The 113,927-nt window shown below is 30.8% G+C and overlaps 3 protein-coding genes across 7 annotated transcripts; 1 reads left to right on the forward strand and 2 right to left on the reverse strand.

The window, feature by feature from the left end:
* Window positions 1-4,209: 4,209 nt before the first annotated feature.
* LOC132720499 (uncharacterized) lies at window positions 4,210-18,451 on the reverse strand (the record flags this gene model as incomplete). The annotated part of the gene is made up of 6 exons (XM_060704651.1): window positions 18,241-18,451; window positions 16,922-17,055; window positions 12,977-13,068; window positions 9,735-9,845; window positions 9,082-9,207; window positions 4,210-4,307 (listed from the first exon to the last, which is right to left on the reverse strand). Coding segments are annotated over exons 1-6 (720 nt in total), but the record flags the coding sequence as incomplete, so codon positions are not given.
* Window positions 18,452-22,770: 4,319 nt separating this feature from the next.
* LOC132720500 (uncharacterized) lies at window positions 22,771-42,530 on the forward strand. 5 transcript variants are annotated; one of them, XM_060704654.1, is made up of 6 exons: window positions 22,771-23,005; window positions 38,339-38,447; window positions 38,944-39,059; window positions 39,471-39,556; window positions 40,636-40,791; window positions 42,086-42,530. In XM_060704654.1, exons 1-6 carry the CDS (start codon window positions 22,911-22,913, stop codon window positions 42,205-42,207), a joined length of 684 nt encoding a protein of 227 aa, XP_060560637.1. In that variant the 5' UTR covers window positions 22,771-22,910; the 3' UTR covers window positions 42,208-42,530. The 5 variants fall into 5 exon arrangements, with proteins under 5 accessions (XP_060560637.1, XP_060560638.1, XP_060560636.1 ...); XM_060704655.1 differs by lacking the exon at window positions 22,771-23,005 and adding an exon at window positions 25,856-26,186; XM_060704653.1 differs by lacking the exon at window positions 22,771-23,005 and adding an exon at window positions 30,564-30,761.
* A 6,515-nt stretch (window positions 42,531-49,045) lies between these two features.
* Window positions 49,046-76,505, reverse strand: LOC132720498 (uncharacterized). Its single transcript, XM_060704649.1, has 20 exons — window positions 76,412-76,505; window positions 75,677-75,787; window positions 75,124-75,252; window positions 74,332-74,466; window positions 73,736-73,796; window positions 72,822-72,949; window positions 71,971-72,093; window positions 69,759-69,911; window positions 68,414-68,545; window positions 67,879-67,947; window positions 67,255-67,380; window positions 66,482-66,560; window positions 63,884-64,015; window positions 62,748-62,883; window positions 60,761-62,390; window positions 59,359-59,502; window positions 58,151-58,276; window positions 56,277-56,551; window positions 52,787-52,999; window positions 49,046-50,399 (listed from the first exon to the last, which is right to left on the reverse strand). Exons 1-20 carry the CDS (start codon window positions 76,443-76,445, stop codon window positions 50,178-50,180), a joined length of 4,158 nt encoding a protein of 1,385 aa, XP_060560632.1. The 5' UTR covers window positions 76,446-76,505; the 3' UTR covers window positions 49,046-50,177.
* Window positions 76,506-113,927: the final 37,422 nt, after the last annotated feature.

Consider the following 113,927-nt stretch of genomic DNA (forward strand, 5'->3'; position numbering starts at 1 on the left):
AATTTACAAAAAGTTTTAATGTTAAAGATCTTTATCATTAAACTGCCCTTTTTCCCCGGTTAAAAGTTAAAATAATCATACGCTCCATTGTCATATTGATACTACTGGGGACAATAGTATTTTCCCCCCCAAAAATTTTCGTTTTTACATGTAAATATCTGACAAATTTTGGCACTATTTTTTAAAATTTTTTTGTTTTTTCCCCCTTTAAATGAAATTTTTAGGATTTAACAATATCATGACTTGCCAAAGGAAATTTTTTGACAACTTCTATATCACTATATTTATTTAATACTATCATAATTTAGCTGTAGTTTATAAGTTTTTTTTTCAAATTCCATAAGGCCACATGGTCATGAGATTTTTTACTTTTACATGTCAATACAGTGTGAAATAAAAAAAAATCAAAATTAAAACATCGAAAATATAAATAAACCATTTTTAGATGCTCTATTTTAAATAAGCCTGAAATGTATTTTCTTCACAAAAACATTTAAAAAGGGAATTTTATTTTCCCTAACATTTACTATTTTTACTATTTCATTCTAACAGTTTTTTTTTGATAGGGGAAATGGACTGCAACTTGCAACATTTTCTTTATTTACACCTAGAACATGAAAAAGCAATCAAAAAAATAAATAAATAATAAAAAATAAATAAAAAAATAATAAAGAAATAAAAAAATAAAAAAATAAAAAAAAACAAAAAAAAACCAAAAAATTATCCCATTTTTTTCTTTTTTTTTTTGGGGGGGGGGGGGGGCTATTCATGAGTATAAACATAAAAAAACAAAATAGTTATTATCATTTATCTTTCGAAGTTTAAAAATAAAATTTGTAAAAATGGGGATTTCATTAGTTTTTTTAAATTTATGAAAATTTTGTTAAAAAATTTTTTAACTTTAAAATGATACTAAAAATATCTCGATATTTTACATGCATAGTAAATATAATCTTTCTTTCATAACAAAGTACAGAAGTATAAGGGGCTGGCAATCTTCACTATGTTCTACACCCAAAAACGAAGGAATATTAAACTTTGGAAACAATGCAAAGTTTGGATACAGTCATCGTGCACCTATTGGGTGTTTTTTTTTTTTGTCATAGAAGATAAAATATCTTTTTTCTAAGAATTTTTTAGAATATATAAATAATGAGCGCACCTAGATTTACTTGAGTATTGTATGGTTTTTTTAAAGTTTAAAATTTTTTTGTATGGTTTAACCTAAAATTTTAATTTTGTTGGGAATAAAAAAACCCAAAAAACAAAAAAGAAAAATACAAAAAAGAAAAACAAAAAACAACAAAATTTTTTGAGCTTAGTGAAAATTATCGGGTCTTTCCTTTACGAATTAAACCCGATTTTACCCCACAAAAAACGGATTTAAAGTAGCTTATATAAAGCCCCCAACTATACTTTTGCGTTTAAAATTCTGGCAGCAAGTATGATTACAATGACAAAAAAAAAAAACCCGTATTTTAAAGCCAAAGTAATAGTAAAACAAAATACCTACATTTTAATTTAAGAAAATGATTTTTAAAACTTGTCCCTTTTGTTTTTTTTGTTAAATGTTTGGTAATTTTTAACTTAATAGCATTCAAAATTAATTTTTAAAAGGTTTTTCAATTTTTTTAAATAAAAATTGCTAATTTTTGTTTAAAGCATTATTTTGTTTTTTTTGTAGTTACTACAAATTAAAATATTTGTAAACCCAAACCACATGTAAAGGGACAAAAGTCGACCTTAAATTTCTTAAATAAAACTGGCTGCAAAACATAAAATTACACAACGGTTTTTGTAAAAAAATTTTTAAAAACTAAAATTTTAAAATTTACAGTGGATTAAAAAATAAAAAATAAAAGAATAAATAAAAAATAAAAAATAAATAAATAAAAAAATAAATTTAAAAAAATAAAAAAAAATAATAAAAAAAAATAAATAAATAAATAAATAAAAAAATAAAGTGTAAAATTTTCTCTCCCTTTTTTTTGCCTGTGTTTATGGGAACTTCCCGGGTCTTTTATAGTGATTTGTTTAAATTTATAAACTGGGACCCAAAAGCTGCGGGCTTGGGGGCAAAAAAAACTTACCCCTCTCTCGACCTGCGATCTAAATTTTAAATAAGTCGGGTAAAAACATTAAAATTTAATCTCGAACATTTTGGTGATGCCACTAGATCGGGGGCTTTCTGATAGTCTAGATTTTTTTGTTTTATTTTGAAGTCCCTTAAATAAATAATGGATTTTTGGCTTTAGGTAGGACAGTTACAATTTCTGTCTTTAAAAATGCGTTTTATATTAATTTTTGCCCTTCTGACCGGCTGATCATGAATTAATATTCATGAATCAAACCAAAAAAAAAAAAATGAATAATAAAAAATTTGAATGTACGCGTGTGGTTTTGGTCTTATTGGAATCATATGAATAAAAACCGAAGAACTTTGATCTGATATTTGTAAATATGTTATACTCCCCAAAATTGTGTAGGTATTAATAAAATATAATAAAACAGGCAATCTTTCATAATTTTTGATTATTTTAACTTTCAATAAGTTTTGTATAGAATCACATTATGATAATGAACGAATATATACCACCAGTATTAAGAAAACTCTACTGAGGTCCAAAAGTCTAAATGCACAAAATTTGAACTTCTTACATAGATCAGCTATGATACTTTTAGAAAGATATGCAAAATATAACATATAAAAATTATGATAAATACAATTAAGCATGCAAGTTATTAGTCTAGAAGACCAACGCCCACTAGATGGTCATAACAATAGCTTCGCTTGTTTTTCTTCTTCCATATTTATATGATAATACCTTTTCCTTTCTCATTATTATCATTGTTATTCTTTTGCACTTTTATAAGCATTTGATAATTTACATTAAGTTTTCACTTGTCTTCTGTATCATACATGGCTCTCCGAGCCTTCCATTTCAGCGGATACTAGTGACTGTATGATGTTACAAAAGGTTAAATTTGTCATAATTTTAATTAGAGACTTAAAGTCATGTTTTAAGTCGCCAATAGTTGCCATGTTACATAAGCACACGACTATTGTGACCCATATAAGCTTCCATACTTTTTTATATATACATACCAGTCTTATTTTGATATCATTCCTAAATTAAAGTGTCAACGAAGCGGACAATATTTACTGACAGGGGTTTAAGAGCGCGTGATGTCGGCGTCAACCCAGGTCGGCAGAAAAGACTCTAAAATATGATATTTACCCCGAGCTTCCGTTGCGACCGGTGCAGACCAAAATCATGGTAAGTCTGGTTCCCAGCCTACATTTACTACGGAGTAAAAGGGGAAGGAACTCCAGACTAATTCATGGTCTGCACTGTTTGTTATTCGGTCAGTGTATATTTTGAAAATGTTGCTAAAAAGGGTTAATAGTTTTGTCCAGATTTATATATACATGTATTTATTTCGCATGGTAAGTCTTAATTAAGACTAAACGACTTTAAATATAAAAATAATGATGTAATATTCATGACAAATATCATCACTACAGTCTATAGTTAACTTTATGAACGAAGAAATTATCAATGCACAACGAGGATGTGGCATAATTGAAATGTAAAAATGTATTTTTTTCTTTCATAACAAAATAAATTAAATATTTTGCACTGATGAAAACATCTAGCCAAAACGTCTGAAATAAATAATTACGAAATGTTCGTGTTTGTGTTGCATATTTGTTAATTCTTTATAGATGGTAATAATAAAGAAAACCTCAACATTTTATAACAAATTGTCAAAGTGCATATCAAACAATTTTATCATAAAACTTACATTAAAATATTTTTTATCACACATAAAACTTTAATGTAAATGGAAAAGTGGTATGTACCGAACACTTATGCAGACGGTTCATTTTAAAACCTTGAAATTTTATATGTTAAGTTTTACATAACAAACATACAAGAATAAATAAAGAAAAGGAAAGTTATTGACATTTCAAGTTTTTTTAATGGTTTTTCATGTTTATATGTTTATGTATACACTTCACCGTTGTGGGTTCGAGTCCCGTCAACGACTTTGGCTTATTTCATTTGAGGAAGTTATTGAGCTAGTTTACGGAACATTTCACAATGATAAAAAAACTTTAAAAAAATAATACTAGAAGTGGCAAAATGCATTCGAATATTTGGCTAAGTGGTGTTATTTTTACATCAAGTAAAAAAAAATACTTACATGGGTGTCGAACTCTTCCAAAGACAACAGAGTGTTGAGTTCCGGTATTCTAGCATACGCCACCTCTTTCTTTGAACCACATTGTTGACCTATGACCCCTTGAATAATGACACAAATTAATACACTTTTAATTAAATGACGAAATCCTGAAACCATTTTTTTATATTTTAAAGTAATCCAGCTCCCTTTTACTATATGCTCTGTCTAGTACTTTAATTAATATCACTATCTCGATTATAGTTCAACAGACAGTAACACGCTTACTCTATCAAATCTGCACATGTAGCGTGAAATTTTAGAAAATAAAAACCGTGAACCGTTAAATTTTAAAACCGTACACTTTTTTTTCTACTTGATCTGATCTTGCAAAAATACTTAAGGCGTTTGTTACGTATTATAAAAATCGGAAAGATCAATATTGTCGAACAATTTCACAGAAGTTGAATACACATTATTAGATGTCTGCAGATGTATTAAAAGTAAGTATAATCTTTAAAAATCGTAAATCAACATTTACACACCACCGAAGGTTCGAAACCCACCAGTGACTTCTGGTGTCTATCTGCTGAGAAAGCTTAGTTTGGTGGTTTTACTTAGGTGCGACTTGAACTTGAAATGGCACCTGAGGTCTTCCTCCACCTATTTAGCTTAAAACTGACCATACGAATTTCATTATGTCAGTTTGACTGAACTCCGTCATTTTCACAGGAGGGCTTTTGTCCGTTTTGTCATTTTTTGGACGGTAAGGCTTTTGTCCGGGAAGTCTTTTGTCCGTTTCCCCTTTCCCCTCCCTTTCCCCTCCTAAAAAATGATGTAGATGTACTTCGAAACTGGCCTGCCACTGAAGTAAGTGTCAGGGAAAATTACCGCTAAATTTGACAGTTGTCCACTACAGAAATCAAATTAACAGTGCCACTGAATTTAAAAATGGCAATGCACGGGAGTTCTTTTAATTACAAAAGAGCAAATATTCTTCTTTGAAACAAACTTAAAGGTTCTTTATGCATTAAATAATTGAAAGCTCTCTATATTTTATTTATAAACCCTTGTAAATATGCCTTGATACATATTTTGCTAGTTATTGTTCCGTGCTCAATTTAATACGATGAATAGAACCTTTTTTAATCTGGATAAATATCTAAATAATAGAAGATTTTAAATATTTAACGAAAGGTTATGCAGTATGAATAGGCAAAACATTACTGCGGTACTGTCTAATAAACGCGCGCAACACTCGAATACCACATTCGTATCTGCGTAAAGCTAAAATACGACAAAGTGGCACTAAAATAGGACAAAGTGGCACTAAAATACGACAAAGTTACCTCGCGGAGCGGAAGAACGACATGGCATAAATTAGCTATTAAACTATATCATGCAAAACTGCATCTAACATTCGCTACAAATGAATTAGAAATCACTTGACAGCAATGATTGATAGATATCTTTATTCACTCAAGCACATTTGTAAAATATGAGAATTTTCTAATATAACTTTAAGCAATATCTTTTTTATGTAAACAACATGATTATAACAGTTCGTTTTCTTTAATGTAAATAAACTCGATATGATAATTATAAACATGTATTAATTTAGCGGCCTAGTGGCCCAGCGGCGTGAAGTTGGCGACCCAGCGGCATGAAGTTGGTGGCGTAGCGGCATGAAGGTGGTGACGTAGCGGCCCAGCGAACTAGCGACGTGAAGTTGGCGACCCAGCGGCGTGAAGTTGGCGGCCCAGCGGCATGAAGGTGGTGGCGTAGCGGTATGAAGGTGGTGACGTAGAGGTCCAGCGATCTAGCGACGTGAAGTTGGCGGCCAAGCGATATGAAGTTGAGGGCGTAGCGGCATAAAGGTGGTGGCATAGCGGCCCATCGACCTAGCGACGTGAACTTGGCGCCCAGTGGCCCAGCGGCATTAAGTTGGCGACCTAGCGGCCTATCGTGAAGTATGCGGCCTAATGGTACAGCAGACGGGCGGCGTTAGGTTGATGGCCTAGCGGTATGACGACCTAAACATTTAATGTTGTACTAGTTTGTCAAAGTAATTAAAACGACTCTTAATAAAGATTTTAAGAACATGATATTGTCTTTCAAAAGATATATAAGAACAAAAAAATCACATCAAAACTATTTTAATTTCATCATTATTTGTGAAGTTGACAGCATAATGGCCCAGTGGCATGGCGGCCTAAAATTTTACAGTTGTAGAAATGTTATTAAAACATAACAAACGGCACATAATAAAGCTCTTAATACAATACATACAATACAGTGTACTTGATACTTTAAAGATATATAAACAAAAATCACTTTCTAATGTTTATTGTACATCAGTGGGTTTATTTAAATTAATAATGGTCGTCAGACATATGTACAATCATAATTGTATCGAAACAGATTTTTTTTCCTTCGGATGTTAAAAATGTACATTTTACATAATTTCTGTTTCTGATCACGTGGTACAACTACTAGATGGGGACGTTCATATTGTTGCGTAGCTCTATATTCCGAACGGTATTCACATTTTACATATTGGATTGAACCAGTCTTTTGATGTTATTATAATGTATAAACACGTTTTTTTCATTACATTTAAACAAACATAATTCTTCTCGTCATGTAACATTTTTCTTTCTTTGAAATAGAACTAAAGGGCCAGCGTACAATAGAGGTTGCAGTGACGAGCCGATATCCTGTTTTTCAAATAGTAAAAAGTTATATATTAAAAAATATTTCTTTTTTTATAAAATTTATGAACAGTAAAATTATGGTTTTATAATCGTATGGTTGATTCTGAATGTGTTTGTTATTTAACACACACATGAATATTGTACATAAACAGAATTAAATGTTCTGGAACAAAATATTCTGCTTTTAAGTAGGGGTTCATCCGTTTAGCAATGATTTCTTGTACGCGTCATTCACGTATAAGGCAATTTACCATCATATTTATTTCATACCAGTATTTTGCAGTTTCATTTTTCTTTTCTTTTTATTACATTAATTTTTTGCAGCAGATAAATAGCTTTATATATACATTTTGATTCAATTTCGAAAACAAATACTAGTAGAAAGTGAACAAGTCTCGTATATTTAAGATAGAGGGATTCTTTCATCAAGATGAAATATTGCGCCAGAGAGCACGTGCATGTCGTCTGCTAGTAAAGGCGGCCAAAGCCAATATATTTATCAGCATGGTGTGGGCTAAAACTGAAAGAAAAGGTGAGAAATTCGTTGCAGGAATTTTAAATAATTCTTTAAAACTAATATAAATACATAGAAATCGGGACTTCCAGTAAAGGAATATCACAGAAACATGACTTGAAAAGTGGTAAACACAAACGAGAGTTCATTTAAAAGTTTATTAAATTAATATGTTAGACATAATTATATATTATTATATAATAAAATGTTATATACAACAGTAGATGATAAAATAATCATTTTTCTTTTCTAACATATTTTCGAAGATTTTTAAAAATACTTACGGCATTCTGGAACATGTAAATAATTTTTGGCATTAAATAAAGCTTAGTTGTATATCAATGTGGATAAATGACGTCACGATGATTAACAAAAACTACATGTATATGACTTTCAGAAATGGCTGAGTCAGCAGAATAATGTGATGGTATTTACTAAATGTTTAAAGATTAAGAGCAAAATACATTTAAGGGGTCAGTTTGAAACAGTAAAATTTAATACTAGATTTATAATGCGTTAATGAGTAATATTTACATGTTGTTAGATGTAGATATACTGGTTACTGATAAGTAATGCTGCAATTTTTCATTGGACAACTATCACCAATAGACTTTGCTAAAGCAAATTTGTGATTTATTTTAAATTTTAACAATGATGACAAAAAAAAAGGGAAATTACTGATTGATTCCAACACTTGATAGATAACATTGCCATGTATAAACTGTTGTTTGACATATTTAACTCGAATGAACTGTAAACATGTTTATATCTTATAAAATATGTTCACATATGATAAAACTAACTACAAAGAAAAACTCATGAAAATTGACGATAATTGGCGACAATTTCCAAAGATATCAAACGATTTTGAAAAACAGAATGTTTTTTTTTTTGTATTTTTAAATAATTGGCCAGGTTACAAGTTATAACAACCTTCACAGACACTGGGGTTGTAGATCCCCACACGCCTGAATCCACTTAAACCAAATAAATGGTATATTTGTCAATCCCAGCACATATACTGATCATAATATTATTTATCAATAAAACTTAAATATAAGTACAGATATTATTTTCTACGATAATGATCAATTTTAAACTTCATCTTCTTTAGAAACAACAATGAATATGCAATTAATTATCTTCTTAAAAAAACCAACTAAATATCAAAGATGAAAATGATAAGAGAATAAAGGTTTGAAAATCTTATTGAGCGAAAATAAAGTAATTTCATTGATAATCAATTTTCCTCCGGTAGTCATAGGAGATTGTAGAAATGTTAAGTCTTTCACGTGTCAACACAGAGCTGAAAAAGCAAAGAACAGGACAGTATAATATTAGGCATGTAGCTTAAAGTGCAGATAACTCATGAACAATATCATGGGCTGTTATCCAAGAGTCGTCTCCCTTTTCAACAAAAATATACAATTTATTTAAACTAATATTGCCCCGGGATGTTAAAGAACGTAAAATGTTGAAAATAACTTAAAGCCCTAATAACATTATTTATCAAGTCACGTGATAATAAAACCTGACATATAGTGTCATTTAATACACAAAAATCAATAAAAAATTATTATTTAGTTCACACAACATTCCTTCAATACCTTTTCTCAAATGTGAAGTTTATAACGGGTCCTAAAAACCAAAAGACGTTAAAAATCTTACTATTTTCTCCGAATGAAAAGTACCATTCTAAGCTAGGGGAACCAAACTTTACTCCCGTAGCTCGGCACAGATCTTCTATAATTTCAGTGATTGGTGCATCATTCATATTACCATGTATATAAACACCTGAAATTATTGTGCTGTTTAAAAAATGGTAAAATCTGAACAATTTAACGTGAAATAAATGGCATTAAACGGGATAGAAATGTATATTAATTCATGTTGCATACCACGCAAAGAATTTTTTTATTTATAGAACAAACTTAAATATCCTCTATATATATTACTAGACCATTGCTGGTAAAGTATCCTTTATTTCACATATTAAAAAGTTGATATATTACAGTGTACATTACCGTCCATAACTTTAAATAGGACCCCTGACAAAACTCCAGTGATTTTGTTCTTTTGATTGATTGTTTCAGAGGTTAAAAATTAGAGCTAGTAAATGTTTTGGTTACAATTGCATGAAATACATGTTCTTACAAACTATACAACATAAGCAAATTGGTTGGGCTACCAAATAAGACTGAGTCCATTTTGGTTGTAAGTCGGCGGCCATGAGTCCGAACTAATTGATGCGGGATTTTACATTATTAATTTATTATTTAATAATAATAAGATGTGGATATGATAGTATAAAAATATATTACTGAAAACTGTGTCTTTAATCAAACATTTCTTCTGACCAAACTTATAGTTCGCACATCGCATGTACAGTATGTACTTTGTAGGACAACTTGACCACGTGACTTGTATCGCGGCTGAAAATTAATGGGATGATGTTATCCACTATATATATATTTCTCACGAGCGCATAATATAATTTCATTCAACTCGTTCAATAAAATTTAAATGCAGTATTGATCTCACACTCATTCATTATTCTCTATCCAGTGTTTTATTGTAAAATATCAGATTATTATATAGAGGATATTTGTTTGTTTGTGTGTAAGATGAAATTTTATTTCATCGAGTGGGCTTTAAAAACAGTATTCTCACGAGTGGCGAAGCCACGAGTGAGAATACTGTTTTTAAAGTTCACGAGATGAAATAAAATTACATCTTACACAACAAACAGACAAATTTTCTTTTTATTTTATGCTTAAAAACAAGTTAAAACGAAATTTCCATAATTTTAACGTTAATATTAAAACTGTTTCCCCCATTGAGAGCCCCATTTATTCGGAATTTCTCATTAAAAAAAGAAGTCTTGAGCTGAAAAATAAGTCCGCCAATCAACATTAAATGACGGTGATATTTATTAATTTTATTAAAAAAATATGAATGATCGCTTGTTTTGATAATAAAAACAAACAATTCTTGTAGGAGAAAAAGTCCAACCATCCATCCATATTTCTGTTACTTAGTGCGAATTTATATTAGACCTGGCTTTGTAAATTGTAAGCGGCAGCCATTTTTTAAAGTTGTGTATTTCATGGGAGGAAAATAATTGTGTAAGATTCAGAGGGATATAATTTGGATTTGTTAGTCATACACATTTTTAAAAGAAAGAAAACTTATTTGAGGATTGTAACAGACAAAAAATAAGTGTTGACAGATGTGAAAACATTCAGAAAAGAACCTAGGAAAATGGAAAAATTGGAAACCTGCTCAAGAACGCTGGGTTGATTTAACTTATTCTTCAAGTTATGGCTGTCAATGCTTTCAATTTTTCATAAAGCATACGGCAGTTATTGCTCGTAGGATACTTTAATATGCCCAAATGTCATCAAGAGCAGTTTTGCATGGGGAAGGAATGTATTTTTGAGACTGTCAAAATGAAACAAAAAAACGAAATTTGGTGATTGGAATTTCATGAATTTGAATGAATAGAAGTAAGTTTTCTTCTTTTTATTACTTTTGACATTTAAGTTATTTATCAATTTCAGTTTTGCTTTTTCTTTAAACAGCCTGACATTGTCAGAATTGTCAGCAAAAATAAAATTGAGGTACCACATGGGGAAAATCTTAAAAAAGTAGTTTCGTCATTGAAAAGAGTGAAATTATATTTTGATAATTTTCACTGTGAAATTACCAAATATAATTTTCACGGATAAATCAGTAATCCACTGAAAAGCATAAAATAAATTGTGATAAACAACTAGTAAAATTATAAAATAAATATAATTTTCACTGTAGCCGGACTATATCTGAATGCGGATGAAAAGAAAATTAAACTAAATGAAATAACAGGCAGAAATAAATGCTGTCATACGTAAATTTTGTTTCTATAGAAAAAGAATGTCAATGTCACCATTCATGTAAAAAATGTTACAAAATTAGAGAAATTTAACAGAACTATATTTCGAAATTGATGATGTGACGTCATGATGTGATGAAATCACAAAGAAGAATGCTCGACGTTACGCGGCAAAATCAGTAAAAAATATTTAAAATTACTTAAAAAGCATGAAATAAAAAGAAAATTTATTTGTTTAAGATTGATATATATTTCATTCGTGAACACCAGCTATTATATTTTCACGAGTGGCGTAGCCACGAGTGAAAATATTGCATCTGGTGTTCACTCAGTGAAATTATATTTCAATCTTACATGCAAAACAAACACATATCCTCTATTTATCACATATTCGTGCCGCTTTTACAATTCCGTACATATGATTTTGCACGGATGTGCATATTTTTTTAAGTAATCTCATTTGCGTTCAAAGACGCGCTAAATGTAAGCGTTACATTATATGCGCGTCAATGAAATTTTCTTTTGCACTATAAACGCATCTTTATTTTGGGTATGTGATAAATAAATAGAGGATATTTGTTTGTTTTGCATGTAAGATTGAAATATAATTTCACTGAGTGAACACCAGATGCAATATTTTCACGAGTGTCGTAGCCACGAGTGAAAATATAATAGCTGGTGTTCACGAATGAAATAAATTTAATCTTATATGTAAAACAAATAAATTTTCTTTTTATTTCATGCTTTTTAAGTGATTACTGATTTTGCCGCGTAACGCCGCGCATTCTCTTTTGTGACGTCATCACATCATGACGTCACATCATCAATTTTGAAATATAGTTCTGTTAAATTTCTCTAATTTTGTTACATTTTAACATGATGTATGGGGACATCGACTTTCTTTTCCTAAAGAGGCAAAATTTACGTATGACGGCATTTATTTCTGCCTGTTATTCCATTAAGTTATGATTTTCTTTTCATCCGCATTCAGATATAGTCCGGCTACAGTGAAAATAATATTTGATAAATTTCACTAGTGGTTTATCAGAATATAATCATCTGATAATTATATTAAAATAAAACACTTGAAAGCATGAAATAAAATGTTATATTCGTGTACATTCATAAGTATTCATGTATTGATATTGACGTCATTTGGTGTATTGATTTTACAGTGTCCATGACGTTATCTAATTGACGTCATTTAGAGTATTGATAAATAGAGGATATTGAATGAGTGTTAGTTCAATACTGAATTTATTGCACGAGTTGAGTAAAATTATATTATGCGAGCCTCTGGCGAGCATAATATTATTTCATTCAACGAGTGCAATAAATTCAGTAATGAACTAACACGAATTTAATATTCTATTCATCACATACCCAAAATAAAGGCCGTTTAAAGTGAAATAAGAGTCATTTTCCGTTGACGCGCCTAAAGTAGAACTCTAACATTTAGCGCGTCTTTACACTATGTTTGCATAACGCTAATGACGTCACGTCAAAATATATGCACGGCCGTGCAATACTATATTTACGGAGTCGCAAAATCGGCACGGGTGTGTGATAAAACACCTTTTTTGACGTCGGAAATCCCTATTATCGGACTTTGCTTTGACGTCGATAACTTTTGCTTGGTTCATTTAGTTAAACAAGATTAAATAAAATAATCATTATTGAGAAAAACCTTACTATTTGTCAGAAAGAACAACGCCCTGTTTATACTGTATACAGGAGTTAAAGAAACACTTCCAGATGCACATGTTGGATTTGCTGTCGGTGTCCTGCAATATAAAATAAATAGAGAATATTTGTTTGTTTTACATGTAAGATTGAAATATAATTTCACTGAGTGAACACCAGATGCAATATTTTCACGAGTGGCGTAGCCACGAGTGAAAATATAATAGCTGGTGTTCACGAATGAAATATATTTCAATCTTATATGTAAAACAAATAAATTTTCTTTTTATTTTATGCTTTTTAAGTGATTTTAAGTATTTGTTTACTGATTTTGCCGCGTAACGTCGCGCATTTTCCTTTGTGACGTCATTATATCATGACGTCACATCATAAGTTTTGAAATATAGTTCTGTTAAATTTCTCTAATTTTGTTAAATTTTTAACATGATGTATGATGACATTGACTTTCTTTTCCTAAATAATCAAATTTACGTATGACGGCATTTATTTCTGCTTGTTATTCCATTTGGTTATGATTTTCTTTTCATCCGCATTCAGATATAGTCCGGCTACAGTGAAAATTATATTTTATAAATTTCACTAGTGGTTTATCAGAATATAATCATCTGATATATTGTAATAAAACACTGGAAAGCATGAAATAAAGAACAATAATTAATTATTTTACATGATCAACAAAAACATTACGTTGTTATGATAGCGTTAAATCCTAACGTTATATCCATCGATGAGAACGTCTTCAGCAAGCTGAGAAAGTTAAGCGGTTACATAAATACTTCAAGTTAAGAACATATTTGATCAAAACTAATTATGGGCAATTAATTCTAAATTGATTTTAAACTGTTGCCATATACACAGTATTAAGAACACAGCCTTAAAACCCGGGCAATTGTGCCTTGGTGTATTCGTGTTCTATGTTCAAAGCCTCTGATCTGAAGTATACGGAAGTATACGGTAAAAACCGATGTTTCGACCTCAACAAATCTTACAAATTTGAAAAAATGTCAAAAATGATCATACAAAAATATACCGTTACAGTTTGAACCTGGTGAGGGGGTGGTGGTGGTGTTGGGGGGGGGGGGGGGGTCAAATACTTAACTAGATACTAGAGAAACGAGAATAATTATATTAAATAACCATTACGACAGCTTTAATAGAATTGTAAAAGTAAGGTCATACATTAATTTGGTAATTACGAACTTATGAAGATACTTTTGTTTGCAAAATCTTTATCAATGCAGCTAAAAGACTTTGAAAGCATTCATGAGTTTAATTTACAATGTAATCTTTAAAGTCATAATTAAAGTACTGAAGTCTGTCTCTCCAATACGAAAAGATAGACAATGCAGTCTGATTGGCGTACTATAATAAATAAATAAAACATTAACGTGTCTTCCACCAATCTCTTACAATTCCCTCAACATATGAATTTAAGATAAAAGTAACAAAAATGTAAACCAAGCAATATTTTGACTTCAAAAACAGATTCAAAATTACTTTAGGCAAACTGTTCATTTCTTAGTTCTGAATTTTTCATACATTATTCTCTAAATGTCCTCAAAATAAATACACTAGACAGGCACCGGAATGAAACTTTTCTCCTTATAAAGAATAAAGTGGTGGTTTCCAAACTTGACCCACGTGGGTCAGGTTAGAGCGTTAAGATTTCACAATATTTGTCACAGTGAACTCTGGAAACGTTAAAGAACATTTCAAATGGATGGCTTAGACTTGTTTCAATCATACAGTATCCACAATGTCTGTAATTGTAACATTCAGGCTTTGTTTTTAAACTACTCTGTGATTCTGTCGGCATCTAGATTACGTTCAACATATAAAGACGCTTTAAAACCAAACTATAAAGAATGCAGACATATATTCATGCTGGGACTTTCAAATAATGTTATTTTTAATTCTAACACTCACGTGATTTTGTCAATATAGACAAAGAAGGAAAAAAACTGGTGTTAAACTGCCAATAAACACCGGCTAGGGACTACTTGTATATGCGCTGTTATGTTTTCACCCTCGATTGTATTGTTTACAAAGCATTTTAAAGCAACAATAAAAAGCATTTTTATTTATATTTTCAGTTCGTATAATGTTTTCTTTTCATGCAATACCGAAATAATATCTCACGTACACTAACGCCACATATTAGATCCATATTAGTTAATAAATATTTTGACAAAACGGCGCCAATCCGTAAGTAGCGTAATGACGTCATCCTAAGTAAACAACTCAATCATAAACAAGCTGACGTTATTTCATACGTACAAGAATGATAAATGGGGCACTGATGTAAAAACAATAAGACGTAAGTTTTTATTGTTGAAAACTTGATAAAATAACGTATTTTTCTTATTATTTCTTTTGTTTGATAATTTCTACATCATCGCAACAGTAGGGTGCGAGAATCGAACAGCGTTATATACAAAAATCTGCACCGGAAGTTATTTCCGCTTGAAAAATAACATTAGTGATTTTCCTTATTTTATCATGTTAGAATCGAAATAACATCGGCCTGAGAGGTGTATATCGGCTATTTAACACCGGTTTTGTCGTTTTGATGCGACAAAATTAACCACTCAGGCCTACGGCCTTCGTGGTAAATTCCTACGCATCAAAACTCCAAACCGGTGTTAAATAGCCGATATACACCTCTCAGGCCGATGTTATTTCTTAAATAGCGTGATTTGAGTACATTAAATCATTTTCATATTTTTGTTACTAATTTGTCTGAGTATCCCTTTAAATGTAACAGAAGCAAAAGATGGTTTAGGTAATTGGCCAATTATTATATATAAACGCATTTCTGATGCATTATAAACCTTTAAATAAGTAAGAAGGCATTGGTACATATTATGACCACACATTACCAATTAAGTCAAATAAAAAAATATGTCAAAAACAAAGGATTTGACTGGGGACAGTACAAATAATGACACTCGATTGTTTGAGCGATGCGGAAGTATGTTTATCAAATGTACATAACGCTTTTCTGCTTGGCTCTAAACACATGGTGATGGATACATACATGTATGAACAGGGCAACATATATGATAAGTAATTATATAAAAGTAGAGCCTAATGGAACTATTTGCAAAAGTGTATACCAAGTCGGATAATGTTATGTTTTTGGCTGAAATAACATAGAAAACGACATGATTTCAATACGGGTCAGACATTCTGACGACAGTACAGCAAGTCCAAAACAAGTATACTAGTAAGTGGTAAAATATTTATTGTGCAGAGTGAAATACGATCCTTTCTTTGACGACTTATACCCGATTTTTCACACAAAAAGCCTTGGGTATTATATAACTTATATCTTGCTTTAAACTAAAGCCTTGTGCTATTGTATGTGTCGATTACAGATAGATATACTAAATAGACACGTGACACAACACAAATATCTTTTATTTAAATTTTAAAGGAAGTTTATGTTATTGAAACTAGGCAAATAAGTTTATACCTTACTAAATAAATGAAACGACTTTGCACGTTTTGTAAATCAATATTTAATTGTGTGGTTATTAAAATCTTACATTGCTTAATTTCATGTACATGTATTTTAGTAATGCATTACTTTTTCTTTGTACTGGAAAGTTTAATTTGGAACTCCTAATTGCTTCAAAATAAAAATGTTGTTGATTAAATTACATGTATATTGTATAAGTATAGATACGATTTTGTCCAGGCATTTTCTGCTGACATTGTAAAGTTTCTCAGCCCCGTCACAACGGTCGATGCTAGAAATTTAAGAGGACCTAAATTTAAGATTTGATAGTAAATTCAATAGATAGGTATAGGTAGGTAGGTCGGTAGGTTGGTCGGTAGGTCGGTAGGTAAATAAATTGATTGATAAATAAATAAATAAATAAATAAATAAATAAATAAATAAATAAATAAATAAATAAAGAGATAACTTACTCTCCTTTTGACGCCAGTGTATATTGTGAACTGCCCGGGTCTTTAGTTATAGTTGTTTTGTAATTAATATCCGGAATATACGGTGCAGGTCTTGGCAGTGCATAATACACCTCACTCATCTCCCGACCTACGACCTAAATATAAATACATCGAATTTAACATTAGCAAATTCAAATGTTTTTATCATTATTTGAAATACATGCACATTGTAGAGCAGTCCAAGTTCAGGGCTTTTTTTACAGGTTGGGGAAGCAGCCCTGCCATTAATTTTTGGGAAAATTAAGGGGGAGAAAAAACTTGATGTAAATTTGATTTTAAAGATTTTTTTTCTTTGGGGAAGCAGCCCTATAACTGCCCCTGCTATAGAAGGAAAAAAGCCCTGAAGTTCTTGGTCTGCACTGATCGTTATTCGGTCAGTGAATATTTTGAACAAAATGTGCTAAAAATGATAAATGGTGCTGCCCAGATTTAGATTTACATTTATTTAGCATGGGATGTATTTATGAAGTCAAAAATGACATAAAATCCAGAAACAATGAAAATATATCAACATGATTAAGAAATGATTTTATAAGGACAATAGCATTAAAGCACAAGGAAGATGTGGCAGAATTGAAATGTTTTGTATTTTTCTGTATATAAATGATAATAAAAAAGAAACATCAACATTTTATTACAAATTGTCCCAGTGCATAATTATCATAAAATTTACATTTAAATATTTTTTAACAGTGGAAGTTTAATATGAATTTTTGATAAAAGTAAATGAAATGTAAACAAAGTGGTATTTTGACTTTCTATACAAAATTCCTTTACTACTGATTGTTTAAAAGTAACAGAAGCAAAAGGTGGTTAAGGCAATTGGCCAATTATTAAATTCTTGGAAACTATATCAGGACTCTATATATAAACAATATTTTGAGAAACAGAAATAAAAAGCATTATGGGTGTTGAAATAATTAAAAAGGCATTGGTCTATATTATGACCACACATTAAAATGGAAGAGCACTTAAGCAGACAATTAATTCTAAAACATTCAAGTTTTGTATGTTAAGTTTAATTTAACAAACATAAAATTTAAAAGTTTTTAAAGTTTGTTTCCCTCTTTACATGTTTTTGTTAACACCTCAATGTTGTGGGGTTCGAGTCCCGTCAAAAACTTTGCATAATTTCATTTGAGGATGTTCAGCTAGCTTATGGATCATTTAACAATGAAAAAAAAATCATCATAATAATTAAAACGAGAAATGGCAAAATGCACATGAACAATTTTGCAAAGATATTTTTACAGGGAATTAAAATAAACAAAAATACTTACATGGGTGTCGAACTCTTCCAAAGACAACAGAGTGTTGAGTTCCGGTATTCTAGCAAACTCCACCTCTTTCTTTGAACCACAATGTTGACCTATGACCCCTTGAATAATGGCACAAATGAATACGACTGTAATTAATAAAAGACGAAATCCTGGAATCATTTTTTTAAAATATCTTTAAATAATCCAGCTCCTTTTTACTTTAAGCTCTGTTTAGTACACCAGACAGTAACACGCTAACTCTATCAAATCTGTACATGTAGCGTAAAATATCAGAATATGAAAAACTTAACCGTACACTTTTTTAAATTGACCTTAAAAATAAATTAGGCGTGTGTGACGTATTATAAGTAGGACAGAAAAATATAATAGCTGAATGTTTAAGGAATATCATATAAGATATAAAAAAAAACAACACCACCACCACCACCACCACCCAAAACACACAAGAAGAACAACACAAAAACCCAACAAAACAACAAATTCCTTGCTGTCTTAGATGTCTGCATATGTATTAAAAATAAATATAATCTTTATAAATCGTAAAATAACACATACACACATGTTAACATTCACACAGAGACACGTGTTATATTTTTTCACTGGTGTAGGCTCGAATCCCGTCAGTGACATTGGTTTCTTTTCTTTCGTTGATAAAACCTAAAGACCACTAAGAATATTTAGCTAGCTAAGTAAAGAAAGGTTGGTGCCATTTGCAGCTAAAATGGTGCAGGAAGGGGCACCTGAGGTCAGCTAAAAACTCGCCGTACGAATTTCATATTGTCAGTATGATTGAAACCCCAGAAAAACAAACATTAACATACACTGGTACTCGTATACAGTATATATATCGTAAGCCTATCGTCGTTATTTGACAGTCCAGTCATGGCTGTGCTTGAAACATTCTTTACTCATTAAAACTTTAAACTCGTGTGGTTGCATATTAACGCACTATCTTTCAACATTGTACAAATTAAATCAGTATTATAAGATGTATATACGGAATATTATGTTGCAGTAGCTTTCTGAGGCTTTGTATTTTTCTACGAGCAGCGGTGGAAAATTGATATCTCGCGAGACCGAAGGTCGAGCGAGATATCAATTTTCCAACGTTGCGAGTAGAAAAATACACAGTCTCAGAAAGCTACTTTAACATAATTTTCCTTTTATTATATACCTTTTCGTTTTATTCAGAAAATGAAATGCAGTTGTCAAGAAATAAATTCATGACTGACGGATGAATACGTAATTCTTGCAAACCGGCCACGCCTTTAATAATTTTGGTTCCCGTTTCAAAATGCAACGTTATACAAAGCTAAGATCGGAACCAACGTCAAAAATAGTCTGGCACTTCCATATATGGTACCGTATTTGTCACTAACATAATACGGTTATTTCTATCCGTTGAAGCGTATTTGCGCTTCAATATTTGCGTGTATTTTAGGGGGAAAATGTATAGGTATATAATAAATGTGTATATAGATGGATAAAAATATCCATTAAAGCTACGGCTATGGTTGGTGACCGAAAATAATTAAAAACACGTTCAGGGGAGTAGGATGTTGACCCCTTATTTGGTTTTCATTATTTTTGGTTTCAATTATAATTATCTTCAATCGTTAAAAGATGAAGAGAATTTTGTGCACCATTTTAAATTTTCATTCTTTGCTTTTGCAAAAAAATATCCACTTGTCCGGGAATCACCTTAAATAGACTTTTGGTTTATATTAATCAAATTTAGCTAATAAATAAAATACATCTTAAACGTATTCAAAAATATCTTTCTTTTCATTTACATCGTTGCTAAAATATACGCGGGTTATTATAAACTCACATGATATCACAGTTGGGATTTTTTCTTGACCTATATTAAAGTTAATATTCAAAATATTAAACTATTTTATAGATAGAATAAACACTTTAGTAATATGATATTAACATTGCAAATATTTGCATGGCGTGTTTGTGTATTTTGCATTACGAACGGAAACTTAATATATCTTTGGTTGAAAGAAAAGCGTAACGTCTCTTTCTCACTTTGAATCAGTGTCATGCAAGAAAAAAACCCACAGACACATAAAAAATCTTTGACTAATAAACGGACATTAATAGGTATGTCCTTTGGTAAAAATATACGATTTGAAAACGTCTATGTTATAATATATTACATACAATAATTAACTGTTAAATGTATCGGCATGATTTATAAACTGTTATTTGTTAACATTATGTATTATTCAAGTTCATTAAACACTGATCATATAACAACTAAACCTAGTGTGTTTTTTAACTAAACACAAATAAACAAAGAGCAATGATGATTATTCATGTTACTATTATATAAATAGCAAGTGGCTCTCTGGATGATAAGTGCATATTGTCAATCCTTGTTCATTGTGATAATATGTAAGCCTCCAGATGAGCAAAATATTTTTTTAAAAATCATTCTTTAGAAAAAATGTATCAAGAAAATGTATTAAGAAAATTAAAAGATTCAATATTTAATATACTATTTACATGTTCTAGTGCGATTAATGACTGATTTAACAGTATCAATCACTATAATTCTACTGTGTTACTAATGCAGTAAGATGTATTTATGTATATTTTGATCACATTTTGGTACTTTACGTGGATTGTAAGTGCCGTTTGCAATGTTTAAATTACTTTCTTTGTTCACTTCACAATATTTTACTTTAAATTCATTTTCAAAATTTTCATGAAAATAAGCATGAATCTGGAGGTATGCTGCATCAAAGGGTTGACAATATCTATTATCACCCCCACAGTCATGTATAATTTATCTTATTTTATCGAAAACTTATAGCTAAAACTCTTTTAACTGACATAATCACACCTGATGCCTATAACGTACTATCTGATGAGCAAAAACTTAACGTCATTATTAATGACCACGCTAGAAAATGTTCAAAATTTATTCTACAAGCATACCTCCGCAGAAGAGGTATTCTTTATTCTTGAGACATTTTTAAATGTATTGGTAAATCATTATCATGTTGCCAGCTGCCACTCATAACTTACTGATTGAACTGTATACATTAATCCCCTAATTTGTTGTTGCAAAAAGTAGTGTACATTATTCCACTTTTCTTTCTCGTTATATATATGTATCAATTAACCAATATGTCTTATATATTTTGAATTAATGTTAAAGTCACTTATAGGCCCACTGGGCCGGGTACCTATAAATTGTATGTATAAATTGTTGAAAATAACTTGTAAATGTACAATGTGACTATAATAAACCAATTTCTTATCTTATCTTATCTTATAGCTATAATATATTTATACCGTCAAAATAAACATACAAGCCACACAAACATTCAGTTTTTGTTTATTGTGGCTAGATGGCTTCATCAGTGAATACATAATAAAATTAATTTTTATGTACAGTAAAACGAATTACTTGCAAGAAACATTTTTGTGACTGTCTTTTCGTAGAAATGAAATAGTCAGTTGAGGGGAGTTAACTCTTGCGATACTGAATACGGAGTTATGTAGGAGTTATGTGTCTCACGATCAAAACGTATTATTAGGTCTTTGAAGATATTTTGAGATGTATAATAAACTTAATGTGTTTCTAGCTCAGTGTACAAATATACCGATCAATGAAGGAGGTTCCTGTTACACCATTCTCTAACAGAACACAAGCTTTCCGCTCAATGTATATAAATAAAGGTGACATGACCTTTGTGGCGTCTTGTTTTTTTTTTAGTAATCTAGCAATATTGGAAGGTAAATCAATCGTAATTATTATAATGACAATCTTTCATTAAGGTATGAATTATTCCCTAATAGTTACTAAAAAACGCTAGAACTGCTTCTAAAGAGGCATAACTCATTCGAGATTGTTTTAGATATATGCTGGAATTATTTCCCTTGTTTGATTCCCCAAAAATGACCTTTCTGTTTTATTCTTTTAGACTTTCTAAATGATACATTTTGAAAATTATCAATGCATGATTTGTGGTTTAAAATATCCGCATTGAAGGCGTAATGTGTTATTTACTGATAAATTTGTTTTGAAATAACTTGCTCAAGTTGAGGTATTTACTGTCTAAAGTTGAGTGGCGTTTATTCTTGAATCAAATCTGTAAGATATATCTTACTGAAGCATTTTGTGGTCGTATAATTATTGTTATAGAAATTCACATAAACATGTATGTTGTAATTACTGTTACCTACGCAGAGAACTTCAATGGATCATGATCATTTTAAAATATCGCAGGGGGTGAAATAACGTGACACGTGATATCCGAAGTAATAAAACAGTGTCACGTACCGACAGTCCGAGACTAAAAGTGAAACATTTGTTAGATCTACTAGAATGTCTGTCATAGATATCTTCTAACAATTCTCACTGCAAATAATCTAGACATACAATAGACCGAGTTAATATATACATGACGAGTCGACAATCTGTAGGTAACATTATAGTTGAATATTTAATTTGTTTAAAACAATGGACAAGTTTAACAGTGTATCAAATTACAGATTATAAAACATATTGAATGATTTAAATACTTATGTGTGCTAGTTTAGATTAGATTTATAAATTCGGTAATCAGATTAAATAAAGTTTCTGTTAATATATATCAACTGTTTCGCAATAACTTTTTTTAATTCACAGGAGGCAAGCGGAATTATTTATTATGGCGTGTCTTTTACCTATTATCGACAGTGGACATCCAGAAATCGTCACGAGCGAGCACGTGTTACAGGCATTACGACCTTTGAGTAAAACAAAGTAAGTGGGTCACTTTTTCCTTTTTCTCTTTTTTTTTTAAAAAAACTTTACACTTTTTTACAGATTGATTCATTTTTAATCTACTGATAAAGTCAAAACAAACAAAATTATCGTAGAATGAAAAATGAATATCTGACAAAACACAAACTGGATATTTGTTTCACAAAAGCGAGTTTCTCGCGCTGCGCGTGTACATGTATCTTATGTTCTAATGTACGTATTTAACGTTCTCTCGTGCACGTTTTTTTGTCTTCAAATTGACACATTCATGTATGTTTCACGTGCCATAAACATATACATGTATATTTTTAAGCCCTCATACACACGTTTTTACTGAGAAATTACTTTTGTAAGAAACGGATTTATACAATAAAATGGATCCTTGATTCAGTATAAACTACGTAAACAATAAGTTATGAGGTTTTAATAGCTTCTCAAAGAAAATAAATACATTGTAAATAAATAAATAAATAAATAAATAAATAATGATATAAGAACACAAGGCTTATACTTATAGCTTATAAACACACCGTTGGCTTCTATTAAATAAAATATTAATTAATATTAAACTATTAAATTAGAATATCTGTAAAGTGTTGATCATTTGAACATTTTTATCAATTCATTCATCAAATTTAAAATAAAATAAAATTTTTAAATAAAAAACCCATTGCATTCTCCATGTACGAGCTTTCGTGCATTATTTCATGTACAGTTTGCAATTTCACGTACGGATATGCTATGTCATGTTTCATGTGGACCCGCGCATTCTGTGCATGATGTAATAAACGGCATGGCCTGTGACAAATTTATTTATTATCATTGGTGCATTTTCATGATTGTACTTGCATATTTTCTTTTCAATTCGTTATAAACTTAACGATAATAACGGGAAACATTGAACTTTTGACATTTGACCTCGTTTGAATGCATATTTTGCATAAAGTAGATTTTGTACAACTATTACAAGTAATAGCATAAATTGCATTTTATATTAAATGTACTCATTGTATATACAATGTACCAGGTGTGAAAATCATAAAGGTTAATGATTATAAAAAGGCAAGAGAAAATTTCATGAATATACTAATTACAATACGTCTAAAGTTTATATATTTCCTGACAAAAAGTTTTGATATCAGGGTTCGAACATTTGTGATAACAAATGATTTACATAACTGATTTATGTCCTAATTATACTGTAAATATGTAAAACAGATTAAGCTTTTGATAGAGTTTATCTTTACAAGTTTATTGGTTCGCACACATGATTAATTCTACACATGTTTTATCGTTTAATTTATGTTATAAGTGTCAAATATTAAGTTTTTACATCACGGGCGTAGAAGTGGTCTACACATTGCGTAATGGAGTCACTACAGAAATCTTCACATTGCCTACTGCAGAAATCTACATTTTGCGTAATGGAGTCACTACAGAAATCTTCACATTGCCTACTGCAGAAATCTACATTTTGCGTAATGGAGTCACTGCAGGAATCTACACATTGCCTACTGCAGAAATCTACATTTTGCGTAATGGAGTCACTGCAGGAATCTACACATTGCCTACTGCAGAAATCTACATTTTGCGTAATGGAGTCACTGCAGGAATCTACACATTGCGTAATGGAGACACTGTAGGAATCTACACATTGCGTAATGGAGTCACTGTAGGAATCTACACATTGCGTAATGGAATCACTTTAGGAATCTACACATTGCGTAATGGAATCACTTTAGGATTCTACACATTGCGTAATGGAATCACTTTAGGAATCTACACATTGCGGAATGGAGTCAATGCAGGAATCTACACATTGCGTAATGGAGTCACTGTAGGAATCTACACATTGCGTAATGGAATCACTGTAGGAATCTACACATTGCGTAATGGAGTCACTGCAGGAATCTACACATTGCGTAATGGAGTCACTGTAGGAATCTACACATTGCGTAATGGAGTCACTGTAGGAATCTACACATTGCGTAATGGAGTCATTGCAGAAATATACACATTGCGTAATGGAGTCATTGCAGTAATCTACACATTGCGTAATGGAGTCATTGCAGTAATCTACACTTTGCGTAATGGAGTCACTGTAGAAATCTACATATTGCGTAATGGAGTCACTGTAGGTTTCTACACATTGCGTAATGGAGTCATTGTAGAAATCTACACATTGCGTAATGGAGTCATTGCAGAAATGTACAGTTCGCGTAATGGAGTCACTGCAGAAATCTTCACATTGCCTACTGCAGAAATCTACATTTTGCGTAATGGAGTCACTTTAGGAATCTACACGTTGCGTAATGGAGTAACCACCCCTCCACGGAGACCCCTTATCACGAATTAAAGCACTACATTTTTTAGTGAAACCTTTTCGTACTAAAACATCATGTTATAATCTCAGCTGATACAAGTTATACCCTTTATTATCATTGCATAAAAATTATAATGATAATTTAATCAGTGCTGAATGTAGGTCACGGGATGAGGGGAGGGGAGTCTAAAAGCTAGCGTTATTCCATGGCTATTAATTAGATCTCAAGAAGAAAATAGGACCACTTACAAGAATCATTTCAATTATAGCAAATATACTGTCCGGTAATCATTTTTAAACATACTTTATATGAAATACTAATAATCTTTTAAGAATGATTTTATATTTTCATAATTGCTTATTTCAAAGCACTTAGTCAGAATATTTAGATAAAATTGTGCACTGTATATTATCTTTCCTGCTACGCTGTTGTATTTTATAAAACCGCAAACGATTCGATTGATTTTTTTCTTATCATTGTTAAACATATTCTATTTAAGGGCATTGAAACGATTCCTGTAGAAGGCCATGTCATAAACATTCAATTTATTTTATACAGTATAATAGAAATACGGGTTTGCAATTTATAACACTTTGTATGTATAAATTAAACTGCTAAGACGGTTCACGAATTAAACTGTATTGTAAAGTGAAGATACAAACTTGGTTATAGTTATCAGTTAAATTTAAAATTACTTTATAAAAAGGATAGTTTCTCTTTAAAATGTAAATTTTGGATTTTGAATTATCTACATTATACACCATACAAGAACTGTTACCGGAAGTAATGGCGGCTGCACCGAGGACAATAACACCGGCATATCTGTGGGAGGATTTGGAATTACCTAAACGACCATGGTAGGTTTTTGTTTGACCCGGTGATAGGTCATAAGGTTTTTCATGTAGCTCTATGCTGAACATGTTGAAAAATGAAAGAAAGTTTTGGTTTTACTTAAGAAAAAAGATACTTTTTATGATTTGTTATCAGATGTCAATTGTAACATGAGTTAAGATATCTGTTAAAATTCCATTCAGTTACAGAATACATATTTAGATTTATCACATAAACCGCGGCGCAGGAGTGTAATAAAGCCATGTAATAAAAACGATATTACACTAGTGTAATAACACTTTGAAATGACGTCATTTGCGCTATATAGAAACATAGCGTTAAAGCGCGCTAATGTTAGCGTTACACTGTAGGCGCGTCATTAAAAAATTACTCATTTTAACAGTTTACTGGTCATATTTTATATATGTGATAAATAGAATATTATATTCGTGTAGATTCAATACTAAATTTATTGAACTCGTTGAATAAAACAATATTATGCTCGCCAGAGGCTCGCATAATATGATTTTATTCAACTCGTTCAATAAATTCAGTATTAAACTACACTCATTTAATATCCTCTATTTATCACACACCCGTGCCGATTTTGTGACTCCGTAAATATGGTATTGCACGGCCGTACATATATTTTGACGTGACGTCATTAGCGTTATACAAACATAGTGTAAAGACGCGCTAATGTTAGAGTTATACTATAGGCGCGTCAATGAAAAATGACTCTTATTTCACTTTAAACGGTTTTTATTTTTGGTATGTAATAAATAGAATATTAAATTCGTGTAAGTTCATTACTGAATTTATTGCACTCGTTGAACAAAATAATATTATGCTCGCCAGAGGCTCGCATAATATAATTTTATTCAACTCGTGCAATAAATTCAGTATTAAAAAACTTACACTCATTCAATATCCTCTATATGCCGTCAGTTATTTTGCTTCCAAGTTATTAATTGTACAAAATGTGTTAACGTCATGACGTTAAAATACATCACAGACGTCAATGTTGTTATGTGACGTTGTCTCACGGAATATTATAACTATGTATGGTGAAGTCAGCTTTGTTTTGATGGGTGATTTTAATGCTAAAACAGGTACACTTAAAGATTATATTGAATTTGATAAATACATATTGGATACAAACTTTGATGGTATTACTAGACAACAGCTGTCTATTGTTAACCTGTTAAATAATGGTATTACATTGGATAGATCTTCCAAAGATAGTAGTAATGTAAACAATTTTGGTAACCGTTTGATTGACTTATGCAAGTCCATAAATTTGTTGATAGCTAATGGTAGATGTGGTAGTGACCTTCATGTTGGTCGAACTACTTGTAAAAATACAAGTTTAGTTGATTATGTTTTACTTTCACCATGTGTTTTTCCAAATATTGTTGATTTTGAAATTTGCGATTTTGACCCCATTTTATCGGATATTCATAATAACATTTCTTTTTGTATTAAGTTTGATTCTATTTTATGTTTAACACAAAATAGTTCATGTGTCACTGATATTCATGACAGTGGTGCTACTGTTAAAAAGCCCATATGGGATAAAGCTGTGAATGATGTGTTTAAAAATAGTTTTGATTTAGACAGTGTTTCTGTATTACAAGTAGAACTCTCAGAATTGTTGACAAGTAAAACTTATTGTGATAATACTATTAATAACTTTACTGAGAAAGTTTCTCAACTATTTTATAATGCTGCTGATAGCTGTCACTTGATTATTGATGTGAAAAATACTGTACAAAAAAGTACTAAAAGACGTAAGAAATCACGTCAGAAAGAGTGGTTTGATGATGATTGTAAAGTAGCAAGAAGAACATACTTGTCAGATAAGAATTATTATAGAAGAAATAAGACTGATACTAACTTCCAATCAATGGTGTCTAGTGGAAAATCTTATAAAAAGATGATAAACAAGAAAATTAAGTCTTATCAAGATAATATTAATAAAAGGATACTTGGGTTAAAGTCGTCAGACCCAAAAGCTTTTTGGAATTTGTTAAATAGATACTGCACGGACAGCAGGGATACTGTGAATAATATTTCGAAAGAAGTCTTTCTTGAACATTTTGTTAAATTAAATGAATCTGATCTAGATATTGACAATTTAGATGATTTAGATCTTGAGAATATAAGTTGTAATAATAGCTTCCTAAATGCAGAAATAACTATTGAGGAAATTAAAAAAGTTGTAAAAAAATTAAAAAATAATAAAAGTCCTTCTGTGTTTGATAATATATTAAATGAATATCTAAAAAATGTAAATAATGAATCTGTTTTAAATGTTATTTGTTTATTGTTTAATGTTATTTTGGATTCAGGTATTTTTCCTGATATTTGGAGTCAGGGTATTATTAATCCTATATATAAAAATAAGGGTGACAAATCTGACCCCAACAATTATAGAGGGATTACCATTTTAAGTTGTTTTGGCAAATTATTTACCAACATACTAAATAAGAGACTGAATGAGTATTTGGAATGCCACAATTTACTTAACGAAGAACAAGCTGGGTTCAGGTCACAATATGGTACTACTGATCATATGTTTTCCTTAAAGATGTTAATTGATTATTATTTAAGTTGTAATAAAAAGCTTTACTGTGCATTTGTTGACTATAGGAAGGCATTTGATTCTGTTAATCGACTTCATTTATGGCACAAACTTTTGTCACATAATATTGATGGTAAGTGTCTTGGTATAATCCACAATATGTACAGTAAGGCTAAATCTTGTGTTAAAGTAAACTGTGAGTTGACTAGTTTCTTTAGTAGTTATACCGGTGTACGTCAAGGTGAAAATCTTTCACCAATTTTGTTTTCTATCTTTTTGAACGATTTGTCAGAATTTGTATCTAATAAATATACAGGACTTGTAAATATCTCTAACGCAACTCGGGAATGTCTTAGTGACGATGTCATTGATGTTTATGTTAAATTGTTTCTTCTGTTATATGCTGATGATACAGTGCTTTTAGCAGAAAGCAAAACTGATTTGCAAGATGCCTTAAATGCTATGAGTGAGTACTGTAATATGTGGAATCTTGTTGTAAATGAAGCTAAGACTAAAGTAGTGGTTTTTAGTAAGTCAAAACCTAAGGATGACTTTGATTTCATGTACAATGGTAAAAAGCTTGATTTGGTAGATAACTTTACTTACCTTGGAGTACTTTTTAATTATAATGGTAAATTTTTGAAATCAAAGAAAATTCTTGTTGATAATGCTAGAAGAGCAATGTTTTCTGTGATCCAAAAGTCACGTAAATTGTGTTTACCAATTTCTTTGCAACTACATTTATTTAACTCTATGGTTGTACCTATTCTTCTTTATGGAAGTGAAGTTTGGAGATTCGAACAAGTTCAAATTCTAGAGAAATTTCAGTTGTATTTTTGTAAATTTATTTTGAATTTAAAAGCTTCTACACCTAATTGTATGGTTTATGGTGAGTTAGGCATATTCCCATTAGCCTTACAAGTGAAAGCAAGAGTTTTGTGTTTCTGGAGTAAAATTATAAATGCTAAGGAAAATAAGATATGTAAACTTCTTTATAAAACAATGTTGTCTTTGTCCTCTAGGAATATTGTTAATTCTAAATGGATAAATTTTGTGAAAGAAACACTTAGTAATCTTGGCATGTCAGAATATTTTCATTTACAGAAGGTAGATAATATTAATCACTTTAAAAATGTTGTGAAGCTTAGACTACAAGATCAATTTTTACAAGATTGGCATAGTACTATTGACACATCCTCTAAGTGTTTAGTGTATCGTACATATAAAAATACTCATTGTTTTGAAAAATATCTAGATGTACTTCCTTTTGACATAGGCAAATATTTATGTAAATTTAGAACAATGAATCACCTATTACCAATCGAAAAAGGCAGACACTTGGCAATTGATCATAATAATAGGGTCTGTTCCTTATGTCCGTATCAACCTATTGGTGATGAATTTCACTACTTATTTGAATGTTCGTACTTTAATGACATAAGACGTAAATCTCTTCATCCCAGGTTTTACACTCATCCCAATATTTTTAAACTTGACACATTGATGAATAGTTGTGATAAAAATATTCTTCTAAAATTATCTTTATTTTGTAAAAACATTATGTTAAAATTTAGATAAGTAATACTTCTCATTCTCCGTTCTCATTTGTTACAATATAAAATACATGTCGTATTGAATTCAGAACTTGAAATGAACAATATGATCTCCTTTTTGTTTATTAAGCTAGTCATATTTGTATTTTTATATTGTGATACTAGTGATTTTTGACTGTTATTTTTCTGTTTGTTTGTTGTTATAACCAGTTGCATATTATATGCCTTGGTTTAATAAAAACTGAAACTGAAACTGGAAATAACGTCACAAACTGGATGACGTTAAATACACTCGAGTGGACACACACAATAGCAACAAACGATAACTTAAGATATCCAAATGATAACTTAAGATATCCAAATATGAATATAAACGCAAATGCAGAACGGGAAACGATAGTTCCACACATATCTAACCGGCCACATGGGGGTCACGTGCTGCAGAAGGAGATAAATAAACGGAAGTAGGTATCATAAAAGACAAATAGAACGAAAATACAGTATTTCGAGAGTAGATATAATCTTAAGGCTAACTGGATTAAGCAAATAATCCTGGGATTATTTCACGTTGTAAGAAAAGTTTACTCTACAAACCTTCATGTCGGAGTACATACATTTGATCATTTATTTATTTACTTATTTATTATGATACTTTTCGTTGCAAAGTTAGTCGAATAAAAGTAACAATCGGTTTGCAAGTCCAAAAAGCGTTATTAACGCTTTATCAAATCACGGATTTATATTTGTAATATGAATCCGTGATCAAATATAGACAATTTTGCTTAAAATCAACACTTCAAGTTACCTTGTTAATAAAAAAAGTTTAAGGCTATGGAAATCGATTCTATTTCAAAACGGAAATTTAAACAGTTTTAACAACTTTGATCAAGCAGTTTGATTTATTAAAAACTCTTGTGTTTTAGCTTTTTTACTTCTTTAGAAAAGACAAACATGAATTTTATTATGTTTAAAAATGGTGTATGAAAATATTACATGTATATGATTGTAACCTGAAGAAAGTAGCGATAAAAGTAATACAATTTGTCATAAATTAGCGAAATGTTAACAAAGTAGTATTTTGACCAAACAAATACTTATTCAAAAAGCAAAAAGCAACATATGAAAAAGATGTTTCAGTTAATTTGCCAATGAGTAACTTTTTGATACTATAATAAAAGTACACCAAAATTAAAAAAAACGAATTTTTTAGAAATAAAATAAAATTAAAAGCATTCCAGGTGCATAATAGGCCTTTAATCGGTCTATATACTGTCGTGTCTTGAAATAATGATTGATTCTGTATCGATAAGAGATAAAAGCCCAACAGTTTAGTGTGACTCGATTTAACTTTAAATCTTGGATTACTGGCTATATCAAATACTGGCAAATGGAAATACATTAATTCAGTATTATCAATTATAGAATAACAGTCAACTTACTTACTCTTTTGTGCACGATTTTGTGTTAGATTACGAGGACAGCTTTAAAAAATGTAACAAGTAAATCTATTATATACTTATAAACAAAATATTGAGAAGTATTGATGAAATAAAATGTATATTTTCATTTTCCATATAATTTTCACTGTAAAGATATATTTACCACTGCAGTGAAACATATTTTCCGTATTTTCACTAGTGTCTACTTCCCTCTAAATTCAGTCAATACACAAAATTAAAAGGGAATTCATTCAAATAAAAAGTTAAAGTTAAAAAAAAAGTGTATCTATAAAGATATATAAGTAAGAGGTCTCATTTACATAACCACATAAAATTGTATTTTTGATAGGAAAACATAAGTTTTACCGAAAGATTGGTGTACATGTAAAACGTTATAAATAAATGAATATATTTGAAGATTTAGAAAGTACATATTTTCATTTATTTAGATTTATGAATAAATCTAAGCATTTGGTTATGTAACCAAAGAGAAAAAAAAATCCATGAAAATAGTAAAAAAACAAATCAATAGAACTTAGGAAAATACATAATAACGACTGATATAAAGAAATCATTAATAATTTAAACCCCCACGTCAAAATATTTCAATACTTAAACCTATCAAATTAATCCAAAAGGTTTTTATTTTCTAGTAGTTTAATCGCCCCATTTAAGTCTTTTGTTCACATTCTATTCTGTTTTCTAAATTGAAAGTTGATAGTAATATATATTTACAAATGGATGAGTGTTATTCAAGGTATGGCATTTTTGTAATTCATATAATTTATGTCAGTCATTCATAAAGTTAAAATAGTAAGTAAAATATTTGAGAAGAGCTCTTGTAAGGAGATATTTATCTATATGACTTATAGAGGTCACTGTTACAAGTTACTAGTATTCGTTACAGTCACGTGGACGTATTTTACTGCTTAAACGTTTAGAAAATTCAATAAATTTCTCATTTAATATTCAAGAACAAAAGTATGAAAATCACATTGTTTGAATCAATGTAATATTTCAACACGTTATATTAAAGAACTCCACTTACGGACATCGAACAGTCTAAAAGCATAAAATCGGAAATTCTTACAAAGGTCAACTGAGGCCTATAAACAGAAAAATGATAAAAAAATGATAAGAAATACAGAATTAAATCTGTTCTAGTTATTTTTTTTGCGATTCTTAGCCTGAATTTGAATTAAGTTACTTTTTATTCTAAAAAAAAGAAAGAAAAAAAAACCCCTCGGGTGTTACAACTTAAAGCAACACCTGCGGTCAACACCTGCTGGAGCTACGACATGCATATACTGCAAGCAGTAATTCGAACCCATTTAGTCGACTCTTTATGATATCGCAGGCAATTCTGATGCATAGGCACCCCCTCTACCACAAAGGGAAACGGAGTAAGCTAATGACCTGATATTTTTCACACAAGTCTTCGGTTTTGATCTACATTAAATTGTACACAAATCTCGAAAGCATCCCGTCCTGTTATGTCAAAAACTGGAGCTCTTTTAATGTTACAGCAGAACTCGAGTTATGCGTGCAGCATACAGTAACTAGTTGCCAAAAACGGTATTTTCTATAATTGAACAGAAACAATTTAACTGGAATACTCTCTAATATAGTTTTCAGATTTGTTTGACATTAAATTGTCAGATCAGAATAATAAAGAACTTCATTTAAGATAAATTATTAAGATATATAAGTATAAACATAAACAAATATTTATCAACGTATAAACAGAATTAGTCTCCGACAACTTTTTATCTAGATCTTGCGCCGTAGGAAGTCACAACCTCAGTATTTTTGAGAAAATGTTTCAATATAGCATGCGTATTTGCATAAGTAAATGAATGAATAAATGAATGAATGAATGAATGAATGAATGAATGAATAAATAGATAAAAATAAACAAATAAATAAATAAATAAATGAATGATGAATGAATGAATAAATGAGTAAATAAATAAATAAATTAATAAATGAATGAATGAATGAATGAATGAATGAATGAATGAATAAATAGATAAAAATAAACAAATAAATAAATGAATGATGAATGAATGAATGAGTAAATAAATAAATAAATAAATAAATGAATGAATGAATGAATGAATGAATGAATGAATGAATGAATAAACAAATAATGGACTTTATCTTTTCTTGATACAACCAAAACATGTTCGTCTATGCTTTAGCTTCATCAAGGTTACTTTTTCACATCATTTAATAAAATTATTTTTAGATCAAAAAGCAAAGCATGCTAGTTGCTACATACAAGTAGGGAATGAAAATAAAAATGTCACAGTGCTCGTTGCACCTGAAATACTTTACTCTTACATGTATATGTCGCATGTCTGCCACCCAAAGTAAATTTATTTTAACAATAATCTGTGTTAAACAAACAATTTATACAGTGGGATAGACGAATATTTGTTTAACATGTGATATAGGGCCTCTTCAAACATCTTCACCGTGAAAATTTCGATTAAACAAATAAAAAATTGATCACTTCTATAGTAAATCAGTCGGACGTGGTCGGTGTAGATTATCTATAAATCCTTAAGATTAACACAGTTGTACTTACCAATGTTTTTAAAGATTAGTTTCTAATCACTAGTATTGATTTTGTTCCTTTTAAATATCGATTTTACAATGTCTGTTTTATTTGTTTTCCTCTCGATATTTTTTTCTTATTTATGTGATAGTTTTGTATAAGATTTGTAATTGAATGGTTTTGAAGTGGTGTACGCGACTATTACCAAGTTCTTTAACAGTTTAATGTTTTATAACTTGAATAAAACTGCCTATAAAACTGATTGATTGGTTTTGACGTTGACAGTTTATTTGTAATCATTAATATGAATTTCGTGTCTTTGAAGAAACAAAAAGAAGAAAGATTTTATAGAGTGTATTGAATTCTTTGCTTTTCTTTTCTTTTTATATAGTTTTGCATGCGCTTACTTTGTTTATTTTTCATTTCGTATATATTTTGACTAAAAGAGTTTAATGGAATATTAACTGAATGAACTGGAGTCAAGGTTCTAAAATTAAATGAAAATTTAAAATGGAATTCTTTCATATTTATTTGCCATAGATGAAATCGAATTGTTAAGTATCCTAAAAATACTGCCATGTTAACGCATGCTGAAAATGCAAATGGCGTTTATCTAGACAAGGGAGACTAGTCATTGTGGCCCACGTGCGCGTACTTTATATAATCAGTAAAATGATAGCCTTCTTAAAGACCTTCTTGTATTAAGCCTTTTGTAATTTACAAAATTATATGCAACTAAATAAGTATATTAATAAATAAGACAAGTTTAAAAAGACCATAAATGTTTTAATAAAACATTTTTGAATAGGAACGTCATTTTGTCAGATTGCACCTTTTTATGTGTTGACAGACCGACATGTACGTCTTGGTTTAAAATTCTTTGTATCAGCGTTCAATATATCGAATAATTCACAGTATGTAATATTGATTGTACAATTATTCAGTTAACAATCCGATCTCTCTAAAAAAACAAAAGATCTAATATGCATAATGAACATCGAGTACATGTTAACAATTCATCAAATATTTACAGTGTTTCAATACATTGTGATACTATAAAACGTTTTGTTCTTGTTTAATGTCAGTGGTAGACAGACTGTATTGTTATCTGTGTGGTAGCTTTAGTTTAAAATGATAAAAACGTTTAAGGTGGATCAACATATAATTTCAGGTTTAAAGTTGTAAAATCTATTTCATAATTTCAAATTATAACAATCTTTTGCCAATGTCAGATAAAAAATTATATCAAACTTTTTAAAGCTGTTCACCTCTACGATAATGACTTATTTAAAGAAAATATTTTGCCTGCTTGAGTATTGTATGAAAAATTACAATAAACAATATGTATTCATTTGCTGAAAATGATTGAGTTATTTATTTTCAATATAATTATCGTACCCCATTGGTTATATTGTAATGAAAAGTTTAGACATGATGTGTGGATCTGTACACTTGGTCACGCTGTGTGCCGCTTTAATGGTCTAAGTATGTGCTGCTTTAATGGTCTGTATGTGTGCGTCTTTAATGGCCTGGATGTGTTGCTCTAATGGTCAGGATATGTTCTTCTTTAATTGTCTGGATATTTGCTGTTTAAATGATCTGGATGTGTACTGCTTTAGTTGTCTGGGTGTGATGCTTTAATTGTCTTGGTTTGTACTGCTTTGATTGTCTTAATGTTGACTGCTTTAATGGTCTGGATATGCGCGCGGCTTTAATGATTTGGATGTGTACTGCTTTAATGGTCTCGTTGTGTGCTTCTTTAATGGAATGGGTGTGTGAAGCTTTAATGGCATTGATTTGTGTTGTTTTAATGATCTGGGTATGTGCTGCTTTAATGACCTGGGTGCGTTCTACTTTAATGGTCTGGTTGTGTGCTGCTTAAATGACCTTGGTGTGAAATTCTTTATTGGTCTGGGTGTGAAATGCTCTAATGGTCGCAATACGTGCTGCTTGAATACCTATCAAAACACACACTTTCTGATAATGTAAAACTTTTATGACCATAAAGGGAATATAAATATTGTTTTTGACCTATTAAGATTTCAATCAAAATGTTTAAATTTTAGTACGGACTTCAATGCAAGACATTGGCCTGCTTAAAATCTGCCTGCAATCCTTCCATTCTTTAACGGGTATGTTAATCAACTTAACTTTAACTGATAATTGACTATACAAATGTTATCACAGACTAGTCTGTCTTGAATATAGACGGGCTACCTTAAGGTCACGCGTTGTCTTTTAGTTTATCTATAGTCGCGCCTGGTTACATATGGAGGGTGGATCTAGCTAACCCAAACGTTTTAAATGTACATAAAACAAGCGTTTTTTATACAAAGATGATATGACATGTTATATTTAAATTAAAGTGATTTTTTATGACTTCTGACATGCAAAATGCATTAATTAAGTGAAGGAATAAAAAAAGGTCGGGATCGCAGGATTACAATAAAGGTCACGAGGCAAAAGATATTTTGACTTATCATTAAAAATGGTAAAACTTGTATCACCAAATATTTTAGAGAAACGGGTACGGCTAGGCACTATAGAAATACCGACGAAATCCGACGGATCACCAAAATATACATTTGAACATTTAAAACATCCGAAAGATTCTGTATGGAATTTACCCGATCGGAAAGAATCATTGTGGATTACTGTACCTATTGAAGATGAATTGTTTAAAATTGCTCATTATATGGATAGGAATAAAAGTTATAGGTAAAAAATGAATTAAAACAAAAATAATTTTAAAGAAACGTGTCATACACATTGCAATGTAAAAAATGTTGGAATATTATCTATTTAAGTAAAATATCACTATTCAAAGTCGTTTCAAGAAACGTAATACATGTAATCGCTAAAATGTTTGTTTGTTTATTTTTACATTTTTTTTTGGTGTGTATGAATAACCTGGCCCCGTGTTCACAAAGAAAAGATCAGGATCAAGTGATCCTGATTTTATTTCCATTGTTTTATGTTACTAAAATTTATTGTGTTTTGCTGGAATAAAATAGTAAATATTCAAAATGTAAAAAACTGCTGATTTGCAAAGAAATCAAACTATTTGGAATAAAATTAACAAATAACAAAACAAATACAAAAATATTCGGATCAAAATAAGGATCAATTTTAGGATCAGGATCAATATTTGGATCAACTGTAAAATGTCCGTATCTTGTAAAAATAACAATAAATTTATTCTAAAATTTCATTAATTTGCTACTGCAAGTCCAGTTTTATCAAATTAATTTTAGATATTTAATCTATGAGGATAAAAAATGAAGAATATTAGAGGTTTTCAATTTGATCCTGATCTTGATCCTGATCCTTAAATCTTTGTGAACACGGGGCCTGATTTACAATGTAGAATATATTGTGGACATTAAGAAATGATGCATTTATTATATAAGAGTAAAATAATAGGAATTAGCAAAAGAAGTTATTAATTTCCATCATCAATGCTGAAGCATTTGAAGGGTAAACTAATTCCTCAGACATATATAATATAAAGTGATCAAATTTAGTTTAAAATACCATTAGTCTAGTACTCAATGCACGAACTAATCGTGCCATACACTGGGCGCACGGGTAAATTTATTCACGTGTCACCAGCAGGGTAAGGGTACTTGTATGACTATTACAAGAAAACATTTTATTGAGTTATTTCACTGGTTGTTACAATATTGTTTGTCTTTGTGGTTTTAATGAACATTCTCAGATAACTAATTTCTTCAATAATTTAATACGTTGTTGCTATATCTGTAATAAAAAACGTCTGGATTTGAAAGTAGCAAAGTGCAGCATTACCTACATGTTTTATCATTTTTAAAATGGCAAGGAAAAGCTGTGGCCAATTTGCTTCAAATTATAAATGACTGATTTTAGGTCGACTCATCTTTACAACATCTTTACCACTCGTTTTCCATGTCACCATAGTAAGATATCGTCCAACTCTTCCCCTTTATGCTCATTTTAATACAATGGTAACAGTCTAAAGATTGCATTTTCCAAATATCTAATTCAATTTTCCTTCTAATTTCAGGACAACATACGGAAAGATGAACGAATGGACAAAATCGTCTGGAGGTCGGGACAGTCGTACCGGAATCCCTGTCACACGGTCAGACGGTAATTGGAAACATACACCAAGGGTGTGTTACTATATTATATAGAAATAATCTTCAATATAATAATGACTTGATTTGTAACCATCAATTATTGTCAACATTCAACATTTTATATGAAATTTTGATGAACATACAATATATACATGTATATATATAGTGTAATACATATAAACCCTGAACCACCTGGTTTTGGGGAACATTTCCGTTAAATACGTCAAAGTTAAAAGTCTCAGCTGAAATCTGAGATTTTTCTCAACTCAAAAATAGAGATTTTTCTCAATTTGACTTTCACAATTTATTTTTTAGATTTGAGATTTTGCTCAGATATATTGAGATAAGGTGACTATAATGGTAGTTCACTTAACCATTTATTATAAGGATATATTGAGCTATGTTTCCGACGAACCCGATTTTGGAATCGACGGTTAATATTTTGTCCGACTTCCTATGCAATAACTAGAATTAGATATCAACCCAGGGTTATGCATATATAAATGTTGTCTTTTTTATATTCAAACAGGATACAGACATGCCAGCAAATACACAAAAAGATGACTATAATGTGAGATTCCGAGAATCCTACGCCGATCTTACAAATCAAATAGCTTACAGATTTCCCAACCCAGGACTTCCTAGGTACTATACAAGTTTAGTAACGTTGTTATAAGAAATTGAAATTTCAGACAAGATCCGTAAGGAGTTGTAACTACTGTACATGTATAATTTGATTAACCGACGAGCAAATAAACATGACAATTTTTCACGAGTTTTTCAATCATATCCAAACGTATGAACATTATACTTTCCCAAGACTTACAAAATTGTCTTCTCTTTACTTTTGCCCAGTAAAAATGAGGGCAGTCGCCATAACAGTATTACCAACCTCAGACTTAACAGCTTAGAATAAATAAATAAAAAAAATAAAAAACAATATTTGACAATTTTTTGTATTTAGACTTTTTGTATGGAAATATGTAAAAGTATACCGTCGGATTTCAATGATAAATATTTGTCATTAATAATTTAATTTACATCTAATGATTGTAGATTACGTCAGGGTAGGATCGGTGGTAGCTGGAGACATATTAAAGAAGTTCTAGGTCATGCTGGTAGTCGTGTTTGTTATGTTGATGGTACGTGTTGTTAATGTTGTTGTTTTCCATTGTTGTTGATATTGGCTTTGTTGTTGATATAGAATATAAAACACGCTAACAATGCTGCTTTTTTGAATCTGCCGTTTAAAAGTTATTAAAATGCGATACATATTAAGTACACATGTACTGTAATACTAGAACTCCGCGAGTCGGATATGTCGCCTTGTGAACAATATAGTTTAGGAGAAATGACCAGGACAAAGTATGAAAATTAACAAAGGGCAATAACTCAAAAAATAAGAAATGCAGAGTACTGGTTCTTGTGCACTGCGCTTCTTCTTAATGAGATCTATTATCCTATGAAGTTTCAAGTCCATAGCTTTTATACTTTCAGAGAAATGGCCCGGAAAAAAATAAAATATGAAAATTAACAAAGGGCAATAACTCAAGAAAAGAAATGCAGAGTACCAGTTCTTGTGCAATGCACTTCTTCTTAATAAGATCTATCATCCTATGAAGTTTCAAGTCCATAGCTTTTATACTTTCAGAGAAATGGCCCGGACAAAAAACAAGTATGAAAATAAACAAAGGGCAATAACTAAAAAATTAAAAAATGCAGAGTACCGGTTCTTGTGCACTGCACTTCTTCTTAATGAGATCTATCATCCTTTGAAGTTTCAAGTCCATAGCTTTTATAGTTGAAGAGAAATGGCCCGGACAAAATTAAAGTATGAAATTTAACAAAGGGCAATAACTCAAAAATTAAGAAGTGCAGAGTACCGGTCCTTGTGCACTGCACTTTGGGTTAATGAAACAAGCTTGCATACCAAGTTTGAAGACAATCAGACTTGAAGTGACTGAGTTATGCTCCAGACAAGCTTTAGGGGACGCCGACTACGACGCCCCTATATGTCGCCTTTTCAAGGCGACACAAAAAGTAACAAGTCATTAACGAGGTTAGGATCTAAAAGTTTCACTAAATCTTTCATGTCAATTCGCAGATAAATGTAAATTAGATAACATTTACTGCGTTTGAAGTTGTTCTTTTCATAATTTGAAAACTATTTATATTTCACATCGCTCTTGGGCCTGATAAATCAACTGTTTGTATTAAACAGGTCTTGTTTCCGTATATGACGAAGAACAATTCAACCAGAATTTACACGCTCAATCTCCATATAGACCACATCTCCGCCGACAACTGTATTCCGCTAACAGAGGTTTTGATTTCGAGACTGCAAGACAAGGTCGTGAGGCAGCTCAAGGTGTACAGTGTAAGTTTAGTATACTATGACGAGTATGAGTCTCATTGTGGCCCCGGCCATGTTTCCTGATATGACACTTGTATGTACACGTTAGAAGCGGACTGAAAAACTTTTTTTGAAGGCCCAACTAAGTTAGCCCGTTTATCCACCCCGTGACAGGTTTTAGGGGTTCGTAACAAGTATTAGGGGTTCGTAACAAGTATTAGGGGGTCGGGATCACCCCACTCATATCTAATATTTTATATTTCATATACATGTACATTATACTGAATACAAAAAGATGTTTTAATAACCCGACATAATTTAGTTCAATTATTTCTATATAATCACGCTTACAACAAATAAGGGTTGGGCAATAGTTTAGTGTATATTTATTGATATAAATCTAGTTCAGTCTCGTGCTAAATTTTATAAATTGATTTAGAAGTCTTATATCCCAGTTGATCGGTTTGTATCAAAATGTGTGCATTTGGATTACTTCTGAATGCATTATCGGTGTTTAAGGGATTAATAAGTATTATTTTGGCATTTTCTTGACTTTATTCAGAATATTCATCGTTTTATTTGCTTCTTATTTGGAATTTTACTGTTTTATAACTTTAAAGAAAGAATGAATTAATATAATATTTGAATCAATATATTTGTCCGTGATTGTCATTTACGATTTTCCTCAAGATTTATTCATATCTTGTACAGTTTTCTTTTTTTTTCTGAACATGTCTGTCATTTCCCTAGGTGACAATCGATTTAAGAAAGAAAAAATAGACTATCATTATTACTTATTTAATTTCTCTAGGATTTTATGTCACTAGGTTTAAGTATAGATGATGCATCATTAATGAACAGTCCGCTATCTGTGTAACTTATTTCATTTATATCATTCATTGTTTTATAAATGATCATAGAGAAGAATGTTCCAGTATTAGCGGGCGATCAGCTTTTTCTTTGGGACACAATAACAAAAATTTGTTTAATTGTTGTTTTTTTTGGTATAGGAAACGTGATAATAGGAACTTGATTTCGACAGTATTGTCTTGATTTGTCCTCCTGAACATTTTATAAATGTACAAAAACGGCAAACTGACGTTAACCAGAAATGGAAATAAATAAGCCTCGCAAAGGACTTAATCCATGGCGGATTTTTTCTCTCTCAAAAAGCAAGTTGTGTGTGTTTTTGGTTAAATACAGCTTGGTAAATATATAAACATATTCAGTAAATAAATACAGAACTTCAAATAGTCTCAATTATGTAATAATAATAATAATAATAATAATAATAATAGTACTTATTTGTTTCTTTCAGTACCTGCTGTAGAAGAGTTGCCCATGATGAGTTCCAACGAACGAGCGAGAAAACTTGCTATACAGAACCCAACAAAACACAAGGCAGTTTACTCGTATAATAAAATACCGAGTTTTAACTAGAACTTTTTAACTTTATCTCATCTTATCACTTCTTGTTATGAACTAAATTTTCCTTTTATATTTGAATAAACCGCTTTTGGAAAGGTCCGACAGATTTACAGAATTATTATTGCAGTTTGATTTGGAATTGTTCGCAACCAAGGGAAATAACTCGTCTCGTTTTGGAGAAAAAAAGTACATATTCACTATCTGTATCGCATGTTTTGCTCAAGGTACTTAAAAAGAGTATACAATATATTGTTTAACAGTATTTGCTTACGTCAGTATTATGTTGTAATATTTATATTATATAATTTACCATTAAATTTTCTTACTTTTTAAAAGTGTTTTGTTAATTCACTATATAACAAACAAATATCTGGTTTAGCTCATGTTCCTTTTTCACTAAAGACCAGACCAACCCGGACCAATTCATTTAAGAGAATTATATACCAAAAACATTTTATCTAAACCAAAGTTCAAGAATGTAACACAGTTGACCACATAGACAAAATATATTCAAAAGACACAACAGACAAGAACGTCTATCAAAAGTCAAAGCATAAACTAGGGAAACCATAAACCAACAACGTTATAGTGAAACATTCAGACCAAGAATTTTCAGTGCAACGTTTCGACAAAGAACGTTAGGAAATACTAAAGCATAAACGGAGAAAGAGTGTTAAGACCATGAACGTTTCAGCGCAGTATCTTATGATATCTATATCTAGGCCAAGAACGTTTTAGTAAAAACCTTTAGGCCAAAAGGGTTTTAGTAAGAACATTTTAGGGAAACATTTAGACCAAAAATGTTTCAATGAAACCTTAGACCAAGAACGTTTGATTGAAACATTTTGACCAAGAACGTTAAGGTGAAAAACATTTTGGCCAAAAAAGTTTAAGTGAAACCTTTAGAAAAAGACCATTTTAGACGAATTTTTTTTTATTGACACCTTTAAACTAAGTACGTTTTTGTGAAACATTTAGACCAAAAACGTTTAGGTGAAAACTTTAGACTAAGGACATTTATGCCAAGAACGTTTTTGGTTTAACATTTAGGCCAAGAACGTTTAAATAAAACATTTAGACCACGAAAGTTTTATTGAAACTTTTAGACCAAGAACTTTTAAATGAAACCTTTTGACAAAAAGCGTTTGAGTGAGAGTCAGACCTTTAGAACAAGAAAGGTTTAGTGAAACCTTTAGACTAAGAACGTTTTGGTGAAGTTTTTAGGCAAATAACGTTTTGGTGACACCTTTAGACCAAAAACGTCTTAATGAAACCAGAGATGTAAATAATGTTATATATGTCTCTGATGAAATATTTAATTCATCCCAAGAACGGTTTCTTTACAATGTGTGCTTGACTTATTACCCCCCACCCTCAAAAAAAAAAAAAATAAGATGTCAAAGTCATGTGGTATACGCACACTGACACAGTGAACATAGAAAAGATATAATATATAACATATAACACAATTTATTTCATTGCAAAATAAGAAGATTTAAATATAAACCAACAATGACTCCCTGAGTAAATTTCTGAGGACAATAACATATAAAGAACAATATAATGATTATGTAACAAGACATATACACATCTTGTATGACCATGTACAGAAATATATATAAAATCACTGTGTCTAACTGGCATTACCAAGGACAAAATAAATCAACCATTTCTAAATGTATGCAGTTAGTTAAAATATTTATTAATTTAGGCTTGATTGTAAAGGAAGCATGTAGTTTTTTTTTGTTCTACTTGACAGATTATGCAGTTTTAAACAAGGTAAAAAATAATTGTTCAATGTACACTGAACATTATGATTATGGTTGAGAACAAGAAATTACATAATATTTTTATGAAAAAAAAAGAGCTTACAGCAAAATGAATTTGAAATATGCAGGAAGTTGTCATCAATTTGGTCATGACTGCTATATCAAAGTAAGTATGGGTGGACATGGACACATAAGTATAGGATTTGGCATGCTTTTATATGTAATCCTTGTATATGGTATATATCACTGGTTAGACACAGTGAATAGTTAAATTAACATATCTGATAAGGCATGGCACCATTTCTACAACGATTTTAAGCTTTACTAGTTAGACACAGTGAACAATTGTATATCTAACACTCTAGTGTATAACTGACATTTAGTTTTACATAACAATAATGTAGTTTAAACAATTTATAACATACAATATTATACAGTAAGCTATTTTGTACCATTGATACTTTTGTATAATATTGAATACATCTACATTATGTTGTCAAATAAAAGAATAAACCGTTTGACATTCAGATTATTGCATGTTATACAAAGTAAAATTGATCCCAAGTAAGATTTATAAAATATTACATAATATTTGTATTTATATAAATTATCTTTTGAAAAATATAAGTAAATTTTTTATCGGACCAGATTCCAATTTTATTTCAAATTCTTAAGAAAAAGATTTTTTTATATTTCATTATTCCTGTATATAAATGAAATGTACTGGAATTTAGAGTATTGAATAAAATCTTTGAAAAAGTATAACAAACAATTTTTTTTCCATAAAGCAGTTAAAGATGCACAGTAACTTGTAAATCTATCTATTTTACATTAGTTATTTTTGGAATAATTTTACCAATTTTACACAAATCACAAAGCAATAGATTGTCACCTTAGTGCAGTAATAGGTTAACTCCTTATATAATATAATAGTAGTTAACTTGTTACTACACTAAGGTGATGAGATACCGACTAAACTAACTTTAATTTAAAAACTAGAACACAATATTTAAGTATGATAATAATTATTGAATAGTTATTTCTGTGGAATTAAAGTTGAAAATTGGCAATTTAAAACTTTGCATGAACTAAACATGAAAACTGAAATTCAAGGGCAGATAACCAAAATAAAATGAGTTCAGAGACCTCTAAATTTTGTTCACTTAAAATTTTCATTTAATTATCATATTTTTTCTAAGCTCATGAAATGTTTTAATACATCAAATGAAACAGTTATCATTCTGTCTCGTCTGTCTTTACATCTATATGAAAACTCTAGCATAAAGTTCCCTAAAAATGCATAGTCCAAATGGACAACAATTTCATTTTCTATCTATCAAGCCCTCACAATCAGTATGTCCATTAGATTCCTACATGTATATTGATACAAAATATATATAATTTAAGGGACATACATTTTAGGGTTCCTCTACTAGTATAAGCAACAAAGAAAAAAGTCAATTAAATAAACAAATTTCATAAAAATTAACATGCATGTAATAATAGGAAAAGGGGCAGTAACTCTGTAAGTAAAAGGGGAAAGAACTAAGATACTGTATAACAGTGAGGGAAATTTCTACTTAGGTCATGAATCCACCTGACCAACTAACTTTATGTATATATAATAATGAACAACACTAAGAGTATTTTAACAACAACAACAACACCAGCTTTCTTGATAATACAACAAAATAAAATCATTACAATTTTGATAAAACCTTAACAATCCAGATTTGTTATAAATATTTGAAATTTAAAAGTATACTTTGCATTTTTTCATTGATTATTTCAAAGTTGTGAACCAAGTAGTGACAATTTTTATTTATTTAAATTTATCTGGGCTTGCAATTTTCTAAATCGTTATGAAAGAAACTGACAAAAAATTAAAAAATTATCATTGCATTTACAAAATATGATAATTTTTAATTAATTAATGAACAACTTCCATGAACGCTTGGTATTTCAACCAGTATGGCAATGTAAGTTTTAAGCAGATTTCTTTTTATAGACAATTAAAACATTTTATGATATTCAAGAGAAAATTAATCATGATTAAATGATAGATGAGAAAAACTTAACAAATAGAAACAAATTCTTTAGTTCCCAAATAAACTGATATATTATCCATCATGATATAAAAAAAAGATTCTTTTTTTAATTAAAATTTTTACCTCAAGACAATCCCTGCTAATATTGATCATTAATTAATACATTTTATGAGGTCACAACAATAACACATGTTTATGATATAATTTCAGATTACAAATTGTTAAAAATGTAACAAACATCTACAATCTTTAATTCAATAAATACAAGTATTCCACATTTATAAAGCAACAAGTTTCCAGATTTGTTTTGAGTTTTTTTTAAATTAAAATTTAAAAACTGTTCTGAAGAATACAAAATGTTACCAGGTGTTCAAATGATTTAACCTAACCTTAAACCCTTTCTATCATAAAAAACCCACCTTTAACATGTCAAAATATGCAACAATTATTCTTGCTCTATTAGCAATGGCAGTGTTATTGCTGACCAAATTTTTTCTTTCTTTTGAAGAGGGGGGTCATCTGAGATAAGGGAATTACAAGCTATTTTTGAGGAACAATATGTAATTTTATACCTTTTTTTCATATCAGGGGAAATCTTTTTATTTCAGTCAGTCTGTTTCAGTCTGAGTTTCTGTTTCTTGTTGGGCTTTCTTTAGGGATTCTTATTTATCTCTATTCTAATAACTAAATGTGTAATCAGGTGTAAATACAGACATGTACAGCAATAACATTTGATCATATTTTCTACTTGCCTCTGTAATTGTCGCAGATTAAATTTTTCAACCAAATATTGACCCTAACCATATTGACCATTTATACTGAATAATTACCAGTCAGTTTGTCACTGAAAACATATACTTTGAATTTTGTTTCCTCCAGTGTAAATGAAGTTTGTAAAAAACACAAGAAACGCACAATTGCTGAAACATTGCAATGGGATATAACTTTGGTGATTGAGATAGTATTTATTATTTCAAATACTACAAAAAACATTAAAAGTTTCACTTAGATCATGAATTCTTATGGATTTCATAATAATGATGTATATTTTCTTAAACTTATATGTTAATAGAAATATTAAACACATCTGGAAACATGCTGCTTTAAACTTTTTAACTACAACATTGATAAATAGAAATCAGGAGGTATTTTCTGGTTCGATAATGAATGCAAGTTATGATTGTCTTTTCATTGTTTTTGAAGACAGAAATTCTAGAAATTTGTTTTGGTTCATAAAAAAGGCCTAAAGTCATATTTGTACTTGGTTTGGTGAAGAGTGAAGTCAAAAGTGACACAAGTTAAAGTCCAAATTGTTATGTATGTAAGTTAAAAGTGACACAAGTTTAAGTCCAAATTGTTATGTATGTAAGTCAAAAGTGACACAAGTTTATGTCCAAATTGTTATGTATGTAAGTCAAAAGTGACACAAGTTTAAGTCCAAATTGTTATGTATGTAAGTCAAAAGTGACACAAATTTAAGTCCAAATTGTTATGTATGTAAGTTAAAAGTGACACAAATTTAAGTCCAAATTGTTATGTATGTAAGTTAAAAGTGACACAAATTTAAGTCCAAATTGTTATGTATGTAAGTCAAAAGTGACACAAGTTTAAGTCCAAATTGTTATGTATGTAAGTCAAAAGTGACACAAGTTTAAGTCCAAATTGTTATGTATGTAAGTTAAAAGTGACACAAATTTAAGTCCAAATTGTTATGTATGTAAGTTAAAAGTGACACAAATTTAAGTCCAAATTGTTATGTATGTAAGTCAAAAGTGACACAAGTTTAAGTCCAAATTGTTATGTATGTAAGTCAAAAGTGACACAAGTTTAAGTCCAAATTGTTATGTATGTAAGTTAAAAGTGACACAAATTTAAGTCCAAATTGTTATGTATGTAAGTCAAAAGTGACACAAGTTTATGTCCAAATTGTTATGTATGTAAGTCAAAAGTGACACAAGTTTAAGTCCAAATTGTTATGTATGTAAGTCAAAAGTGACACAAGTTTAAGTCCAAATTGTTATGTATGTAAGTCAAAAGTGATACAAGTTTAAGTCCAAATTGTTATGTATGTAAGTCAAAAGTGACAAAAGTTTAAGTCCAAATTGTTATGTATGTAAGTCAAAAGTGACACAAGTTTAAGTCCATATTGTTATGTATGTAAGTAAAAAGTGACACAAGTTTAAGTCCAAATTGTTATGTAAGTGTAAGTCAAAAGTGACACAAGCTTAAGTCCAAATTGTTATGTAAGTGTAAGTCAAAAGTGACACAAGCTTAAGTCCAAATTGTTATGTATGTAAGTCAAAAGTGACACAAGTTTAAGTCCAAATTGTTATGTATGTAAGTCAAAAGTGACACAAGTTTAAGTCCAAATTGTTATGTATGTAAGTCAAAAGTGACACAAATTTAAGTCCAAATTGTTATGTATGTAAGTCAAAAGTGACACAAGTTTAAGTCCAAATTGTTATGTATGTAAGTCTAAAGTGACACAAGTTTAAGTCCAAATTGTTATGTATGTAAGACAAAAGTGACATATATTGAGTAAGCAAGTGAAAGATGACATTAGTCAAGTGTTGTGAGTGTAAAGTAAAAGTGATATGAGTGTTAAATCAAAAGTAACAATTGAATGTAAGACAAAAATGAAAATTTTAGCATCAGTCAAAGGTAAAAATAAAGTATAAATAAAAAATTACATACATGTAAGTCAAAACTGACACATATGTGAGCCAAAAGTGACATTTTAAGACTGCTATAATGGTTACAAGAGTCAGAAGAATTTATTTTTACATTTTTAATAATGCACTTTAGAGTTGAGTAACTGGCATTCCATGAATACTGTGACACTTTAAAAATGTTTACAATAATATTTATGAATGCATCTGATGAGTTAATTTTTCAAGTTATATTAATGCTGATTATCATTTTTGAGACCATATAATAACACATGTAGCTATACATATTTGTAGTGTACATTAAAACAAGAGGGCCATGATGGCCCTGAGGTCGCTCACCTGTATATATGCCTCCCCCCCCCCCCCCTGGCAGGGCCAATTTTAGTCCAAGGGCTTTTATTTGAACAAACTTGGTACACACATATAAGATGTATCATGCTAAACATCTAAGCTCTGAGCTCATTGGGTTTTTTCAAAGAAGATTTTTTAAGTTTTTACTATACACATATAGTTAAAAACAATGACACCCCTAGGGCGGGGCCAGTTTTGATCCTAGGGCTTTTATTTGAACAACCTTTGTAGACACTTACTAGAAGATGTTTCATGCTTAATATCTAAACTCTAGCTATTTGGGTTTTTTCAAAGAAGAGTTTTAAGTTTTTGCTATACACATAGAAGGAAAATCAATGACCCCTGGGGCTGGGCCAATTTTGACCCTAGGGCTTTTATTTGAACAAACTTTGTAAACACTCACTAGAAGATGTTTCATGCTTAATATCTAAACTGTAGCTATTTGGGTTTTTTCAAAGAAGATTTTTTAAGTTTTTGCTATACACATATAAGGAAAATCAATAACCCCGGGGTAGGGCCAATTTTGACCCCAGGGCTTTTATTTGAACAAACTTGGTAGACACCCATTAGAACATGTTTCATGCTAAATATCTTAGCTCTAGCTCTTTGAGTTCTTTAAAAGAAGATTTTTTAAGTTTTTACTATATGCATATAGGGAAAATCAATGACCCCCTGGGGCGGGGCCAATTTTGACCCCAGAGCTTTTATGAACAAACTTGGTAGACACTCACTAGAAGATGTTTCATGCCAAATATCTAAGCTCTAGCTCTTAGGGTTTTTTTTAAAGAAGATATTTAAAGTTTTTTCTTTCGGTTGCCATGGCAACCAGAGTTCTGCATGGAATTTAATTCTTTGAACAATTTTTAAAGGTGACCACCAAAGGAACATTCCTGTGAAGTTTGGATGAAATTGGCTTAGTGGTTTATGAGGAGATGTCATTTAAAGTAAAAGTTTACGGACGGCTGGACGCCGGACGGACGGACGAAAAGCGATCACAAAAGCTCACCCTGTCACTTTGTGACAGGTGAGCTAAAAACAATATCTTAATGATCCTGAATTATATGCAGCATTTCCGTACCTGAGTTTTTTCAGAAATAACCTGAGTCACAAAAATTTACATAATACAACATACTGTTTAATGTTCGTCAAATTTTCTTATGTAGAATACGCCACTTATTTCTCAAATCTTCTGTAGTTCTACCTTGAGCAAAGGTAAATGAACTGAGAATTATTTTCCAGTTGTAGCCGAACTTCTTAATACCTCGTCTGAGTCTACGTTCCTCACACATAGAGAATGGTTTTAGAGTTTTTGGTCTGGATATGAGGGAATGGCATTTAGAGCTTGACGTGTCATGGTTGCTTGTAGCCTGATAAAAGAGAAATGTTAGTTTTATTTCATTTGGGCATTTGAGTTTAGTATAGTTTAAACATATCTATTTCGTGCCAATTTTGCGACTCCGTAAATATGGTATTGCACGGCCGTGCATATATTTTGACGTGACGTCATTTGTGTTATACAAACAAAGTGTAAAGACGCGCTAAATGTTAGCGTTATAATATAGACACGTCAATGAAAAATGACTCTTATTTCATTTTAAACAATCTTTATTTTGGGTATGTGATAAATAGAATTTTAAATTCGTGTAAGTTCAATACTGAATTTATTGCACTCGTTGAATAAAATAATATTATGCTCGCCCCAGGCTTGCATAATATAATTTTATTCAACTTGTGCAATAAATTCAGTATTGAACTTACACTCATTCAATATCCTCTATTAGCTCGATTGCAAAACAAGTTCTTGCAACTTATATTAATCACTTTCGAGTCCGCTTTCTGGAACTAACCAGAACTCAGGTATCATTATGAGGAAACTCCGGAAATTATGATCGTGACCTGAGTAGGGCTTGAACCCATGATTCCTGAGTTGAGAGGCAGACACCTCTCCCTCCTCCCCTTTTCAGTTTTATTTCATTATCTCTAGACTATTTATATTATATCATTCACAAAAAATGTTGACAATGAATAACATCATGAAGTAATAAGGTTATCAAACCCCCAGTATTCCAAAAGCAAATTTATCATGATTATCCTTGAGTTATTGGTTAAAATTAAATATTCTGTCTAATAGGGTTTTCTCTTCTGGAAGATTTTGCAAAATAATTTAGACAACACCATAGATGTTGCACAATTACAGTACAATTTCTAGGATCTATTCTCTAAAACAATGAAGTTTCTATTTGTAACACTTTCCTCAAGTTTTTTCTTATATAAGAAAAGTTTCCAGTAGAGAGGAGAAAATGCTAGTAAAGAAACCCCAGTTATGTCAAATTTGTCATTTTATGACATTAATACAGTCACTATGGGAAATAGAAATGATTAATGGCAACAAAAGCAGGTTAAATTTGTTCTGATATTAGAGAAAAATGTAGACTTATATATATTCCAATAAACTTTACACCAACCATGAAAAGCTTACCCAATCAGTTAAGTGAGTACAGTGTTAAATCAAAATAGAGGGCCAGTAAAATCTGATTTTGAAGAACAAGTCCATTTTTCTCTGAAGCATTTCTTTACTTGTCTGTATGATATTTATACAGTAAATTCTTGAAAATTTCAACTTGTCCATACAAGCTGTGGGATAAGACCTGGGCAATACGGCTACCCCTGAAAAGACCTTGAATTTGAGTTGAGTTGAGTTGGGTTAAGCATATATGAGCCGTGTCATGACAAAACCAACATAGTGGGTTTGCAACCAGCATGGATCCAGACCAGCCTGCGCATCCGGATGCGCAGGCTGGTCTGGATCCATGCTGGTCGCAAACCCACTATGTTGGTATTGTCGTGATGCGGCTCATATATGTTTCTGTAATATTGTAGTTGATGAAATGTGACTCAGATGCCAATTATTCTACATCAATGTTTAATAAACTTTGTCAGGGAGCAAGCAGTTTCTTGTTGAAACAAGAATTTCTGTAACACAGATCTATAGAAGTTCAAAGAGGACACTGAGATTGATGTTACATGAAGTCATGTTTACAAAGAACAACAAAACAGCCTTAATATATAAGAAAAAAATTAAAAAATCTATTGATAGCCTAATTGACCTTGACCTGTAACCTTAATAAAAGGTAGAAGTAAATAATGGTAATCACACCACAATATTTCTAGATTTCGGCCAATAAATGTGCTTTGAAAACACTGTGATGACAGGACATCATCCTTACTAATGGGCAGTTAATAGAGGCTATGTCTCTACCATTCTTTGATCATTCTTTAATAAATTTATGAAAATTTCCTAGCTACATTGGAGATCAAAAAAGATTAATTGTCTCTTACTGTTCCAATAATGGGGCAGAACCCATCCATTAATTAGAACATATGGACATACCAGACAAACTTATACAATTTACTTCAATAAGAAAAATTATGGATCTTTTAATAGCACTTGTACAAAATTCAAAAGTACTATGACTGCATTTTATCTAACTGCTCACTAATATGACAATTTCTACAATTAAGAAATAGATAAGGATGTTAATATTGTAGCAGTGGTCTTTCTGAAAATACTTCATTGGGACAAGGCCTATAACCTCTTAATTTTTGAAAGAATTATTGCTAATTTGGGAAGTCAAAAAGCTGATGTTTCAGACTTTTGTGAAAACTACTTGATTTTAAAGAAAATCTCCATTGCAAAAATGCCCCTTACAGGCCTCTGTATATATATGTTGAAAAATCAGTGTGTTAAACTTACCCTCAATCTCTTGTATTTATCCATCAGGTCAACATTGGTTCTAGCCGGGTGAAAGTCATACGTCACTAATATCTGGTTCCAATGTTTACCTAGTACTCTAACACCTTCCAGGAGATTGTTCTCTTCCTCTTTAGTGTATGGAATCCTCTGACGACGCTTCTTTCTTTGAGACGGAGGCTGAAACTCATCATTATCGTCAGATGGAGGAGATATCTTAAATTAAAGACATATTACAAATTAATGATATCTTAAATATAAGACATATTACAAATTAATGGCTTGGTTTTCTGAGGAGTTTAATAAATGTGTTTCTATTAGACTTTAGACAGCAGACTTACTATATTTTACATTATGTCAGCAAGACGATGTATACATATATGGAGTGTATTGAAAGAGTTCAAACTTGGACTTTGATCTTGACATTTGTAATAGCAGTATGGTTTAAACATATATCAAATGAAACTTTATCCTGTACAAGCAGATGTTAGTTTATAAGTTTTTGGGCGTTTTTGTTTGGTTTTTATAATGTTGCCCCAATTTACACATTATAGGTCAAATGATGACTTTCAAACTTTACTGGTGGTGGAAGACCTCAAGTGCTCTTCTGTGCTTTATTTCAGGCAAGAATGGGCACCTGAGTAGAACCACCAACGTTCTGTTAGTCGGCAGGATAGCTTTCTCACATGTATGCAAGAATTCAAAGTTCCTGTCAGGATTCTACCCACAGTGGTGACGAGTGATTTAAAGTCAACAACCATGATCACTCTGCCTGGGACAAAAAGCATTGTATAACTTCAAAGTAACATCATGATCAACTGCTGTGACATCAGCCAGGGTCTTACACAAATAATGTATTTTTAAGGCACTAATTGATGTCAAATTGTTTGAAAAAGCAAAGACAGACAAACATATTAATTAGATATATTACAGTAGTAACAATGTTTTTCACAGAGAAATTAAAAAAAAAGTTGGAAAAAATAAAAATCAATAAATGTGTCAATAGGGCACAGATGCCCTCACACCCCACTGTTTTGTCAATCAACTATCTATAGGTCAAATATGTTTTGGGCTACATGTGACACAAGTTGAAAATAGGAAATTTTTTCTAAGGCAAGGGCAATAACTCTACTAATACTGAATAAATCCACAAGCAGCCCCCATTGTGTCGACTACACATGTTGACAAACATTTCTGTAACGTTTAATGACTCTAGGTCAAATACTTTTGTGCTATGTATGACACAAGTTGAAGATTGCAAATTTTTACAGTCAAGGGCAATATTTAACTCTAAAAGTTCTGAATAAATCCACAAGCAAACCCCCAGATGCACAAAAACACATGCTTACAAACATATAATTGCTGTAAAGTTTCCGAACTCCAGGTCAAATACTTTTTGAGCTAATAATGTACAACTCAAATTGAAAATTACTAATTTTTCAAAAAGTCAAGGACAAAACTGAATTAATCCACAAGCAAAACCCCAGGTGCACAACTGCATATGCTGATAAATATTCCTGTAAAATTTTAGGTCAAGCACTTTTAGAGCTTAACATGTGGCACAACATGAAAACAGACAAACAAAATCAAATCCAAATCTCCAACAAAAAAAACAAAAACAAACCATTATATCAATCAACCTCTCGTATTCCAAAAGCAAACTATTTGAAACGTATGTTAATTTACACAAAAGATTAAAATCTGACATAAAAACAGATCAATCTAATTAACACATTCTTTTTAATTTTCATGACCCTTTTTACCTTAAATAAATTTCACACTATTATATTAACCCTGCACTCTATACAAATTTATAATTTCCCTTACCATGTTAAGTATACAACACATTTTTCAAAGATCACTCTGTACTGTTTAACTTCCAGTTATCCATCTTAGTAACAATATTCATGTCTAATTAACATGCCTTGTTCTATTTATATTTTTATCTCTTCAACACCTTGCATTCACCAATATTCCAAAATTATGAATATTATATCTTAACTTATCACCTCTGTAAATGAAAGGCGAAATCTTTGATATCTGTCAAAAAATTATTGTTCAAATTTCCACTTTTTTCTGCCAATTCACATTAATTCTAACATTAACATTCAAATATCAACATAATTTCCTTCCACTTATCGCAATTCAATTGACAGTTTCTAAAACAAAACCATTCTCTGAAAACATTTTATTATATAAGTTTTTTTTCTAAATAAGGTCACAAAATACTTCTATTCAAATTACATAATCCACAAATCGGATGAATGTTTTTCTTATCTACAGCCAAACACCAATAATTTAATAGTTTTCTGTAGAACACCATTATTGCTGGGGAAAAAAAACTGCAGAACATTAAATGCATATTGATTTTAGCTCTTGAAATATGTTTAGCACACACATGAGGGTCTATCAGGAAAAAAAACTGCTTGCTGCCAATTTCGTTGTTTCAAATTTATGTAACAAATCTGCTAGAAATAGATAGATAAAGCTTCTCTTAAAGATAATAGCTGCAAAAAAGCAAAATTATTGTTTCTGTTTAAATTTGTACTGATTACTTTTGATTATCTACTTAAACATATTGACAGAAGTAAAGAGATTGTTTCTTTTCTTTATTTTCAAATAAATTTTCAAAATGGACTATTAAATTTTTCCTTCATTGGTCATATAAATTTTTCAAAACATAAAAATCTTCTGATATGGTATACATATAGGGAGACAATATGCAAGTTAAACAGTTCTTTTTATCAGAATTGTAATATATTCAAAAGATTTTTAAGTAACACAGGTTCTATCAAAGTCAAATAAAATTTTCAGATTTTTTAGGGGTGGAAGACCTTAATTTGCTCATTGACAGGTATGTTTTGCAAGGCACCAGAAATTACCTAACTGAGAAGTGAAAAGAATTATCAACTTTCCAATATCTCTTACTTATAACCACTGATCATACAACTTTCACATTTATAACTAATTGTTATTAAGATTATGTTCAGTTGTAAGCACAAGTGTTTACTACATAAATTGTGGAGTACATAAGTTGTTGATACCATATAATTCATTGACACCTCAGATAGTGTGTACCTGGAATATTCATTGGTAACATTTTTAAAATTAATGTTTGAACAATGAAGTAATCATCTCACAATTTAAGTAATGATCTAGCAATTTATTAGGAATGATTTAAGGAATGATCTGGCAATTAATAAGGATAAGAATAATTTTGCATGTAAATAACCTTAATGTTATAAGTTAACAAGCTAATATCTATGTTAAAGGACGTATCATCATCTTAGTTAGAGATATCAGGAATAAATCAAAATCATTTTAGTTGATTTTAACATCACTCCTTATACATGCACTCTCCTCTCTATTAACTTACAGCAGTTTATGACTTTGGCAACAACTTACACACAATTGTGATTTTTTTAAAAATCTTTTAATTGCTCTGTGCAACATTTGACATCTTGTAATTGCTCTAATAATTATATCAACTTACATTATCAGCAGATTCTGATGAAAACTCGTAAATTTTCTCCCGAGGCTTGTCACCATGCCTTGTTGATGGTAATTTATGTTGTAACTTTCTCTTTAGTTTATTTCTCAAGCTTTTAGATTTTCTGATCTTGTTGATATACGCTCTTTCTATCTGACGTAATTTCCGGTGCAAGGTGCAGGTGTTCTGGCTCGTTTCCAAGGCTATATTATAAGTGCGGGAGTTCAACTCGAGACCTCCGGCTCTAGCCTGGTTGGCACTGTAAATTCCAGCACAACCTACATAACAGCAAGGTAATAGTTTTTTTTTTATATTCATTACTTTTGAGTAAGGAAGGGAGTATTCAATTAAAGAAATAAGGGGAGCTGTTGTCTAGTGGTTAAAGTGTCGGCCTCTCAACCCAGGGATCAAGGTTTCGAGTCCTAATTGGGGATGATGACAATTTTTCTTCATATGACACCAGAGTACTGGTTGGTTCCAGGAAGCGGACACGAAAGTGATTAATATAAGTTGCAAGAACTTGTTCGTAATCAAGCTTAAATATTTATGTTTTAAAAAGAAATTTACTGTAACACACTCCCTATTTTTCTTAAAAATGAGAATTTATAAAACTACATTAATCTAAGTTCTGAAATATGACCAATAATTTATGTATGTTTAAAAACATAATGCTCTTCTTAGATTGTTATAGATAGCCCAAGTGAGACTGACACTAAGGTAGTTTTCAACAAGAATAAAATGCCATTTAATTCAAATAATGAAAAAGTCTTTAGAGAATATTGAAGATCGAAAAAAATAAAATTACCATTACCAATTTAGATACAAAAAGAGATACAGCATTTACTCTAGAGTATGTTCATTATTTATGCCTAATTTTGATACAGTCAACAGAACTCAATAAAACCTTGTTTGGAGTAAAATGTTTAACCTCATTTTATTGTCATGATACTAGGTTACAGATATTTTTTCTCTCCCGTGCCTCAAGTGATTTATTCATAGATGTTACATTTGGGAGCTTTTTACAGGGAGACAGTTTGAATAAATTTAAGTTTTAAACTAGATGTTCTTGAATAGGTTATGATTTTTCTCACGAAAAAAAGCAGCAAAAAAAGTGAAGATATTTTACATTTTAAATCATTTATGCCAAAAATGAAACCATTCTTTACAAACGTACCAAATAAGGTCAGGTATTTCTGCTGCATTAAAAATAATGAAGTATGGTAAAATAAAGCATTAAAACATTAAATAAAGAAGTATTGGTGCATAGTAAAATATTTGGTGCCTAATAGTGACCTTGATAATGTGAAAGGTCACATGAAACAATATTGTATGAAGTCTGATTAAAGAATAACAGGGCAATAATTAAGGAGTGGGACAGATTGGTATATACTATATACTATCAAATACTTGCGAGTCCCTATAGAGAACATATAATTTAAAATAATAAGTGTATAAATATGATAAGTATTGAGTATATAGACTCCAGGTAAATGATTGTTGTATAATTTTATAATATATTATGCTTGATTCAATAAATGTCTAATTCAAAATAAACTGAAAATCTTAAATAATTCAGTCAGTTAGAATCCAAATGGAAAGAAGTATAATAATTACTGATTTCACTCTGTTCATGATTTATGAAAAACAAGTTTCCTCAAATAATTTTCTAAGAAGTATGAAACGATAAATGGAAAAATGAAAATTTGTCTATTATAGAAAACAGATGCATCCACATTCCACTGTTTCGTCAGTCCACTGAAGGACACAGTGTGACAGATGGACAGTGTTACTGAAGGAAATGTGGAAATCTATATGCTCCCCCCACTTCTAAGTAGTGGGGGTCGGGGGGCATAGAAAAGGAAAACAAAAATACTCACCTGGACAACTGTTTTGAGAATCCTTGACAAGTTTCTTGCTACTTCTCAGTACAGCTGCACTAATATTTGGAGGTCCTTCTTCCTCGTCTGATATATCACTGCTACTACGGAAACCATCTATGTTACCTTGACAACAAACACACATATATATAAATATATATTAACACACATACTGATCATTTTCACTTATTTTGTTGCAATTTATATATTTAGGTTATTCAAGTTGTTTGAAAGTTCTTACATTTAATTATATTTTAATCTGTCGTAATATTTTTACATGTTGAGAAAATGTACAGCCTGACCTAGAATTGAACCCAGGACCCTCGGAATACAACTCTGCAGCTTCACAGACTGAGCTATCTCAGTTCAGATTCTCTCCACCAAATAGTGAACAGTTTTAAATCTTGACTAATACACAATAAATGATACACCATTACTCGGGGTTACAGAGCAATGTGAACTGGGCGCCAAATGTCGCAGGATGTGATAAATGTTCAGCCTGACCAGGGCTAGAACCCACTGGACCCTGGTGAATCATTGTGTCATGTTTGTACATGGAATAAAGAGAAATAAATGTTTTTTTGTCTTTGACTTGGGAATATCATTCCACAGCTCTAATGAGTGAGCTATTAGTTGCTAACACATTTTCTCCCCTAAATAAAGAACAGTTCTAAACCACGACAATTTCATGCCCAGTAGTAAGTTCCTACATGGACTCAGTGAAAAAATAGCATAACATAATATACCTAACAAAGGAGTGTCAAAACTGATTCCTAGGTGAGCAGGACACCTGTCCATATTTTATTGATACACAAGTTAAAAAACAAAATTTAAGCAGTCAGCATTATTGAGTGTTCACAGACTGTATACAGATGTTACTGGGGGACATTTGTTACTAAATACTGTTGGCACAGATTAAACTAGGGGCCTTATTGCAACTGTTGTATATAAGGCTGATAACAGAAGAAATATTGCTTCATCAGGGGCGGCATAATCAATTGTCTGTATTACCTAGGTTGTCCCACAACCTGTATGGACAAGTGGCAATTTGTCAATAATTTACTGTATATATATATAAATATCATACAGACAAGTTAAAAAATAATTCTGACAAATTAAAAACTCTTTCAGTTAAAAATGGACAAATATTAGTCAAAATCAGATTTTGCCAGCCCAGAACTTCATGTAAACTTAAGTTGTGTACTTACTGTCAACAGGACTACCATCAGGAGAAGTTGGACTGATAGTGAGAATATCTCTGGGAGAATGTATGACACTATCATCTAGTGAACGTCTTCTTGCTCCCTGAGAATTTATGCTGAATTTACTACTTAGCACACATCTTCTCATTCCTATTAATATAAAAGAAATGTCAATAAATCTTTTTCCTTACAATGTATTGAATTGTTTAAGTAGAGGTCTTTATATTTTTCAATCATTTTGATTATCACAAGCTGAATAATTTACGTGCCAAATGTGGCGTCTATTAACATGATTAATGTAGACGTCTGTTTCGTACGTTTACATCATTTCCTTTGTTATTTATCCACTGATGAAACTTGTGTTGGTTTTTGATCTACCTATCCAAGCTGAATAATAGTAATTTAACATGTTTGACAAAATTATCTAACTGAATATTGCTATGTAAATATAAGACTGATTCTTAAAAATCTGTTGCAAATAGGAACATCAGTCGATAATTTGATAGCAGATAATTCGAGATACTCATTACTGTTTTTTTCCCCCTAAACATATAATTATCTGTTGAAAGGATAAATAATGTCAGTAATAAAAATATCAAATACTTTTCAGGCAAATTTCATGGCAAAATAAAGATGATTTAACTATAATGGAAATTTTCTTCAAACTTTAAAGACCCATTATGCTCCAGAAATTATTTTTATTTATTTCTATTTTAAAAACTTCTTATTTTTAGTGTACTTTTAGAATTTCCAAAAAGTTACTCATTGGCCAATTCACCTGACCAATCTTTTTTATCTGTTGCTTTAAGCAATAAGTATAGTTATAGTGATTAAGGATTTTGGATGAAAGTAAAAATTCTACTTTGTTTACATTTTGCTACTTTTATGACAAATTGTTTTACATTCAGCACTTCTTTCTTCAAGTAACAAACATCTAAAATACCCTTAAACTCTGAATTAAACATTAAAAAAATTAATGTGTGCCCTTTCTTTAGGAGGAAAAATTATTCATTCCTGAGGCATAATGTGCCTTTAAGTTCAGACTTGCAACAGAACAACATTCCCTGTCTATCTGGTTATTTCAGTAGTAAAATATTTAGTGTACCCAAACTCTGGTGTCAAGATTGCTTAAATCCAAACAATGAACATTAAGCTAGTATATGTAACTCAGGTGCAAGATAAAATGTAAAATCTTGGCTTATTTTCCTACTGTCCCCCCACACTGTTTGGGTGCTCGGGTAGCCGGTTATAATTGATTAGTGAATATTTAAATAACATAATTAGTTATGAATAGTTGAGAACATTAACTTTGTATTTTTTGTACATGTTCTAGAAATTATGTTTAAAAGCAGCAATCTACACTATTTCATTCAAAAATGTTTGAAAATGAATGTAGAAAATTTATTACCACAGTCACTGAAGGCTGGTCTTAGAGGAACTATACCCTGTCTATGTGGGGTATAAGGATGTATCTGCCATCTCTCTGCTGCGTTACCTTCCCTTTTCTCTACCACTCTATCTATCTCCCTTACATTATTCTGAGATTTTATCACAGGTGTTGATTTTACAGTAGTTTGTTGCCTAGCAACATTTTTAAACAAATTAAGATCAAATTCAGACTGAACATCACTGTCATAGTCAGTAGCTTGGCTTGAATTTTTGGTATCACTATGTCCAGAATTTTTGGACAACAAAATTCTAGCTCCTGGTGGATTATTATCTCCTAAAAGGGGAGTAACTCTCACTTTTCGTTTTGGTGGAAGAGCACAAGGCTTTACGAATAAACCAGCTGATCTCTTACTGGATGATGGTATAAGACTAGGGCTAGATCTATCTGTGGTAATTTCTTCGTCTTGTTTCCTTTGACTTGCAGTTGTTTTACAGTCAGTTAAAATTACAACCGGTGTTTTATTATTATGATAATCTGGACTTCCTGTGATCTCTAACTTCTTAAACTTTCCAACAGAACTATCAGCTTTGTCAATTAATAATCTTCTATTTTTTGTTTGTGTGTTTTCTGCTGGTTGAAGTGCATTAGTGTTGGAATTCTGTCTGTTAAAGTTTGTTTGCGAGGAACCATCTACAGAACAACAGCTTTCATTACCTTCGTTATCATAGTCTGAACTTTTACTAACCCACGGAGTTCCACATTGAATCTCAGCATTCTTATTTATCTTAGTAGATCTAACCTTTGTTGAAGGCTGTTTCTGGATGGAATCCCTTATCACTGTAGTGGTCACTGTAATTTCATTCTTATTCTTTTGATTGTTTGTTACAACATGTGATGTTTTGTTCTTGCATGATAAATCTAGTGGTTTTGCAACATAGGGCAAAGACTCCCTGTTCTCAACTAAAGTGTTTTGTGGTTGGATATATTCTGTATCTAGGTTTCTTGTAAATGAAAAACTTTTCTGATAATCAGTAACCGGTCTGTGACACTTATTTTCATTACAGTTGGAAATGCTTTTATCTCTGTCATATTGATAAAGATTTTGTTTGTTATATTCACTTGTCCCGGAAGAGTTATTATTACAATCCAATCCTTTTGCTGTGTTTCTTGACCCATCATCATGTAACTGTCCGTACTTTAAACCACTTCTTGTTAACATAGGAGAAATTTCATCTGATTTATCAGTGAAATTTGATTGTGTCATTTCATCATAGATAGATCTATTCTGATCCAGCAAGTTTCTGTTTTCCATAGCCCCAGATTTCGCACCCGTATAACTGTAAGTAACATTCACATTTTGGGAAGTTTGTGATATTAAATTACTATTATTATTAGCGTCATAACAAGTTGTTGACATGTTGGTACATGATTTGTTCCCTGATGTGGAGATGTATTGACTGTTGTTGTTAGATGCAGCAGAATCTCGGCCAGTATGTACACTGGATGTTTGTCTTGGATTTGACAAATACACATTCTCGTTTTCTGGTTTATTTTCCACTCTAGAATTAGTCAATGCACTGTGGGTCCTACATATATTTTCTTGTAACATGTAATTTAATTTTTCTAATCGTTCCTTTTCAACTTTCTCCTGAAATAAACAGAACAAATGTTTATTATGATGAAAATGACTAACAGTAACAGTAATTTTTACCACATTTATTTAAGGATACAACTGAAAACCATCCTTTTAGGGCAAATAACGACATTAAAGGCTGTCTCTGATTAACAAAGGTCAAGTTAGAGATAAGATACAATTTTACTATTGATTATTTGTTAAATTTTTCATATAGCTAGGTGTACATATTATAACATTTGATTTATAAGTAACAACATAAAAAATACAAATAAATAACTTTACAGGACATGAATTTCCAACAATCTGTTTCTACAGCTAATTATGCTATGACACTATATCATCATGGCACACACACTCAAATTTCCTTACTTTTATCAGTTGTTCCATCAGAGATTTTTCCCTAGGTGTGGGACAATCTTGTTGGACAGAATGTTCACCTATAGAGCTGGCACGAGATCTGGCTTGTTCTCTATTGTGTGGAGATATTGATAGAGGACTCTCTAACCTGTGAAATAATTGAGCAGCGCCATGACAAAACCAACATAGTGTCGCTATCAGTATCTCTACTTGTAGTAGGGTTTGTAAGCAAACAGCATATATCCTGATCCATGCTGGTCGCAAACACGCTATGTTGGTTTTGTCATGGCCCATCTCATATAGTCATTTCCAAATAAAGTAAATTTATTGTCATAATCCTGTTTAAAATCAACATATTGTCATTGCTGTGTAAATGAAAAGCATGTGAATTTTCTCTGTTATGCAGTATTATTAAGTTTCCTTACTTAGGCAACAAACTAAATCTAATGTTTCAATTTCTTCCAATGATTTATAATCTATTTGGCAATTGTATGGGTACTTTAATGGCCATAATTGATTCATTTTCCACAATAGTTAACTAAACAACTTTTGCAAACTTTTAAGTAATAAACATTGCAAATGTTATAGATATAATTTATTAAAAAAATTGATTTTGTTAAGCTAAAGTTATATTTTTACATTGGTTGGTACAACATTATTCAATAATCATTGCACAAGGTGCAAGTTAAAATTTCTCTATAATGGCAAAATTTCTTTAGCTAAATATTGATTGGAGCAAAACGGATGTAACTCCTTCATGATGTAATGAAGTACAGCTGATTTGCACCAAACCCTCGAATTATATAAATATATCAGCAGAATAATATATCTTGTATATATCTAATATATGTGTCCAAAGAAAATTGTGTTCATGAAAAAGAATTCAGTACCGACAGTATATTTTGAATCAAGAGATGAACTTATCTAGGTCTTTTGTCTTCTACAGCGTTTATAGGCAGTTTCCGAGTTACAGTTTTCTGCTTAAATTTAATCTACATAATGTTTTCTGCCCCTCTTGCAAGAAAACCATGTTACTTTCCCTTAATTGAAGGAAAGAACCCCTAATCCCCTACCTGTGAAAAGAAGCTCTGTTATCATGCTAGACTTTAGTGCAAGTAATTGATATCCATAAGGTAATATCAACTTACCTTTCAAACATGGCATTAACATTTGTTGTAACTAATTCATTTTGATTGAAGTCTTTTTGATGTTTATTCTCCATAGACTTTACTTTACAGTCAAGTTCTTTAATCTTCTTTAACATTTCTACATCATTGTGCCTGTAAATATACAATAACTAGAAAATGTTTCCAATGTAAATATAATTATAATATATGGAAATAAAGTTTCCTTTTAAAAGGAAAGGCTTGCACAGTTGTGCCTTCATCCCAACCCTTTAAAATGTTTTTTTTTGTTTCAATTTATTATCACATTTTTTTTTTTTTTGAATAACGGTATTTGCATATCATAAAGGGTTTATTTAGTTCTCTTATCTCTATTGTATAAAACTAATAAAGAAAATGATCAATCGTAAAAATACTAACGTGATACTGAAGTCTGAAGGAAAACAAGTGTGCACATTTCATTTCCCCTTTTTCGCAGCGAAATCATTCCCTTGCTTCATAGACAAGTAAATGCACTAATTAAGAAGCATACATGTATCAACTATGTTACACGATCACAAATAGACGATGCGCTATGTGGTAAGGTTAATGATATGCATGGGCTATTTTTAGATTACCTCACCAGTTCAGTAGATCTAAATATAACTCGATCATGCAGGACCACCCTTTGAAGACGGAATACTACTACCATTCTCTATTGTATAAAACTGATACAGACAAAAAACAATTATAAAAGAAACTAACTTTTGCGTCTTGAAAAACAATTGAAACGGAACAATTTCGTTTATAATTTATTACGGTAATCAAGTAAAAATAGAAATCCTATTTATATAAACAAACTGGGATTACCGAAGTAACTAAAATAGCTTAGATTTCCGTTATATTACTTAGTATGACGGAATCGCCCGAATTGTCACGATTGCAATCGGAACTACATCGGCTATTATCATTAATCCGAAGAGTGACGGAAAAGGCCGAAAGGTTGCGATTGGCACGATTGCAGCTGGTTACCCGTTCAATCATGCACCAACAGATGTAAGCAGGAAACCACCTAACCGGAACAAGTTTTCCATATGAAATGGCTTGCAGCCGTGGCTGCAAGCCAATAAGTCCAATGTAAATATATAATATAGGAAAATGTGTCCAATAAATATATAATAAATTGAATTTTTATCTGTTCAATGTTAATATGATATAAAATATGGAAATGTGTCCAATGTAGATATATAATATATGGAAATGTGTCCAATGCAAATATGTAACATATTGAAATGTGTCCAATGTAAATATATAATACATGGAAAGGTGTCAAATGTAAATATATAATATATGGAATTTTATGTCCAAATTGTAAATATATAATAAACTGGTGAGAAATGAGTCCAATGTAAATATATTATTTATGGAATTTAATGTGTCCAATGTAAATATATAATAAATGGAAATAATTGCCCAATGTAAATATATAATATAATGAAATGTGTCCAATATAAATATATAATATACAGAAATGTGTACAGTAAACTCCACTTATAACGAACTCATTGGGACATTCAAAATCTGTTCCTTATATCCAGAGTTCCTTGTAAGCATATAGTGAATTAGTCCCTTGTATCAGGAGTTTTCATAGCGAACAGATTTACATATAACAAACTGATTGTTTACCATTGTCCGCCATTTTGAAGAGCATTTGATTAAGAAATATTAGTCATTGATTTCTGTTTTAGACAGCGTACTTTTTGGAATTTAAATAATAGCTATTTCAGTTTTAGTTTTACTCCCTACCTCAATTTCTCATAAAATATAATATTTTGATTTCTAAACTCACCTCGTTTTCTTTCCATGATTGAGAATAAACCAGATTTTCGATTTTTCATTCCTTTTATATTGTATATCTTCTATTATAATTGAAAGATGACTTTTACTAATGTAAGATATAGATTTCTTTTCATTTAAATCAAGCGTACTTTGCAGTTTGCAATGGATCATGCTTGCAAGGATGCGTGATTATGTAGAAAACCGATTATAAATTATTATCATTATTTTACTCGAGCAAAACTATTGAAGAAAAGAAATAAATAACCGTTTTATCTTGGTGAAAAGAGCTCATGCTAAAATATCCTAAATAGGAAACTATACAAATTCATTTTAATAGATGTATTGAAGTACATACAAAAATAAACGGTACATTCGGCCGTGTTTTAATCCGTGCCAATGAAAACGAAAGTCTATTTACGGATAGCAAATATTTTGGAGTTCGTTATAAAAGGGTAATTTTCTGTACTTTTAACTAAATTGGGACTAAGGAATGAGTTCCTTATAAGCGATAATTCCTTATAACCGTGTTCGCTATAACCATATATTTTTATATTAAATAAAGAAGGACAGAATTCGGGCCAAAATAAATTGTTCCCTATAACCAGAAGTTCGCTATAACCGTGTTCGCTATAAGTGAAGTTTACTGTACTATGTAAATAATTATATAATACGTGTCTCCTTATTAAATCACCATTTATTCTGAGATGGCTTTTAACTGGTACAATTCTGACAGAAGTCTGTGTACAGTCATTACGATTTTATGCCCATGTCTTCTAGTGGAATAAATAATTTTATAGGACTTACCTTTTCATAGCTTCCATTTTACTGATCAGACGTTCAGTGTCTGTTAAATTGGTTTCTATATCTGACAAGCTGCCCTTCTCTGTAAATATTCATACAGGTTTTATTCTAAATAACATTATATGATTTGATCATGCAGGTTTTTGTCTTAATTGGTATAGTGACTATAGAGGACGAGCCCGATTAAGCTTATCCTACTATACAAATCTATTTCAATTGCATGGATCTTCACTTATCAGTACTGTTATCTATACCTGTTTTTTTGAAGCAACTACCTATGCAAGTATGCCATATTCATATAAGAAGAAGGTAAGTAAATCAATTATCTGACAACAATGAAGAGTGTGTCTTATTAATTATAATTGTAACCATAAAAGTTATATCTCAAGACTTATCTTATTAATTTTAAAAGCCAAAATCTACATTTTGTTTTCTGGAATTTAACCCCAATTTTAACTAATATTTTGGTCAATAATATTATATCAGAGATTGATCCCCATAATTGGCTTTCTTAGATAACTTACCAATAATTACCAATTTCTCTGCAATGAACCAATTACTATTCCCATATGATTTCTTGTTCAGCAGCGGGGGACAAATTTGACCATTAGACTAAATGTCCAAGATCAATTGTCATGAAGAAATTACGCCTTGCCCAAGGATCAAACCAACAACCCCTGGATTACTAATCCAAGACTGTCCCTATTGAGCTTATTGGGAGGACTCAAAATCTACAAACATCATTACAATATATTATAAATAGAAACCAATTATACCTGAAGTTACACACATATGTAGTAAGTATTTGATGGTTTTAGAGAATTCTTCATCTTGTGTCTCGGTCAGTTGTTGTATCAGTATCGTCACTCCACCACAATCTCTAACATACTTCTGGTTCCCCTCTTTAAACACAAAATTATGTAACAAGAGGGTCATGATTGCGATCACCAGAAACACTGCTTTTCAGTGTTGGAAATTATCCATTGTCAATATTTTCTAATAGTAATTTTGAGTATAGAATATCTTTAAACAATAATTTGAAGAAATGCCATGACCTGTGACATTTAAGCTCTAGCTTAAACAGGGCCAATCAAATTAATATGAGCAAACTTGATAAAAGACTACCCAAGAATGCTTCAGACAAAAATTGGTGATCATCCATCAATTAGTTCTGCAAAAGGAGATGTTTAAATGTATTTCTATTTTTTGCTTTAGCAGCCCTTAAAAGGGGCTAATCAAATTAATATGAGCATACTTGATAAAAAGACTATCTAAGAATGCAACAGACAAAGTTTGGTGATCAGACCAAATTTGAAGTAAATCGGCCCAGCAGTTTCAGAGAAGAAGACGATTGTTGACGCATGACGCCGGAGCATCCCCCTTTGATACTAATAGCTCACCCTGAACCTTCGGTTCTGTTGAGCTAATAAACTTAAACACATTTACTATACATTTAGAGGAAACCATGCCTATAACAGTTATATATTATTAGTCATGAAAATTAGCTGATTTGCTGTTTTATCAATAATATCTTAAGTTATTTTAACAGCATTTTCAGCAACAATATACATGTACATAATATGCACACCTTATCAAAGAAAGACAATCCATTTTTTTGTGTCTTCATTTCCTTTTTGAAATGAATGATATAAATATATTCAACATAGAAAATACAATGTATTGAATCTTTGAAATATAATGTAAATTAAAATATTTGAAAAGTCATGGGAAATTAAGCCTCACGAGTATGACAGTGATTTCAATGCAACATAAGGAGCAAAACTTTGGAAAACCTTACAAGTATGACAGTGATTTCAATGCAACACGGTCAAAAACTTTGGAAAACCTTACAGGTATGGCGTAGATTTCAATGCAACAAGGACCAAAACTTTGAAAATACAAATAAAATTGTTGTCATGGTAACATTAAACTTACTATAAGCATCCAGGGCATGTGCTAGTGTCAAAACAGCCTGTATTTTCTCACTGGGATCCAAACAACACTCAGATAAAAATGTAAGCACAAGTTTTATACCTCCTAACTCTCCAAAACTTTTACTGTTTTTCTCTACAACATAAAACATATAAAACTATAATTTTCTTTTTACCCTGCCAGCAACAAATTAACCTATCCATACAACCAGAAGCAGATCAGCTTGCAAATCTTTGCTGTCATATCCAGATTTGCAGTTTTCTATTTTCAATAAAAATAATTTTGAGAAAATTATTAAGCTCTTAACAAAATTAAATCAAAAGTAATGGAAAAATTTACAATGTACTTTGTTTTGCATATGTTGCTTCTTTCTTGAACATAAAACAGTATTATTCAGAACTTCTGAATTCCCGAAACTTCCAAATTCCAAACTTTTTGGCTAGTCCCACAGGTGTTCGGTTTTTACAAGTTTCACTGTATACATAAATGACATCATTATTATTATTTGTAACATTAAGTTTTCTTTTTGCCTTCAGAAAATACTGTGCTATTTTCCCCTAAATTCAAGAGAGGACCTCTTTGTCTACCTGTGAAAAAAGTCCTGTTATGACAAAGCAATCAACATGATTTGGAAAACATGGTTATAATTATGACCAGGCAATCTGACATGATGGCCAGCATGAAAATCTATTTGTAGCCTCGGCAACCCTGATTTCTGAATTCAAATTTGAACCCATGCGCATGGTTAAAAAGCTCTGCAAGATGCCTAGATACCTAACATTTAAGATCTCTGTCAATATATAAAGGTCCTAGGAGAATGGGTAATCATTAGAGCTGTCATTGATTCAACGATATATCCATATTGTATGACAAATATCAACGCTATACCGATTTATTGATAATTACCTATAATTACTTGTCTCTCATTCACTTTTATACCTGTTTAAATGATTTCAGTTAAAAACATGTTCTGTTCAGTGTCTTGTTTATAAAAGTCTATTGCATTATTTTTTCCTAACAATTTTTTTTTGTCATTATTGCTGTGAAATATTTCCACTATGTAACAACAGCATAATGTTAGCTATGGATCTGTATATGTTTTGGGTGAATTTTCATAATTTCTAGATATTTAATTAATAATTAATTATTCAAAATTATCAATTTTTTAAAATGTGTATTGATTATTGATCAACAGAAAAATATTAATGATACATCAACATTGTTTCTATCGATGACAGTTCAAGTTATTATAAGGTAATTTAAAATCACAACTTTATGCCCCCTTCTCTTACTTTTTTCCAAGCAGCATGTTAAAGAATGTCAGTTAAAATTAAATACAATAATTTACCATTATCAGAGATGCATGCATCAACAGTACTCAGTAACTGTATAGTTAGAAGTTTAGCTGTAGCATTACATACAGCCTCACTCTGTAACCGGTCCAGATTCTTCACAAATATCTCTAGACCTCCACATTTCCTGACACGGTCTTGATTACTCTCTGAAAATATATAATGTGATAATTTTGTAATTCACCAAAACAAGAGGGCCATGATGGCCCTGAAGTCGCTCACCTGTATATAGGCCCCCGGAGCGGGGCCAGTTTAAATCCCAGGGCTTTTATTTGAACAAACTTGGTAGACACCCATTAGAAGATGTTTCATGCTAAACATCTAAGGTCTAGCTGGTCAAGTTTTTTCTTTACACATATAGTAAAAAACAATGACACACCTGGGGCAGGGCCAGTTTTGACCCAAGGGCTTTTATTTGAACAATCTTTGTAGACACTTACTAGAAAATGTTTCATGCTAAATATCTAAACTCTAGCTATTCGGTTTTTTTCAAAGAAGATTTTTAAGTTTTTGCTATACACATATATGGAAAATCAATGTCCCCGGGGCGGGGCCAATTTTGACCCCAGGGCTTTCATTTGAACAAACTTTGTAGACACTCACTAGAAGATGCTTCATGCTTAATATCTAAACTCTAGCTATTTGAGTTTTTTCAAAGAAGATTTTTAAGTTTTTGCTATAATTATACACATATAAGGAAAATAATAAATGACCCCCGAGGCCGGGCCAATTTTGACCCCAGGGCTTTTATAAGAACAAACTTGGTAGACACTCACTAGAAGATGTTTCATGCTTAGTATCTAAACTCTAGCTATTTGGTTTTTTTTCAAAGAAGATTTTTAAAGTTTCTGCTATACACAATTATAAGGAAAATCAATGACCCCCTGGGGCGGGGCCAATTTTGACCCCAGGGCTTTTATTTGAACAAAATTGGTAGACACCCATTAGAGGATGTTTCATGCTAAATATCTTAGCTCTAGCTCTTTGGGTTCTTTAAAAGAAGATTTTATAAGTTTTTACTATATGCATATAGGGAAAATCAATGACCCCCTGGGGCGGGGCCAATTTTGACCCCAGGGCTTTTATTTGAACAAACTTGGTAGACACCCATTAGAGGATGTTTCATGCTAAATATCTTAGCTCTAGCTCTTTGGGTTCTTTAAAAGAAGATTTTATAAGTTTTTACTATATGCATATAGGGAAAATCAATGACCCCCTGGGGCGGGGCCAATTTTGACCCCAGGGCTATTATTTAAACAAACTTGGTAGACACCCATTAGAGGATGTTTCATGCTAAATATCTTAGCTCTAGCTCTTTGGGTTTTTTAAAAGAAGATTTTTTAAGTTTTTACTATATGCATATAGGGAAAATCAATGACCCCCTGGGGCGGGGCCAATTTTGACCCCAGGGCTTTTATTTGAACAAACTTGGTAGACACTAACTAGAAGATGTTTCATGCCAAATATCTAAGCTCTAGCTCTTTGGGTTTTTTAGAAGAAGATATTTAAAGTTTTTTTTTGGTTGCCATGGCAACCAGAGTTCTGCATGGAATTAAATTCATTGAACAATTTTCAAAGGTGACCACCAAAGGAACATTCCTGTGAAGTTTGGATGAAATTGGCTTGGTGGTTTATGAGAAGATGTCATTTAAAGTAAAAGTTTACGTACGACGGACGGACGCCGGACGAAAAGCGATCACAAGAGCTCACCCTGTCACTTTGTGACAGGTGAGCTAAAAATACATCCATAACAATATTGACTCATTGTTATAAAGTAGTAAACTTTGAATATCAAATATGATACGGAATTGTTCAATATGTTACTGATTGATAAAATATAATTTCCAAATTCCATGGCTTGTAGTCATTTAAGAAAACATTGTAAATATCTATTTGTCGTGGAATATAACAACATGGTAATAGAACTAAAAAGCAAGAGATATATTATGCAGCCTGGCCGAGGTAGCTTAGTTGGTAGAGCAGTGGACCTGCGTTGCAAAGGTACATGGTTCAAGTCCTAGTCACGCTTCACAATCTTCACACCAAGAAACAATAATGAAGGAGTTCAAGCAATTACCATTGTCACATTCACAGCTTATACTGATTACCATTTCTTTCCTAAGAAACCAAAATTTGCTTGCATACATTGAAAAAAAAACACAAAAAAAACAAAGAAAAATATATACATGAAGACGAAATATCACTTACCATTTCCAGATACTGTAAGACCAATGAGTGAGAAAATTGGTCTTACAATTCTCTCATTTGATTGACTGGTAAGTAAACTGAATAAATATGGCAACAGTGAGGCACATATTCTTTGATTTCCCTCTGGAATTAAGAAAAAATAAAGAGATAAAATATATGTTAATAATGGATATGAAAAGATTAATCTTAGAATAATTATTACTTCTTGTCTTTAGACAATTTTTCATATATATGTTTTATGCAGTAATAATGTTTTATGTTTACTTAACAACAGTTTTATCAATGAAAAGATTAGCAGAGAAGCACAGATGAAGAATTAAGATGGAAACAAAATTTCATAATTGAGTTATACTTTTCAATACAAGTAACATAATCTCTCTTTTGTATTGCAAAATGAAACAGCACAACAATTAACTGTGTATACATGTACAGCTTTTAGTAGAATGGTTAAACACTGTGTTACACAAATCTAAGTGATGTTTTGACATTATTTAATATATTATATGCTTTTTTTAATGTTTGGCATACCACAAAAAATGGCTAATTGTCAGCCTATATATTTTAGCTTTAAACTGAATCAGCAGATTTGTGTAAGAAATTTAAGATTAGGTATGAATCACAAACTATGGTATGTTAGTTGTAGTTACCAAATTCAGGGACAACAGCAGTCTGCAAAATAACTTTTTTAGATCATAGACCATTTGGGCCTTAAAACTAGGCAAAAGTATAGGCCCAGACAGATTATCACAAGCCCAAAACATTAAGTGTGCAAAATGAACAGGCTAACTTAAGCTACACACATATAAAATAAACTCAACAATCTATTTCTGATACAAGTCTGTGAGACTTACCATTGATAGGATTGTTTACACAGGCACATGCAGTACTTAGAAGAGTGCTCCATAAATGAAGGCTTTTACCATCCATCCCTTCAAACCAGTCTGACTCTAGATCTTCTATATTTCTTGGCATAGTAGTTCTGATGTTTTAAAATTATGAGCATAGTATAAAAAAACAGTATAATCCATTAGATTCAGAATGTAACCTTCTCAAAATATGATTAAGATTACAGTTTTAGTCAAAACAAGAAGTAAAAAAGTTATGATCCAGGTACAAGTTTGCAGAAGGCAACGCCGCCAGGACTATAACAAAACCTCAACTTATTTTTTTCAAAAAAGTTTTTTAAAAAGAAAAAAAAAAGTCGAGCTCAAAATGACTGCAATAAAATCACTGTTGATGTTCTATATTTAGATATGTGACGCAATCATTATACATATATGACGACGTCGCCACTAAAAAATCTGATTCGCTGAAAATAAGTAGTAGGAAACAAATCAGGCGCAATTTAGCTTAATACCAGGCATGGCAGCATTTATTTATTGATGTCTTGTTAAAATCGAAATAAGTCAAATAACATATCCAAATCAGTGATTTCATTGCTTGATAACATTAACTGTTTGTTGTTTGGATGCGCATCATGATACAATTCCTTGCATCTGAACTCCAAACAGTGATGATATTGAGCGGTAAAATCACTGTTTTGGATATATAATTTCTTAAACAAGTCACATTAAAAGATGCCAGATTTCTTACATTTTCTTTCAAACTTCACAGACTGTATATCATATAATGAACCCTCTTTGGATAAAATCGAAGACATTGCATTTTTGTCCTAGGATGTAGGACATGATAATACAGACAGAATGATGCAGAAAGAGACATAAAATAAAATCTATTAAGATAAAGGGTCTGATTGAAACAATACCTTATCAAGGAAAGAATATCCTGTAAACAAGATGACTGTCTGACAAGATTTTGTCCAAAACCTGAAATAAAACAAGGTTAACAGACTGATAAATTAAATGAGGAATAAACATTTGAAAGATATTGTTTCTTTTCCTAGAAGAAAACAGATAACGGATTACTTTGCAAAATGCAAAATAACAAAAAAAAAAAAAAATAAATAAAAAAAATAGACAAACAAAAAATAACAAAAAAATAAATAAAACCCATTAGCTATAAATTATAGCTAGCTGACTCTCAACTTCCAAAATGATAACATGCTCTCAATATGAAGTTTGCTATAAAATACTGCAGCTTTGCACTTAGATAAGCATGCACTAATGATAAGAAGGGAGCAGTCGCCTAGCCTGCTTGCCCTACCAACTCAGGAATCATGTGTTTGAGCCCTACTGCTGGTCCATGACCATGTTCCTTCATATGACACCAGTACTGGTTAGTTCCAGAGTGCTTGAAACCAGAGTGAATTTTATAAAAAAGCTTCAAGTTTTCACCACATTCAAGCTAAAATAAATATATATTTAAACTAAAAATAAGAATAAAACATTGACCATACATTACCATTGTTGGAAACAAGACATAACAGTAAGAATGAGGCAGTCTGTTTCCTTCTCACTGCTGTTTTACTTGAGGAAGATAATATTCCATGTAGGAAAGTAAACACACTGGCTGTCGTCAGTAATTTCTGGGAGTAAACTGTTCAAATTGTAAGCAAAAATTAATTTATTAAATGAAAATTTGACTGTTCCTCATAACCTTGAAAAAGAAAAAGTTTGTGTTTAAACGTGTTTAAATATTCAAAACTTTTAAATCAACTTCCTGTTACAATGTGTTATCATCATTTATTAGAACTGTCCAATGTATCAACATATCACATGGGTATAAGAAACCTGACTTTATATTTATTCCTGTATACATCTTTAAATGATTACTACATATTTAATGCCCTGTGCCATATTAGAGCCTAGGAATTTTTTTTTATAACAATTATCATATGTTGTTTGATCACTATTTGCATTATATTAAACAGTGTGTTAAAGAAGAACACTACACTTTTAAATAGTAAACAGTTTTAAACTGACTGTAAGCCTACTGTCCTATTATTTAAAAATATATCAAATTTCCGAGAAAATGTCTAAGAAAAGAAATCTGTGCCTACCAGTAAACACTAAGTTAATAGTGTCTTTAACTTTATAACATTGTATATTTAAGGTCACATAACTCATGTAAAGTCTTTTTTATACTGTAAAGATTTATTTACCTACATCACAAATAAAGAATTAGTAAATTCAAATAGAAACAGAAAATATATCAAATGTAAAAGCAAAGTTGTGAACTATCAGTGAAACCTACCATTTCTTTCTACAGCACAACCAAGGCAGTACATCCCAGCTTCCGCTACTTCACTCTGGTCATGACTTGTCACCAATGTTAGAACTTGTTGGATTCCTCCAATATCTCGAAATACATCTTTAGCTTCACCTTGTAAATTATTCAATACATATATATAAAGTTTTGACAACACCGACATTTGTTTTCTTTATTATTGTTTGATAATACAATCATCTGATTTGATTAATGTTCTTTCCTGAATAAAATTTAATGAGTTTTGAAAAATCTAAGCAGTCAAGGAACTCTAAATTTCAGTGATAAAATAAAAAGCAAGTGCCACCTCAGGTGATCACTAATTATGTTGCAATCGTCGCGGCAAATTTCACGAGTCGGTTGAGTTACTCTAAATATGAAATTTTTAAAGGTCAGCCCAAGAAAAACATTTAAGAAAGGTTAAGTATATATTTATAATCATCTTATGCAAAAAATATATGAAATATGAAGAAAAGTCCATAGATGATAATAAAAATATATCAAATCTCCAACATACAAAATGTTGAAGGCATCTTGTTACCTGAACCTTGAAGCATGGAAGATATTGTCACTAAAGATTGTTTTACAGCAGCAGTGTCATCTTGCTGGTAGTCTAAACATTCTAACAACAACTTTAAATCTGTTTTCAACTCTGAAGTTAAGTACATTTAATTTTAATACATGTATAATTTTTATATACATGTAAAGATAGATTTTATATACAGGTGCAATTTAGGGGAAACACCTTACAGAAAGCTGTTAAATATGCAGAGAAAATCACTGCATATAAGCAGCAATGTGCAATCTGGAGTGAGTTAAGATTCTTGAAAATACCTTTTGTTTTAATATATCATATTTTCTTATCATAGTTCTATTTCTTATATAAAGAATTAAGCTCTCTAGTCTCTACCTAAATAAAACAACTTTAAAGAAACAGCTAGGTACCTGAATATCATTGAATGATGGACATTTTAAATTTTACTTGTCCACAGACAAGCGGAAACTTATATTAAATTCAACATCAAAATGCTGACTTGGACAACTTGGCCAAATGTAATGTTATGATTTTGCCATACATGCTGGTTGTGGGACAGAAAATAAATTTTCATAATTCTTACCATTGAATAGAATTAATTAAATGAAATATCTTTGTAAAATTACATATTTTAAGTTCCAGACTGTCTATGAAATTTTAATATTAAACTCAGTTCTTTCCTTTGCTCACAGTACACTGGAAGAGCATAAAAAATTAAAATATATTTGAATACTGATTTACCTAAAAGTTCCTTCTTCTTCATCCTTGAGTCCATACTCTGACTGGACCAGTAGTTTACTTATTCATTCAAGTTGATCACTTAACAAAAAATAAAACAAAACAATTTGAAACTAAGAATAATTTTTTACAACACGTAATAACAGTATTTCTCTGTGCATAAAATTTGCACTACTCACTACAGGCCTTGAAGATTGCAGGGCGAGTGACGTACGTACCCAGGGTTGTCATTAACATTTTTTGCAGAAGGTTTGTTTTGAACTTGAGGCGGTCATTTCTGTCTTTATCATGAATAACAAAGAGTGTTTTCTTAATTTTGAGGTGGCCCATAATGCATTTGAGACAGGCATTTTGGCCTCCTGCCGCGTCTTAATGACAACCCTACGTACCTATAAATTTACAAGCCCTTAACAAGATGTACTTGCCCTGCATTTTTCAACCAACAAAAATAATAAAAATAAAAAATTTACTATTGACCAGTCTATATTAGTATAACTGTCTTTATTCAATTACTTATTGTTTAAAATACTCTAATTTTCATAACTTTGATATATAATCTTGGACATAGCCTTTAGCCCTTTATACTTATTTCATTCAAATTCTCATGCACTTGGCTTTGGAACTGACCTCACGGTTAAATGTAAAACTAATAATTGCCAGACGCCTATGTAAAAAACATTGTCAAATGCTGCTGTTATTACAGAAGGGGGAGGCGTTTATTGATTCATCAAATGCATTCGGTAAAGTTTTATACTTAGCCATCATATGTCAATTTTCGGTTTTCGTTTGCAGGCATTCATACTATTAAATAGCATCTGCAGTTTGATTGTTTTACCTAATAACTTCATTCATAAATGTTAAGAGAAAAATCATTCGGACTGAGAGAATCTCACTTGCCGTGCTGGGCGAGGGCAAGTCCTATTTTTTTTTTCACTTAGCCCAAACTTTCACTTGCAAATAGGGTTGGATACCGATAACCGGTACTAGGACCATACCGAAAACCGTTTCATAATTTACCGGTAAATACCGTTTTCAACAGCACCAGTATTTTTAAAGGTATTTTCAAAAATAACAGGTCAGTGGTTTTGTCAAGGCCTGCACTAGTAATTAAAACACCTTGCTCTGGGAAAGAAATCTGCTGTAAAAGGAAAACAAGTGTTTAGCTATGTTTGCTAAATGTTAATTGATTAAGAGTTGTATTTTTGTTTGTTTAATAGCGAGCTCGACGAGCTGGCCCGAAGTGCCTGCTCGCAAGGCGAGCTTTATGGTAACGCGAGTACCTGCTAAGTGAAAACTTTCGTCCGAAGTACCGAATTGGACACGTACATCGCAACTTTTCGAATTTAAAGATAACGATAAAAACTGAGGAATTCTGACTGAAAACGGATGTGTAGACTGGTCACCCGCGCACATCTATGGGAACCATAATTGGACAGGGAACCAGAATAACGGAAGCTGTGTATAAAATATCGAATGACAGTTTTAAAACGGAAAATGTAAAATGAAAATTGAAGGCGCCATTTTGTTTGAAAAATCTGATAAATAAAAACAATTTTTTGTCGAATTTTGTTGTGAAAACTATCTAAAATGAAAGAAAATGGTCTAACTAAGAAAATGAATCCGAACACCAATATCATTTATTCAGTCGTTAACGCTGTACATACGTTTAAAGTATTGTTTTCGTGACGTCACAATGTAGCGCCAAACAGCATGTGCAAAACAATCAAATCAAGTACGCTATTTTAAGGTATTAGGACCCTAATGGGCACTATCAGGAACTAAAAAATTGACATCATAAGTCAGATGTATAGCTTAAAGTACACCTGTATGCAAAATTTAAACAAAGTTTACCGTACGGAAATCAAGTTATGGCCACTTTTCTGAACTCAAGCTAGGATGTTATGAGGGCCCTTTTTTAGAAAGTAGGAACCTTTAAATAATCTGCAATAACATTCTAATGAAAAATGATTTTCCATTAATCTTTGGTAAGAAACAAATAGTACCATTCAGCTAACAATCTAAATAAGCAAAATTATGGTTTCTACTTAAAATTTATGAAATCTGTATAAAAATGTTACCCTACCCCACCCATTTTTACCACGTGTCTGACCATTTTTCTACTTAGGGAGCCTAATTAAAAAAATTCTTAAAATCTACCCAAATGAGTGCCTCTTTTCAAAGTTTCCCTAAATTTTTAAGAAAGTATATTGGTTGATCTTGTAAAATATGAAATACTTTTACCATCTAGTTTTGATTATATTACACTTTGAAAATATCAGGTACCATATTTATTACTAGATTTAGCATAATTTAGCCAATAAATACCTATATAAATTAAAAAATCAAAATTAAACACTTTTTTCTTTCCAAATAGGACATGAGAGATACATAAATAATGTTAAAAGAAAACAAGAGCTGTCGGTAGGACAGCAACGCTCGACTATTCTAGTGCTTGATAGTAAAAAATAATGCTTGATAGAGTTACCTACTCCTGCTTACAGGTTGGTGACATGATGGTGAACAAGTATGCAAAGTTTCAAAGCCATATGTCAATGGACTTTGAAAATATTTGAGGTATTACAAAAAACTTTAACGTAAATTCTAAGTCGAAAAAGGGGCATAATTCTGTCAAAATGCTTGATATAGTTACCTCCTCCTGTCTACAGGTTGGTGTCATGATGGTGAACAAGTGTGCAAAGTTTCAAAGCCATATGTCAATGGACTTTGAAAATATTTGAATTATTACAAAAACTTTAACGTAAATTCTAAGTCGAAAAAGGGGCATAATTCTGTCAAAATGCTTGATACAGTTACTTCCTCCTGTCTACAGGTGGGGGTCATGATGGTGAACAAGTGTGCAAAGTTTCAAAGCCATATGTCAATGGACTTTGAAAATATTTGAACTATTACAAAAACTTTAACGTAAATTCTAAGTCGAAAAGGGGCATAATTCTGTCAAAATGCTTGATACAGTTACCTCCTCCTGTCTACAGGTGGGGGTCATGATGGTGAACAAGTGTGCAAAGTTTCAAAGCAATATGTCTATGGACTTTGAAAATTTTTGAACTATTACAAAAACTTTAACGTAAATTCTAAGTCGAAAAAGGGGCATAATTCTGTCAAAATGCTTGATAGAGTTACCTCCTCCTGTCTACAGATTGGGGTCATGATGGTGAACAAGTGTGCAAAGTTTCAAAGCCATATGTCAATGGACTTTGAAAATATTTGAACTATTACAAAAACTTTAACATAAGTGGTTACGCCGACGCTCGGGTGACTGCAATAGCTCTACTTATTCTTATCGAATAGTCGAGCTAAAAAGAAAGAAAAAAAAAGTTGACCCTTCTGGGGATTGAACCCATGGCCCTCATTTTCAATGTAGTTAACAGTAGTTCTAGCCTATTTGAATACTCTTCAAAGCGGAGGTAATGCATTAGGGTGCTAATACCTTAATGTCGCAAACGTTTTAAGTTTTACATTTATTTCACTTTTAATAATCTTAATTCGCTTGAAAAATTATAGAGTGAAATAAAATAAACAAACAAAGTTTTATCAACGTTTTCAAAACCCGTTATTCATTTAACGACAGGGGCGGAGCCATATTTAACACAGTACGTGTGACGTCACACACACTTTATTTGAAATAAATATTTCACGTTAAAAGTACATCGAGCTCGCTTTGAGGCTTTCAGACTTCCCGAAAGTTGAAAAAAACTGTCAGACATTCGGTCTGACAAACCATGAAAATCTGTCGGACCGAAACAAAATCTGTCGGACCAAATAAAATTGATCAAAATCAAAAAAAAACTTGTGTTTGTATTTCTAAGACACTTTTTGTTTTTTATTTTTTCGCCGTAAAAATTGGCACAATCCGTACAGCGCATTTTCATCTCCTCCCTGTCATACACCAATGATTCATGGTTCTGCTTTCATTTTTCATTAAATTTTGTCTCAGGTCTAATATTTTCATCATTTTATTGCTTTTCTGTGCACTCTTCTGACGTAGATTTTCGGTTTTTCCAAGGTTTGGCACCTTTAGCGACGCCATTTTGTATACATGCGGCTTGGATAAAAGCCGGACAGTCGGACCGATCCGGAATAAAAAATTGTCGGACCTGATCATAAATTTATCGGACATGTCCGTCGGACCGACGTATTTCGGAAAGTCTGGGCTTTGCCTTTTTCATATTAAACTAAAATATCTTAGCAACATCTGGTTCTAAACTACCAATATAATATACATGTATATTGTTCATTCCGTTTTCTTTAGTCAGTTACAAACAAGTTTTACTACTGAATTAATGTATATAAACGTCTAATCCTAGAAATTGCCCTTTTTATTATCATTTTCACAAATTCTGAATCTGAAAATTCAAATTTCAGTTTTGTTAGGATTTAAATGTTTATTTATTATATTATAACATTTATAGATCTACAACATGAAGATTCATTTAAGTATTTAAATTTATTTTACAGTTTGAATTTAAAAATATTAACATCTAATACAAAGTGGTTTCAGTTTTTAAATGTTTTGTTGATGAGTCGCGAAAATATATTACATTTTGAAGGGATATATTAAAAAATTTTATAGCACGATGAGAATGTTTTTATAAAATATTCATGTAGCAAAAACATACTTAAAACATACTTCCCAAAACAAATTTTTCAGAATCTGTCATACATTGAATAATAATAAACTTTTGCCTTCAGTTTATTATCATAACAAACTAGCAGACGTCTTTTCGTCGGTGTCACTTGAACGCTATGAGGAGAGACTAATTTCTAGTATCCGTTTTTTATCCCGGTTTGAGTTTCAAATTTTTCTACATTTATAAGACGGTATTCACAGACAAAAAAGAATAAGAGGAATCAAGTCTACAAAAGTTTAAATCGTGATAGATTCTATTTTTTAAAAGAAGTTCGTTGAACATTGCATTATCTACCAATTAGATCAGCAGACGGGTAAAAAGTACTGATTATGGATCCGGATACCCGCCACAACGTACTATACATGCCTATGCCCTTCCAGCATTTCATTTTGTTCAAGGGAGGTAAATGCAGAGGAAGTTTCGGAGATATCCTGATCAGATTTATTTCCCGTACCACATTTTCAAGTGCGACCACCGAACTACACTTTTTTCTACAGAGCACCGTAATTATTTATTTATAAGTGAAACATACTAGAACTCACTCGTTCATTACTAAATGTAGTCGATTCACACTTCAATATATGTAGTCTATTCACACGATTTACGACAATATGGATTGTAAAAAATGCTTACAAAGGTACTTCTTCTTCTTCCGGGTAAAGTGCTGGGCCCCTCTGGAGCATCGTCGCACAATTGTGACTATTTACATGAGTGAAGGGGACATCAAGTGCAGCTAAAAACAGGTTAAAAACACCATGCTCCAGAGTTACTCGTGCAGCGCACCCATCCTCGTCTTGAAGACCTCTAGGGACGGGGCTGTCATCACGACTTATGGTAGGCTGTTCCAAAGTCGGATCCCAGAAGGAAAGAACGAGTACTTGTACGAGTTGACACTGGTAAAGGGTTGTAGGTACTTGTTGGCATGGCCTCGGGTGTGTACTCCAGCAGGGATCAGTATGTGATGGGCTCGGATATCCACCAGGCTGTTAATGACTCTGTACATCATCACTGCTTTGGTTTGCTGACGGCGGGCTTCTAGAGTGTCCCAGCTTAGAGCTTCCATCATTGCAGTAACGCTGCTGGTGTGACGATAATCACCTGTGCAGAACCTGGCTGCTCTTCGTTGGCAGTTCTCGAGCTTACTGATGTTGGCCTTGTTGGTACATACAGATTCCTGTTAGTGTAAATGAAAACACGGCCTGTGTCTTATATGTTAACATTACACGTTTAATTATATATTTTATTTCTTAAAATCAGCGCGAAAAATATACAATTTGAATGGGCATGTTTGAAAAATTATTCTTTATTTTGATAAAATAATGAAAATAGACCCATGCATGCAGTAATTTAGAACAGTGCATTATTCAAAGTGCTTTTTGAATATGAAATATATGTATAAAATTCATATAAATATTAGTTGCAAAAAGTATATGAAAATGTGAAAGTTATAATTCACAGACAATTTTTGAAAAGTATTTATATGTTTATATGTAATAATTACCAAATCAGAAGTGAATATCCACCCGTTATTACTATAGAGATAGTGCAAAAATTGGCGCAATTTTACTGTAATAGTTTAATTACTGTTTAGAAGGAAACAAGAATTTCCAGTGGAATAGATATTTTACTAATAGGCAAAGAAGATACAGCAAAAATTACGCTGCTTGTTTGTTTTGCCTCGAATGTCAAATCGTCACCTTAGTGCAATAACTGTTTAACTCTTATTATATTTAGAAGTACTTACCCTGTTACTGCACTAAGGTGACGAAATGCAATATAGGAGACAGAGATAAAGCGCTTTTAAATGCTTCCTGGGGTTCCAAACCAATATTCGCATCAGAGTGAATAGTGAAGCTGAAAGAAAATCTCATCTCTGATGGGACTAGAACCCACGACCATCGTCGGATACCAACTGTTGATTAAAATGTAAACTAATAATGTTAATGGTTCGGCCGTGGATATCCGACGATGACCCACGACCACCCCCTACTGTTCCTCATTTACGCTTACAAATAGCAAAAAGCACATTTTAAATTATGCCTTCTCTGTAATTAATTATGGTCTTTACATCATTATTAACATTATTTTCTGTAAATACGTACGGACTGACAGTATAATTGTCCGTTTAAATTTCTGACACAAGTTCAACAGGTGCTTCTGTATGTGGTTTTCTCTTTAAGTTACAAACGTTATTATTCATAGGCCAATGTTTCTGATCTTAGATTAATTGGCAATGCCGATAGAAGATATTTATAAGTAGCATGGGAATATTCGCGTCACAAAATGTCAAAATTCTTCCGATTTTAATCAATCATGCTTATACAATTCATAAATACGACTCAATAATTTATTGATCCGGCCACTTCTTCATATAAATAACTACATAGCTGGTGACCTTTTAATTCAAACTGGCATAACACTGTATAACAAGACAATTTTCTGCGCTGTTCTTTATATTTGATTTATAACCTCTATTTCAAAGCAAGTTGTTTTCGGTCCCGGTTAATATAGTTACTTGGAGATATCAAGTTGTAAGTCTCCCTTTATACTGATTATTGGAAAAAAGTAACAAGAAGAGACACTTTCTTTTAATTCTATTTTGTTCCTGTCACATTTTCCAGAAAGTTACTAAGTGGCCAATTAAATGAACCATTTTTGCTTCTAGTGCTTTTTGCCAATTAATATGATTATCGTGATTAAATACATTTTTGTATTTTGTACTACTTTGTTCACATTTTGCTACTTTTGTGACATAAAATTTCACATTCAACAACCTTCTTCTTGTGATAAACACCTGATATGCTATAAATTACTAAAATATTATAAATAATAAAAATTATATTTGCCATTCTAAAAAAACATTTATTCGTTTCTGAGGAATAATGTGCCTAAAACTAAACTAAACTAAATAAGAAAATACAATTTCTCAATACCGGTCATTTTTACCAAGATTGAAATTATAAATGATCTTAGCACTGTTTTGTTTTTATTCTTTTCAATTTTGGCACAAGTCTTTCTTTCCTGTTCATTTCTAAAACATTATTTTTAAATACTGCACATGATACACTCAATCATATGTGAAGGTAATCATCGTTTGTAACATATAACATGTCTAGCATTGTTGACAGCCAAGTTCGGTCCCCAGATGTTTGCAAAAGTCATTAGAACAATATTCGAGTTTATGTGACACCATGGCGACATATTCGGATATAAGAATGAGCTAATAAGCTAGTTATGTGACATGTATCAGTCAAATATATCCAATAAAATCAGCTAATGATGTTATTTGTAATCTTGTTATCCCGGAAAAAAGTATCAAGACTTGGAAAATTATGTAAATATGTTTTTTGATGAGTACACTAAGGATGAACAGTATACATCTATGTATCTGCGATCAATCTTCAAAAAATGTACTGAATATGCTCAAAAGAAAACATAACATTTGGTGCCTGTGAGGAAAGGTAATCAACTTCTTATAAAGGGTATTCATGATGAATTAATGTCGACTATAAAAATATGAACTTCTCGTAATAACAATTTCTATGCTTTATGAGGATTTTGTCTACAATGTGTCCACTTGAGTTCTTTGAGGAAAAAAATCACAAATTCGTTTTAAAATTAACGTTTATACTAAAGTGTGGACACAAAAAATACCAATTTGAAGTCATGAATTAGCGATTAATTTATAAAAAGAATAGACACAAAGTGATAAATGGGGGAATATAACTAGAATTTGCAATTCTGATGTGTTGAATCCAAGAATGGTGTAATCACAATCATGTTTTTTAAAATTTTATTCTAAAAAATTAAATAAATAAGACCGGATCAAAATCAAAGTTTCCTTTGCTGGACCATGCTTCCCGCCATAAACACGCAGTAGGTAACAATCATTTAAATATTCAAAAAGTGTCCATCTTCGTGTCATCTCTTGATGACTTGATTGGTCATATCTTAAGTGTATGGAGTACATTTTTGTAGTTTATGTGTTATTTAAAAGACGCGAGGGCGTTATTTTTGGACGTTATGTTATAAAGGTATCCTTAAACTTCACAGTTTCAACGGTGACACAAGACAAGGTTCTGAATTGTCTTTTGCATTATATTTCCACCTTGAGTTTCCTCGGTTGGTATTGATGATAAATCTTAAATACAGTAAATTTCTCAACAACAATTGTTGAATCCAGACTTTGGCCTTAAATGTGACTGACTAAATTTCTAAGAAATATATAGGGCGAAAAAGTGTAGGCCCACTTCATCTTTTCAATAGAAATAATTAGAGTACTTATAGTAAGTTTATTTATGGTTTTCCTTGACAAATAAGAGCTCTATATTCGTTTGATGAAAGCAGACAATTTCGTATAGACATTTTGAGAATGGATGATCCCTCCTGGAAAGCAATGAATACAAAAATAAATAGAAACACCAGACGCGGTTCAATTAAGTCTGTTTAATCAATATCGGCCCCTTAAATTTTGAAACAATGCTTTTATACTTTAAAGTTTACAAGGTCTGTCGCCATTTCAAGTGTATACAAATGCGGCCACATTAATATTAATAGTACAATCGTAATGATTCAATTTAACATTTTACTTTGATGCTACTTATCTCAATTACTACTTGTGTTTAGGATTATAAAAGAACAGTTAAAACGTAATTTAATCTCGGTCTTATACATAGAATATAGTCACGCTTTATAAGGGAATATACTACTCGTATACATGTATATTGCTGATAATTTGGTAATAAAATGCGAAACTATGCCATATTAAAAAGACAATTTATCAGCATTTTTGTTCGCTCCATTTAGGTTTTGAGCTACGATCTTAATTATAATTGTCTCATGCAAGTGTCAATAGTCCATTTAAATTGTCAAATTTGTTTGCGTATCTTCACATCTACATGCTCTTCATGTAGACAGATTACAAGCTATGATGTTTATAAAGCGTTTTGCAGACATTTTATGATACATTAACATGAAACTTCAAGTATCAGATTGGTCTCAATAAACGTTACATTTTCAGAAATAATTAGAACGTCACAAGATCTGCCCACGAAAAGCGCGACCCAGTTAGCTTGAAAGTGTGATATAGACAAAGTAGAAACGTGGCATTATACTTTGCAACAGTGGTAGGAAGGCTTAGGCCTAACATGGCGAACAACATTTTGAAGTAACACTAAAACACGATTTGAATGTGCGAAAAGGCAAATAATTAAGCAAGAATGACTTTTAGGGTTACGTTCAGACAAAAAATCATATTGCCAAAATCTTTTCATTGGATATTTCAATTGCAATTGCAAGCTTTGACAATAGGTAGATTTGCTTATTAGGAATTATTTGTAAATATATATTAACAATATGTAAAGTAAAATTAACTTTTTGTACATCCAACAAACCACACATTTAGATTTTAATTTAATTTTCATTATTTCATTTGGTAAATATATTAAAATTTTACTGGTTTTAATCCCTATTCTTAATTCTTAGTTTATATGTTTTGCACCAATTTCAGTAACATAATATTAATGTAAATACTATATATCCATTATACTGGCCTTTAATACCGATGTGGAAATTATTTTACCACGGGAACCCAATATTCATTGACGCATTGTGAGAATTTAAACTGATTTGAAAATAATAAACAGTACTCAAATCATTGATTAAAAAGCTTGTTCCAGGAAATATAATTTATTTTATTGTCTTGATCAAAGAAAAACAATATTCTTTTTTAGTCTCGAAATCAATTCCAAACAAAATGTTGTCAATTATAGCTACACAGACATATTGGATTGCTGGATTGTTATAACACTCCTCTTATACAATAAATTTTATGATTAGAACGACGTGGTTTTATCATGAAACACAAATCACACATGTAGCTAATAAATTTATTCTGATTTTTATGCTGAAGACTTTTTCTATTCTTAGTATCTATCCAAACATAACCGGCATCGGTAATATAAATTATTTTATAACAAAAGCCCTTAAAACAAAAATTATTATAATTATGTAATCTGATTTTGATATTAAAGATATCAGATCAGCGGACAAAACACATCAAATACTTTTACAATGATACCCTTTATAATATTTTAAAAAATAACTTTTTTAACTGTTACATATACAAACAAGAAATTATGAATACAGTTAACTGAAATATAAACATCCGATACAAATGTTTTACTTCAGTCTTCCTCATACAAATTTGTGGTTAAAGCAAACTACTAAAGGATGAAATATATTTCAGTGTTATGTAGACTTATAAACAAGGAAAATATAATGTCTTTGGGACAAACTTAATAAAATTACACATTTGTAATTTGTAATTTGTAATCAGTCAATTTTTCCCAGTTTTTTTTACTAAGCTCTGCTCTGTAAACCTTTGGTAAAGAGGCATAGACAATAGCATGAAGTAATCATGACACTTTTCAGCATGTAACATACCGCTTAATCTATTACAATTGATTATCTTCATCACAAATCTCTTTACAGTTTATAGGCACATTATGCCTCAAAACCAATAAAAGTTGTTTGTATTCTTTACAAAGTGCAAACATGATTTTCATGACAGTAAAACAAAATAGTTTTAGTAAACCATTCATAAACGGGCTAAATCAAACCGAGACTGCAACATTTTCAATATTGCCGTTTTAGACGTTCATTAATTAAGGATTCCTTTTTTTTCTATATTTTAAAATATGTTTGATCATTTACGCTTATTACCTCAAAAAGTAGTGATAATGTTAATTTTCTTCTCATTAAAGTAGAAAAATGTAAAGAAACTAGTATTTTGAATTCCAAACAAAATACTTAGTCACTTTACACTTTAACTTTAAATATGTTGTGAAATTGAGTTATTGAGAGCACTCTAATATCATATGTTATAGCAGTGATACTTTGTATAATTTATATTTATATTAAACATATACTTCAGTATTAAATAGACAATATAATTTATCCAGAAACTTTACAAAACAGTAGTTATCACGAAATATCGATTTATTACGAATACACCAGAACTGAAATCCTTTGATGGAATATTTAAGGGTATATTGGAAATGACTCTGATTTTGATGGGAGAAAATTTTATAAGAGGCACAGCTATGACTCACTTGACTATTCGATGGCCAAAAGACAGAATATTAAAAACTCATTTTATTGCGAGAATTGAATTCCAGGTTGCATTCACTAGAATTAATCATAAGTTATGATCCCGATGTGTAACGTATTTTCAAACTGCGATATTTTAGCATTGCAGTAGTGTTTTCGTGACATAACATTTGCTCGAGTTAGATTATGCAGTTTTTGTGCCTTTTTCAGGAAAAAAAAAAAATTATTGTAATTTACATTGAAGAGAGACTCTTCTCCTTGTGAAATATTGATAGAAGCTATCGACTTTCTATATTCTAAAGAATAACCATCTTTTTTTCAATTCATACATTAGAACTCAATCATTTTGGATACCTATTTTTAACATTCTACAAAATGAATAATATTTGCTAACATTGTATGTCATTATTTACTGTTTACTAACGATATAAAAATACACAATTTTAAATTTATAAGCCTTTGCTGCATATGTTATGTTTTACTTTGTAAAACATTAAATTTGGTTCCTAAATATTTGAGACTTTATGGCGACAAATAAAAAGGAAGTGGCCTATGTAGTGAAACAAAACCTTAATCAGTTAAAATTAGCGTTATAGCTCCACTTCGATCCAGAGACAGTAACGTGATCCTTTATCAAAGGATCATAACAGGGATGATAAAATGTTACTGTAGATTGAAGTGCTAAATCTTTGCCGTGGTGTTGCATTAATTATTTTGTATCAGTATTTGTTGTTAGTGATCTTATTGCGTTCACGGTGAAATATTCTGGTTCGGATTTATATTTGATATTTTTGTTCCTGTAATCGTAAACAAAACTTGATGAGCGATAAGAATTACATAAAGCGTGCAATTCTTAATTCTGGATTTCTGATCAAAACCAATTCTTTACAAAAAAGATAAAAAAAGATAAGAGACAACAACAAAAACACAAAATCATTATCATGTCTGGACTAAAAATTAAGTTAAGAAATGGATGAGTTTGTATGCAACCAATTTCTTATTCTCACCTTCAAGCAATATCTATCTGCCTGTCTTCTTTTATCATCTGTCTCGTAAGCTTGGAACATGTGATACCTGGCAACTTTGTAGACATGCTGTATATGCAAACATAGAGTTTTTAACATAGAAAAATTGTCCATTCAAAAAATTCATAAAGATTTAAAACGCAAAATTCTTTTGGACATGCTATCTTTTTTCCAAGATGTATGTTCATAATGATAGTTCTTCGTTTATTGGCAATTTTACAATATAACGCATTGTGAATTTAATCCTTGAACAGTTATTGCACTCTTGGCATTTTGTTGTATAGAATAAAAGATTTATTCGTTAGAAAACGTTAACATGGTTGTGTTGTTTCAATAAAGGCTTGATCAAAAATCAGGGATGTAACGCAAACACCAAGACAGACTTGTTGCAATATAATGATGTAACTTACAACTGATGATGAGAAAAATATTTTATGATTACTGGTCAGTGAAGGTTGAAAGTTTAAACTATTAAATTATATTTACACAGGCATTTTCGGTATTTTTCATCTTTGTGGCAGTTCAGGTCATTCTTGCAGATAAGGCTTAAAATCATTATAATGTAAGTATAAAGTAATATATGAAAGTAATTTTTTACAATCTTCGATGCGATGAAATCATCGTTTGTTACATACAATATGTCAAATTTGACAGCCAAATTTCGTCCCCAGATGGTTGTTAAAGTCATTAGCACAATATTCGAGTTAATGTGACACCATGGCGACATATTCGGATACAAGAATAAGCTAATCAGTTAGTTATATGACATGTATCAGTCAAATAAATTCAATAAAATCGACTAATCGTGTTATTTGTTATCTTGTTATCCTGGAAAAATATTGCGACAGGGAAAATTATGTGAATGTGGTTTTGTAATATCAATCGACACCTAACAGGTTTTGTCTGAGATTGATACATATTATATGTTATGCTTACATTTAAATTCTTTAATAAATTTACAAATTCGGTTTAAGATTAAAGTTAATTCTAAATTGTGGACACCAAAAATAATCATTGGAAGTCACGGATTAGCGATAAGTTTATAAAAAGAATAGACACAACGTGATTAATGAGGGATTATATTTCAAGAATTTGCAATTCTGATGGATTGAATCGAGTGGTGAAATGTCGACTGTATTTGTATATTAGCCCGAAGAATTGTGCAATCACAGTTATGCTATTTTCCTTTTATTATAAACATTAAGTAAGATAAATCCAACCAAATTAAAATGAATCATTTTTCTTTGAAAGACCACGTAACCTCGCTATTGCCATTCATAAAAACAGAAAAATCATGTAAACGACTGAGTTGAGCTTCTTCAACATAGACCCGACTCGTAGAAAATGGTTCTGTAAAAAATCATCATTAGTTTGATTGGTCATACCTTTTGTGTATGTATTACACAATTCTGTAGTTTTTGAGGATTTAGAAATACTTTAGGACCTTATTTCTGGGCGGAATAGAGGATTAAGGTATCTATAAACTTGACAATTTCAACAAGGTCACAATAAATGGTTCTCAATTCGCTTATGAATTTTATGTCCGTCCTCAGTTGCCTCGGATGGAATTGACACAGTAAATTTCTCAACAATTATTGAAGCCAGACTTTAGCTTCAAATGTGACTGATTAACTTTCTATTAAATACGAGTATAGGGCGAAAAGTGTAGGCTTACTTCATCTTTCCAGTAGAAATAACTAGAATATTTATATGTTTAATTTAAGTTTGTTTATGGTTTTCTGTGATTAAAAGAGCTTTTATTCTCTTAATAAAAGCAAACACTTTCGCAGACCTTTTTTGAGAATGGGTGATCCCTCCACAAAAGCAATGCATAGTAAACTAAATATAAGGTTCAGACTCGGTTAAGTTATAACTATTTATGGGAGAAAATAAAAAGTACAATTTCGATCATGTTGCAAGAGATTTTTATTATCATATTGACTTCTTTAAATATGAAACATGCAAGTGAATACATTGTTTTTTCCTTTTTTTTTTAAACTCCTAGGTTTTATACCTATAGATACCAGATTAGTATTATAGCACTAAAGTGTATAAATGATTCATTTTCAAGTCAAAATATTTCTGCTTCTTTTTCGTTACAGAGACTATCTGACTTACCACTTTATTTTATATTTGTTTTGATGTTAGCATAAGACATGGGAATAACGTGATGCAGATGTTATACACTAAGATACCTTATTCTGAAGAACCAGCAAAACCTTTTCTTACAGACAGTGTGTACTCTGATTTCATGGATGACCTGTCAAAAATCGAAGCTTATTTATAATTGATCAATCAGCATTTTTATAATAAAAATATATGAGGTTTGAGCTATGTTCTCAATTCAATCATCTCATAAAAATGGTGAATTTTGTTTCCATATCTTCATTCGTGACAAATGTATATATATAAATTTTGAATTTACTTATGGAACTGAGCTTGCCCCCACGATACAACTTTAACCACTTTATAATGTTTATATTACAGTATTGCAGACATTTTTATTGGACATTTTATGATACATTTCATAAACTTCTCCGGTATCAGATTGATCTATATCTAAAAGGTTACATCTCTTATTAGAAATAATTGGACACATGCACGAAACAACCACGAAAAGCACGCTCCACTTTAGTATAATAGTATGCCGGTATACTTAAGTAGAAATGGGATTATTATAATTTCAAAAGTGCTAGGCATCCTTAGGTCTAACTTGGCCGAGATAGTGAACAGCATTTTAAAGTAACATTAAAACACGATTTGAATGTGTGAAAAGGCATAGCTATTATTTTCAGAAAGGAAATATTTAAGTAAAAATGACTTCTAGGGTTATTATCAGACAACAAATCGTATTGCCGAAATCTTTTCATTTGTATATTTCAGTGGCATTTGCTGCTTCAAATATTAAACCATTTGTAATCAGCCAACATTGCACAACAATCTTTGAATCTTTTCTAATTGATTGTGCAAAATATCTCTATTTTAGAAGCATCATCATTATTGTTAGCAACTACTCAAAAGAAAACAAAAAAGTATGTTAAGAAGAACGTGCATCAACGGCGCATTGTCTCGAGAATAACGTAGAATATCAATTAATCATTCCATTTAGAGGTTTTGGTTTAACTTTTTCCCGCATACAGACGCGTTTTCACGGCTTTTTGCCCCCCCCCTTTTTTTGAGGCCTTAAACAGTGAAAAAAATGCCCTATTTAGGCCCAAATCACGGTGACAGGCTTAAAATGGTCTCAGGTCGATCTTAGGGTAACTAGTAACCGACGCTAAAAAGTCTTTTACTCTATCTCACTTCATTGAGAAGTTGCAGCACTTTGAAATCAGTTTTGATGGAAAAATCAATGCAAAATAGTAATTTTTTGGCAATTTTGAGACGTCCCCCCGTTGCTATGGTAATAGGAAATTTACAATTGAGCACTTTGCAATCAATTTTGATGGAAAAATCAATGCAAAATAGTGATTTTTGACAATTTTGAGATGTCCCCACGTTGCCATGGTAACAGGAAATTTAAACCTTAGCATGCTGTTAGAGAGGTTATGGTCTAGTTAACATTTGTACCAAGTTTCATCAGTATTTAAGCATTTTTCATAGCAGTTAAAACTTGTAACAGGAGGCTTTTCAATGAAAACTGCCATTTTTCACAATATGCTCAAGGAGTAAAAGGTTAATCAGTATTTATTTCATATAATGCAAACATATACAATTATGAAACAGCAACATTATATAAAACATGATTGAAAATAAGTCAAAGACTTATGTAGATTTCTTTTTTGTAAATTGTAAATTTAAAGTATAGCAAATTATAATGTAACAACACGTAAAAGTACACTAGTTACTTACATAAAATAATTACAAAATTACACATAGAAAGAGTGAAATAAGTAAAGAAAATACAACAAACGAAGAAAAAAGTGAAAATAACAACTAATGTGCGATCATATTGAATTGCATATATAAAGAGGGTACGGAAGAAAAAAGTGCTCGGTTTTAAGTATTAACAAAATAATTTCTACTTATTGATGTTTAATCTATTAATACACAAGGATTATATTAAAGAAGAAGTATAGATAGAGGGATAGTTATAGGGATAGATCACAGAGAGCGAGATGTTAGAGGTTTTCTATGATCATATGAATTAACTATAAAATCCCCTACTATCAATACCTATTAACAAACAGGCAAACAGAACATCTTCTCATTATAATAAAAGGGTAGCAACGTGAGATTCTGAATGAAAATAATTTTTTTAATTAATGTTGCTTTTGAAACAAAACTCACAGAATGTGCTTCTTATTTGATGAGTATTTAATTTCAAATAAGATTGCTTTTAAAGAAAGACCAAAACGAAATAACTATTAAAATTAATATATTTATCAATATCAAAATTCAGACATACGTTAAAGACCCCCAGGGGTTATATATGAAAGACAAATATATATCTTATTGTATGATATTAATGTAAACGGAAATAATTATATATCATAAAAGGTAAAGGAGTTTGGGTAGTTTTCAATTATGCTGCATGTATATTGAACTAATGTGATTATTTGATTTTACTTCAAATAGAATTAATCTCACATGTATATCATCATTCTGGAAACATTTAGTTAATAATCATCTACTACACAAACTTTTCAAAAAAAAATTTGAAAAGTTCACGTGTATGTATATGTTAATAATAAAAAGAAGTTTGTTTGTACTAAGTAATTGATATTGATAGTAGGAACATTTTATATCTATTCTTTACTACAGGAAGAAATGAAGTCGCAGGTGCTTATCGCTCAGTACGCAATTTCGCTGAAATAATAGTCACGGAATTGGAATCTTATAACTGTCGAGGTAGGCTCCTTATCTAAAATGGCATTTATCAGCATATATATCAAGTAAAGACTCCAGAATGTTTTTTCTTCTCATGATTGCTATTGCCAGGACTGATGTGTTACAGTGTATATTACATCGCACTGTATTTTTACGAAAATCTCCGTAAATTGGCAAAAAAACCGTGTTATATAAATATCCCTTGCGAATTGCTAAAGAATACAGTTTGCACAATATATGCTTATAAGCGACAAAAGTAACAAAAAAAGTAATAACATAAAAAAACATCAAAAAACAACATTTAAACAAAACAACAAAAACAAAAACAAATAAACAAAAACAACACCCTCCAAATAAACCCAACCCACCACTCCGAAATTTTTTTAACAACAACAACTACAACAACAAACTCATTCTGAAGATATCTATTCTTTATTCTCTATGATTTGCTATAACCAAACAAACCGACATGTTATTACTTTTGAAAATACTTCAATATATTTATGGTTATGATACAAAAAACAAAAAAATATACCACTACATATTAACAATACACGTCGTATAAAATACAGAATATGAAAAAATATACTAAAACAGTTTCAAAATCATGAAAGCAACAAATAAGGTATATAGTATCACAATTTACATTGAAATATATACATGTATGTCTACTTTATTGTTATTTCTTAAAAGCAAATTATAGAATAGACCAATTTAAAGCAAAGATATCATGTTATACATTAAATTACAGATGGAAGTTTTGATTCGACAGAGATTAATCTTTTGCCATTAAATTTTTAATCAATTTCTGAATTGCCATAATTAAAACAAGAACTTCTCAATCATATTTACTACAAAATGGACTTATTTTCGGATGAAGAAAATATTATGTTAGAATGAAGTGCTAAGGCAATGTCGTGATGCAGCATTTATTATTTTGTCTTTGCTCGTCAGGATATATTTATATCACTAAAGATTAGGTTTACTACTATGCTTATGCTTATATTTTTCTTAATGCGGTCATAATGGAATTTTCTGTTACAGCTTTACAATATACTGAATTGTTATTAAAACTCGAGAACAAAACTTGATGATTGATAATAATAAAATAACACCTACATTTCGGATCAAAAGTAATTCTTTACATCTTTACCATGTATACAGATTATTTTGCTTTTTATGTAAACATAAAGAGTAGGTAAAAATAAGACAAAATTTTCCAAAACCAAATAATATGTCTGACTTGAAGTAAAGTTTAAAAATAAGTGAAATGTGTTTACCCAATATCTTAGCATTATTTTTGCAAGAGATATATGTCTTTTGATGTTCTTTTTATTATTCATCTAAACTAATATAAAAGTTTTGAAAATGTAGCTCTAACTGTGTAGAAGATATTTGCGGTGAAGAGTATGGTATAAATGTAATTGCGATCAAAGTTATTTTCAAATATCAACTCATTAGGGTCTAGATTTAATGTTTGTATTGGCGTGATATTTTCAAGACCAATGGAATATTATATAATTTTATGTAACTGAGAACACAATTTTATTCATTTCGGTTTATAATTTTGCAGATATGAAAACTACATGACACAAATTATTTTTGTAAAATAAAAATTAATACAAAGAGGATCTTATATAAGTGCCTTTCATCTTTTATTTATTAAACAAATTGAATTAAAATGACAAATAATAAAGATGTAACCATTAAACAGCTTTATCTAAACTCCCGCACCACAGTTTATATGGATAACATAGTCTTCTTTCCCAGACGAGAATCAGAAAAAGGTCATTTAGTACGTTATCTTAATGGTCTGTAAACTTATTCATTTTATTTTCCTTTGTCCGTCGAACCCAGCTATCTTATATAAATAATAATACTTATTAGACATGAAAAAGATTATTTGCATGTCTCGTAGCATTTAAGCAATCATTAAGCTGCTCTGGAACCTCTATTTGCTTGAAATCAAAGTAAAATGACGTAATTACAACTCAGTAGACAATGGTGGAATAAGTGCGAAAAAAAATCTGTGAGATCTTATTAACTTAGGAGATTATAGTCTGCAAAACAGATTATACACTTGATCTTATATCACATATTATAAGTGTTTTATAAAGCAAATAATGACATACATGTAACTACCGTCAGCCGTAAAATTACTTTGGGGAAATGCAATAAATCATTTGAAGATCTGACAAAAATCATTTAATATCAGTAACAGACACAAAGGTAAATTATTACATGACCCTACGTTTACAATTTTCGATACACGGAAAGCGTGGTTCTTTTTTTATTGACAGAATTAACAAAAAAATCCTTCCTTATCAGACACCATGTTGTAACAAGAACATCTTTTTTTGGTCAAAAGTTAATGCAGTAACTCATCAATCCATGAATAATGATTCTTTAGATTTTATATTTATTATTTTCTAAATAAGTAAAGGTTTTATGCCGAGTAAAATATCTTATATATAGACCTTCTTTTTGAAGTGTTTTGTCTTTAAAGATAATTAAATTTTACATAATTCACATACATTTCCACTTTCTGGAGATGAGACTTACATAGCTTTCACTTATTGACGTACGTTATAATGCATCTAGGCGCCCTAAGATACAACAATTTACGTTGATAATATAACGTTTTTATTTTAGCATATAAGGCATATAATGATATATTTACAACAGACATCTACAGTTTCCGATTTATCTGATATATCAAAGTAAGAACAAAATTATATCTTTTCATGTAAAGCACTATTTTAAATGATCCTTTGTCTTTCTAAAGGTCAGATATGTTATTTTTAGATAAATCATTTCATACAAGTGTCTAATCAAAAGAAGTCATATAAGAAGTCGATAAAAAATAAACAATAAAAAAAACCCTTGGTACCTCATATATACAGGTCCGCTCTCTATATGTTAATAAGTAAAGCGACCCATCTTCTTTTTTTAGAAACGAACGTCACTAAAGAGCTATAAATAGCTCTCGGGACGCTGATTTGAAGATAAAATAACTGAAATACAAAATGGTTTTTCCAACAAACAATTAAAAGCTGAAGTCAATAAATAGATTGACGATCTCTAATCAGCTTATCCCTTTATGTGTTTTATTACAATGATTATATAATTTGTGATAGAATGTACAGACAGCAGATCTTATTTCATATAAATCATATTTCGCTAAATTAAATCCGTATATTTGTACATTTAGAAAAAAGTTTTAATGCTGACACCTATCGCATGAACATACTGTTACAGAAATTTATTACATTTCCAAATGTGCATTTCTTAAGAGCTGAACACGATGTGAAATTACAATTATTTCCGTTGTAATCTAATACTGCATTTGAAAACTAGCAATAATTACCCTTTAAAGAATTAAACTGATATTTAGATTTAAAAAAAATGCGTCAACTATCGATTGAAAAATCGTTTTCAAGAAAATGAAGATATAATTTTAGGTTATTGTCTGACTTTTTTTCAAGACAGGCCGATATCTTTTTATTGCTTCGTAATAGATTCTAAATGTCGACAAGAAAAAAACTACTCAGACATAATGGAAATATACTTCAATTCACTTCATTTCTTTCTGTATATAAATACGACGATACTAGAGTTGTGAGTGTTATCAGCACAACCTTGAACTCATATTTAAAACACTCTACTGAACGCTGACAGTTAATCTATTTTAATATCGGAATGAAACTTTTCAATTCTTTATTGGTTTTGTTGCAATAATTATGTCACATCGACTGTATAAGTCATATAGTGACATTTCAGCTTTTCTGTTGAAGGAAGGTAGCTTGTTGCCCTCGCAGCATTAATCAAGCACGAACAAGAATCTGTGTCGAACAACATATATTTTGTACGTTAAGTAGATAGATTCTAGGATTATCCTAGTAAATATAGCACTTAATGTCTTTTAACTGTTATAAATTTCATCTCGAAATCATATTGAAATATGAATATCCAATAAAAATGTTTCGTCTTTACATTAATCATTTGTATATAATACTTGCTGATTGCCGCTGCTGCAGAATGAATTAAATTTGATTTCTTTGTGTTTAAGTACGATAAAATAATTAAATGTTATTGTGTGGATGCTTGACAAATGCCATACAATTTTAATTATGATTATTTTCATGAAAAAATATGAAAGTTTTAAGAGTAGATTTTTTTAATTTGTGTTCATTAAATAGAAGAACAATTGCAATCAACCTAGTTGTTAATTAACAATTTTCAGCAAACCTTCGGGGGATCAGCAGCAGATTGTAGCTTGCATTAACCATAGCCTTTTGTGAACAAACTGGATGCAAGAGTGCTTAAAGTTCCCACCGTAAATAAATATTTCAACGTTCATTTCAATATTTTTCTTAATTGTCTTTACATGTTGAAAATATATCCAAAGAGTTCATTTACGGGTATATACGTTCAATTATTCATTATTTGACAAAAACATTTCCTTTAATCAATCTTTTTTTTTATTATATTAAAACAGTAAATTTATAATCTAATATTTGCTGATAGTTTAATCATATGATGAATATTAGGCTCTTGTTAAATGTTCAAAACATTAAATTGCACGAATTATCATTTCAAATATATCTTTTACCTTTAAAATAATTTTCAAATAAAAAGAAAAACAAAGAACATTTGTAGGACTATCGAAAAGAATTTCGTCACAGGGAAGTGAAATCAGAACGCCAATATGAGTTTGTTTATAAACTTAGGCGGTGACAAACAAACGAAAAGCGGGATTTAAAATACTTCTTTCATCAAGATGACTATTACGACTTTGATTTTTTTCAAACGCATCGTTTATAATGCATACGTATTGACGTTTTTACCTTCAAAGGAAAATCTTTTTAACTAGACAGCCTTTTTATTTAATGTCTTTAAATTTTATTTTACTTTATTAAATCTAAACTTAATGTTGAAAAGGAAATTGCAAGTTAATTCCGATTAAAAGAAGCAACACCGTTTATTTTTATAGCAAACATTATCACAAACATACAATTATTATTGCAAAGATTAAAACCATTTAATCGTATAAACGATTTCTTTAATGCACATTAAGTTAAACAATGTTTTATTTATAAACATGTATTTACGTGATAACTGACACATACTTAATTGTGCATATTGAGTAGGGAGCTTGAAAAGCTTTTTTTAGAAACTCTCTCCGTAAATATGCATTTTTGTTGCTATATCCAAGTAAGTTTTTAATACCGTAACATCCGATTGATAAATTATATCTACAGACGTATTTTTTTAGAACAAAAAAAAAACAGATATGAGCCGCGTCACGACAATACCAACGTAATGCGTTTGCGACCAGCATGGATCCAGACCAGCCTACGCATCCGCGCAGTCTGATCAGGATCCATGCTGTTCGCTATCAGTTTATACACTTATACACTTATAATAGGGTTTGTAAGCGAACAGCATGGATCCTAATCAGACTGCACGGATGCGCAGGCTGGTCTGGATCCATGCTAGTCGCAAACCTATTATGTTGGTTTTGTCATGACGCGGCTATTATTAGAGCATTTGTATGTTTTTTTCTATTCATTATAAATAATCACCGTGACATATTGTTGGGAAAATTCATCTCATTGCAAGAAAGTATTCACTTTGATTGAACATAAGTGATGATCCTTGACGTTTCAGCGTTATTGTACGTTTTCCTACTGTCCTGTAGTATTTCTGGGAGCTTTGATAAGATCGTGTGCTTGTTGTTAAAAAGTATACATTAAAATTTTATATTATATATTATTTTAAAGTGGCATTATGCCCATTCAAGGGTATATAGTGAGTGAAAAGGCGAAAGTCCTAATGAGTTTTTATATTGTCATAATTTCTTTCAATTTAATAATTTACTTCGCTTAAACGATTAATTACTCACATGACCCAAGGTAATTTAAATATTTATCAGAATGTACCTGTTCAGTTTATAAAAAGAGTAGGGATAGTCTTTCAATAGTTTAGGGAGATTTATATTTTATAATTATCATTAACATTTTCCAATACCAACTATTGTCAGTCACCATCATAACAGTCAATCTTTTAAAATATATAGTCAACTTGTTCAATTAATAAAAGATGAAAGGCACTTATATAAGATCCTCTTTGTATTAATTTTTATTTTACAAAAATAATTTCTGTCAAGTTGTGTTCACATCTGCTAAGATATAAATAAAAAAGAACAAGAAATTGTGTTTTAATACATCAAATTATATATTTTCATTGGTCTAGAAAATGACACGACAAGAAACAAAATGAAATCAATACACTAATACATTTGAAAATAATTTTGCTCTCATTTACAGAATATTATATAACGTGTTTTTCATTGCAATTATTTTCAACAACGTTTAAGTTATTAAATGTTCAAAACATACCAGTTTAGATAATAAAAATAGCATCAAAAGACATATATCTCTTGAAAGAAGTAGTGCAGTGCGATGTAGTATACACAGTAACAGATCAGTCCTGGCAATAGTTATCATGAGAAGAAAAACATTAAGGAGTCTTGATACTTGATATATATGCTGAAAAAATACCATTTCAGATAAGGAGCCTACCTCGACAATTATAAGATCCCAATTCGGTGACTATTATTTCAGCGAAATTACTTACTGAGCAATTAGCACCTGCGACAGCATTTCTTCCTGTAGTAAAGAATAGATAGAAAATGTTCCTAGTATCAGCATCATTTACTTAGTACAAACAAACTTCTTTTTTGTTATACATACATAAGAACTTTTCAAACGTTCATTGTTTTTTAAATTTTTTTTTTGCAAAAATTGGCGCAATTTTACTGAATTTTCGGAATCTGTACAAGAATAACACAAAATAACATAACATTACATATCAGTAACATATATGTCAAATGTACGAAAAATCTGTGTGACCTTAATTAATAGTTAACTGGCTTTAAACAACAGTTCGGAAGGAAACAAGAATTTCCAGTTGAATAGATATTTTACTAATAGGCAAAGATGTTACTGCAAAAGTTACGTTGCTTGTTTGTTTTGTCTCTTATGTCAAAATTCGTCACCTTAGTGCAATAACTGTTTAACTCTTATTAAATTTAGAAGGACTTACCCTGTTACTGCACTAAGGTGACAGGAGACAGATACATGCGCTTTTAAATGTTTCCTGGGGTTCCTAATCAATATTCGCACCAGAGTGAATTGTAAAGCTGAAAGAATCTGATGGTACTCGAACCCATGCCCATTGTCGGATACTCGTGTTGATTAATATGTAAAATAACATGTAAATGGTTCGGCCGTGGATATCCGATGATGACCCACGACCACCCCCTACTGTTCCTTCATTTATGCTTACAAATAGCAAAAAGCACATTTTAAATTATGCCTTCTGTGTTACATCATTATTAACATTATTTTCTGTAAATACGTACGGACTTACAGTATTGTTGTCCGTTTAAATTTCTGACACAAGTTCAACAGGTGCTTCTGTATATGGTTTTCTCTTTAAGTTACAAACGTTATTATTCATAGGCCAATGTTTCTGATCTTAGATTAATTGGCAATGCCGATAGAAGAAATTTATAAGTAGCATGGGAATATTCGCGTCACCAAATGTCAAAATTCTTCCGATTTTAATCAATCATGCTCATACAATTCATAAATATACGACTCAATAATTTATTGATCCGGTCATTTCTTCATATAAATAACTACAGAGCTGGTGACCTTTTAATTCAAACTGGCATAACACTGTATAACAAGACAATTTTCTTCGCTGTTCTTTATATTTGATTTATAACCTGTAATTCAAAGCAAGTTATTTGCGGTCCCGGTTAATATATATAGTTACTCGAAGATATCAAGTTGTAAGTCTGATTATTGGAAAAAGTAACAATAAGAGACATTTTCTTTTAATTCTATTTTGTTCCTGTTGCAGTTTCAGAAAGTTACTAATTGGTCAATTAAATGAATAATTTTTCTTCTAGTGCCTTATGGCAATTACTATAATTATAGTGATTTAATACACTTTTGTATCTTGTATGGAAGTCAAAATACTACTTTGTTCAAATTTTGCTACTTTTGTGACATATAATTTCACATTCAACAACCTTCATCTTGTGATAAACACCTGATATGTTATAAATTACTAAAATATTATAAACAATAAAAATTATATTTGCTATTCTAAAAAAGAAAACATTTATTAATTTCTGAGGAATAATGTGCCTTTTAAACTAAATTAGAAAATACAATTTATCATTACCGGTCAATTTTCCTTTACCAAGGTTCAAATTATAAGAATGTCTTTACACCGTTTTGTTTTATTCTTTTCAATTTTGGCACAGGTCTGTCTTGCTTTCCAAACCTTTATTTTATAGATACTGCACATGATACACAGAAGCATTTGTGAACAATCTACGATTCGAAGTAATCATTGCTTGTAACATATAACATGTCTAGCATTGTTGACAGCCAAGTTCGGTCCCCAGATGTTTGCAAAAGTCATTAGAACAATATTCGAGTTGATTTGACACCATGGCGACACATTCGGATACAAGAATGAGCTAATCAGCTAGTTATGTGACATGTATCAGTCAAATATATCCAATAAAATCGGCTAATCATGTTATTTGTAATCTTGTTATCCCGGAAAAAAGTATCAAGACTTGGACAATTATGTAAATATATTGTTTGATGAGTATACTAGGGATAGAACAATATACATCTATGTATCTGCGACATGTACTGAATTTGTTCAAAATAAAATCAACATTTGGTGCCTGTGAGAAAAGGTTAACAACTTTTTATAAATGGTATTAAGGATTAATTAATGCTGACTATAGAAATATTAACTTCTCATAATTTCAAGTTTCTATAGTTTATATGGATTTTGTCTACACTGTGTCTACTTTTGAAGCTTCTGTAGAAAGAGAGATAAGCTTAATTTAGAGTCTTTCAGATAAGTTTTCAATCGATGCAGTTTTTGTCTAAGATTGATATCTAGGAAAAATTATGATAAATTTACATCTTTGATAGAATAACTTATTCGGTTTAAAGTCAATACTGAATTGTGGACATTCATTGAACGTCTAAGTAGAATAAGAGTAGACACAAAGAGATAAATGGGGGAATATTACATGAATTTGCATTTTTGATGGGTTGCATCGAGTTGTGAAATGTTGACTTATCTTATATGAACCAGCAGAACTGTACGATCACATTTATGCTATTTTCTTTTAATTATAAATATAAAGTTAAATAAATGTGACCATATCAAAATTAGTTTTTTTGATTGTCTACGCAGCCTTGCTATGGCCAGTCTTGTAAACATAAAACCCATACAAAACTTGACAATTTCAACGGTGACACAACACCTGGTTCTGAATTCGGTTATGCATTATAATTTCCGTCCTCAATTTCCTCGGATAGAATTGATGATTAATGTAAATTATTAACAATGATTTTTGAAGTCAGACTTTAACCTAAAATGTGACTGGTGAACTTTCTATAAAATGTATAGGGCGAAAAAAGTGTAAGCCCACTTCATCTTGTCAATAGAAGAACTAGAATATACGTATAAAGAAAGAAGAGCTCTATATTCGTTTGATAAAAGCAGACAATTTCGCAGAAACATTTTGAAAATGGATGATCCCTCCTCGACAGCAACGAATATTAAAATAGATAGAAGGTTGCAGAGTCGGTTTAATTAATCCTTTTTATGGGAGATAATAAAAAAGTACAATTTTGATCAAGTTGCAAGAGATTTTATTAAGGAAGTTGTAATAATCAATTTTGACTTATTGAAACAGTGCATGTGAAATACATTGTTATTTTTATACTACAAAGTTTACAAGATCTGTCTGTGAACAGTTAACACATAATTTAATCGTCACGCTTATAAGGAAATATATTACATAATTACATTGCTGATAATTTGGATATATAATGCGAAACTAAAATTGTCTCATGTAAGTATCATCCGTCCATAAAAATGATGAATTTTGATTGCATATCATCACATCTACATGTCCGTCCTGTAGAGAAAAGTATACATACTAACTTATGGAACTGCTTGCCCTAAGACAACAATTTAACAATTTATGATGTTTATATACAGTAATGCAGACATTTTTATAGGACATTTTATGATAAATTAACACGAAACTTCTCAAGTATCAGATTGATTTAAATAAACGTTACATTTTATTATCAGCAATGATTAGAACGTCTTAAAACCTTTTAACAAGATCTGCCCACGAAAAGCATGACCCAATTTTCTTGATAGTGTAATAAAGGCAAAGTAGAAATGGGGCATTATCATTTGCGAAAGTGCTAGGCCTTAGGGTTTACTTGCCCGAGATAGTGAACAACATTTTGAAGTAACACTAAAACACGATTTGAATGTGCGTAAAGGCAAATCTCACATTTTCAAAAAGGAAATAATTAAGCAAGAATGACTTTTGGGGTTACGTTCAGACAACAAATAGTATTACCAAAATCTTTTCATTGGATATTTCAATTGCAATTGCAAGTTTTGACAATAAGTAGATTTGCTTATTAGGAAATTATTTGTAAATATATATTAACAATATGTAAAGTAAAATTAACTTTTTGTACATTCAACAAACAACACATTTAGATTTTATTTAATTTTCATTATTTTATTTGGGTAGTATATGAGAATTTTACTGATTTCAATTCCTGATCTTAATTCTAGTATGTATGTTTGCACCAATTGCACTAACAATATATTAATGTAAATACTACACATTCATTATACTGGCCTTTAATACCGACGTGGAAATTATTTTACCACGGGAACCCAATATTCATTGACGCATTTTGAGAATTTAAACTGATTTGAAAATGAACAGTACTCAAATCATTGATTAAAAAGCGTGTTCCAGGAAATATAATATATTTTTATTGTCTTGATTTTTCAAAGAAAAATAATATCCCGTTTTTAGTCGCGAAATTAATTCCAAACAAAATCTTGTCAATTACAGATACACAGACATACTGGCTTGATATTACACTCCTGTTATACAATAATTTTATGATTAGAACGACGTGGTTTTATCATCAAACACAAATTGCACATGTAGCTATTCAATTCATTCTGATTTTATGCTTAAGTCTTTTCTAATATCTATTCAAACAAAAACGGCATCAGTAATATAAATTATTTTATAACAAAAGCCCTTAAAACTAAAATTATTATAATAATGTCATCTGATTTTGATATTAATGATATCAGATCAGCGAACAAAGCACGTCAAATACTTTTATAATGATACCCTTTATGATAACTTTAGTTTTTAACTTTTACATAATTATACAATCTAGAAATCATGAAATTCAATGTATTCTTAAAGATAAACATCCAATACATATGGTTTACACTCAGTCTTTCTCATACTACTTTGTGGTTGCAGCAAACTGATTAAGGATGAACTAATTTTGAGTGTTATGTAGACTTAAAACGAGGATAATAAACTTTCTTTGGTACAAACTTGATAGAATTCAGTCAACATTTCCCAGTTATTTAATAAGCTCTGCTCTGTAAACATTTGGTAAAATGCATGGACAATAGTATGAAATAATCACGTTTTTTCCACATACCGTTAAAACTATTTCAGTTGATATGTTCACAAATGTCTATACAGTTTAAAAGCACATTATACCTTTAAACCATTAACAGTTTGTATTCTTTACAAAGGGCAAACATGATTTTCGTGACAGTAAAACAAAATGGTTTAAGTGAAGCATTCATAAACAGGCACAATCAAACCGAGACTGCAGCATTTTCAATCTTGACGTTTTAAACGTTCATTAATTAAGGATTCCTTTTTTTCTCTATTCTAAATTATGTTAGATTATTAACGCTTATTACCTCAAAAAGTAGTGATAATGTGAATAATCTTCTCATAAAAGTAGAAAAATGTAAACTAGTATTTTGAATTCCAAACAAAATATTTAGTCTTTTTACACTTTTACCTTTAAATATGTGGTGAAATTGAGTTATTGAGAGCACTCTAATATTATAAGTATAGCAGTGATACTTTGTATAATTTATATAAATATTAAACATATACTGAAGTTTTAAATAAACAATATAATTTATCCAGAAACTTTAAATATATCTATATATTTTTATTATTACAAAACAGTAGTTATCACGAAATATCGATTTATTACGAATACGTCAGAACTGTAATTCTTTGATGGAATATTAAAGGGTATATTGGAAATGATTCTGATATTGATGGGAGAAAATTTTATAAGAGGCACAACTAAAACTCACTTGACTATTTGATGGCCAAAAGACGGAATATTGAAAAGTCATCTTATTGCCAGAATTGAATTCCATTAAGTTTGGTTTCTAAATATTTGAGACTTTGTGACGACAAATAATAAGGAAATAAGCTAGTTGTGAAGCCTATGTAGTGACACTTAAAGTTAGCGTTATATAGCTCCACTTCGAAAAGGAGCTGAATCCGTGACCTTTTATCAAAGGATAATAACAAGGATGATGAAAATGTTACTTTAGATTGAAGTGCTAAATCTTTGCCGTGGTGTTGCATTAATTATTTTGTATGAGTATTTGTTGTAAGTGATATTATTGCGTTCACATTTCGGATTTACATTTGATACTATTGTTCCTATAACTTGTAAACAAAATTTGATGAGAGATAGGAATTACCTAAAGTGTGTAATTCTATTTTCTTGATTTCTGATCATAATAAATTGTCTAAAAAAAAAAAAAAAAAAAAGAAACAACAACAACAACAACACAAAATCATTATCATGTCTGGGCTAGAAATTAAGTTAAGAAATGGATGCGTTTGTGTGTAACCAATTTCTTATTCTCACCTTCAAGCAATATTTATTTGTCTGTCTTCTTTTATCATCTGTCTCGTAAGCTAGGAACATGTGATACCTGGCAATTTTGTAGACATGCTGTATATGCAAACAAGAATTTTTAGCATAGAAAAATTGTCCATTCAAAAAATTCATAAAGATTTAAAACGCAAAATTCTTTTGGACATGCTATCTTTTTTCAAGCAGTATGTTCATATTGATAGTTCTTCTTTTATTGGCAATTATATAATAACACGCATTGTGAATTTAATCCTTGAACAGTTATTGCACTCTTGGCATTTTGTTGTATAGAATAAATGATTTATTCGTTAGGAAACGTAAACATGGTTGTGTTTTTTCAATAAAGGCCTGATCAAAAATCAGGAATGTAACGCAAACACCAAGACAGACTTTGTTGCAATATAATGATGTAACTTTCATCTGCTGATGAGAAAAATATTCTATGATTACTTGTCAGTGAAGGTTGAAAAGTTTAAACTATTAAATTTTATATACAAAGGCATTTTCGGTATTTTTCATCTTTGTGGCAGTTCTGGTCATTCTTGCAGATAAGGCTTAAAATCATTATAATGTAAGTATAAAGTAATATATGAAAGTAATTTTTTACAATCTTCGATGCGATGAAATCATCGTTTGTTACATACAAAATGTCAAATTTGACAGCCAAATTTCGTCCCCAGATGTTTGTTAAAGTCATTAGCACAATATTCGAGTTAATGTGACACCATGGCGACACATTCGGATACAAGAATAAGCTAATAAGCTAGTTATGTGACATGTATCAGTCAAATATATTCAATAAAATCGGCTAATCTTGTTATTTGTTATCTTGTTATCCTGGAAAAATATTGCAACTTGGAAAATTATGTGAATGTGGTTTTGTAATATCAATCGATACCTAACAGGTTTTGTCTGAGATTGATACATATTATATGTTATGCTTAAATTTAATTTCTTTAATAAATTTACTAATTCGGTTTAAGATAAAAGTTTATTCTAAATTAAAGGGACCAAAATAATTACTGGAAGTCACGGATTAGCGATAGGTTTATAAAATGAATAAATACAACGTGATTAATAAGGGAATATTTCAAGAATTTGCAATTTGATGGATTGAATCGAGTGCTAAAATGTCGACTGTATTTGTATGTTAGCCCGAAGAATTATGCAATCACAGTTATGCTATTTTCCTTATATTATAAATATTAAGTTAAATAAATCTGACCAAATTAAAATGAGTTTTTTCAATGATAGGCTACGCAACCCTTTCTATTGCCAGTCTGGTAAACACAAAACCCACACAAATCATGTGAGCGACCGAGTGGAGCTTCCCGTCATAGACACGACCCGTTGTAGAAAAAATAATTCTTTAAAAATTAAATCTTGTTTGATTGGTCATATCTTAAGTGTATTTATTACATTTTTGTGTAGTCTTTGCGTAATTCTGATGCCTTTAAAAGATATGAGGAGCTTATTTCTCAGCGGATTGTATCTTTAAACTTGACAGTTTCAACGTTGGCATAATACAAGGTTCTGAGTAGGCTGAGCCATTACATCTCCGCCCTCAGTTGCATCAAATGGAATATTGATGATTGACCTTAGTAAAATTTCTCAACAAGGATTGTTGAATCCAGACTTTGGCCTAAAATGTGGCTGTTTAACTTTCTAAAAATATATAGGGCAAGGCAAACAAGTGTATGCACATTTTTTCTTTCCTGTAGAAATAATCAGAATACTTATAATAAGTTTGTTTATTGTTTGCCTTGACAAATAAGAGTTCTAAATTCGTTTCATTAAGCATATACTTTCGTAGAAACCTTTTGAGAATGGACGATCCCTCCTCGAATACAAAAATAGACAGATGATTGCAGACTCGATTTAATTAAGTCTATCTATGGGAAATGATAAAAACACAATTTCGATCAAGTTGCCAGAGATTCTAATAAGGGAGCTGTAATAATCAATTTTGCTTTTTTTGAAATGTGAAACATTAAAAGTGAAATATATAATTGTTTCTTACTTTTTAAAATGTCTAAGTTATACCTACAAATACCACATGAGTATTAAAAGTATTATTGTAATGATTTCAATTTGTAATGTAATTTGATACTTTGATGTTATTTATCTGAACAAATACTACTGTTAAGATTTAGATTAGGAAAGTTAAAACGTACATTTAATTAAGTCTTGTACCACGCTTATAACGCTATGTTGACATTGATGATAATATAGTAATACAATGCGAATCTATGCCATATTAAAGTAACAATATGACATGATTTTTGTTTTCATATTAATTTTATAAGAGCATATGTTATACTTTCTTTTAGCAGCTGTATTTAGAGGTTGTTGTAAGAAAAGAGCAATGCGTTCATATAACATCCACATGCGTCATTATAGCAAACCAAATAACATAAATAAAACAAAACAAATTATACTCAAGGTATTTATCAAATACACAAAACAATTTTCTTTTAAAATTGTTTGCCAACTTCCTCGGTTTTATTCTTTAAATACTGGTTGTACAAAAATATAATTTTCTCTCTCACATGTTTCTACTCGCCATTGCTATAGTCATTAGTCGTGAAATACAAAAATCAGTTAAATGTTGCTGATAAAAGTGTATAAATGATTCATTTTAAAGTCAAAATATGTCTGCTTTCTTTTCGTTACAGAGAACTATCTGTCTTAAAGTTATCACTTTATTTTATATTTGTTTTGATGTTAGCATAAGACATAGGCATAACGTGATGCAGATTTATACACTAGAGACCTTAATTACTTAAGACAAGCAAACCTTTTCTTACAGACAGCTGTACTCTGATTACATGATGTCTGTCAAAAATCGAAATTTTACTTTTAACTAATAAATCAGAATTTTTATATTAAAAATATTAGAGGTTTTGAGCTATGTTCCAAATTCAATCATCTCATATCAGTATCTTCCACCCATAAAAACGTTGAATTCTGTTTCCATATCTTGTAGACTAATATATATACATGTCTATATATATATAAACTTGTTGACATTTACTTATGGAACTGCTTGCCCCACGATAACACTTTATGATGTTTATATACAGTGTTGCAGACATTTTTATTGGACATTTTATGATACATTTCCATGAAACTTCTCCGGTATCAGATTGATCTAATATATAAAGGTTACATCTCCTTATTAGAATTAATTGGAATGTACAAACCGCGAAAAGCACGCTCCACTTTAGTATAATAGTATGACCGTATACATAAGTAGAAATGGGATTATTATAATTTCAACAGTGATAGGCAGCCTTAGGCGCCTAACATGGCCAAGATAGTGAACAGCATTTTTAAGCAACACTAAAACACGATTTGAATATGCGAACATGCAAATATTTTATTTTCATAAAGGGAATAATTAAGCAAAAATGACTTGTAGGGTTATGTTCAGACATGTTTGTACATTCAACAAACCACACATTTAGGTTTGATATAACTTTCATCATTTCATTTGGCTAGATTATTAGTATTTTACTGATTTAAATCCGTATTTTTAATTCTAAGTATGGACCATTTTGTTTTGCACAAATCGCAGTAGAAAAATATTAATGTAAATGCTATTTATCCAAAATACTGACCTTTAATACAGCTGCGGTGCTTATTATACCAAGGGAACCCAATATTCATTTGATGCATTTTGAGAATATAAACTGATTTGAAAATGAACAGTACTCCAATTATTGATTTAATAGCGTGTTCCAGGAAATATAATTTCTTTTTATTGTCTTGATTTTCAAAAGAAAAACAATATCTTTTTTTGTCTCGAAATTGATTCCAAACAAAATGTTGTCAACTATAGCTACACAGACATATTGGATTTGTGTTCGTGGGATTGCGTGGTAGTGCACACACCATACTAATACTACCATATTAACACTTAAGTCTACTACCATGACTTACATATGTAAAGAGCGTGTGTTTAACTATTATATCAAACACATAGATAAGACATTATTAGCTAAAGATTAATGCAAATATATCTATGTCGATATTTTACTGCAGGTTAAGATGAATGAGCTTGTCCTTATATTCTTAGTATCTAGAAGTAGTTATCGAGGAGAATGACGATTTTATAACCACAAGTACGGCCGGATAAACCAAAATTAGTATAGACAGAACGATACAGCTGAGCGAGTACTGATTGACCAGGAGTATCTGAGAGAGAATACGTCACTATAAGTTTCCAACAAACACAGAGGAATCATACTCATGAACTTACTCCCTTAACACACTCTGAGTTGAGAGGATCAATAAATAAAATGCTTAAATGTGTATAGGAACTGCGAGTTTATCTCTTATAATCAGATATAGAAAATTTCGATAGATACATACAAATGTCTGACACCAGAGATTAGAACACAACACAAAAACTCTAAAATCGGGTATTTCCTTTTTCATTCTTGTAAAAGTTGTAAAACATGAAATTGCACCAAAGCACTAATAAGGGTGTATATGAAGTTAGTGAGTTTTATGTAGACTTCACACACCGGAGGATAACAAAAAGATAACTATGGTATTAGTTAACATAACCATACGACTTTTATCAGCTTTGAGATAATCATAGAAATTTATCAATATAACCGCCTGTAATCCTAATTTTCACTTGGATTTCTTGATCAAGATTACAGACAATCTCGAGATGCGTCTAGTTATTGAGAAAGTGGTCACAGGAGACTACGCAATATTAATAAAATATAAAAAAATTGATGAATTATATGTAAAAGAGAATCTCGAAAATGGTAATATTTCTCTTATAATCTAACCCCTTCTAAAGCTTAATTTTCACTTTATGCTCAGCTCTATTCTTCATTTTACAATGGTGTCATCCAACTGAACACTGGTCACTCGAGTAAGCCTAGGGAAGACAATTATGATTCCACTCATGGCAATACTCTTAGCTAGCCATGCTTATAACTTATGCAAACAAGCAGCTGTTTAAAACGGAATACAAGCAACAACAAATGGTTTACAACAGAAGCAACCTCGAAAGACGATCATGCGAGATACAACGCAAACTTCTTTTGAAATGCCACCTTTTTCCCAAAGCACTTGTTATGATTACACAATAGCGATAAATATTTTATCTTGTGAGCGAATAGTCTAATATATCAATTGTATAACTAATAATCGATCATTAGATAATAATTCCGTCCCTTTAGAACAGATAATAAAAAACTTACGTTATTTGTGTTACATTATGTGTAATATCAGAGTATAGCAAATAAGACGAGTGTATGGACAGTTTGGAAAACGGTCAACCATAGAGTAATGGTTCTCGAAATAAGAGAGAGCCTTATCCAATCCCATGTCATGGTAGGAGATTTTAATGGCGCTCAAACACTCGGAGCGCACAAAGACAGAGAGTATTGTTTGTCCAACACTCTAATAATGACTTGTAACTTACAACTTGTGAGATATCTTATTATTATAATAATCATTATTTTATATATGTAGTATTACTTGGTATAGCTACAGCACGAGAATTAGAGAGAAAAGTGCATTTATAAGACTTCTATCCTTATTGACAAATGTATATTTACGCATGGGCTCTCCATTCTTCCGAGCGCTTATGTGGTACATACTCTTCTTTGGTTCACAAGCTATCGTCTCCTAGCATCACAATGCAGATTTACTTTTAAAAGCTAGCCCTAACAATTCAATTCTCATTTATTATATTGGCGAGTATAATTATAAAATTATAAGTGAGTAATCACACTGAATGGAGAAACTATCTCACAATCTAAATCTCGATACCGTACTTATCGTCATCGTAACAACTACATTCAATTGTTCATACCTACGTCGATCCAAGTCATGAAAAAATACGTCGTAATTGTCTATATACCCAAAATAAAACAATTACCTAATATATTCGAGTTGAATTCACATAAAAGCGCTTAAAAAGAAGAAACACAATAAGAGGACACCACTAAATATATAGAAATTCAGAAACAAAATAGTAAATCAATACAGTCATTATAAATCAGTATCTCATAGTCACCTGACACATTGTGTTTATTCTAGTCAAATTATAATCACTCCATGATAATATCCTGACTAATCATCTTATAATCGTTATTTGTAATCTTGTTTGATTTACATATTTCATGGTACAAATTATGTCTTTGGTCTGACAAATTTACTTGTTATAACACTTAGAAAGTCAGTTATAGTTTTATCGTAATATTATTCAATCGATGCCTTAAAACAAGTTTTTGTACTGAGATTTTTATGGATTTCCATATGCTCATATGATGACCTTCATTAATACTATTATTGTTAATACGTGAAAGATAAAACGCTGTGATCAAATTAGTGGAAGTATCATAGCTTGGTGGGGGCATACTTGGGTTAATAAATAAAGCTCTTATTATGATTACCATCATAATTACACGCTCATAGTCTAAAGCAACCGCCTTAAAAACTATTCTCCGGGGCTCAAATAGGTAAAGAAAATTTTTTACATATCAACTGAGTATGGTTTATGATTACTTAAGACTTGCGTGAGCTGTATCTACTTTCTAAATATCTATTCTACAATGAGGAAGTCACAGATTGAGAAGCGATTAGGATTCATTAAAAGAAATAATGGCAGGCATAACCGTAGATTAATGAAGAAAATAACTATCAAAAGAAGTATGCAAATTCTATAGAGAATTAAACGGTTACGGAATTAGAATTACCGAGTGGTTAAAAGAGATATTGATCAGCATTGTTTAAAATTGTTATATACCTTTAAATTCTCTCCCAATCAATAATGGTGCCACCTACACTCAGTTATCTGCAAATTCATGTCATCTTATATAATCATCATAACATTAACCACTATTACATCAGATCTAACTAAATTAACATGTATCACCTTCTGTGTGCTATTAGTGTGAGAAAGCCAGGAGCTACCTGAGCCTGAGCCAGTCCATTTCAGGAAAGAAAACATGAACAAATCATACACGAAATATAAAACACAAAAACTAGAATATAGGTC

The sequence above is a fragment of the Ruditapes philippinarum genome, unplaced genomic scaffold (genome assembly GCF_026571515.1).
Source record: "Ruditapes philippinarum isolate M1 unplaced genomic scaffold, ASM2657151v2 ctg1873_1_1_1_1, whole genome shotgun sequence".
Lineage (NCBI taxonomy): Eukaryota > Metazoa > Mollusca > Bivalvia > Venerida > Veneridae > Ruditapes > Ruditapes philippinarum.

Excerpts from the sequence above, each read along its gene's own strand:
- LOC132720500 (XM_060704652.1), top strand. The coding sequence starts at position 36,785 with ATGGTAAAACTTGTATCACCAAATATTTTAGAGAAACGGGTACGGCTA. Across the intron at positions 38,448-38,943 it reads ATTGGAAACATACACCAAGG|GATACAGACATGCCAGCAAA; the intron begins GTGTGTTACTAT and ends ATATTCAAACAG. Across the intron at positions 39,557-40,635 it reads TCGTGTTTGTTATGTTGATG|GTCTTGTTTCCGTATATGAC; the intron begins GTACGTGTTGTT and ends TGTATTAAACAG.
- LOC132720498 (XM_060704649.1), bottom strand. The coding sequence starts at position 76,445 with ATGGACTCAAGGATGAAGAAGAAGGAACTTTTAG. Across the intron at positions 69,912-71,970 it reads TCTTACAGTATCTGGAAATG|AGAGTAATCAAGACCGTGTC; the intron begins GTAAGTGATATT and ends ATATATTTTCAG. Across the intron at positions 68,546-69,758 it reads TGCATGCATCTCTGATAATG|AGAAAAACAGTAAAAGTTTT; the intron begins GTAAATTATTGT and ends TTTATGTTGTAG.